Genomic DNA, 121,958 nt, shown 5'->3' with positions numbered 1-121,958 from the left:
CAAGAACAATTCGTTGACTTAGATTTCTTGGTTTTGAGCCATTTTTTCTCATTTGTGAAGCCAAATATTGAAACGACACATTATTGTAATACGCGTAAAGGTAGAATTTCTGAGATGTTTTAATCTATAGATCAACATTGAAATAAATTTATATATTGAATTGAACAGAACAATTAACACGAGATGGTTAAATGAAGCTGCTCGATAAACCCGACGATGATGCAGGAATCTTTGCTTACTTTGATCTAGAGGGCGTGTCTACATTAATTTTTGTTTAGGCTATTCAACAAGGGGTGCACCGGGGCGCACCATTTTCATAGAGCTGCTCAACACAAAAATGTGCTCAGCATGAAATGTTTGCCTTGATAAAAACAGGATTGCCAACTAATTTTCACGTGACTTTCAGCAGCTGAATCAGTAACCAGCAATATTCAACAAACGGAAACTTGGTTGGTAATCTTGTTTTTATTAATGAAGAAAAGTCATGCTGAGCAAGTTATTGTGCTTAGCACTTCTATGAAATTGGGCCCAGGTAACAAAATGTAAGTTCTGCTATAATGGGATAAAATAGCAGTATAGTGTTCCATCATACCATGTCACGCATATAGCATTGTTACGCAGAAGACCACACTAACAAGTACACGATTGAGTGAGATGAGTTAATTTAAAAGCCATTGGACCCTTTCGGTACAGACACAAAAAAGTTCACAGATTTACAAATAACTAACAGGGTTTACAGAAGGTAGTGGTGAAAGACTTCTCTTGAAATATTATTCCATGAAATGCTTTACTTTTTGAGAAAACAGTAAAACAATATCAATTCTCGTTGTCGAGAATTACGGATTTCTTGAAAACACATGTCATGACACGGCGAAACGCGCGGATACGAGGGTGTGTTTTCCCGTTATTTTCTCCCGACTCCGATGACCGATTGAGCCTAAATTTTCACAGGTTTGTTATTTGATATAAACTGCTCACAAAAAGTAAGGAAACTTTTTGTTAATCCAGTATACTTGTTATTATTTAATACTCTCTTTGTATATGGTATATATGTTGCTGGACTTGACCACGTTAATGAGAATGAGACAACGTCACAAATCAAATGTGCCAAAATTAGAAATTTGTGTTACTGTGTGAACAATCAACTTGACACTGTAATTCAAACAAGCAAGACAACTTCCTGATCATAATCCACTTTATTGAGACAAGACGTTTGGTATAGAGCAAGACAACTTACTGATCTTAATACACTTTATTGAATCAAAAAGTTCAGTAACAAGTGGATGATCCGAAGGCGTTGATGACAGCCTGGCACCTTCTCATGCTGCACACAAGTCTTGTGATGCGCTGATGATGAGGGATGGCATTCCATTCTTCATTAAGGAACCTGGTTAGGTCAGCCACAGTTGATGTGTTGGTGGTTTTGGCGTGGACAGCGATGCCAAGCTGGTCCAACAGATGTTCCATGGGATTCAGGTTTGGACTGTTAGCGGGCCAATCCATCCGGTGCACCCCAACATTTTTCGGGTAGTCAGTCAACGGTAGGGCTCGATGGGGGCGAGCGTTGTCATCTTGAAAGATGGCATTTGATCCAAGAGTCTGCAAATATGGGATTGCATTCGGCTGTAGAATATCGTCTTGCAAATACCCATCAAACAAGGTGTTTTTCATGAGATGAGGGTTTATGTCCGAGGAGCTCACTGGTTCAAACCATTTTGTAAGCCATTTATGGTTCTAAAAAGCTTGATCGGTTTGATTATTGAGCATTACCTATTGACCGTTCACAGACAACGGTAATTTTTGCACATTTGATTTGTGACTTTGCCTCATTGTTATTCGTGTAGCCAAGTTCAGCAACATGTATACATTGCAAATGTGATATCATTTTAAAGAGGAACAGTTCAGCTTTGCATTGATATAACCATATACAAAGAGAGTATTAAATAATAACATATATACTGGAATTTACAAAAATTGTAAGCAATATATTTGGCTTAAAGGAAGTGGACACTATTGGTAATTACTCAAAATAATTATTATCATAAAACCTTTATTGGTGACGAGTAATGGGGAGAGGTTGATAATATAAAACATTGTGAGAAACGGCTCCCTCTGAAGTGACGTAGTTTTCGAGAAAGAAGTAATTTTCCACGAATTTGATTTCGAGACCTCAGATTTAGAACTTGAGGTCTCGAAATCAACCATCTGAACGCACACATCTTCGTGTGACAAGGGTGCTTTTTTTTCTTTCATTATTATCTCGCAAGTTCGATGACCGATTGAGCTCAAATTTTCACAGGTTTGTTATTTTATGCATATGGTGAGATACACCAACTGTGAAGGCTAGTCTTTGACAATTACCAACAGTGTCCACTGCCTTTAAAAAGAGACCCGTCATTTGATGAGGTGGTTCAATGACACACTTTAAGCACGCCCCTCTGATAGAGCTGACTGCGACAGGGATGTGGTGACAAAATGGTGCCCGGTTCATAAATCAGTTTTGCAGTTGGAATAAAACAAAATAACATCCTTTGTAATTGTATTTTAGTTGACACAAGACGTTTTGATAATTTAAACTAATTCAAACAACCATTGTTCATCTTGTAAATACTGCGACTTCCTCAAAGACAACTGAACACACACTGATTGTCGAGATAAGCAGAAAGCTATCAATTCCTTTATCGTCTCTGTATATACAGACGCAAGTTCTCAACAGAGTTGAATATTGGACTCAATAAATTAGTAGTAAATTTTTTCGCTTTTGGATTCATCGTGGTATTTTGTGCTCAAAAAGTGGGGGCGATCTTTCTCTTAATAATGTAATTCACAGAAGGCCTATAATTTGAACATTGTCGGCTTGTTGTTGTTGTTGTTGGTTTATTTATTTATTTTTTTATTATTATTTTTTTTTTACGCCATAATAAATCATCAGAAAAAAAAAATTACAGAAAGAGACGCTTATAAATCTAACACACCCACCACGCAAATTTATAATGCTGAAATCGAACACGGTTTATTGTTAGCTGGTACAATGAACGTCCAAGAAGAAAAGCGGTAAATAAACGTTTAAAAATAAGGTCCAGTTCGGATCGAAAGCTAATGCCATCTACCCTATACAGTACACTTAAAGGAACGTTACAGAGTTGGTAAGAAACACAGTAAGCGTTTTATTAATTTTTGTTTTGGCCTCGATGCAATGCAAAATTTGTAATTGGTTTTTCATGTTTATCTCGTGACCCAGACGGCCGATCGATCTCGAACTTCTACAGGTTGGTCAAATTATGTATATGGTGGATTACATAAAGTGCTTACACTGCCAGCAACTGTTTTGTTAGCAAAAAGAAAACACAATTCTGTAATGTCCCTTTAATGCTCAAATTCAATTCTATGGTAAACAATTATAGTTGGTATTTAAATTTTGTTAAATTGCTCAAATAAAACCCTTGGCTAGTGCAACAATAAATGTACTCCCATTAAAGATTGTCCAATTGATTAACCCCTACCATTATGTTGTTGTGAGTAGGTGCGACACTAATACTGGGTTCCTGAATCCGTAATATCAGTTTAAAGACAGTGGACACTATTGGTAATTGTCAAGGACCTGTCTTCTCACTTGATGTATCTCAACATATGCATGTAATAACAAACCTGTGGAAATTTGAGCTCAATTGGTCGTCGAAGTTGCGAGATAATAATGAAAGAAAAAACATCCTTGTCACACGTAGTTGTGTGCGTTTAGATGGTTGATTTCGAGACCTCAAGTTCTCAACTTACTAAATTACTTCTTTCTCGAAAACTACGTCACTTCAGAGGGAGCCAATTCTCACAATGTTTTATACCATCAACCTCTCCCCATTACTCGTTACCAAGTGAGGTTTTATGCTGATTTTTATTTTAACTAATTACCAATATTGTCCACTGCCTTTAAATAGTTTGTGACTATTAAAACAGACTGTGACACTCTAACTGCCATTGTAGCTTTATATCAGCCTGTTAACAACTCTCTGAAATATGAACCAAACTTATTTTTTTTATAAACAATCCGATTCTTTATTCAGGCATAGCTTGTTATACACAACACATGTTCTTCTTCTACCCCAAATGTAAGCATACCTCACAATTCTTTACAAAAAACAGTTTTTCCATTTATAAGATGAAAGTGTTCGTTTTCATGTTTGCTTTAAAATACTGCACATTACTCTAACTACATCTGAGTAAAAGTTAAATGTAAAACACAAGGACTATTATATATCCTGAATAAATGTGTCTTGATACAGCCTTAAGACGCTGTATGTACAATCTATGTAAGTATATGGCTCACACCCGCTCAAACGAAGCTAACACAGCGTGTGTGCAAAACAGATAATGGACTGGATAATACAAAATTAATATTCACTTTAATCACCCCACCCCCTCCAAGAAGAAGAAAACAAAAAACACTCCAGAACAATAAACGAAGTATAGCTAAGAAAGAAACAATTTTAAGCCGAGTTATGATTTACATAATTATTATGGTTTATTCAATGCGTCTGCGTATTATGCATTCAAACATGTCTTAAAGCATATGAAATAAAGTTGTTTATGCAAGTATATCATATCCACTATTATCAATTTTAAATTCACTTCAAAAATAATTATGTTCATCTTCCCCTTTTGTTTTGCTAGATCCACACGTCCTTTTTGGCGTCACTGTACGAAAGTCCCCGTAAGCATACCGCCCTCAACTGTCTTGTTTGTGTTTAACACAATCACTCAACTCAACCTTTAAAGTTGTTTAGCTGTGATTGTGCACGGCATTGACATGCAATTGAACTCTTTAAAGTCACCTGGAAATATATATTTGTGTCTTTCAAACATAAAAGTATATGATTATAAATAATAAAACATATGTTTTAGTAATTGTTTGTCACGATTTATATGTTTAAAATATATATCGATTTTTTTATTTTTTTTTATTTTAAGTTTTTTGGGGGGCTGACTCCGCCTACCCCTTTTGTGACGGCAATCGAGGCAGACTTTGCCTGCAATGCGTAGCGTAAACACACGTGCAAAGTGCATGTACGGTCCAGGTCGTGAGTTTGTACGTTTCAATGAGTGTTTTTCTGCATTCAGCAGCAATACACCTGGTCGGCATTGCCGAAAATAATTATGTAAAGTCTGCCACGATTGACGTCACAAACAGCGCCCTCTCGGGTCGGGACCTACTCTTAAATGTGTAAATAACATAATAACTATTTTGTTAAAACCTTAGTTAACTGTTTATTCACATTCCACTCATCAAAATACATCTATTAGTGACAAAAGCTTTATTTTGAAAAATACCACTTCCAGGTGACTTTAATCTTATGTGTTCTTGATTAAGCGAGAGTACATATAAAATTCGATATTATGCCTAGGTAAAATGTCATCATCGTAGTCTAACCTAATGTGATTTTGCTCAAATCATTTTAATAATTTTGTTGTTTTACTATCACTATGAACCGCCAAGCAATAATCGTCTACGAATAAACAATCATTTCATTTTGATTTTGTTGGACTGTCACTTTAGATTGACTACAGATTCCTCCATTGGTTGTATACACACGCGGTTCTATTCCCCCTGGAAACGTGAATAATTACAGCGCTGTGACAACAATAGGTCTACGAGTATCAAAGTTGTGATCTCAGTTTTCAGTATTGAGACAAATTACTTTTCCATGAAAATTGTTCACACTGCTGATACTTGACACTTCAGCTTATCAATGCATATCAGAGACTAAGCATACACTGTTTTGCCTTGGCATAACCATTTCGGTTTTTCAGTAGGGGAAACGGACTGACTTCTCATGATTTAGAACAATTCCTTGGTAATCATTTGTGTAATGGTCAACATAAAAAAATGGTTATTATAGCAATTAAGCATATGACTTTAACTTATTGTAACTAACCAATCTTGTATATGCAAATGTATATACTTTTTAATCAATACACTTAATCTTAATTATATAAAAAAAAACTTGTTATATGCATAGACAATACTTGATAAGGATAATGATCAATTTACGCAGCCAAACCGATACTTTAATGCATGAAAAATATGTGATCCCGTTTAACGGTGTACGTTCTCATAGATAGTTGACGATGAAGCTTCATCCAGATACGACTTGACCACTTGATAGCACAGCTGGTACTGAGCCTAAAATAAAGAACCACAGATTGAAAAACAAAATAACTAACTTAACATAAAAATGCATTTCAACAACAAATTTTGACGGTTAGATTATTCTCACGCCTTCCAGTAATTTCAAGGCAAACATTACATTTTAGTATAAACAAAATATGGTGAACAATGTTTGTTGTTGGCAATCCGTCGGGCTCTTTAGCAAGTATCACTCTTGACCCAGTTTAATTAAGCAGGACAACTTAAACTATCAGTTTAATTTCATATTGGGGAAGCCCACACAAATCATGTTTTTGTGCAGTTATTTTACACATTTTACTTCTTTGCAACAGCAACATCTTTTTGTTTTCTCAAAAAAAATACAGTCGACCAAAATTTTAGACTTACTGATTTTCTTCAGCTAGGTCAAATGTTGTTGTTGTACTGTTTTATGCAGGACCGTAATATTTTGAATATTCTTACCAATGTCTTGACCATTCCAGCTCGAGTTGAGCGGAGTTTCTTAACTGCCTGGAAGACGTCAATGACCCCATCCTGCTCTAGGCGATCTAAGAGGGTGACCAGGGTGCAGAATGTCCCACTGCAACCCTCTCCGTCACTGATAAAGAGAATAATAGTAGTAGCAAATAATCGAACAACTCTAGAACAAGTGTTTGGTTACTCGGCAACTGACAATACCTTGTTAAAACATGATTTAAGATTGAACTAAGACAAATACGGAATTAGAACCAACGACCTCAGGTTTAAGTAACTGAGCTATCTAGCCATATGGATGGGGTTTTACCTGTTGTAAATTACTTTGTTCTGTGTGACATTCAGAAGCCCGAGACCCTTAGCTGCCGTAGCCAGGGGTCACACCCAAATTGACCATACAATTTATTAAGTACATTTTTATTTTTTGAACCTTAATTAAAAAAATAGGTACTTGTTAAAATTACCCATTCCGTTTCCCTTTGGGTTTTTACGCGATTTTTGTTGCTACCCAAAATGTATTTTGGTTTTATCGTTCACATTTGCCACCAGCCAAACACTTAGAACCAATCTGGTGTTAAAGACAATGGACACTATTGGTAACTGTCAAAGACCAGTCTTCTCACCTGCTGTATCTCAACATATGTATATAGTAACAACAACCTTGTGAAAATTGGAGCTAAATTGGTCGTGGAAGTTGCGAGACAACTATGACAGAAAAACACCCTTGTCACACGAAGTTGTGTGCTTTCAGATGCTTGATTTCGAGACCTCAAAATTTTATTCTGAGGTCTCGAAGTCTAATTCGTGGAAAACTACTTCTTTTTCGAAAACTATATGTCACTGCAGAGAGAGCCGTTTCTCACAAGGGGTTTATACTAGCAATCTCTCCCCATTACTCGTTACCAAGTAAGGTTTCATGCTAATAACTGTTTTGAGCAACTAGCTACCAATAGTGTCCACTGCCTTTAAAGGCAGTGGACACTATTGGTAATTACTCAAAATAATTATTAGCATAAAACCTTTCTTGGTGACGAGTAATGGGGAGAGGTTGATGGTATTAAACATTGGGAGAAACGGCTCCCTCTGAAGTGTCATAGTTTTTGAGAAAGAAGTAATTTTCCATGAATTTGATTTCGAGACCTCAAGTTTAGAATTTGAGGTCTCAAAATCAACCATCTAAACGCACACAACTTCGTGTGAGAAGGGTGTTTTTTTTTCTTTCATTATTATCTCGCAACTTCGATGACCGATTGAGCTCAAATTTTCACAGGTTTGTTATTTTATGCATATGTTGAGATACACCAACTGTGAAGGCTAGTCTTTGACAATTACCAATAGTGTCCCTTGCCTTTAAGCGATACTTACATGCAGTGGACTGTGAGTGGTCCATCAGGATGCTCCTCCGTCCACGTGTTGACAGCCTCAATCAATTTAAGGAGACTAGACGGCGAGCTGGGGATGTCCTTCTTTTTGGGCCACTGCAGGAACTGGATATGGCATACAGTCTGCACCTCTTTCTGCTAATTTATATTTTCAATTAGAATGAAACAAATTAATTACACGAGAAGTTTTGTGCAAGATTAGGTCAAAACAAATGTAGGCCTACTTAAAATTTAATTAAGAAACCAGATGGAAAGCCACAGTTTTATTTTATGTTTTTACACAAATAGGAGAAAGATTTTTTCCAACATAGTTTGAATAAGAGTGGCTTCTTATAACATAGCGTGCACATCTGTCACTGGGTTTACATTTTAAAGTCATACCGTATTTTCCTGCAATGATGGGACTGGATTGTGATACGTATTTCTCTCTCTCGAAACGTCGAGTTAAGCCAATGATTCTTTTCAGAACCACCCCAACTCATTTAGAGATAGTCATTACATGGTGTTACCACTAACTCTTCTACATGTACATGTTATTTCCACCATGCAAAGTTTCAAATCCTACGTATTCCTTTTACATAGCACAATGTAATGGTTAACAATGGCGCATTATGCTGCCAATCTTTTCGATAACCGTTTCTTTGTGTGTGGTAAAAATAAAATAAATGAATGAATGAATGAAAGTGTACTGGGTTCTTTTACGTGCGTTCACACAGCACACGGAAATAGTCTAAACAGAAGTTTACAAAAAAATAGACAAACAACATTAACATAGCTACAATTGTTTGTTGCAACAAATACTGACATTTCTAAGTGGGTACGTGATGCCGAATTGTCGCACGACCATGTCCTCGTCGCGTTGATCCTCACTCAGTAACTGTACAGTCAGTGGTCCAAAGCTCATGCTGCCCTCCTCCGGCCAGTACTGTGGGATGCTCTGCTGATGAGTGGGGCAAACAAAACCAATAGATGAGTCATTTCTGTTTACTTATTTCATAAGTAAAAAACGACTTATATAATACAATAATGACATTAACTTCAACCTGGTATTAAAGTCTAGCCCACGTTATCTTAAAGGAACATTACATAATTGGTTTTGCTAACAAAACAGTTGCTGGCAGTGAAAGCACTCTATGTAATCCACACTATACATAAACTGAAAAACCTGTAGAAGTTTAAGATCGATCGGCCATCTGGGTCACGAGAAAATAGTAAAAAAACGATTACAAATTTTGCATTGCATCGATGCCAAAATAAAAATGAATAAAACGCTCACTGGGTAATAAACTTCAAACACGAAGTTAGACTATTTATTTATCATCATATATTAATTTTCAGACAGAAATATTTCAAGGGATGTTTTCTACTATCATCATCATTAGACCGAAGTTTTGAGTAAATCTGTGATCTTCACGACTCTTTTTTTTTTACGGCAATGATTTTCGGAATAATAATGCAATAAAAAACTTTAGTTGAAAGTCAACTTAAATTATGCTTATTTAATAATGTCACGATTCAAATTTTTTCAAAAGTAACAAAAAATTGCATTATGTGGCAAAGCTATTCAAAGATAACATTTGTTCCAGTTTATTTCCAGAATGAAGTTATTGTATTGCAAAAAACAACAATTAATAGTAAGTTATGTGTCATCTTGTCAATGGAGTGAAATTAGTTTATGAAGTACTACTGTTCAAAATAAATTTAATTAAAATAATACATTTTTAAGAAAATTTTATGTTTGTTCACACACCGGGTCATTGTCCATGGAGTTGAGCATAATAATGCAGGATGATTTGTAGTCAAACACCAGCCGCCATATATCACCCATCGTGCTGGGTAGGGGAGCTTGTGTGGCCAGGTAGGAGTGCTTGCCTCTGGAACCCTGGATAGCCAAAGTAAATCAAACATTCGAATAATATTTAATAATAAATAATAATAATACATCTTATAAAGCGCTGGTATCTAGAAAAAAAATACTATTCATATGACCAATGGAAAAATTAATGGTAGTCTTGACTCAAGAAGTAAGTTTTGAGATTGGATTTGAATTAAGAAATTTCATGTAATGTGATCTAAGGGTGAGAGGCAAGCCGTTCCACAGGCCCGGGGGCTGCAACTGAGAAACTTCTATCCACATAAGTTTTCAACCTGGAAGGTGGAACGGCAAGCAAGTGGGCATCACTGGACCTTATTAAATTATCGTCTTAGCAAACCACAATCTGATCATAAGTGAAAATAATCGAACTGCTCCAGTCAGTTGGCTGTATACCATCAATGTCATTGGCATTTTATTAGTTTGTACCTCTAAGAACGAAGCAATGGTGTAAAATCCCACCTTTGGTTTACAGACACTGGACACTATTGGTAATTGTCAAAGACCAGTCTTATCACTTGGTGTATCTCAACATATGCATGAAATAACAAACCTGTGAAAATTTGAGCTCAATTGGTCGTCGGAGTTGCGAGATAATAATGAAAGAAAAAACACCCTTGTCACACGAAGTTGTGTGCTTTTAGATGGTTGATTTCGAGACCTCAAGTTCTAAACTTGAGGTCTCGAAATCAAATTCGTGGAAAATTACTTCTTTCTCGAAAACTACGTCACTTCAGAGAGAGCCGTTTCTAACAATGTTTTATACTATCAACCTTTCCCCATTACTCGTTACCGAAGTGAGGTTTTATGCTGATAATTATTTTGAGTAAGTACCAATAGTGTCCACTGCCTTTAAGACAATCAGCAAAATACAAACTGATCAATCGATGGAGTCATTGAGTTGCTCCAGCCAGTTTGCCAGACACCGTCGATGTCATGAACCTTTTGGTTTTAACTTACCTCTAAGAATGTAGCATTGATGTAGTTAGTGCTACCTTCGTCACCTGTTGTCATCAGGTATGGTCTGGTGCTGTCCCCTAGCAAGGTATCAGACTACATGTTAGCTTAAATTGCATCTTAATGATGGGTTGATTTGACCGACATTTGAAAAAGTTGTTGCGTATATGGGGAAACAAAAAGCAGGACAGGGTTCACAAAATGTAGCTTTTCCTTTGTAACTTTTTTAACACTTTCTATTACCCAGCTTTATAATTTTCAAAGTAAATGCGATACGGAAAGCAAAGTTCAGAAGTTGTTTGATTAACTACTTTTATGCTTACTTGTTGTTACTTTGCCAAGAAGTCAGGGCATATGGCGACTGGTCATGGATATGAATTCCAGTCTAATCACAAGTTTGTTTTGCTGCTCGATGATGTTTCTTAACAACTTGATTTACATAATGCGAGGTTGAAGTGTTTACCTCGACTGCCTCGGATACCAATGTTAAAGGCAGTGGACACTATTGGTAATTGTCAAAGACTAGCCTTCACAGTTGGTGTATCTCCACATATGCATAAAATAACTAACATGTGAAAATTTAAGCTCAATTGGCCATCAAAGTTGTCACACGAAGTTGTGTACATTTAGATGGTCGATATAGAGACCTCAAGTTCTAAATCTGAGGTTTCCATATCAAATTCGTGGAAAATTACTTCTTTCTCGAAAATTATGGCACTTCAGAGGGAGCCGTTTCTCACAATTTTGTATACCATCAACCTCTCCCCATTACTCGTCACCAAGAAAAGATTTATGCTAATAATTATTTTGAGTAATTACCAATAGTGTACACTGCCTTTAAAAATGAATTTGTCTTTTTTTAGACGGCTCGTGTTTCTTGGTTCACTATACTAACAGAAAAAAAAAATATTTATATTAAAAATATACTTGGAATGCAATCCTCAAATCTGTTCTTGTCTGCGTTGTCAGGCTGCCTCCCTCCGTAGCACTGGTCGTCACTCATTGATGCAGTGAAAGTATCCAACATCTGTTACGAAAACAAGAGTAGTTTGGTTGATCATTAAAGGCAGTGGACACTATTGGTAATTACTAAAAATAATTATTGTCATAAAACCTTACTTGGTGAGGAGTAATGGGGAGGGGTTGATGGTATAAAACATTGTAATAAACGGCTCCCTCTGAAAAGCCATAGTTTTTGAGAAAGAAGTAATTTTCCACGAATTTGATTTCGAGACCTCAGATTTAGAACTTGAGGTCTCGAAATCAACCATCTAAACGCACACAACTTCGTGTGACAAGAGTGTTTATTTCTTTCATTATTATCTCGCAAGTTCGATGACCGATTGAGCTCAAATTTTCACAGGTTTGTTATTTTATGCTTATGTTGAGATACACAAACTGTTAGGGCTAGTCTTTGACAATTACCAATAGTGTCCACTGGCTTTAAACATGTGAGTCATTACAACGACAAACAAGTGTAAATGGTAAAGAATAGGCATACAACTAGAAATTGTCTTTAATTATCGACCACGTTATGAAGACAGAAACAAAATATGACCACACAAAGCTCACATTAGGTGCATTGTAAAGACTATGTGGTGCTCTCCAAGTACAAATGATATTTAAAGGATATCAAACACAGGAAAACACAAAGAAAAACAACCGTTCTCCACATGGATGTGCAGAATATAGTTTGTTGTCCATGTCAATTGAACAACTTCATCCGTTGAAACTTATAGTATACCTGGAATTGGTCTTCCATGCCGTTTGTTCCAGTTTTCTTATCACGCTTTTTCAGTTTGATTAGATCTTGTGGGAATCGATCCACTGAGATGGCAGTGTTCTCGGACAGACTGGACTCCAACAAAGCCTCGTAGATGAACTTGAACTGACCCTGTACAAATGAAAATTTGAATAATTCAAATGATAACGTATTCTTTTAAGTCACTATCAAGGTTTAATAGAACTCTTTACTCTGACTCCTAAGGATCACAAAACCAGATCATGAAACACCCAAGACAATTATTCCACCCCCAAAAAAAAAAATTAAATAAAAACGAAACAAAAATTATCAACGTGAAGTGAGTGCAGTTCGATTTGTCTTTTCATTGCGGCAATTGGCGTGCTTTAAGTCGAAACAATGTATAATAAACTGCATAGGATTACGATAATTACATCTCAAGGGGAGTGTCAATAATTCTCCCAGCAGGACAGGGCTTGATCACTTATGGTGCTAATTAACATGAATAAAGAAAATAATCAACATATTAAATTTGTTTCCTCATCGGCAACTTTGGAAAAAAGTTCTGGTTAAACACGAAAGAGGCACTGACCGCGTGAAAGAGCAGTTCATTTTTAATATAACCTTTTTTGCATTTTTGCTATTCAGTAGTAAGTTCAATCAGTTTATGTTAACAGTTGCGTTTGGCAATAGCTAGTGCCGGTGTCGCATGCAATGATCTCCTCTATGCAATACTACCCGGAGGACATTATTGCATATGCAATAATGTCCGCCGGACGGTTTGGCATATGCAATCGTGTCCGCCCGGACGCTGCTGCATAATCGGTTGTGCTTGCTTACGCGCGCAGTGTCATGTACATTTCCACCGGACGGTTTTTGCATAGCCCCAGACACGATTGCATATGCAAAAGTGTCCGGAGCGGACAGTATTGCATGGCGGACACAATTGCATCTGACACCGGTAATACCCTCCCCGCTGCCGAACGGCATCTTGCTCAAGGACACAAGTGTCAAGAACGGGATTCTCGTTGGATGTTGAACACGTGATTAATCTAAACAAAGCAATTATGTCAACGCATTTAACTAAAGCACCCGAACTTCCATGGGGAGATGACTTATGAAAATTAATAAATTAATTGATTAATTACAATTATTAAAGTTTGTGCCCATACCACAGTTTGAACCATCAAGTAGCGCTTGTCCCTCATGTTACGCACAAAGCTGAGTACATCGACCTGTCCTTCTGCCTGAGCCTGTTCCATCATGGCGTCCAATGCTATGTAGGTTCCAGTTCGGCCAACCCCAGCACTAGTTAAAAGAAAAAAAAAAGAAAAAAAAAAAACAGTTTCCAATAGTTGCTATAATAGTAAGTAACAGTAAAAGGAAAGGCACATTGTTTTCACTTACTTTGTTGATACGATGGGACAAAGCAATATACCTTTATTTGGGAGGCCATCTTGATTTTCTCCTTTTCAACCAATGTAACCAAACCGAGGCCTGTAGGAAAATATAGTCTGGTCCTTGTTTGTACAATGAATATTGACACCCATCACTGTTATTGAATAGAGATAACATGACAAAGATGGTGGCATAATGCTAAAGGTCTTTAGATGTGAGTATACCTGCAGTGCACGATAGTAGGACCATGTTGGGTTGTTTCTGAGGCGTGTACTCGTCCAATAAACTGTAGAAGGGATGAAGACTCGGGTGGCTTCATATCGGGCCATGTGATGTAATGATACTGCAGAACCTCACGGTACTCGCCTTCGGGCTCGCTGCTCTGTAAACAGTGGAAATAAGGTACCATTTATTATAACGACTACATTAGCTTCAAACATCAAAGACACAGAAACACGATACAAGGAGCCTGTAGTTTTCGAAACAATATTGGAACGATGAAAATTATATAATGAGAACAATCAAACTCATTTAGTAAAGAAGTTCAAGTGCGAGACAATACAATTACACCGACTGTGAGTTTCGATAAGCAATCAATTGGTTCTCAACAAAATATTTGTAAGCATACAACTTTGAAACGATGGAAAACTGTTGATAGTATGAAACATTGTGAGAAACGGCTCGCTCTCAAGAAACGTAGTCCTCGAGAAAGAAGTAATACTCCACTAAAATGTTATTTGAATTTGATATCGGACCTCAGAATTATATTTTGTGGTCCCGTAATCAAGCATATGAAAAACACAACTTCGTGGTGACAAGGGTTTTTTCTTCCACTATTATCTCGCAACTTTGACAACCAATTGAGTTCAAATTTTCACAGGTTTTTTATTTTGTGCATATTTGATATACATCAAGTGAGAAGACTGGTCTTTGATAGTTACCAAAGGTGTTCAGTGTCTTTAGAAAACAATACTTTACCTTTGACAAGTGGAAAGTCCTCAAGATGAAGGTCGGACTTTTCTTTTCTTCAACATTTCTGACAAAAACTTCACCATAATCATTGAACAATTTTTCGTCTGGCCAGTATTTCTCACATTTATCCTGCATTATAGAAAAACGTTTTAACATTCACTTATTTAATTTATCGATCCCTTGTACTGACTCCAGACACTGCTGTTGTCTGTCTAAATGGCCTGACTTTAACCACCCCGCCTAAAAATACCCACTTCTCAGTAGAGCACATGCGCTTCTTATAACTCACAACAATTGGACATGTACACGCTCATCAACAAAAGTCCGTGAAATGATTTGACTATGGTTTTAAGTAACGTTGTTCTAAAAACATAACTGCGATACAGTTTGTATTTAAGGGACTTATTCATTTATTTTTTTCCAAATCGATGTCATGCAACATGTGTAATTGGTTTTCACTATTTTCTTGTGACCCAGATGGCCGATCGATCCCAAAACTTCTACAAGTTTGTCAGTTTATGTTTAATGGTGGATTGCATATTCAATTCAAACTAGTTATTAGGTTATGACGTATGACAAATGTTGTCACCTTTCCATTCTCCACGAGGTTTGTGAGCATGATGATCTTTCCGACACGTTCCTGCCATACCATACGCCACATGTCGATCACGGTCGTCTGATTGGGACCTGAATAAACAACATGTATTATTTTTTTCATGAACCTCATCAACATTAATTATGTGGGAAGTTGCTTCCAGGGTTTGGAAAAGTTGAATATCAAATTTGACCAGTGTATCACCGTAAATCATGTTTATTTTAACATTAAAACAACTCAGCTTTACTTCTTAAAATGGTCTTTGTACTTTTTGTAGGACAACAAACACAATGTCTTCAGATTTACACTAAACTTACACAATTTGAAGATAATGATAGTAGAAAGCTTCCCTGAAAATATTATATACTGATGTGCTGTGTTTTTTGAGAAATGAGTAAAACAATGTCATAAAAATAATTGTCGTCTCAGTTATCATTAGACGAAAATGATTTGAGCATGTAAAAGCGTATTCATGACATTGTTTTACTTATTTCTCACAAACTACAACACCTCAGCAACCAATAAGGTACGCCATCTACTTCCGCTATTATTCAAACGGTGTAAGTTCAATGTAAATCTGTGGACATTGTGTTTTGTGTAACAAAAAGTACCAACAAGTACCAAAATCTGTTAAAAGATATATAAGACGGTTTTAACTTACGACAAATGTAGAAGTTTCAGACCCAACCGTTTCAGTTCATTGCAATGCTACTTTAACGGACCTTGGCGATTCATGCTCTCACAAAATAAATCACTTAGGAGTCTTTTACCCCTAAACTGACAGTTCGTAGTTTGAAAATCTAAATTTGACTCACCTTGGCATGCAATATACTTGGCATCGTACTTGTATCCCTGTAAAGAATTCAAAGTAGACATCAATTAAGTTTTCAACAAGAAATTTACATAGTCATTATTTATTGCTAAAAGGTAAAATAATAACTTAACACATACGTCAATGTAACATGCATTGATGTAGTCCGAATGTGGATGTCCTTCAAGTGGCTCAAGCACAACACGTGAGTGGTCGTCTGAAGAAGAAAACAAAATATATATAAAAAACAGTGAAGGTTGCATGACTTGAGGAAAAGCCAAACAAAACAGTGGTCATTGTTGTTAATTTTGCTATACATGTCAATGAGACATTTTACAAAATTACCTACCGTTATTCATTATTGCACATAAGAAGTGAATAACTAATTAATTGTAAACTTTGACATCAAATGTTGCAATCTGTGCAGTAAGTTGAAGCAGAGTGTCACTGACACTGGTGTCACTGACACTGGCCTTCCAAAACTACCACAATATTAGTCAATATTTGTTTTGATTAGGTCACCAGCAAACTCAAATTTAACTGTAAAGAAAAGTATGATCAATGTGACGTGAATTTATTGTTTGTTTATTATTCAATACATGCTTTATATTTTATGTTTATTTGAATAAGGATCTATCAAACATACTTTTTAAGTATAGTAACTAATATGCCTCAGTGGAAAGTGATTGGGCTAGTTTTTAATAGGTTGGGTTGAACAAAGACCTGGAGCTTGTTTTTTAACCAAAGACCTCTGGATTAAAACTTTTACTTACATGCAGAGATATTTTTGTATCTGTTCTTCTTCTTGTTCGCATCATCCAATGCTTCCGTCTGGGGATGGTTGGGTACAGCTGGGAGCGTCTTATAAAAACGAATAGTTACAGAACAAATTGTAATATTTTGAGGGAATGTATACGTATTTTTGTTCAACCTCGTTCTTACATTCATTTGTTTGTAAGAGTCAAAGGTTTTAGTCACTTGTTGTATTGATCGAATGTTAATTTCAATGTTCCTAATCAACAAAGCAAATATATTTTCGAAGTTTGGCAGTCTTGGGCCACTAAATTAAATAAGATGGCTTTTAACATAAGGTTTATATGGAGACCTGCGTAATTTCCCCACCTTCTAAAGGAACCTATCTAGTGGAAAGTTTGTTCGTAAAAGAACTGAATTTTAACTTAGCGACCCCTTTTAAGAAGCAGAGAATGTTAGACACCGGTTAAATGTACCTCAAAATCTTGCTGAAATGCATTGATCTTTCCAGACTTTCTTGCTTTGATAAACCGTGCTAGATCAGTCATGGTCACGACTCCCGTTGTTGATGAGCCAGATGCACCCTTAACAGCACTCTTTGACTTGGGTCTGGACCTAATATTCGGCTTCTGTTTGATAGTCGGCTTGGTTGATGTTGACGGACCGGCACCAGACTGATCCTTAGTGGGTGATTTCGGTGCAGATGGGCCGGGGATACTGGCTGACTGTCCGGAGGAATGGTCGGTAGATGAACGGGAGACTTTGTCAGCGGATGCATCACAGCCACGGTTTGAAAGCTCAATGTCTGAAGAAGTAAAGTTCCTCTTGGAGTTAAATTGTTGTTGTTGTTGTTGGGTTTTTTGTTTTGTTTTTCACGTTAAGTAACAAATAACACAACAAAGATTTTCTTGTGTGTGACGACGTCGGTTAAAGTGGTTTGTAATACGTGTCTGAAAGTCAATAAAACAAGTTGCGAACAATATTTGTTCGATCATTCTCAAACTTTTCCAAGTTTTCTCTCTACACTCGTGATTAAAGCCTTTTAGTGGGAGTATTTATATTTAAAGGTAACTGTTGCAACATTGTCTAGGCCCATAGGCCACCTTAAATTTGCCTCGAAAAAAAAATGAACTATTAATTAGTAAATTGTTGGAAACGTCATACCTTCATAGTCTGGTGGGTTTTGAGAAGCTGCATTCACACCATTATGTCCATCCACTGCCTTTCCTTCTTTCCACTTGCGTCTTCAAATGAAAACAAGTATACAACGAGTTAATTGAGCACATAATTTAAATAATACATTTGGTGGGACATCTAGGAGCTTATGAAAAGGATTTAATGACCTACTTGAGACTCTCAAGAATGTTTATGCCAAACAAGTTGTTGTTTGATAACTTATATATTGTTTTGGAAATAAATTATTTGCTACTATTTTATTTTGTCTTCGAGAAAAGTCAGACCAATAATTTAACTAGTTATTTTGCATTCATGCCTTAGGTCCTTCTGGTTGGGTAAGCAGTTTACAAATGCTTATTCCATCTTCTCAAAGGAAATTTTAATTACACGGAGTCTGCGCAAACCTCACTTTATTATAAACATATTTATCGTAGGCTTAAACAACTGATGACCTCAGCATACAAAGTAGCGAAGCTCCTTTAACAACTGTCAAACTTATTCATCGGGATTTACATTAAGAGGCTGTTGCCTTTCCCCTTTGTGTAACTGTTATGGAATGTCACCTGTGAATAGTCACTTTGGACTATTACACGGAGATCCAAAGAACTTAATATAATGGAATTAAGCATTTAGTTAACTTCTTTTGTGCACACCCGGAATAGGCCTACACCATAATCATTTGTTGTACACTCAAACAGAGACACGTCTTAATCTGATGTTGTTACTATAGTTGTACTACTTAGGGTTAGCCTTTAGTAAAATGTCGTACAAAGGCTGGATGGGAACTGAATTGAAAGTTATACAACTCCTATAGACAACAACATTCTCGCTAGAGGACGTCACATTAATTTTTGTCGTGAAACTAATTAGCCTTCATTTTGGTTTTGCCCTCATTTATAGGCAGCATTACATGTTATCCGACTGGAGTAATACGGACCATCAACACAAAGGAGGCCAGTTTTCACCAACGACACAGTAGGTAAGAATAGTTATTCGTAACAATCTTTTTCTTACACACTTTGACTTTTGCCTAAAGACAACCAAAACAAAACTTACAAGAAAACAGCGGCGAGCAAAACAATGATGACTAACACCAGAAGAATGAGTATCACGGCAACAACCGATCCAGCAGCGTTAGGTTCCGAGTAATCTCCATCCACTACGAGAGATAATAATAAGAGCATGATATTTCATTACGAAGAACAGCAGATGACATGCTTATTGCACCTTCGTTCGGATTATACTGTATATTTGTTAAAGAGGACATCTTTGTTTTTACTTCATGTTGTGCTTGATATGGAGCAAGATGGAGTCTTCAGTGTGGCCTTTGAATGTCTTACACAAACTTTTAACGACTTTTAGGGGTTGGTCAAATAATGTAAAACAAAGAATGGAAACATTTGGGGTACCACTTGCCCCTATAATGGCATACCAACATGGTTTTCCCGGGTGCTAACAGTTTCCGATTACAATATATTTAAACTTTACGTGTTGAATCCACTTCAGGAATGAACGATATATTAAGAATTAACATGACGGAATGTGATTTATTTAGCCAGGTAGAGTCACCAGTAGTTACATAATCTTGTTTTCTTAAAACATGATGATTGTGCAACGCACGATCTTATTTAGGAAGGATGGTGCGTTATTTGCGAGAAGTTGGGGAAGTGTTTGCAGCAACTGTCTTGACCAGAGATCAATCTTACACTGTTTTAAACTAAATTAAAATCAAACTCACCTTCCACTGTCAATGGTTCGTCATTCCAAACCACGCTCGCTTTCTGTGGCAGAATAAATAAAAAAAATAAACAGTTAATTTATTAACAAAATAAACGGTTAACAGTATAAATAAAATATAAAAAAAAGGTCAGTACACATTGTCAATTGGTTTGGGTTGAAAACTAAGTATGCAAGTTAAAATACATGTAATAACAGTACTTAACAGGTATTATTATTTTTATTGTTATTATTTTATTTTTTTTAAAAGCTAGACACAATGCTATATCTTGTTTCTTCGATAGTATAGTAACTTGCTTTGGCATACCGTTTCATTTATTCTGCTGACAGCACCGACGTAGATCTCGTACACAGCGCCCTCTTGCAGCGGTGGGTTCCAGTACCCGCCGTAGGTTTTGTTGTCACCAACGACAAACTTTTCTGGGAGTCTTCCAGGTAATTCAGCAGCAACATAAGCAGAAGGATTGTTGTCGTGGTGCAGAAATTCAGGCGCAGATCGTTTGGATATTTTGCCAGTCAAGGTCGAATCATCAGCAATGCTCTTCACACCAATCTGGTAAGAACTTCAAATAAAAATAAAAAACATGAGCATGAAGAATAGTTTGAAACAATGATGACATACCCTGGGCCGGTTCGAGATCAGGCATATGGGTCCACGATTGTGCCTATCATGTTTAAGATGGTTCGTTTTGCCATTCTTAAACGATTTGTTTGTGCTGTTTACATCATCAGGTAATGCAACCTCGAATAATCTTGTTTCATCCACCATTGTCATTTTGACATACGAGTTTTGAAAACAAAGGATGTGTACACAGATTTGTTGTGCCCCCTCTTTACCAAATCACGGACGCGCACGTTGAGTGACACCCCTAAATGACGAATGCCGTGGTCCAGCTTAGGATATCGTAGCATATGAGCCAGCAACTGTGAATAAAACAACATTAATAAATACCCCAGACAGTTTCTCTACTCCTATTGGTGGAGAGCGCGTCACGTGGGGGTGTTTAAACGGTTGATAATGACCAGTGTTTATAACCGGCTGGCTTCCGCGTGTTCAATCCTCGAATTTTTAACTGTCAAAGTGTCCGTAATTTTGTTCAACGTTTTTTAACAAAAGGGCATTTATGAATGGGAATAAAAGAGTAGTGGCTCGTTCTTAAACGTCCGTTTAAACTCGTCCGTTTAAACACTTTATCACACGGCAACGACCCTGGCGGCTTTAAACGGCCGTTTAAGAACTCGTCGCTACACTTGTATTCCCTTATTTATAGTGGAATAATGTCAGTGTGTTCTGATCAATGGCCTTCTTTGAGTCACTGCATGGATAAGTACACATTCCTTGCAAAACATTTTAAAGCATCGGTAGAGTTCCCGGCATTTTTCGCAGATTTCAATGATGATGATACCTTTAAACTTACCCCTCTCATGACATAACCATTTATAAGCAATTTACCTGGTATATTTAGAGGTGTTGGTACTGGCTAGTCGGAGGGTCAGATGTGTGACACTTGACTCCGCCCCGATGAGAGCCGGCTTATCAGGTGGAGTAAGATCTAGGATCGAGAAATAGGCAGAAATACAAAACAATCGTGTTCAGCTCGAAAACCTTTGTATGGCCCCTCACAACCCAACCACCCCCCCCTTAAAAAACCCGAAAACAACAACAACAACAAACAAACAAACCAACAATAACCAAAAACAACAACAGCAACAGAAACAACAACAGCAACAGCAACAACAACATCATGTAACAGCAACAGCAACAGCAACAGCAGCAGCATGCAACAGCAGCAGCAGCAGCAGCAGCAACAACAGCAGCAGCAGCAGCAGCAGCAGCAACAGCAGCAGCAACAGACACACAACAACAACAACAACAGCAACAACAGCAACAACAGCAACAACAACAAAAACAACAACAACAACAACAACAACAACAACAACAACACACAGACAAAACACTAAACAAACAGTGTAAAAATGTTATGCTCAAAATATTCTAACGTGAAAACATTACATAACAATATCTACAATATTATTTACCTGTTGGTAATTCAGTGAAGACTTCCAGTTGTGTAATATTTCCAGTTATATTGGCATTGTTTACTGCCTGAACCCGAACCTCATACTGCGTGGAAGGCTCTAAATCGCCGATAACTGTAATTAAAGGCGCAGCCAATACTTTTGAACTCCAAAATTCTGCGTGACTGTAGAAGTTGAAGCTACGGTCGTATGGGCGGGCATACACACGGTGCTCAACCTGTGGTTTAATGAGTAGACTGTGTGAGTACAAACGAACGAAAGTGACGATCGGGTCCTTTTTTATCATAAATAGATTTTAGGTTTTCAAAATGATTATTTGAAATAAAATAATAATTATCCACAAAATCTAATTGACATTCCATAATAAGTGTAAAACAGGGTGTTGAGTTAGAAATCTGATTTCCATCAAACGTATGCAAAGGTAAGCAGCAAAGATGTTAAATTAGGTACAAACCAGACTTGACTCAAGTCCCAATCCCGTGCCAATCTCATAAAACTAATATTTTGTGATGTTCTGCATTCCCCAACCTCTTCTCGGGACGACAGGAGCTACATGACGGCGGCAGGTATGCTCTGAGGGGCCTCCCGAACGAGAATGGGAATTGAAACAAGTCTAGTACAAACCAGGCTCCAAAGCAGCAATATGAGGGGGTTACTCATAATGTCTTCTTACGCGTGCATTTATAGAACTTAATTTCGAGATGAAGCACTGCCTTGAGAATAAATATTGCGTTTAAACTTTATACTTCGGTCGCCAACCTCCACTGCTGCTGTAAGAATGTGTATTATTTCGACAGGTCTGAGGGTTCTAAAACCAGTAAAATACCGTATACATACAATATAATGTACGATCCTCCCATTTGGATATTGTGGTTTTTCCCAACTGAGTGTGATGCTCGTCTGGGTTATCGCTGTAGCGATCAGAGATCGCGGTTGACTTGGCTCTGTGTGGAAAGAAACGTATGTCAAGATGATAATATTGTAACTTTGTTCCTCATTTCCAAATGTTTGTACACGTCAGCATTGTGTCATGATTGGATATAGCGGTATAAACAAGGAAGTTAACTGCACCAAACCGGTTGTGGATACGTTAATAAAGTTTGTGTTCCATACAATGTAGATGTTCCAAACCGTTTCTGTTCTTAAAGGATTTGGGTACTTTTTGTTACACAAAACACAATGTCCACAGATTTACATTATTAAACTTACACCGTTTGAAGATAATGATAGTAGAAAGCGTACGTTAAAATGTTAGTTGCTGAGGTGAGTAAAACAATGTTATGGAAATACGTTTTTTTGTCCTACAAAAAGTACATAGACCCTTTAACACTGGGTGGTGAACACACTGTGCGATACGTTCGTTGTTGGTGAACATAACCTGGATGATAGGGACCACATGATCCAATGAAACACCACCGAGCCCGTAATTTCATACATTTCCATTTAAACAATATGCATGATACGTTTTCGTCAGAAGACCCACTTTGTTTAAGCCCCACTAACGGTATTATGCTGGGTTGTTTTGTTTTCACTTTTTTTATCGATAGTGTCATATTTAGTAGGGCTTTCTGATGCTGTGTGGCCATGTTGGTTCGGTAAACTTGTGTATTTATGGAACATGATAGAGCGATGAAATTGTTTTCAAAGACATAATTACTTAGCACGATTTCATTTCGTATGGTTTAAAGAAAGCAATTATTCGAAAACAAAATTAATAGTAGTGGTATTACCTCCGGCATCAGTAGTAACGGTTGAGATGTCACTCCATGGACCATGTCCAACACTTGTCTCAGCTCGAACCTGGAAGATAATTATCAAAACGTGAAATTTAAATAAAATACAAGATGAGATTTCTTGAATCTTGGACATGGCAGTATTCATTTGGTGATAAAGGCATGTTTTGATTGTGTCTATTCTACTGGTCTATGGGCTTAAATTTCGTAATACATATTGAAGATAGGTCTTGCAGGACCATGTCTTGCTGTGGTTGTTAAATTGTTGACGGTTGTTTTGTAGAGGAATAATTTTTGTTTTCTTCTTCTTCTTTTGTCTTCTATGTATTTTCGGTTTTTTTTTTTCTTCAGTTTGAATGCAGTTGATATTAAACTTGGATAAGTTATAATTTAACAGGTGTCTTTGCAGAAGAGTAATATTAAGAGATTATTTAAATCTGCAAATTGACTTACATGAATACTATGATGTCGACTTGGGTTGATAATTTAACTCTCAAAGTCAACTTACTGACACTAAGATGTCAACTTGTCCTGACAATTTATATCTCAAAGACGGTTTTTCATGAAAATGTTGCTTCTCAAAGTCGACTTATCGCCACGACAAACACCACAAGTTGATTGCTGAGGTTAATGTTCACTTGTGAAAATGCTACGAAACTTCTGGCACTCCGCAGAGTTAACCCTTGCACTTGCATTTACAAACAAAAACTATATTCAACAGGAGCCAAAAATAATATCGTGTTTTATTATCAAGCGGAACTGGTTTTGTGTTTTTAATAATAATAATAATAATCATAATAATAATAACAGGTATTTAGAGACGCTCCCCATAGAAAACTATATCACAGCGTTTACAAAAACTGAAATGCACAATAAACAACAAAATCTTATCGGAAAAGCTACATACACAATGTTTGAAAAGAATGAGAAAAGGAGAAAAGATTGAACAGGAAAGAGATGTGTTTTCAGAAGTTGTTTAAATTGGTCAGTGGATTTAGCGGCTTTAATGAAAGAAGGGATGTTGTTCCATGCTGTGGATGCATAATAATTTTACAATGTATTACCTGGACTGAGTAGCTTATACTTCCTTCCAAATTCGAGATCTTCCTCCTCTGGTACTGATTAGAAAGCTGCTTAGTGATTCTCACTGTATCTCCCAATGTCTGGTTCCCTGACCCTGTCTTCCAATATCGAAGGTCGTAGCTGATGATGATGCCATGAGGAGGACTAGGAGCGTTCCACGCTACGGTGATCATGTCGCTCCTCGTAACTGGAAAAGTGACTTTGCTTGGGGGAGGAGGAACTGAAATAATGTGTTAACAATACTTCCAGTACTTCTATACTAATATGCAACACACACTAAAATAACATGTGAGAGAAATATTCAAGCAAACATGAAGTACACCAGAATGGTTCAACTATTAAGACAAAGCCACCATCGTTGTGTAATTAACTTGTGTTTGTGTGTTTTGGGGGGTCAGGTATGTTGGGAGAAATCATTTTTTCCCGTTCTGAGAACAAACTGAACGTTTGGGAAGGGGCAGTCGGAAGAGATGTTATTTATTGTTACATCTAGACTTATAAGAGAAAAATATAGTAACCCACGTACACAAGTTGTATATTACATGTTGGTGACTGAAAATAGTAAAAACAATCATCGTCTTTGTGTAGTGTTATTATAGGCTTGTAGAAATTAAACGACATTGTTTTGCTTACTTCCTTCTTGTGTTGGAGTCGTAATTGAAGCAACTGGCCCTGAAGCAAACTGATTCTCTGCAGATACAGACAGTTTGTATGACATAAAAGGAACGAGGCCAGTGAATTCTGTCCCAGTACTAGAGGTTGTATCTTCCTCGAACACTCCTTCTTCACTGTCAATGAGACTGTAATGATACTGGGTTATGATTCCGTTACGCTGACCACACACTGGTCGTTTCCATGAGAACGATATGGTTTGGTTGGTAACATCAAAAAACTTCAAATCACTTGGAGGACCGGAAGGTGCTAAAATGAAAAAAAACAAAACATTAATACAAACATGAATACTTACCGTCAATACATTCGAAATTACGGACAATACATTAAAGTCACGTTTATAAAACGTTCAATTCATTTGTTATCCCGTGAAACATGCTTTCATAACCGTGTTTATTAAATTGTTTACACACTATACCGTGAACAATTTCTTCCCTTGATCAATGAAGATAATAATATGAACAAAGATTTATAATGCGCCAATTTCAGACAGAGCTGCAAGCTCAGGTGCCCTATACATTTTTTTAAGCTTAACTCTTCACTTGCCCCTTTGCATCCCTTTTGCCACAATTTTTACCTTGGCGTTTTTTCAAAGAAAGAAAGAGAGTTATTTTCATGATTGAAGCTTCATTAACCCAATTCTTTACTATAATAAAAGCATACAAACATGTTGTATATACCTACCAGTACTGTTGGTAGTGACCAGCACTGATGCCTCTTCCCCTGCTCCTGCACTGTTAGAAGGCGTGACGTAAACATGATACGTAGAGTGTGGGTATAATCCAGTTATGGTTGTTGGTGACTGTGAGCCATCAAGCCACTGCTCACGATTCTGTGGTACGTCTCTGACACACTGGTCCCTTTTACAGAAAATCGTTCAGTTTAAAGGATTTATTACTTTCACAGTAAAACGAGGTAGCTTTTTGGTAAGTGTAATATATTTTAAAGTAATCGACCGATATAAAATGATGACGAGTTGGAGCTGTCAATCATACCTTGTACTAAACATCACATGTTTAAAGGCAGTGGACACTATTGGTAATAACTCAAAATAATTATAAGCACAATACATTATCTAATAACGAGTAATGAGAAGCTTTTTATAGTATAAAGCATTGTGACAAACGGCTCCCTTTGAAGTGACGTAGTTTTCAAGAAAGAAGTAATTTTCATCGAATTTGATTTCGATATCTCAGATTTAAATTTTGAAGTCTCGAAATCAATCATATAAAAGCACACAATTTCGTGTGACAATGTTTTTTTCTTTCATTATTATCTCCCAACTTTTATGACCGATTGAGCTCAAATTTTCACAGGTTTTGTTATTTTATGCATATTTTGAGATACAGCAGTAAGTGGGGAGATGGTCTTTGTCAATTACCAATAGTGTCCAGAAATTTGAATGAAACCTTGCAAAACAGTATCACAATATGTACCCCATTTAAGGAAGTTAATTTGTATTAACTTGAAAATACTTTTTGACTAAATCATGAAAAACTTCAAAATCTTCCAAACGCATAATTTTATATAGTTAAAAATAGATTCCAACTAATTTCAGTACACAAGAAAGTAAAAAAGTAAGAAAATAAGAACATAAGAAAAAAAAAATGCATAATTATAATATTATTAACTCATGATACGACCTATAATTCAGCGTCGGTGTTTGTTTGCTTTCTCAGATAATTCAATTCCTACCTGTGCAGGAGTTGGTATTCTACTTTGTACTTAGAGACTGGACAGTCGTTGGCGTTGGGGTTCAGCCAAGTAACATGGATCTGGGTTGCGTCTGAGGTTGGGTTTGCCCGTAGCACGGTCACTCGTCCTGGAGCTAGTAAGAAAGATGTGACGTCGTTATACGTTTCAATATACATGTATAATATTGCATCCCTTGGAGAAAAACGAAGCAGCGAACATTGCCCTGTTCCAGTGTTAGTGACATAATCAAGAAGCTCTGCCTGTCGCTCCTCTTCGGGGTCTCTAATACGAACCATAATATGCATTTTATTTTTTTGTAAAGTGATGACATGTTTTGGGGATCGGACTCAACATGCAACCGGTAGTAATTATATCTTCAATAGTTAAGTACGTGTCTCAGCCATTTTCCCCAAGTGCCATGCAGTGAAGCTTTGTTTGTAATGCGTTTCTTGTTTTAATACTTTTTTACATGGTCCTATACTCCCTTTTGTTTGAGACTCATTTTGGTAAACAGTTCTATATTTATATGTACATACCGACAGTATATGTGGTCTCTTCCCGCTCAAATGATGTGCCTATGCTTGTTCCGTCTGTAGTTACAGCGATGGTGTAGTTTGTACATGGAGCCAACTCGTCAAACTGTACAGACGTACTCTCACCAATCACGTCATCTTGAATTTGGATATTTCCTTTTAAAAACAACTTTGAGATGTAGCCTGTGATACTGCCTCCTCTGCTGCCACATGGGATGGGGTTCCAAGTGATGCTGATGCTACTGGCAGTCACTTCACTTCTATTAAATGTAGGCGCAGCTTGAGGGCCTAATGTAAATCACCAAACGCAGTCGTTTATGCTTCATATCATCCCTTTCTTTGTTAATGTTGTTGTACAGAAACTCACACCGATGATCTTAAAGAACGAGCTAGCTCAAATTTAATTGTTCAAATAAAAATTAATATTGATAATAAGACTTGTAATGCGCACATATCCACCCTGCTGGGTGTTCAAATGGCCTTTGTGATGTAAATGCCGCGTTGCTGTTATCAAGTCACAAGGGTCGGATGAGGTTCAACCAACTCACACGAACTGTATTGTAATCAAACGCCCGTGTTGGAATCAAACATGACGATGACACTATAATCTGCATGGTCTAGATGGTGTGGCTGGAATCACCAACATTTAATGTACATTGCAATGCTCTAAAATAATTAATACTGTAGTGAATTTATTTCACTTTCTGTAAAAGATAAATGTGCGTTTATGTTGTATGTAAAGTAAACAATTATAACACATGCATTACAATTATGCATCCACTCTGACACACTTACTTTTTTCGCCGGTAATCTTTGAACTAGTTGTCGCTGTTCCGTTCCCAGCTTCATTTCTCGGTGTAACATAGACCCTATATGTAGAGTGTGCTTTTAATCCTTCTATAATGACTGAAGTATCGGGAGTGTTCAGTGATGAAACACCGGCATCATCAACCTTCTGACATTGCTCCAGATTGGTGAGTTCATAGGTCACCAGGTAGTCAGCGGCGAGGCATGGATTGTCAGTGTTGGTACCAGGGGCTGTCCAAGATACTTCCAGTTGATCATGGCGTATGCGACTGATAGTCAAGCCAGTAACAGCTTCTGGAACTTTGGAATGATCATGCACAAAAGCGTGGAACATGGTTATTGAACATAAGAAATATTAACAGCCAATGCACGCGAGAGACTAATATCAATACATCAAAATAAACTCCATATGACTGGTTGGATCGAGTACAAAAATGAAAACAACCAAAAAACAAACAAAAATATATATATGATTGAATAATTAAGTTATTCATTATTAATACATTCATAAGTCGCTTGCGCAGATTTCATTTTGTGTGTGTATGAATCATCAGTTTCGATGAACTGTCCGTTTCATACGTACCGGTTGTGTCTGTTTCTATTTCACGGCTAAACGATGTTCCTTCACCCCTAAGTTGTATAGTAGTTACGGTGATAATGTATGTTGTACAAGGGAATAACTGGTCAAACTGTGCAGATACAGAAGTGTTTGGCACTTGCTTTAGGTTGTCTCGCTTGCTCTGCCCGTCTTGTCGAGACAAACTCACGACGTAACTAGTGATACGAACTCCTCTACTACCACATGGGATGGGGTTCCAGGTGATGCTGATGGTATTAGATGTCACTCTACTGCTATTGAATGTAGGCGCAATCCCGAAACCTGGTTGGAAGAGACCATTAACACATTTATAATAAGGAGGAGTCGGAAAATGTGCAGATGTTTCAACAACAAAGGTGTCATTCCGTCTCTCTTACGACGAGCTGACGGAATAGATACACTAAACATGGCCAACAACAAGCAGGTAGTTTACTTACTTCTTTCTGTTGTAATCGCTGATTTGGATTTTGTGGGTCCATCACCTGCTTCATTTCTCGATGTTACATTGATTCTATAGGTAGAGTATGGATGAAGACCCTCGACAGTGGTTGTTGTATCTTTAGTGTTCTTTGAGGCACCGGATCGATCACCCTCCCCACATTGATCCAGATTGATGAGTTCATAGGTCACATGGTAGTTAGAAGCGAGGCACGGATTTTTTGTATGGCCAACTCCCTTGTCTTCCCAAGACGCAACCAGTATACCTTGGCTGCCTGGTTTAACGCTTAAATTCTTGACACCCAAAGGTTCTGTATAAAATGCAATGCAACACACAATTAATCACCAAAAGTACCAAAGATCCAGAAAGACTTTTAACAATCTATTAACAAGATTTATATTGGTTAACACCTGTATACCTGTTTTACTAATTAAGCAACAAACGTTAATTTTCAACGACTTTAATTCCACCAAATAATTATTCAAACAATTTTGTTGGTGGCATTGTGTGAATGAGGGACAAAAAAAGGTATCACTTTTAAAAATGCTAGCATCCCCTTGCGGTAATGATGACATCACTTTTTTGAACAGCTACTCAATCTTTGAATGTAAAGAGCTCGCGCAATAAACACGGTTGTTTATAATAACGTCATTATTGGTAATAAATAAATAGTTTTGCATTGCAATAATGATTCATTAATTATTGTTATGCTGTTATGACGTTGGATATACCATAAATTACCCTTTTGTGTTGTATTTTGCCTAGCCTCATTGGACCACGGTCCTCTTCCGATGTTGTTCAAAGCTCTCACTTGAAATACATATGAAGTGCATGGCGTCAAGAAAGTTATCCTTATACGTGTATCCGTTGTTGTGATAGGCTGGATGAACTCATTGTCTGTTGCTTTTTTATACTTGTATGGGTACTCTGTTATGTTGCCACCCGTTCTTCCACATGGAAGCTCCCATGCGAACTCGATGTAATCTGTCGATGTCGAGTCGACAATTACAGTTGGTGCTCCTGGTACTGTTATGAAACCACGTAAATTTACAATTAGTTATATAAGAAGAAAAACAAACGTAAGAGCGGAGTTTTAAGGAAAAATGGTACAGTCCATGATTAACTAAACTCTGCACAATGGAAGGAAATGAAAACACAACTTTCCATGGTAACATCAACTCTTACTTACTTGATTGTGTCGTTTTCACAGTTCTGTACACGGGGGTACTACTTCCAGCTTGGTTTCTCGATGTAACGGTCACCCGGTATGTTGAGAACGCATCAAGTCTGTTAATTGTGATTGTAGTGTAGGTTGTGGTCAATATTTCAACATCTCTACTAACCTCCTGACACTGCTCAAGGTTTATAAGGTCATAGGTCACCAGGTAGTCAGTGGCAGGACAAGGACTCTGATTGTCGGTGAGAGGAGCATCCCATGATACTGTCAGTTGATTATGACCGATGGGAGATACTGCTACATTTGCTACCTGATTGGGAACTACAGAAGAAACGGTTAAAATTACAAAAAGAAAGAATTACTGCGTGATACCAAGGTATATTTATTTTCATGTCACATCTTAGTTCCCGTTCTTTGGAGAATCATGCTAATAATGCATCATGATCATATATAGAAAACAAAAAGCTACAGTAACTATGATACCCGTTATTTGTGTCCCATGTTTTGTCGGGCACTGTGTTCTGAACTTGCAGAACACAAGGTGGCCTAGTTATACTTGTTCATTACTATTCTTTCTGACTTTCAGTTCCAAAGCATTGGATAAGAGCAGAGTGCGCAAGCCGCTATACCATCGACGATCAATCTGGAAATTTATGGTTAATTGTAAACTTGAACTAAAGAAACAACACTTTATGTGAAAGTTATCTTTTTGTACCTTTTGATTTAGTTGTGTAAGATGCTGTGCCGAAATTTCCGATGCCTTTACTCGTTCGTGCAGCAACTTCGAGTTGATATCTTGTGCAATGTGTCAAGTGAAGACTGACCGATGTACTCTCCACTGCAACTAGTTCAACTTCACTCCCACGTCCATCAAGCACCTTATATACGTAGTTCACAATACTGAAGCCTTTTGATGGGCACATTACTGGTTCCCATGATAATGTGTGAGTGAATGAATCATCAGCAGAATAAGAAGACACATTGAGACGTTGGGGTATGATGTTGGGATCTGAAATCAATTGGAACATTCCGAGTGTATAAAAGATCGTGAAGAGCGTATACAACTCACTTCACAAAGTCACTGCTCAATGGGTGAAAATGAACCAGTATATGAACTAATCCCTTAAATGTCATGATTACATTGACCTTGGAGACCACGCCTCACTTTAATAATACATCCATGCAGAGAGACACGACTGAGCTACAATAAGAATAATGCAAAAGGCAATGCAGGATATAAACAGGATATAAACAGTAAGTCATAATATTTTGCTCTAACAAACAAAAAACATCAGCAATTATGTGACCCCAAAAAAGTTTAAAATAGGGAAGACACATTGGGAAGAAAATTTATCAGACCATTTTTTGATTTAAAGATTAACAACGAGTATCTAAATTTCATCATAAAAGAATCACAGATAGGGAAGATCGAGTTGGGAACAAGCCTACATATCTGGGTTCAGCAGATGAATGCAACCTACCTAATATTGTACAAGTCGTACTGCACGATAGCTTATATTCGTAGGGAAGACATTGCTCTGTTGAATCAAAAACACCATTATAACAACTTATAAAGGGAATGCGTACGTTTGGTAATCACTCTGGCAACATACAGCTTTCGGTAAGCTTCATACATCAACTTATCAACTTTGGATAACATAAACCATTTTGAGAACGTTTCACATCAAAGTAATGTATGTTATGTAAAAAGATCAGTTGCTATTCCCTTCAATTCGAGTCTGAGAAGCGTTTATGTCAGTAGCACTTCTGTGATTGTGTTTTCTTATTACACTTGCTACATAATTTCGTCAATATCTAAAAAATGCCATCGTCTTTTCAATTAAAATTTCCATTATGTTGGTGTATAGTTGCACACAACACATGTTTATGTACATGTATAACATAATTGACCGTTTAAGAAAACCTTAGCATTTAACATAAAATGGAAAAACACCGTCACAATCCTTTAGTTGACACCTATAATTATTTGGTCCAGTAAACCACTTGAGTTACTCCAAGTTCCTTTTAAAAACAAAAAAACTATGAAGGCAATGTCCAACTCAACATTAATAGTTAGTAGAAGCCAAGTTTGTGCTTACTTAGTATTGTATTCAATACCTTGACAAATGTTCCCAGTGTATCCTGCGGCACAGCTTCCACTACATTGACCTGTTGTTTCATCACATGACACACTGTCGGCACAGTGGCAAGTCTGGGCACAGTCAGCACCGAATTTGCCATCGATACAATCTGAAGAGTAGGAAAGAGAACATTACAGCATATTTTGAAATCCCGAACATTTCAAATGTTAACTGAAGGCATGTCCTCTTCCCTTACCTTGACAGTTATCTCCTGTGTATCCTGCTGCACAATTTCCTTCGCATTCACCTGTTGTTCCATCACATGACGCGTCCGCACAGTGACAGTTCTGGTTACAGTTCAAACCGAATTGGCCAGATGCACATTGTACTGAAAAATAAGTAGAGAGACATGACGACTATTAATGTAGAAATTACATCTCAAATTGGTTGTTCTTAAATTACCAATTTCCAGCTATAATCCGTACCTTGACAGCTATCTCCTTTGTATCCCACTGCACAGTCTCCATCACATTCACCCGTTGTACCGTCGCATGACGCACCGTCGGCACAGTGACAGTTCTGGGCACAGTTGACGCCGAATTTGCCATCGATACACACTGAGAAGCAGAAAAGTAAACATTGTAAAATTGAACTTCCTAACATTTCAAGATTCAGTTGAAGGCATTTTTCCGTATGTCGGACTCTGTTATAAATTGCATATTATAACATATTTGTATTAGTCCGACGAAGAAATCTTTCTTTAGTTAATAGTCCGACGAAGATTATTTTATTTAGTTTAAGTTGTCCAACGAGGATTCTTAAGTTTATTATAGAGTCATTGCTTCAACGTTCACCTCCTGTTTGGGTGTTAGTTTTTCTTAGTTTTATAATTCTGAGAAACATTTGTTTATAGTACCACATCCTTGAGAAATTCCTTGACCATAAGACATAGCAGTTGGTTGCCCCCAGGGACATGACGTGAGGCTATGTTGCAATAACTGTTGTAAGGTCAGTAGTTTCCTTGAATTGTGCCCGGATTTGATTTTCTTTGGCTGCCCACACGTTTTCTTAGGAACTTAGGCCACTAATACTTTTCTCATTGGTCAAGCCCAACCAGGATATTATTGTTTTAATATTTCTGGCCAATCATAGTTTAACTTTCCTGTCCGAGTGCGTGACCAGCTTGGTATATCCTGGCTCGTTTTCCTCTGGATCCTCGGGGCGAAAATCGGCCTAGTGCAAGGAAGACTTCTTGAAAGTGTTTAGATAATTACACTTTGCGTAGATTTTGTTTGGAACATGTGTTACTTCCCTAAGTACGTTCCTAAATCCCCTTCTTGCACGTGCTCTGTTGATACAGGTAAGCTTTGATTATTTCTTTCTATTGTATAAGATTGATCACTTGTGCATTTGACTTTGAAAGATTTGTTCGACAAGGTAGTTGGAGTAAGACTCAAGATGGATGGTACAGTTCAATATGAGTTTTAGACAATTATGTTGATTATTCGAACAATGCTGCTAAGATGTATAGATTCCTTGAGTATTTTATTGTGTAATATTTTTGTTGTTTATCATGTGCACGGAAAAGCTTTAGGAGTTCCGTCTATTTAATCGTATATTCCTCTTACTTTCTATTGCCGATATGATTTAGTTGTATAGTGCATTTATTGCTAGTTAGCAGTTAGATTTTTACACTCAGTGCTATTCTTTTACCGTTCGATACGTTTTTTTCTGTTTGATAGAACCTATTTGGTTTATCGAAACACCTGTTACTTTATATACCGTGATTTCACTCATAGCGCCTTCCACATTTGATTATTATGTGATTGAACTATTTCTGATTAGTATTTATGATATACTTTGTTATTGGTATATTCCTACATTTTTGCTAAGCAATACCATGGCAATACGTAACTTTAGTTGTGCTGGACAAGCATTGTCCTTAGATAACCCCTTGTCACACTTGAAGATGTCCGAGCACATTCCTTTCCATTTAAGTATAGACTAGACGACTGTTTGCTGTTACGCACGTAAACAGTTGTGACCTTTGATCTGGATTGACCACTATCGTGTTATACACATGTACGCATATAGACGATTTCTTATCGTTCCCTTATGTTTAAGTTTCATGAAGGTTATCAGTATGCACTGGAAGAGTGTTACTGTGTTTTATATTTTATTGTATGTTCTTTATATTTGTGTAAGTCATAGTTGAATTTGTTTATGATGAGTTAAGACTTTTAACAGAGCGAAAATCGGCCTAGTGCAAGGAAGACTTCTTGAAAGTGTTTAGATAATTACACTTTGCGTAGATTTTGTTTGGAACATTTGTTACTTCCCTAAGTACGTTCCTAAGTCCCCTTCTTGCATCTTTACCACGTGCTCTGTTGATACAGACTAGCCCACAGGCCTCGCTTGGGAAGTTGACACGGTTCAACTTTTCGCCAGTCCCGCTCTCAAACCCCCTTCGTCGTCTTCCTGGAATTCGTCAGAGTCACTTCTTGGACTTCGGAGCCAATCTGATGTCGACCTTCCAATGAGAGTCTCTACCAAGTCCACTTGAAGCGCGAAACCAGCTAAGACCTATTATATATCATTGTGTATTGTTGCCATTAACTGCTTCAGTATTTCTTATTGTTGTTTCCTTTTACAAACCTGCGATTTGTTAATATTTCCTCAGACTCATATGTTGTTGAGTATTTTTACTTGTTGTTTCACCTTGGTGAATTGCCACTCAAATATAATTTCGCACAGTTGTGAACCGTTGATAATACTGAAGGAGTTAATATGATTTTGAACCATTGCCTTATTGATTGTTTTTATAACTGAATGTATTGTATTGTATTTGTTGAATCTTTAATATTGAGATATTGAGATAATTTTCATAATAATAATAACTATAATTGAGAGAGAAGAGAATCTAACTAAATTGCTGTCTGTTGTGTTTTCTTTCTTAGCAAACATTCCGATATTCTTAATCGAACCACGTCGTAGGCTCTTGATTATTTAAAAGAGGTAAAAACCAGTGACACGTACCTTGGCAGTTGTCTCCTGTGTATCCCGATGCACAGTCTCCGTCACACCGACCCGTTGTGCCATCACATGACGCGTCCGCACAGTGACAAGTCTGGGCACAGTTCAAACCGAATTCACCAGAGGTACATTGTACTGGGAAATAGGAATAGATACATGATGATTATTAATGTAGAAATTGAAATCAAATTCGGTGTTTCTTAAATTTCCAATATCCAGCTATAATCCGTACATTGACAGCTATCTCCTGTGTATCCCGCTGCACAGTTTCCATCACATTCACCCGTTGTTCCATCACATGACGCACTGTCGGCACAGTGACAGTTCTGGGCACAGTTTGCACCAAATTTGCCATCGATACAATCTAAAGAGATCATTACATCATAGTTTGAATTCCTCAACATTTTCAAATGTTAACTGAAGGCATGTCCTCTTACTTTGACAGTTATCTCCTTTGTATCCCGCTGCGCAGTCTCCATCACATTCACCCGTTGTTCCATTACATGACACCCCTTCGGCACAGTGACATATCTGGGCACAGTTGGCACCGTATGTTCCATTAGTACAACCTGAACCAGTTAAGAAAGAACCAGAGATAAAGCTCTAAACAAATGAGCGCAAGTTTGTCTGTGTCTTTTATAACCGCTTTGTAACGCTCATATCGCACGTATCGAATCTATTACCGCTGAAATTATTGTTTTACAAATTACAAACATTTGTCTTGAGCGGTTCTCAATACAAGGTATGAAGTCCGTGTTGTTGTATCTGAAGATAACTTTGGCGAATTGTTAACGTTCCCCTACAGTTCCACCCAATTATAGAGACGTCATCCATGTACTGCTTCAATGGGCCTGGACGCACAACCACCTTGATACGAACAAAGTTAAAGCACACAGCGGGGAGGGGAGATATGTTGTAGTGTGCATTTTTTTTTTCTTCACCGAAATGACGTTTTGTTTTTAGTACTTTAAAACACTGTTGTGTGTTTAACTGATGAATTTAAAATAATAGTAATACAGAATAATAATATACAGCACTTACATGTATAGAGCGCACAGTATCTGACAAAGAAAATGCCATTCAAGGGCGCCGGTTCCCAAAGTCAACAGTCCAGTATTTAAGATATTTGTTTGAAGGGGTGTAATTTGAGCTGCCGTTTGAAGATTGAGGGATTATTTTGTGTTCTGAGGTCATATTATAAGTTTGCCCACGGCAACAACCTTGAATATGGTTACTGAATGTGGGAGTTAAAGGTGTACCTGTCTTGCACTCAAGTCCCTGGTACCCAGCGGCACAGCTGCATCCGTATGGATCCGGTAAACAGAACAGCATTCCTTTGCAGGTAGAACCATCGTGTGGCAACCCAACAGCGTCACAGCGGAGGCCCCCTCGACGCCCAAAGCTGTTCGGTCCTTTAACTAATTACAATTCACAAGATATCAACAAAGATTGAATATCTGGTGGTATTACGTATAATGCATAAAAAGCAATATGGTAACACTGTTTTCCGTACTTCGAATCAATTACACTCAATAAATATTGGGTCCTCGCACTGCTGATATGTCCAATATCCAATATCGTAAAAACAACATTGATATTCGCTGTGCAAACCGATACAGTTGAATGTCCAATGTCCAATATTAAGTTAAATTCATTTAAAAAGTTAGACCTCCACTGACTCAAGAGTTACATGCGGCTATAGTTTTTTTTTGTTACGGTTTTGTAAAGATCTTTGGTTTATGATATGCTTCTGCAATTACACTCAGTTGATGATTTATGTTGTGTTGTGCTTAGGGATTTTTTTCATATCAACCGCTGTTCAATATCGTCTCTTTTATAAAAAAAAATCGTACTTCTTCCACAGAGTCTACCACCAAACCCTGGTGGACAAATGCAGCCACCCCCAACGTCATCACAAATGCCACCATTGAGACATCTCGGGCACTCGTCGCGACAGTCAGGAGGGCCATGTTTATTTTTGGGACAACCTGTAAACAAAGAAAAGAAGGAAACAAACCTCGTATGATCAGCATACGTCATGCTAAACGTTGTTACAAGAAAATGTGTGCTTCCCTTTGTAAATATTGTAGGTTTACCGAGATTTGTATCGAACTATGATGATATTCAGGTCACAGTCAATGGATGGAGTTGTATGGAGGACGTTATTTTCCTTTTTTGCGTTCATTGATAGGGGAAAAGTTGTCAACACCCCTTGATATGAATGTGCAGCAATGTTATACCGAGATGGTTTGTTTTGTGAAGTGACGGTAACGGTAATCGTGAGATCTTAGACAAAAGATTGCTTTATGATTCTTGCAGTGAGTAACGTATTCTTTGTTGTAAGTTAACTCCCCCACAAAAAGTCTTTCACAATGTATGAAGGGTTTTTTTTGTCAAGCATTATGCCCCCCCCCCCCCCTTCCCACAAACAAGACATTAAAGAGACTGACCCTGGTAAAACAAAGTCTCATCCATATACATGTAGCCTCAAACCAGGATAGTATTTTGTCGAAGTGCTCTTGCATGCTGAGACTGGAATTTGAGCGAAAGCATAGACAGTGAAAAACTAAACAGTGATCCCAACCTTTGAATTTATTTTGCAATGTTCAAAGTTACTTGACAAGGCCAGCAGTATATCAGCTTCTGTATTGTGTTGCTTGAATGTATGGTAGTGGATGAACATCGGGTGAGTAATTAAACAAAAACGTTGTAGCAAAAACTCACGAAGAACCTTCATAAGATATAATCGTCACTAAATAAAAACATAAAATTATTCGGTTTACCTCTGACGATTAATCTCAGTAGCGCTTGATTTCCTTCACCACGTTTATGCTGATAGTGACACTCATAAATACCGCTGTCGTCGGTATTGGCATTGTTTATATCGAAGTTAAAGGTATTTTGTTTTACCACATCGCCGCCATCCTTTCTCCATCTGCTCTGTTGATTCTGTTCATCTGGTATCTTTTGTTTAACTGTCAGACTTACGTTGTCGTTGAGGTTCACCGTGCGGGTGACAAAAATGGGTAGAAGGGTTGCTGGGGAGTTCAAAATTACAACGGCATGACACAACAAAACAAGAATAAAAGAATTCACGTTTAAAGGCTTAGGACACCTTGGTTATTGTCAAAGATCAGTCTTTTCACTTGGTGTGTCTCAACATATGGACGAAATAACAAATCTGTGAAAATTTGAATTGAATTGGTCGTTGAAGTTGCGAAATAATAATGGAAGAAAAACACACCCTTGTCACCTTGAAGTTTTGTGCTTTCAGATGCTTGATTTCGGGACCTTGAAAACTAATTATGAGGTATCGTAATCAAATTCGTGGAAAATTACTTCTTTCTCGAAAACTACGTTACTTCAGAGGGAGCCGTTTACACTATCATTATCTCTCCATTGCTGTTTACCATTTATATAATATCGGATGGCTTTAAGGGGGATACTATACACATATTGACTGGCAATGAGGTAACTAGTGTTCGTCTATTCCCCGAGGGACTTTGAGTGACCAGACTGAGGGACCTATTTCTCGAGGCCGAAGGACACAGTAATTTTAGCACTAAACAAAACTCGGGATTAATTTCGTGCACTTAGACTCAATTCGTTTGTCCCAAAACACAAAATAATTGTATCGAAGAAAATGATTTAAAGGACACACAAAATAAATGTTCAAGAGCAAGATATTATGTAGAGCTGAGATTTGGTGCGCTCAACATTATTTGTACCCGAACAAGCACACTCAGTTGTGTTCCGTGTTAATCTATAGTCCTTACTGTGAGGTAAACTTAGTCATATCGAGGACTAGATGAATGTTGATTACCTTTGATGCTTGTTTCATGACAATGCCGTTTTGATTTGTATGGCGCTCTGTTTTTTTTTTTTTCACCTGAAGCTCGGTCTTTTGCAAAGCGTCACAGTGATCAAAGGTTTACTTGATGGAAATAATTTAAGTTTTACTTAAAGCAAATTAAATTGTTACACACCCGTTTACATTTCTTTTAGAAAACCACAAATAAAGCCAAAAACTAAAGCTGAAAATTGAAATTTTGATTTTAATATGAAGGTGTTCAAGTCCCTTGAGTTGGTGCAGTTGATAATGACACATACATTTGTATTAAAGCGTATATATTATGATTGACGACATTCACTCCGATGCTCTCGAAAACATTTGGATCCAACATAAACAAGTCTCGAGAATATGTACAGAGCCTGCAATACCGTAATTAGGATTGTTGAAGCGAACAAAATGATAAAGGTTGCTTGTTTTAGTATTGAACAAGACAACAAAGGTACACGTTAAAAGCGTTTAAACAAGGTTCGTTCTGATTCTGACCGGTGACCAAACGGAAAATTATTAAAATTGATCCTTGCGACATCCGGGCCACCCACACTACCCGTCTCCACCAATCAGAATACAGGAATTACATGTACAATCATGGCGGCCTTTTTCGTTACGATGTGTTTAAATGGCGTCAGCATATTTTGGACTATGACTGGACTACACAAAATTAGGCACAAAACAACTATACTATTTTAGAGTAGGACATTGTCGATTCATTCATGTAAGTATTTGCGTGTGGGAGAATGTTTAAGAGAGAAATATTGTAAAGTAATTGTGTTCGGGTTTTTCTGTTATGAAACCAATGTTGACGATCAAAATACACCACTTGAATGTCAATAAAGTCATTTTTTCCGAGGCAAAATGGAAGATATACCCTTAATTTTAGCAATTGTGGGACATTTTAATGAACCAACGTCTACAAACCGAGAAACTACCCAAATTTCACGAACGGTTCCGGCTCATTAAATATTCATAAAGATGTCACCGCGCGTTCGAGCCATGAGACGGTGCAAAGAAAAGGAACGGATTTTGTGTGTGGTGCGGATAGCAAGACTGGTGAATCTTTGTGCACACGAAATAATTACTTCGAATTCAAACAGTTAGTTCGAGTGCAAGAAATTTGTTATTGCTAGAGCAGAAAAAAAGAATCCAGCACACAACATGACTTAAAGGCACAGGACACTATTGGTAACTACTCAATATAATTGCTGCCATAATAACTTACTTGGTAACGAGCAATGGAGAGCTGCTGTTAGTTTAAAACGTTGACAAGGTTATTTTTTCTTCCACTATTATCTCGCAACTTCGACGACCAATTTAGCTCAAATTGACTGGTCTTTGACAATATTACCAAATATGTCCTGTGGCTTTTAGCGAAATATTATTAGCGGTTGAAATAAAGTCTTCGTTTGAAATCGCAAATTTTTCACACTCGGTGCTACCGCTAATAAACAAAACATGCATGATACAATCATGACCCATACAATGCCAAACATAAAACGTTAAAACTGGGTATGTAATTTATACGAGGGAGGGCACCGGAATAACTTCCTAAATTCTCGATCGACAATTACAAAAAATACAAGTGTTTGCCTATAATCAATATAAATATCACATTTAAATGGTAAACAAACACGCCATAAATAAGTTTAAATAGCATTCTCGTTAAAAAGTACCTGTTCAAGTCTCGGAATTGAGATTTATAGTTGAAGTATCGTAACTATTGAGCACTTAGTTAGTCACACCGAACACGCAGAAACTTGGTTATTGTTGAAAATCGTTTACGTAAAATATAATTATGCCAACATTTGCACTTAGAACATTGCCCTTCACAATGCTTACTTCGCAACGTTCTTAAACAATTATTATGACAATGTCCAGAATGTCTGTTTTGTCACATTAGAATCGTGTTTAGGATGATCACTTAAAACTGTGGTTTTTTTATAATAATTTTGATTTTATGTTCCTGCCCTGCAAATTTGGGGTGTTCAAATTGACGTCATGTGTTAAAACAACACTAATTTACGACAAAGCAATGCCATCCGGTATTTAAGACAATATTGATTGTAATGTTGATTCCCTTTTTCATTTAAACATATGACAACCCAGTTTGTGCAGGTTGATTTCATATGAATTGTGCTATTAACAATTAATAACCTTAATTATCGATGTAAATCGTATGCCTTATTTTGAAGGCAAAGTTTTGCTGGCCAGGACACAACTTTTATTATAAATCATTATATGTTTTCTTTATTTGAATCACTCACCTGTGGATCTCATCCGTATCGTTTTCACTGTGTTGGAGCCATACGTCCAGTTGAACACACCGACGCTTCCTGTAGTGGCATTGAGAACTTTATACATATTCCTCTTCACATTGTCTGGCAATGTCGATGGTAAAGAATCAGAAGAATCCGTCCACTCAGTGATACCGGTACCTGTACCCGTCTTTATGAATCGTGTTAAACCAAGCTCTTCTTTTTTGGTTGCTGTGGGCTCATCACCTGCTCCAGTCACCAAATAACTTGCGATGAATACGTATGTGTCGTTCTGCAAAGGGCCAGAAGCTGTCACGCTAGTAAAGTCTGCAACTGCTGACACGCCTGAAAACAAGTTAAACAAGGATTTTGTAAACTGCTTGTATTGCGAGGTTTTCGAAATAAATAAAAACATGACACTACAAACTGTATGTTTTTGTACTTATGCAGAAAAGGGTAAAACCGTGACCAAAAAGCAACAATAGTTTTCAAAATGTGTACTATTATTTGAATGCAATATTGTTCTTGGTATTTTGAAAAATTTGTTGTTTAGTGACATAGATCAAACAATTAATAGTTAAAGCCACTGAACACGTGTGGTAATTGTCAAAGACCAGTCTTCTCACTTGATGTATCTCAACTTAAACATAAAATAACAAACCTGTTAAAATTTGAGCTCAATCGGTCGTCTAAGTTGCAAGATAATACTGAAAGAAAAAACACCCTTGTTGCACCATGGTCACACAAAGTTGTGTGCTTTCAGATGCTTGATTTCGAGACCTCAAATTCTAAATCTGAGGTCTCGAAATCAAATTCGTGGAAAATGACTTCTTTCTTGAAAACTACGTCACTTCAGAGGGAGCTGTTTCTCACAAAGTTTTATTTCATCAACCTATCCCCATCACTCGTAATCAAGAAAGGTTTTATGATGATATTTTTTTTAGTAATTACCAATAGTGTCCACTGCCTTTGAATAAATAAACTACATAGAAAGCAAAGGGTTATATCAGGTGATGAACAAAATGTACATTTTTGGTATCGATTCTTAAGAGCGAAAGTAGTGTGATTTTGATTATTTAATTTTAGAACACAAGTAAAAAGCCTCCAAAGAGTGGACAACAGAAGGAGAACGTCCTGAACAAGTCTTTCTAATTAAAAACCGTGTTATTGAAAACGTGTTATTGTATACAATATTGAAGATGTATTCGTGTTCCCCCGGTTAGAGAAGACAGTCTGGAAAGGAATCCGACGGGCAGAAAAATGAGCCTTATGTATAGTGCCCTGGCTTGTAAATAGCTCATACAATAACTTTTTGTATGTAACTATTCTAGAAGCTAGAAATGCAAAATGTTTAGCAATATACGATATTCAAATTTCGATATCAACTTGGACGGTCTCGAACATTTATGTTCTTCTGTTACAGTGCGTACTTAACAACAAATAAATATGTCGATTTCAACACTTTTGCATTCCTCATGTCAACAATGAACATTTTCAAGCAGTGTAAATATGGACAAAAATGCTAAGTTACAAAAAAAAGCTCATAACCGTCCAAGAATCAAACGTTTCGTTTTGTTCGGAAGAAAATAAAGACCCATTCACGAGGGCAAGGTTAACCGAAAATCCCGCGTATGAAACACACAGTTGCAGTAATAATGTTTTTTTTTTTTTCTTTTTTTTTTTTTTTTTTATAAATTCGATTTATATTAAGCTTTAAATTGTTTGACATGCAATATTTTATGCAATTGCGATAATTTTGTGTGCTCGAAAACAATGTGCACACAACAACGTTTGTTTGGGGCAGGCAGGGTAACTTGAACTTTGTTTTGGTTTTATCCCCATTTCGGCTAGTTTTAAGGAACAAAAAAGTTTCCATAACGAATGCTTAGCGTGTTGCCGCCTTGAAATATTCCTGACTGAAATGTCATAATTTTATGAGAAATAAATTTAGCTATGCGTTTGGAGGTTATCGCTCAGTGAGCGTGTTATTAGTATTTTTTTTTTGCATCATTGCCATGCAAATTAACGTGTAATCGTCTGTCACTATTTTCTGGTGACCCAGATGGCCGATCGATCTCAAACTTCTTCAGGTTTGTCAGTTTATGTATGGTGTATTACATAAAGTGCTTACACTGCCAGAACTGTTTTTTGTTTGTAGCAAAACCGATTCTGTAATGTTCCTTTAAACTAAGGTGTGCAACCAATGTGCCTACTTTGGACAAGAGTATAAATAAATCAAGACGCACACACAGAGCCACTAACACCAAAGAACACAAACAACGGTTTATCAAGCGCGCAGATGGAGAGTCATCCCTGGTCATACAATGTCAAAATCCAAACGCTTCCGAGAATAGAACCAAATCCAAGATCTTTTAACATATTATGTAAGTAAATATTTATTTGAATGTAGAGCTTGTCAACGAGCCACTCAGGACATGCTTAAACCAAAAACTTTCTTGTGAGTCTTACCCCCCCCCTCAATCTCCACCAAGGGTTTCGCACAAAGATACAATCAGGGCCCTCGTGCGTGCTCATGTACCACACGTTGTAAATGCTAACACTAAACGCATTATGTTAAATGTTGCTTACAGTTAAACATGCAAGCAACATTTTTAAAAGTGCACCAAAAGTGCACTGTTTTCCTCTTGCAATATTTTATGTAAAAATAAAAATTAAAACATTTGGAAAACAACTTAAATATTTTTTTATATATATATATAAAACAGTAAGTAGTGACTATTAAAACTTGCAGCTAAGATTTAACCCTTTTATTTAAGTTTACGATTGTTTCCTTTTTAATATCATGGCGACGTCATGGCATTCAAGAAAGCGTAAACAAAAAACTATAAAGAAAGGACTATACCTTCAAACACTCCTAACAATATGAAAAGCAGCTTGAGTTTCACATGAAGTTGTCCCGCCATGACTGTCTGTAAGACGACACTGACTGCTCCCTCTTGCCTATTGTAATCCACTCTGAGAAGGAACATCATTGATATTACTCATACAATTGAATAAGGAACTTATGCAATTTATTGTTGACCAATGGAGGATAATTATTGTTTTTTAAGATGAAGATTGTTGAAGTTGACCGTCTGCCAAATTTGCTTAATCGTTGTTAAACAACTTGGATAGTTCCTCCTTGGAGAAAAGGGCAGGAAATCCTGGTGTCTGTTGCTCTTTTTAAAAGATGTTATCAAAACATTAATTCCGGAAATGTTTCTTTTGAATTAAACATCATTACAATATCATGTTTCCTTAATTAGTCTAGCTAAGATATTGAGCCAGATTTGTACTTGGATACGCATGCAAACGTTTATTTAGCACAAACGGAATACACTTTTGTTACAAATTGTTGCCTCCAATCCAGAATAAAAATCGGCTTTATTATTTACAGTAAAGCGAGCGGGGAATACGGGAAGACATTTTACAAGAGAAATGAAAAACTAATTTGTCTTTTGACAAGGAGTAAGACTTGACATGGTTTCTATTGATTGCCGTTAATAAAGTTTAATACAACTTGCACTTGGAAATGCATGTATGTCTCTATTAAACTCTCAAATCTCGACCGATCATGTATTATTATTATGAAATATTATGAAATCTCAATATTGTTTTTAAATCAAACGTTGTGTGACATACCTGACATCATATTCCTTGTCAAAAAGGGAGGTCGACCCAAGCCCATCTGAGAATGTAAAGATCGCAAGGCCGAATTGAAAAAAAATCATGCAAATCGTAGTGGACACCGCGCAGTTATAGGGTAGCGAACAAAACAAAACATAACCATGTCTTCATAAAGCCTACAAGATATGCTATTACTTTAAATATTAATAATATGGTGGTGATTAAATAAATCATAAAATCTTACGAATCCAAAGGGAAAGAAGAGGAACAAATTAGTGACATTTCAACTCGTTGTGTATTTACGCGTTAACACTGTTTCAACATTGCTGACGTTTTAACTTTAGAATTGAAGCTCATGTTTAGTTTGATCAAATTTATACTTCAAGAAGGAAACAGTAAAACTGTGTATTGCATCCATTGTATGGGCCAGGAGGCATACAACAAAAAATGAAGATATAACAAGAATATGCAAAGGTTTCAGTTTTCCCATTGTCTTCGTGGATGGTTAGGCAATATGTAGAGCTGTCAGTTCATATTAACCATGTGTTATCCTTATCAATAACGATGTTTGGTGTTTGTCGTTTTTTACTATACTGTTTTTTTTTTTATATTTAGCTTTTTACTTTAAAAAAAATCAAATCATTATTGGTTTAAAGGATTACGTGATGTAATTTATAAATTATTTATTTTATAATGAATCCAACCCGATTATGGTTGCAGATAAATGATCCTTACTTTAAAAACCCTTACCAATACTGTACAAGGAAACGTAAGAACACAACACACAAAATGATTGCATACAATAATAACTTTTGAGAACCGTTGTAAAACAGTTTTTCCCCCAAATCAGTTTGCGATAAACATCTGTATTTCCTGTTTAGCTAATAAGAGGAACTATCAAGTTTAATTCTTGCCAAATTTTCATCCAGACCACTCAAAAATCACAACGAACAACCAAAAGGTTGAATATTCAAAGTAAACATAAAGTTCTCAAGCTAATTGTTGTCCGATCAAGACAATATTTCATATCAAATGATACCCATATGACTTTATAATTTATTGGCGCTACGAACACATTCAAAGTACACACGGACAATATTTAGAATGCATAACCATTTTGTCAACATTTGTCTTGAAACAAAAACGAGTTGAAGAGACCCTGCATCTTCACGCACAACGATAGGAACTACGGTCATGGAAACTCAAGGGAAAGTTACCAGTCACTTAAAGCCATTATACACTTTCGGTAAACAGTATTGTCCAAGTCCCACACTTCGTGTATCACAACTTATATATAAAACATTAAGTTAATTTAACATAATTTAACATAAAATTGCATTAAGTTAATTATCCTGAATGCAATAGTTTAAAGGCAGTGAAAAATTTTGGTAATTACTCAAAATAATTATAATCATAAAATCTTTCGTGGTGACGAGTAATAGGGAGAGGTTGATAGTATAAAACATTGTGAGAAACTCTCCGTTGGATACAAACTCCATAGCTACGTACAATATACCTTAAACAAACATTGAGATTACAAATTCAAATTTCAAGCAATTCTACAGGTTGTATTTGGTCAAACGCTTATTGCAATGCAATTTCTGAAGTGTTTTTGTTATTAACGTGAAGAACGTTCCTTGTTTTTTTTGTTTGTTTTTTTATCTTGACTGACTTGGTCACGAGTAATGGAGAGCTGTTGATAGTATGAAACATTGTGAGAAACAGCTCCCTCTGAAGTGACGTAGTTTTCGAGAAAGAAGTAATTTTCCACGAACTTGATTTCGAGATCTCAGATTTAGACCGTGGTGCGACAAAGGTGTGTTTAGCTTTTACTATTATCTCGCTAGTTCGACGACCGATCGAGCTCAAATTTTGTACAGGTTTAACTTTTCTGCATAATGTTGAGATACACCAACTGTGGAGACTAGTCTTAAAAAATTATCAATAGTGTCCAGTGTATTTAATCACTAGTGAAGAAACCCATCATAGGGTCACCCGATTGGGTTTGACCACAAACGGCAGTCAAATTTAGTCAAAGACTAAACGCAGTGAAAAACACATACACGCACACACGATTGGTTGATCATTCGGGTAATTTCTGAATGGAGTGATTTGTTGTTGAGTATAATTTGCTCGATGTAACAGAGTTGTTGGTGTTCACTGAAAAATTGTGTTTTGAAAGGTCTTTAATTGAACAGTGGATTTAGTATAGTCAGGCATAATGTAAAGTTGGCACGTCAAAAGAGATAATACCCAATCGCTTGGGAATCTTGGCTTTGCAAAAAAACACACACAAATGCCCACTGAATGTTTATGGCGGTACTTGGCAAAAAAAAAGCCTTCGAAACCTTGGCTTTGCATAAAAACACACACAAATGCCCACTAGTTTTTATGGCGATACTTGGCAAAAAAAAAGAAGTGACATCGAAATTGGGCGTTTCAGTATAAACGGTTATCATATACTTTGGATTTTGTGTGATCTTGAATATTAACACAGTTTTTTCGCTCTTCATTTAAAGCGAAAAGGGCATGCAATTATGTCCTATTATATGCAATACTATACGGATGCATTATTGCATATGCAATAATGTCCACCGGACGGTTTTGCATATGCAATCGTGTCCGTCCGGACGCTGCTGCATAATGCAATTGTGTCTGCCCGGACACATTTGCATATGCAGTTGTGTCCGCCCCGTGCAAAGTTGTCCTTGTAAGAAATTAAACGAAGACCAGACAACTCGTCCGTCGGACAACTCGTCCGTCGGACAACTCGTCCGTCAGACAACTCGTCCGTCGGACAACTCGTCCGTCGGACAACTCGTCCGTCGGACCATTCGTCCGTCGGACAACTCGTCCGTCGGACAACTCGTCCGTTTGGACAACTCATCCGTGGACAACTCGACGGTGTTGTCTGACATTCAATTAAACGCCCTTGGTCGACGGAACCGTGTTCGTCATTTTTTGTTTACATGCTAAGTGCATGTAATGAATGACATGGGAAATGTTCGGCCATTGCATGGGTATTCGCTGCAATCATAAAATAAGTGCATATTCATGCTGCATTACGTAGGTCCAGTGCATGCACACTCGCTTACGCGAGCGCACTTTGGTGCTTTTGGAGTCTTGCTGTGAAACACAATGTGTTTTTGGAACACTGTTGGTGTTTGGTATGCTTTTTTGTGTTTAGTGGTATTTCGGGGACGGAGACCTCGTGGTTGTTAGCGCGCACGGTTTTTGCATAGCCCGGACACGATTGCATTTGCAAAAGTGTCTGGATCGGACAGTATTGCGTGGCGGACACAATTGCATCTCACACCGGTGTACTAGAGAAGTATTTCCCTCTATCGTTGTCCCCTATATAAACTTATTTAGCATTGATTTAATATGGTTCAACAGAGGGCGCTATCGGAAGAAGTTTATGCGCAGTTTTCGGAGACAGAATTCCTGGGATTACAGATTTTCCTGTCAAACCAGTTTCAAAGGTTTTCTGGCCACCCCTTTGGGACTCTGTGTCCCAAGTGAGAACTCAGGTCAACAGTTTCAATATCAAAGTCTTCATAGGGGACCTAATCTGCTCCCCCAAAATAAACATAGCTGAAATTACCAAGCATGTTATGTTTCTTAATTGCCTGAATAATATTCACAGTCATCCCAATCGGAACCTCGAATTAATACATGTACTCTGTTTTTTTTCTTTCTAATTTGTATTTAATGTAATGTGTATCCATAAATAACCAGAAGCATACTGCAAGATTTCTTGTCATGGGATCGCTAGAATTATTCTTGGACCAATAACGGACACGGACATTTTCTGCATACGAGGTATACCCATTTGCCAAGGCCTTCATGGCTTGGACAGCTACCTTGCGACTGGGGGGGGGGGGAAACTAAAATTATAAACATATCATTGACCGGAAACAAAAATTTAAATACCCAAAGTTGTTTTCTTTTTATAACTGTCAGCTGTTTATTTTGCTTCAAACAGTTTAACCAGGCCTAGAGCAGATATTACGTTGGGCAATAATGATGTAGTTCCTCAAAAGTGCACTTGTTTTGAATTGATGATGTTAAACTTTAACAATGCCAATGAATTGTCTACACTGATTCATGCTTTGGTCTTAAATATTGTACTGTTCTTGTCGTAACAAGGCACTAGGTACGTATCCCCCAAGGGGACAGGTAACCAGATAAATTTGAAATGGTAAACAAACGTGTAAACATTATTCCCTTGCATATTGTTACCTCGAAATGTTAAAGCGTTCTCTCGAAATACTGTTCCGTATTTATGAAATCGTAATACATTGATTGTAATTTCGTTTTCTCATTATTTTGTTTCAGTATTTGTTGCCAATGTTTGTGCTACATGTCCCTTTTTGGGTTCCGTAGCAAGGGAATCTGACTTGTTAAATACCATGCTGGACCTCTACTTTGGAATAATCTGCCTCTTAATATCCGTAACATGTATTTTATTCATAAGTTCAAAGAGGCCCTCAAAACCCAATTTCTCACAGCTGCTTTTCATTAATTTTGTGTTTCTTCCTTGCACCATGAGCATCACCTGTGGTGGATACCGGCGCACTATAAGTGTTATTATTGTTAACGAACTTTCGAATGCAACAATATTGACAAGGACATAGTTTGAACTTCATCGTAATCACCAACCCGACTCTTTTAAGTGTATGTATTGATAAAAGCCATGAGTTAAATATATGAAACCAACCAATAGTATCAGCAATGGTTTTTCTTATGTCTATGTATACAGTCACTATGACAAAAATAGCAGTACTTGAATGTGGAATTATTTAAACAATATTTCAATCCTAGTTCAGTATATTATATAAGAGAATACTCTGAGCGATGCAAAAAAGAAGAAAAAAAGAAAAACCACTAGTTAAATACCTGTCCATGTAGAATAATAACACGAGGAACATACCAAACATACCAGGGAAAGGATTGACCGTCAACAAGAAGGATGACAAACTACATAATGTTAAGAAAATGAACGACATGGAACCATTATATAGCTCAGTAATATAAATTTACCCACATTAAGTTTCTCCCTATAGGATATTCCTTGATCCAGAACTTCAACATAAACATACAGGATTAGATGTAATCCTGATTGCGTACATGACAACAAAAATTGTTTACCATAACTTTAATGTTAGGTTTCTTGGTGATAAAATGATTGAAACATACCGATGTTCAAGTTAAAGTTATAGTACTTGTTGATGTGTGGGCCTCTAACGATCTGGTGGGGTTTCCCAATTAAAAGTAGATTTAGTACGACAAACAATGGATCTAGTAAGTACTTTCGAGTTTAGATGTTTAAACTTCCAATCGTATTATTAAAAGAATGTGTTTTTGTAATAAACCGTGCGTCACATTAAATTCAAAAAGACCCAGCAGAACAGTTCAACCATTTTGATTGGTAAAGAGGAGTTCATGAGGCCATGACTAAAAGTACGATATGGACATGTTGAGATGCTGAGATAAAGTATATTAAAATACGGGTGGCACAATTATTACCCTTGGCACTTGTTTAGACGCAACGCAATGTAAACACATCAATACGCATACGTCTGCAAAATCCATTCGCGAACCGGACTTGACACGAATTGGAAATCATGACAAAGGTTATGCATTTTTCGCTAGAATTATAACGCTCATTATTACGAGGTGGCACTCATTAATGGAAATAAACAGTAGTAACTTGGTCTTTTTCCGCCCGACCACGACCACGTGTTTTTAAATCGAGCGTTCATGTCCACGTCTCACTCGATTGTGTCCTTAACAACATTTTATAATTCGATGAGCAACGAAGACCCACAAACCAAGTTAAAACAGTATAGCGAAAGCACGCACTGACAATCAAACTACCGAGATAAACTACCACCTGAAAAACGATCAAGACACTACCAGCTATAACATACATACATAAAGCCTTACATGTGTCCATTTAAAATCACTTTTAAGTTCACAGTTTATATTTTTGTTGATTTATAACCAGCTAAATTTTTCGTATAAAAAGCTTCTAGTGGATTCAGGCGGATAACCATGAAACGGTCACATTTCTATACATATGATACAACAAAAAGGATTATCCATGTGCTTTTGCCTAAATTACATTATCTGATCCTTTTCCTTTTACCTATACAGCTATGTATTTGTTTAAGTACACGAGGTTAACAAGTTACATTGAATAGTATGAGCAAAACTATGTTACGACACATCAGTACCTCCACAAATGCGAGTGTTATACGCCAGCGTTAAAACAAAAATATCGGTTCGACTTGTACCAAGATGGGTTCACATACGATTTGAAAACACCAAGTTAGTTGTCGTCAAACTCCGGGTGTATGTTCTCATACAAATAATTTTTCGAACTCGGTAACAGACGCATGTAGATCTGTTAAGAAATAAACAAAACTTCAATACTCTTTAAGAATGAGTAAGGATATACGAAACTAAGCCGTCGCCATCGCGTGTCTGGGGACAAGCTTGGACGCAGCATGGAAAATATTTTCGAATTTCTTAGACCTTATCATCAGGCACGTCGTCCGTCTATTTGTTAAATTAGCTGCTCTAACTTGGGGTCGTTGTGTCAAACCACCACTAAGTATTAATTTTTGTTTATTCTGCATATTAATAATGGTGGCAAGAGTTTGTTTTCAAACATTATAAGTGTTTTGTTAAAAAAAGTGCTTATTCGGAATGTCTATAAAGAAACAAGACCTGTTTTTCGATCAAAAAATGACACAGGAATAACACAAATCTTGAGCAGCTTAAATGTCTAATCGGGTTGATACTAGTTGAAACTTGTTCAGTTTACTTGTCGAAACAGATTACAAAACAATTAGGCCTACTATACATCTATAGTTAATATGTCAATATTTGTGATGAGGGCTTATGTTTTTTTTATGTAATTTTCATTTTCTACATTCATTAAGTTAATCATAAAACGGCAAGCTTTTTTCAGAGACGTGTTTTAAGTCTTAGCATCAATAATTTGAATTTCACAACACAATAAGTTCTACATCTATATATCCTTACCTGATCCTCCTTGCTGTCGGCCATTGTTTCCAGGATAGAGACAAGTTTCTTGAAGGATGGTCGATCATCCGGATCTTCCTGCCAGCACTGGAGCATCACATCGTAACTGTTTTAACAAGCAGATCAACCGACAATCATAATTAAAATCCCTGGCCACCATTTGAATGCTTATTTATGTTAAACACAAGCTCAACCACTCCTGTAAGACCGATGGTATCAAGTTATTGTCTTACAAGAACATCTCTGTCCGATCATTGTAAGGATGACTTTCTTTGGGCCGTTTCGGGAGTAATGTGACAGACTAGAGCAATGATATTTCAACAAAAATAATTATGACAAAATTCAGTGCGCATTGTATTGCTACACGTTCTTGCTCTAAACATTAAGATTTTCCATAATGGTAAGCATGGCATGATTTTGTATCCATGCCATAGAACAAGCTTTCATGGTGCATATCAAATGCGCTTGTTGTTGATACAATTGGTCTCATCTTATGATTTGCATAAATTTTGTATAAATATGATTTAACTCTGCCCTCTGTCATATATATTTTTTAACAACATTATCTTACATTTTGGCATCCGAGTTGTCTGGTTTGGGCATACGGTATCCATTCTCCAGCCTTGATGTCAGGACCTGAGTCTTAATACCAGGGTACGGTGTACCACCTGTATACAAACATCAATCACAATGATAATATGTTAAATTTGCATCGAGGATAAAGAATATTAATTTTTTGTTTTTTACCCATACACCGCTACCCAATCATAATGACGTAAAAGTGCATTCAGTTATTTAGACATTCAGTTGGACAATACTAAAACTGTTTTGGAACAATTATCTTACCGAGGGTTGCAATTTCCCATAGCAGGATTCCGAAGGACCACCTAGTGTGTGAAACAAACGTTAAATCAAATTAGTCACTTTCAGTAAAAAAAATAATTATTAAAACATTCCATTGATATTTTATTGCAATCGATAATTTTGCATGAAAACACTTTTATGTGCAAATACTGTTGTTTCCACAAATTTTGCTTACACATCACTCTTCGAAGTATACGTCTGGCGAGTCAGCGATTCCAGAGAGAGCCAGCGAGTAGGGACACGAGTCTACAAAGACAGTAAAGTTTACACCGGGATGAGAAAAACCTCTCACAAAAATGCCAATCGTTTCCGTTGTGAAATGACTTGTTGAAACATTTATCTAATTGAACATGATAAGATTCATTTACAGCCAGTGTGATAAGACATGGCCGAACAGTTTTCAAGTGCACGTCTGAATGGAAATTTGTTTTGAAAAGACAATGGTAACACTTGATATTGATCGTACGCTACATCCGTTGTATGCGTCCCTATGTGTAGCTTTTAAAGCATACGATACCTTTGATGTCTGTACGTAGACGTCTTCTCCACGTGACAAACCGAAGTCAGAAACTTTGGCATTCAGATTATCATCAAGGAGAATGTTCCTTGCGGCCAAATCACGATGTATCACCTGTAAAACAAAAAGTATGAAATTTTAAATTAGTTCCAAGATGAGAACATCAACTCGCTAGTCTTACTACCGACCGTTATGAGTAAACCAATCACACAAACATTTACAAAGTGCATACTTTAAGAGCCTTCCGCAACACCAACTATTATTGAAATAAAACGAGCAATAAAACAAAATCTAGACTCATACAGGTGATAAATGTGTCCTTATAGTCCATCTAAGAGAGTAATGATCTTAGCGAGTATAAGGTTTATCAAAGTTCAAATAGTTCTGTATTTTAAAACCGGAATACAAGTGTTATTACTGTTGAAAGCTTTTGTAAAGGGGTAGTCTATAAGTTGTTGGGTTGTGTACTGGGAAGCTAAAGAACATGTGCCATACAACATTATGGTCACCATTTAACCAAATGATCCAGTAAGATTATTGCAGCAGTATAATTCGTGTTAAGAAATGATGACTTTAATACAATTATTGTGGAGAGTAATGTCAAAACTTGTGTCGCCTTACAGTCTTTATTAATGTGCTAAGGTTTTGCTGTGATGACATTAGATTGCCCGTTTGTTAACCATAGTTATCTGAATACTCTTTTTAAGAAGCTAGAAAAATAATGGTATACTTGCCCCTGATGCAGCAAGGTGTTGCATTCCTTTAGCCACATCCAGAGCAAACTGGAGCAGCTTCTGAGGAGACAGCGATGCTTCACAATCATCCTCCATGGATCGAGCCTTCCTCAGGTAGCAACGGAGGTCACCGTTGGATAAGTACTCCATAGCTACGTACAATATACCTTAAACAAATATTGAGATTACAAATTCAAATTCCAAGCAATTCTACAGGTTGTATTTGGTCAAACGCTGCAGTGCAATTTCTGAAGTCTTTTTGTTATTAACGTGAAGAACGTTGTTTTTTTATCTTGACTGACTTGGTCACGAGTAATGTAGAGCTGTTGATAGTATGAAACATTGTGAGAAACGTCTCCTTCTGAAGTGACGTAGTTTTCGAGAAAAAAGTAATTTTCCACGTATTGATTTCGATACCTCAGATTTAGAATTTGAGGTCTCGAAATCAAGCATCTAACAGCTAACAACTTCGTGTTACAAGGGTGTTTTTTCGTTCACTATTATCTCGTAACTTCGATGACCAATTGAGCTCAAATTTTCACAGATTTGTTATTTCAAGCATATGTTGAGAAACACCTAGTGAGAAGGCTGGTCTTTGACAATACCAATAGTGTCCAGTAATTTCAACAAAAAATGAAGATGAATTTACTTACCTTCATGTTGACAAGCGCCTAGAATCTTGACAAGGTTGGGATGACTGCCGTGAATTGTCATAGTTTTGAGTTCTTCTAAAAAATGTTCTCTGTCAGCTGAAGGTGCATTTTCTGATTTTTTTTCAATTCCATGTCAAAGAAAGAAGTATTAGTGGTGATATCTCGCGAATAAATCTGTTTTGGCAAAACTATAGATGCGTATTGTTACTTCAAACACTCACCGGCTTGAAAACCATTGTGTACGCAAGCCCAAACAGATAATAGGAGGAAAAAGACACATAATTCCTACAGAGATTTATACGTGTAGTTGCTATAAACATTGCCACGAAGGGAGTACTTGCAGATTCATACTTTGTTTGTCATTCATGTTAAACTGGCTTTATTTTAAAGTACATGTAAAACCTGCGTATTTTTGTTAAAAATTGTCACCATGGAAACTGAACTAAGACATACCTTTGAGCTTTTTGATCGCAGCCTTGCACAGATCTCCTTTAACCGTTACGACACCATAACGCACTTCACCAAAGTGTCCCTTCCCAAGTATTTTATTTCCCACGAAAAAATCATCCCACAAGACACTCCATTGAGTAGCCCATGTTGGCAAACCAACATCTTCGTATGTAGGTTGTGATTCTGGTGCTGGTGCTGGTGCTGGTGATGGTGATGGTGATGGTGATGGTGGTGGTGATGGTGGTGGTGCTGGGAGTGCACCTCCATGTGCAGATGAACCGGGGCCCACTGGTTCATAAACTGACTCTTGTACCAGTGAATTTTCTTTTGGAATTGGTCCACTGGTTGGTTTCTCCTCTCGTGGTTCGGCATTCTCATAAGAAACCTGTTGTGAAGTAGTATAGCAAATTAAAAAAATATATATAGAAACTGGTCACTGTATATTATTTAATGCATTTAATGTATTTAAATTATATTTGGAGCCAGAAAACAAAATGTCTGGTGATTATGTGTTGGAAGGAGTTGGTTTGGGAAACGTTTCGGCAAGCGTGTAGTAGCCTAGAATGATGTCTTCTCTATTTAGTACTGTCTTTTGAATCATACCTGCAAATGCAACTTTTTACTCACCAGTTCCTGGTCAGCATTTAACCCCTGAAGCTGCAATGGATTTAGTCTTCTTCGTTTACTGCGTCTTCGGGTGTAACCGATTACACCAGCTACAATCACAACAGCAGCAGCAATGACCACACAGATAACGATAATCAGAAAACTGCTCAGTCTAGTGATAGGCGTCTGAGTTAATGCGTTCCCTACAGAAGAGAAAGAAGATGCATTTTTAAACTTAAAAGTTATTTAATGGTCATTTGCAAGTGTTCTTGTGCGATGACATGAGTACATGCATCTTGATGACCCAAACGTATACCCTGATAACGGGATCAAATAATGACCCTGTTGCCTTGATGTAGATCTTACATATTAAGTACCCACGGGTAAAGTGTATAAACTTACTGTGTGGCAGTGTTAAAGATAATGAGACGTTGCTCCATCCTCCAAGTCCAAAATGTGTTTCAGCACGTATCTAAAAAGGACCAAACCATTAAAAGTTCAGGAAACACCAACATTTCAAAAGTATTGTACAACAATGCCTTTGGTTAACTTGGCACTATACCTGGAATGAATAGGTTAAACCAGGTTGGTGATCTCTCTTGTTTGAAGGTCAGTCTGCTGATGACATTGACTGTTTGTTAACCACAGTAGTTTGAATACCCTTTTGGGGAGCAAGAAATTTGGATTCTTTCCCTGATGCAGCAATGCATGTAGTTTACTTGGCACCATACCTGGAATGAATAACTGACATTTTCTTCCAGGTTTGTGATCTCTCTTGTTTGAAGGTCAGTCTGTTGATCATCTTTGACTCTAACTATCTCAGCCGATGATGAGTTTCCAGACTCTGTTCTCCAGTAGCGGATCTCGTAATTGATGCTATCGCCTTGAGATGGACGAAGCCACGACACGGTGATGCGGTCGCTTCTGATTACTGGGAAAGTCACGTTGCTTGGAGGGGTAGGAACTTTGTAGCGGGGAAATGGGATAAATAATTGCTTAAAAAAATAATTAAAAAAATACAATGATTAAAAAATATACATGCATGCTTCGTACGCCAGCCTACTAGTGTCAGGTATGAATTAGTGTTGGGCATATTATACGAAAATATACAGCGAGGAAAGTTTCCGCTAGCATTTTTATTTTAATTGGTGAACGTTTTTTCAAATTTATTGTTGTTATTGTTTATCAATAACGCCTTGTATATACACCATAATGAATTGATTAGGTCTTGAAGAGTTTTCATAGATCTTTATTCAAAACAAACGGCATTAGCGTGTAACCTTTGGGCACAGTAGTGACTGTTGAGATGTCACTCCATGGACCGTGTCCAACACTTGTCTCAGCTCGGACCTGAAAGAGAATTACAATGTATTTTTAAAATGTCAATGAAGGATAATACTACTTGTATTTTGTGGATTAAAATATCGATTTCTTTGTTTCTTCCTTTTCTCCCCGCTATCGTTACAAACCTTCCAGGCCTAGCCTAATTGTGGTCATTAAATGACTGTTGTTGTGTAGAGTCAACACATTCTTTTTTACGTTTGGTAATTGTATCCTCACTTGGTGTATCTCAATAGATGCATAACATAACAAAATTGCCAACATTTAGACCAATTGGTCGTCGAAGTTGCGAGAGAATAATTCCAGGAAAAAAAAAAAAACCTAAAGTCGCTCAATAATTTTGCTACTATCAACAGCTCTCCATTGCTCGTTACCAAGTACGTTGCTATGCTAACGATTATTTTGAGTAATTACCAATATTGTCCGGTGCCTTTAATTGTTTCACGTTTATTTATATTCCTTTTTTTGGATATGCATTTAATTGTGGACTAAATTGCGCTGATTATCTGTTCCTCCTGATAATAACCACCCAGGGCTCATCAAGAAGATGTAGGCCTACTGGCATCGGGCGGTACGTCAACAATTTTTGGGTTAAAATGTCATATTTTGAGGTAAATTATTCACTACCCTGGTTCAATATGTCATGGCGAGATACTTTATCGGGACAACTGAAATCATGCCAATCGCGGGAGCCCATCTCAATAAATGGTTTGAAGTTATTACTCAAGTCTTGAAGAACCGACCTTTTCATTCTGAAAACGGGGATGGAAAAGGAAGAAAGAAAACAATACTTGCAACTTAAAGGCAGTGGACACTATTGGAAATACTCAAAATAATTATTAGCATAAAACCTTACTTGGTAACGAGTAATAGGGGGCTGTTGGTAGTATAAAACATTGTGTGAAACGGCTCCCTCTAAAGCAACGTAGTTTTCGAGAAAGAAGTAATTTTCCACGAATTTGATTTCGATACCTCAGAATTAGAATTGAGGTCTCGAAATCAAGCATCTGAAAGCACACAACTTCGTGTGCCAAGGGTGTTTTTCCCCATTATTATCTCGCAACTTCGACGATCAAATGAGCTCATTTTTTCACAGGTTTGTTTTATTTCATGCATATGTTGAGATACACCAAGTGAGAAGACTGGTCTTTGACAATTACCATGAGTGTCCAGTGTATTTAGAATAATCACAGGAAAGCTCCGGTAATGAATACGATGACATCACTGATGCAATGTAGTAATACATACCTGTACTGAGTAACTAATACTCTTTTCCAGAGCCATAATCGTTTTCGTCTGGTACTGACTAGCAAGCTGCTTAGTGATTCGTATTGTATCTCCCAATGTTTGGTTCCCTGACCCTGTCTTCCAGTAGCGGAGCTCGTAGCTGATGATGATGCCATGAGGAGGACTAGGAGCGTTCCACGCTACGGTGATCATGTCGCTCCTCGTAACTGGAAAAGTGACTTTGCTTGGGGGCGGAGGAACTGAAATAATGTGTTAACAATACTACCAGTACTTCTGTACTAATATAAAACACACACTATAATAATATGTGAGAGAAATATTCAAGCAAACATGAAGTACACCAGAATGGTTCAACTATTAAGACAAAGCCATCATCGTTGTGTAATTAATTTGTGTTTGTGTGTTTCTTGGGGTCAGGTATGTTGGGGGAAATCATGTCTTCCCATTCTGAGAATAAACTGAATGTTTAGGAAGGGGCAGACGGAGGAGATGTTATTTATTGTTACATCTAGACTTATAAGAGAAAAAAATAGTAAGCTATGTACACAAGTTGTATATTACATGTTGGTGACTTAAAATAGTAAAAACAATCATCGTCTTTGTGTAGTGTTATTATAGGCTTGTAGAAATTCAACGACATTGTTTTGCTTACTTCCTTCGTGTGTTCGAGTCGTAATTGAAGCAACTGGCCCTGAAGCAAACTGATTCTCTGCAGATAATGACAGTTTGTATGACATAAAAGGAACGAGGCCAGTGAATTCTGTCCCAGTACGAGAGGTTGTATCTTCCTCAAATACTCCTTCTTCACTGTCAATGAGACTGTAATGATACTGGGTTATGATTCCGTTACGCTGACCACACACTGGTCGTTTCCATGAGAATGATATGGTTTGGTTGGTAACATCAAAAAACTTCAAATCTCTTGGAGGACCGGAAGGTGCTAAAATGAAAAAAAAAACCATTAATACAAACATGAATAATTACGGATAATACATTCAAGTAACGTTTTTTAAAACGTTCAATTTATTTGTTATCCCGTGTAACATGCTTTCATAACCGTGTTTATTAAATTATTTACACACTATACCGTGAACAATTTCCTCCCTTAATCAATGAAGATAATAATATGAACAAAGATTTATAATGTGCCAATTTCAGACAGAGCTGCAAGCTCAGGTGCCCTACACATTTTTTGATAAAGCTTACCCCTTCACTTGCCCCTCTGCATCCCTTTTACTAACCTTGGCGTTTTTTTCAAAGAAAGAAAGAGAGTTATTTTCATGATTGAAGCTTCATTAACCCAAATCTTAACTATAACAAAAGCATACAAACCCGTTTTAAAAACCTACCAGTATTGTTGGTATTGACTGTCACTGATACTTCTTCCCCTGCCCCTGCACTGTTAGAAGGCGTGACGTATACACGATACGTGGAGTGAGGGTCTAATCCAGTTATGGTTGTTGGTGACTGGGAGCCATCAAGCCACTGCTCACGATTCTGGGTTACGTCTCTGTCACACTGGTCCCTTTACAGAAAATCAATCAATTTAGAGAAATTATTACTGTCACAGTAAAACGAGGTGGCCTTTTGGTAAGTGTTACATATTTTGAAGTAATGAAGTAATGAAGTTTTTCTTTTGTATTGTTGTTTTTCTTGTATTAAAAGCGCTTCGAGGTCGTTTGTGTGAAGCGCTATATAAAAGCTGTACAATATTATTATTATTATTATAAATGGCGTCCCATCGACCGAGACAAAATTATGCCGAGTTGAAGCTGTCAAACTATGCATATACTAATACAACTCACTATTGCTATTCATCGGTATATTTGATTGCAACTGGTAAAACAGTTCACTAAGAAACAACATGCACTTTCATTCAAGGAAGTTAATTTGTATTAACTTGAAAGTACTTTTGACTAAATCAGTAAAAAATCCACATCTGAGAAAAAAAGCACATCAGAAAAACAAACGCATATTTATATAGTTAAAAATAGACACGAACTAATTTCAGTAAAGCAAGCAAATAAAGAAGTAAGAAAATAAGAACATGGGAAAACCCATGCATATATAAAATTTATTTAAACATGATACGACCTATAATACAGCGTTGGTGTTTGTTTGTTTACTTAGATCATACAATTCCTACCTGTTCGTAAGTTGATATTCTACTTTGTACTTAGAAACTGGGCAGTTGTTGGCGTTGGGGTTCAGCCAAGTAACATGGATCTGGGTTGCGTCTGAGGTTGGGTTTGCCCGTAGCACGGTCACTCTTCCTGGAGCTAGTAAGAAAGATGTGACGTCGTTATACGTTTCAATATACATGTATAATATTGCATCCCTTGGAGAAAAACGAAGCAGCGAACATTGCCCTGTTCCAGTGTTATTGACATAATCAAGAAGCTCTACCTGTGGCTCCTCTTCGGGGTGCCTTAATACGAACAATAATATGCATTTTATTTTTTGTAAAGTGATGACATGTTTTGGGGATCGGACTCAACATGCAACCGGTAGTAATTATATCTTCAATAGTTAAGTACGTGTCTCAGCCATTTTCCCCAAGTGCCATGCAGTGAAGCTTTGTTTGTAATGCGTTTTTTGTTTTAATACTTTTTTACATGGTCCTATACTCCCTTTTGTTTGAGACTCATTTTGGTAAACAGTTCTATATTTATATGTACATACCGACAGTATATGTGGTCTCTTCCCGCTCAAATGATGTGCCTATGCTTGCTCCGTCTGTAGTTACAGCGATGGTGTAGTTTGTACATGGAGCCAACTCGTCAAACTGTACAGACGTACTCTCACCAATCACGTCATCTTGAATTTGGATATTTCCTTTTAAAAACAACTTTGAGATGTAGCCTGTGATACTGCCTCCTCTGCTGCCACATGGGATGGGGTTCCAAGTGATGCTGATGCTACTGGCAGTCACTTCACTTCTGTTAAATGTAGGCGCTGCTTGAGGGCCTAATGTAAATCACCAAACGCAGTCGTTTATGCTTCATATCATCCCTTTCTTTGTGAATGTTGTTGTACAGAAACTCATACCGATGATCTTAAAGAACGAGCTAGCTCAAATTTAATTGTTCAAATATTAATTAATATTGATAATAAGACTTGTAATGCGCACATATCCACCCTGCTGGGTGTTCAAATGGCCTTTGTGATGTAAATGCCGCGTTGCTGTTATCAAGTCACAAGGGTCGGATGAGGTTCAACCAACTCACACGAACTGTATTGTAATCAAACGCCCGTGTTGGAATCAAACATGACGATGACACTATAATCTGCATGGTCTAGATGGTGTGGCTGGAATCACCAACATTTAATGTACATTGCAATGCTCTAAAATAATTAATACTGTAGTGAATTTATTTCACTTTCTGTAAAAGATAAATGTGCGTTTATGTTGTATGTAAAGTAAACAATTATAACACATGCATTACAATTATGCATCCACTCTGACACACTTACTTTTTTCGCCGGTAATCTTTGATCTGGTTGTCGCTGTTCCGTTCCCAGCTTCATTTCTCGATGTAACAATGACCCTATATGTAGAGTATGCTTCCAATCCTTCTATAATGACTGAAGTATCGGTAGTGTTCAGTGATGAAACACCGGCATCATTAACCTCCTGACATTGCTCCAGATTGATGAGTTCATAGGTCACCAGGTAGTCGGTGGCGAGGCATGGAGTGTCTGGGTTGGTACCATGTGGGGCTGTCCAAGATACTCTCAGTCTGTCATGTTGTATGCGACTGATGGTCAAGCCAGTAACAACACCTGGAACTTTGGAATGATCATGCACAAAAGCGTGGAACATGGTTATTGAACATAAGAAATATTAACAGTCAATGCACGCGAGAGACTAATATCAATTCATCAAAATAAACTCCATATGACTGGTTGGATCGAGCACAAAAATGAAAACAACCAAAAAACAAACAAAAATATATATATGATCGAATAATTAAGTTATTCATTATTAATACATTCATAAGTCGCTTGCGCAGATTTCATTTTGTGTGTGTATGAATCATCAGTTTCGATGAACTGTCCGTTTCATACGTACCGATTGAGTCAGTTTCTATTTCACGGCTAAACGATGTCCCTTCACCCCTAAGTTGTGCAGTAGTTACGGTGATAATGTATGTTGTACAGGGGGATAACTGGTCAAACTGTGCAGATACAGAAGTGTTTGGCACTTGCTTTAGGTTGTCTCGCTTGCTCTGCCCGTCTTGTCGAGACAAACTCACGCCGTAACCAGTGACACGAACTCCTCTACTACCACATGGGATGGGGTTCCAGGTGATGCTGATGGTATTAGATGTCACTCTACTGCTATTGAATGTAGGCGCAATCCCGAAACCTGGTCGGAAGAGACCATTAACACATTTATAATAAGGAGGAGTCGGAAAATGTGCAGATCTTTCAACAACAAAGGTGTCATTGCGTCTCTCTTACGACGAGCTGACGGAATAGATGCACTAAACATGGCCAACAACAAGCAGGTATTTTACTTACTTCTTTCTGTTGTAATCGCTGATTTATTTTTCTACGACTTGAATTCTCCTAAATAATTATTCGAACAGTTTTGTTGGTGGCATTGTGTGAATGAGGGAAATGAGAAGGTAGAACTTTTAAAAATGCTAGCATCCCTTTGCGGTAATGATGACATCACTTTTTTGAACAAACAGCTACTCAATCTTTGAATGTAAAGAGCTCGCACAATAAACACGTTTTTTTTATAATAACGTCATTATTGGTAATACAAAAAATAGTTTTGCATTGCAATAATGCTTTATTAATTATTGTTATGCTGTTATGACGTTGGATATACCATAAATTACCCTTTTGTGTTGTATTTTGCCTAGTCTCATTGGACCACGTTCCCTTTACAATGCTGTTCAAAGCTGTCACTTGAAATACATATGAAGTGCATGGCGTTAAGGAAGTTATCCTTATACGTGTATCCGTTGTTGTGGTAGTCTGCATGAACTTATTGTCTGTTGCTTTTTTATACTTGTATCGGTACTCTGTTATGTTGCCACCCGTTCTTCCACATGGAAGCTCCCATGCGAACTCGATGTAATCTGTCGATGTCGAGTCGACAATTACAGTTGGTGCTTCTGGTTCTGTTATGAAACCACAGTAAACGATTTAATTTAAAATATCATAAGACAAAAAAAAACTCTACAAGCGGAGTTCTATAGAATAATGGTACAGTCCTTACAGATCAACTAAACTCTGCACAATAGAAGCAAAGTAAAACACAACTTTCCATAGTAACATCGACCCTTCTCTAACCCCCCCCCCCCCCCCGTCTCTCTCTCTCTCTCACTCTGTCTCTAGTCGACCGAGGTCGGAATCATGTTGAGGCTCGCCCATCCCTCTCTAGGTCTCATTAGGTTGGGAAGATCAGCTGGAAGCACCCCGATGTCCCTAGCAACTACATCTGTATAGCTGAGCCATTTGTCTTCCCCTGTTTCTCCTTCCATGTTTCGGTGACCAGGTCATAGGCTGAGAGACAGGTTCTCTGGTGCTTCTGTATGAATGCCCTGCTAGTCTCAGACGATGCTGTTGTATTTTGGTGGATAGTTTTGGCTCCTTACCGTACAGTTCTGTATCTGTCATGTGTTGACTCCAGTGAACGTTGAAGCGTTTCCGCATGAGTTTTGTATAGCACCCATCCAGTTTCTCTTCAAGTTCCCGGGTGACTGTCCATGTATCCGAGCCATACAATATAATTGATTATACGGTTGATTTGAAGATGGTTAGTTTGCTCTTGTTGTTGAGCAGTTAAGCGCAAAAAGTGACTCTTACTTACTTGATTGTGTCGTTGTCATAGTTCTGGAGACGGGGGTACTACTCCCAGCTTGGTTTCTCGATGTAACAGTCACCCTGTATGTTGAGAAGGCTTCAAGTCTGTCGATGGTGATTGTAGTAGCCGTCGTGTTCAATGTGTCAAAACCTCTACTAACCTCCTCACACTGCTCAATGTTTAGAAGGTCATAGGTCACCAGGTAGTCAGTGGCAGGACAAGGACTCTGATTGTCGGTGAGAGGAGTATCCCATGATACTGTCAGTTGATTATGGCTTGTTGGAGACACGGTTACGCTTGCTACAGGATTGGGAACTTCAAGAACAAACAAGTACAAGAAAAGAAGGCTATAATAACACCCACGACAATATGTGCTACGACGTTAATCTTCCTTGTTTTGAAACATTATTACTGACCTGAGTAGAAGATGTATGAAACTATAGCCACATTTTGCGCTTAGTTGCAAGTTGCAAATTGTAGTAATATTAAGTTTAATGCTGCTCACTTATATTTCACTTAGTATTTTTTTGAAAATTGTGCCGGAACTTACACAAACAATAATTATTTGCACATCAAGCGTCTTGTGTCGTGTTTGCCGTGTACCGTATCATAATCAGGCTTGTAGATCACAAGGTAGCTCAGTAGGCCTACTGCTACTTGTCCATAAACAACTGCCAGCGCCCCGAGGGCTAAATGCACGCCATTGTGTCAGCAAATATTAATATGAAACTATGGTTAAATGCAAACTTAAACTCACAACTAAACGCACAATAATTATAACATATACCGAACTGACTTATTTAAGAGATATTTACCCGTTGATTTAGTCGTGTAGGTTTCTTCACTGTAAATCTCGATGCCTTTACTCGTTCGTGCAGCAACTTCGAGTTGATATCTTGTGCAATGTGTCAAGTGAAGGTTTACAGAAGTACCCTCGATTTCAACAGGTTCAACTTCACTCCCACGTCCATCAAGGACCTTATATACGTAGTTCACAATACTGAAGCCTTTTGCTGGGCAGATTACCGGTTCCCATGATAATGTGTGAGTGAATGAATCGTCAGCAGAATAAGAAGACACACTGAGACGTCGGGGTATCATGTTGGGATCTGAAATTAATTGGAACATTCCGAGTGTATTACATCGTGAAGAGCGTATACAATTCACTTCACACAGTCACTGCTCATAAGTGAAAATGAGCCAGTGTATGAACTAATCCCTTAAATGCCATGATTACATTGACCTTGGAGACCACGCCTCACTTTAATACATCCATGCAGAGAGACAGGACTGAGCTACAATAAGAATAATGCAAAATGCAATGCAGGATAAAAACAGGATATAAACAGTAAGTCATAATACTTTGCTCTAACAAACAAAAAACATCAGCAAATATGGGACCCCAAAAAAGTTTAAAATAGGGAAGACACATTGGGAAGAAAATTTATCAGACCATTTAAAGATTTGAAGATTAACAATGCCTATCTAAATTTAATCATAAAATAATCACAGATAGGGAAAATCGAGTTGGGAACAAGCCTACATATCTGGGTTCAGCAGATGAGTGCAACCTACCTAATACTGTACAAGTCGTACTGCACGATAGCATAATATCTCCATGGGGAAGACATTGCTCTGTTGAATAAAAAACACCATTATAACAACTTATAAATGGTAATCACTCTGGCAATATACAGCTTTCGGTAAGCTTCATGCATCAACTTATCAACTTTGGATAACATAAAAAATTTTGGGAACGTTTCACATCAAAGTAATGTATGTTCTCTAAAAAGATCAGTTGCTATTCCCTGCAATTGGAATCTGAGAAGCGTTTATGTCAGTAGCACTTCTGTGATTGTGTTTTCTTATTACACTTGCTACATAATTTCGTCAATATCTAAAAAATGCCATCGTCTTTTCAATTAAAATGTCCATTATGTTGGTGTATAGTTGCACACAACACATGTTTATGTACATGTATAACATAATTTACCGTTTAAGAAAACCTTAGCATTTAACCTAAAATGGAAAAACACCGTCACAATCCTTTAGTTGACACCCATAATTATTTGGTCCAGTAAACCACTTGAGTTACTCCAAGTTCCTTTTAAAAACAAAAAACTATGAAGGCAATGTTCAACTCAACATTAATGGTTAGTAGAAGCCAAGTTTGTGCTTACTTAGTATTGTATTCAATACCTTGACAAATGTTCCCAGTGTATCCTGCGGCACAGCTTCCACTACATTGACCTGTTGTTCCATCACATGACACACTGTCGGCACAGTGGCAAGTCTGGGCACACTCAGCACCGAATTTGCCATCGATACAATCTGAAGAGTAGGAAAGAGAACATTACAGCATATTTTGAAATCCCGAACATTTCAAATGTTAACTGAAGGCATGTCCTCTTCCCTTACCTTGACAGTTATCTCCTGTGTATCCTGCTGCACAGTCTCCATCACATTCACCCGTTGTACCGTCGCATGACGCGCCGTCGGCACAGTGACAGTTCTGGGCACAGTTGACGCCGAATTTGCCATCGATACACACTGAAAAGCAGAAAAGTAAACATTGTAAAATTGAACTTCCTAACATTTCAAGATTCAGTTGAAGGCATTTTTCCGTATGTCGGACTCTGTTATAAATTGCATATTATAACATATTCGTATTAGTCCGACAAAGAAATCTTTCTTTAGTTAATAGTCGGACGAAGATTATTTTATTTAGTTTAAGTTGTCCAACGAGGATTCTTAAGTTTATTATAGAGTCATTGCTTCAACGTTCACCTCCTGTTTGGGTGTTAGTTTTTCTTAGTTTTATAATTCTGAGTAACATTTGTTTATAGTACCACATCCTTGAGAAATTCCTTGACCATAAGACATAGCAGTTGGTTGCCCCCAGGGACATGACGTGAGGCTATGTTGCAATAACTGTTGCAAGGTCAGTAGTTTCCTTGAATCGTGCCCGGATTTGATTGTCTTTAGCTGCCCACACGTTTTCTTAGGAACTTAGGCCACTAATACTTTTCTCATTGGTCAAGCCCAACCAGGATATTAGTGTTTTAATATTTCTGGCCAATCATAGTTTAACTTTCCTGTCCGAGTGCGTGACCAGCTTGGTATATCCTGGCTCGTTTTCCACTGGATCCTCAGAGCGAAAATCGGCCTAGTGCAAGGAAGACTTCTTGAAAGTGTTTAGATAATTACACTTTGCGTAGATTTTGTTTGGAACATTATTTTATTACTTCACTAAGTACGTTCCTAAATCCCCTTCTTGCACGTGCTCTGTTGATACAGGTAAGCTTTGATTATTTCTTTCTATTGTATAAGATTTATCACTTGTGCATTTGACTTTGAAAGATTTGTTCGACAAGGTAGTTGGAGTAAGACTCAAGATGGATGGTACAGTTCAATATGAGTTTTAGACAATTATGTTGATTATTCGAACAATGCTGCTAAGATGTATAGATTCCTTGAGTATTTTATTGTGTAATCTTTTTGTTGTTTAGCATGTGCACGGAAAAGCTTTAGGAGTTCCGTCTATTTAATCGTATATTATTCCTCTTACTTTCTATTGCCGATATGATTTAGTTGTATATTGCATTTATTGCTAGTTAGCAGTTAGATTTTTACACTCAGTGCTATTCTTTTACCGTTCGATACGTTTTTATGTTTGATAGAACCTATTTGGTTTATCGAAACACCTGTTACTTTACCGTGATTTCACTCATAGCGCCTTCCACATTTGATCATTATGTGATTGAACAATTTCTGATTAGTATATGATATACTTTGTTATTGGTATGTTCCTACATTTTTGCTAAGCAATACCATGGCAATACGTAACTTTAGTTGTGCTGGACAAGCATTGTCCTTAGATAACCCCTTTTCACACTTGAAGATGTCCGAGCACATTCCTTTCCATTTAAGTAGACTAGACGACTGTTTGCTGTTACGCACGTAAACAGTTGTGACCTTTGATCTGGATTAACCACTATCGTGTTATCCACATGTACGCATAGGCGATTTCTTATCGTTCCCTTATGTTTAAGTTTCATGAAGGTTATCAGTATGCACTGGAAGAGTGTTACTGTGATTTGTATTTTATTGTATGTTCTTTATGTTTGTGTAAGTCATAGTTGAATTTGTTTATGATGAGTTTAGACTTTTAACAGAGCGAAAATCGGCCTAGTGCAAGGAAGACTTCTTGGAAGTGTTTAGATAATTACACTTTGCGTAGATTTTGTTTGGAACGTTTGTTACTTCCTTAAGTACGTTCCTAAGTCCCCTTCTTGCATCTTTACCACGTGCTGTTGATACAGACCAGCCCACAGGCCTCGCTTGGGAAGTTGACCCGGTTCAACTTTTCGCCAGTCCCGCTCTCAACCCCCCTTCGTCATCTTCCTGGAATTCGTCAGAGTCACTTCTTGGACTTCGGAGCCAATCTGATGTCGACCTCCCAAGACAGAGTCTCTGCCAAGTCCAGTTGAAGCGCGGAACCAGCTAAGACCTATTATATATCATTGTGTATTTTCGTTGCCATTAACTGCTTCAGTATTTCTTATTGTTGTTTCCTTTTACAAACCTCATATGTTGTTGAGTATTTTTACGTGTTGTTTCACCTTGGTGAATTGCCACTCAAATATCATTTCGGACAGTTGTGAACCGTTGATAATACTGAAGGAGTTAATATGATTTTGAACCACTGCCTTATTGATTGTTTTTATAACTGAATGTATTGTATTGTATTTGTTGAATCTTTGATATTGAGATATTGAGATAATTTTCATAATAATAATAACTATTTGAGAGAGAAGAGAATCTAACTAAATTGCTGTCTGTTGTGTTTTCTTTCTTAGCAAACATTCCGATATTCTTAATGGAACCACGTCGTAGGCTCTTGATTATTTAAAAGAGGTAAAAACCTGTGACACGTACCTTGGCAGTTGTCTCCTGTGTATCCCGATGCACAGTCTCCGTCACACCGACCCGTTGTGCCATCACATGACGCGTCCGCACAGTGACAAGTCTGGGCACAGTTCAAACCGAATTCACCAGAGGTACATTGTACTGGGAAATAGGAATAGATACATGATGATTATTAATGTAGACGTTGAATATCAAATTCGGTGTTTCTTAAATTTCCAATTTCCAGCTATAATCCGTACCTTGACAGTTATCTCCTTTGTATCCTGCTGCACAGTCTCCATCACATTCACCCGTTGTACCGTCGCATGACGCACCGTCGGCACAGTGACAGTTCTGGGCACAGTTGGCACCGTATGTTCCATTCTCACAATCTGAACCAGTTAAGAAAGAACCAAAGAAAAGTGCTAAAAACAAACCGAATGCTGGCTGTCTGTTTATCGACGCCTGGTACATTGAAGCTTTTTGCCCAGAAAATGTACACCGAATGAACCCAAACAATTCTAGAGGGATTCTAAATCCATGGTAATAAAGTCCGCGTGGTTGGATCTAGCGATTGTGTACTCGATGTTTTTATTCAGTGCCACCTCAGTATAGTGATATCCTCCTAAAGCCGACTTAAAAGTTCTAGACACGCAACTATCTTGATCTGAACATAGTCGTTCAGGACAGTGGGGGAAGGGATAGGTGATTTCTGTTTTCTTGGGAAGCTGTATTTTGTTCTTAGCAGATTCAAATATTGTTTGCGTTTAGCTTATGAATATGTTATTCTATCAACGGCACACTTTTGATTTTTTTTCGTCCGATTGTTTGAGTTATAAATGTACCTTCCTTGCACTCAAGTCCCTGGTACCCAGCGGCACAGCTGCATCCGTATGGATCCGGTAAACAGAACAGCATTCCTTTGCAGGTAGAACCATCGGTAGGCAACCCAACAGCGTCGCAGCGAAGGCTCCCTTTTTGGCCAAAGCGGTTCGGTCCTTTTACTAGTACAATTACAAGTTCAATTCACATAATATGAACAACCATTTAAAATTACTAGTGGTATATTGATATGGATGAAACTTCTTTAGAGCAGACTGGGTAAACAGAATGAGTTTTTGTCGTGTTAAAAACCCAGCTTGTGGCACTAATAACTCTTCCAAAAACACTACCTGCGGGCAGTTTTCCATACCCCATAATAGGACTACATTGGTCTATCAAAGAGACGGTAAAATATCAATTTGGCTACCCGACTGCTAGTAGAAGAGACTATAATATGGATTGTGCTGACAACACAGGAATGATTCAACTTTTATGTTGCAAGTTTAGATTGATATCGATACGCTGTTCCAATTGACAGTGTTTCTGTTTTCTGTAAAGTCAACTTCAATAAAATGTTCGTCTTTGTGTACTCACTTGTTTCACAGAGCTCACCACTAAACCCAGGTGGACAAATGCAGTCACCACCAACGTCATCACAAACGCCACCATTAAGACATCTCGGACACTCGCTGCTACAGTCCGATGGGCCATAGTTATTTTGTGGGCATCCTGTTTTATCAAAGAAAAAACAGTGTCAAACGTTTACTATAACTCCACGTTAGCGTAAAACCAGCACACAAATAGTTGCCCCCCCCCCTCCCCAACTAGAATGCTCAGCAGGTGGATTGACCATTGCCTTAGTTTCCTGATTGAACCCGACAGTTCCGTAAGCTTGGTCTGTTAATTTTTGTCTCTGCATTTCTTTCAAAAAAATAGCTATCAACATCTTTGCATGGAAGTGAAGCAATGTTATCGGGACGTAGTAGTAAGTTTAAAGGGACTGGACACTTTTGGTAATTGTCAAAGACCAGTATCCTCACTTGGTGTATCTCAACATATGCATAAAATAACAAACCTGTGCAAATTTGAGCTCAACCGGTCATCGAAGTTGCGAGATTATAATGAAAGAAAAAACACCCTTGTCACTCGGAGTTGTGTGCTTTCAGCCTTGATTTCGAGACCTCAAATTCTAAATCTGAGGTCTCGAAATCAAATTCGTGGAAAATTACTTCTTTCTCGAAACCTACTCCACTCCACTACCGGCCTCTCCCCATTACTCGTTACCAAGAAAGGTTTTATGCTAATAATTATTTTGAGTAATTACCAATATTGTCCACTGCCTTTAAATGTAAGTGATAGCAGCCCAGTATATCTAGACAACATACAACATACATACAACTAAATATTTATAAAGCGCCTTTACATCAAGATCAAAGCGCTGGAAAGAGAAAGACCAATGTAACTACAAAAACAACAAATTACACCCGATACAAGTGAGTTTTGAGAGGTTTTTTTTGAATAAAGGCAAAGAGTTACAATTTCTGATGAGTACTGAGAGGTTGTTCCATATTCAACAATAGTAACCTCACAGATTGATATCTTAAAAAATTGACAAAAGTTTCATTCTGCTTACCCCTCACAATTAACCTCAGTAGCGCCTGATTTCCTTTGTCGCGTTCATGTTGATAATGACACTCGTAAATACCACTGTCGGTGGTACTGGCGCTTCTTATGTAAAATTTCAGTTTGTTTTGTTTAATAAGGACCACGCCATTTTTCCTCCATTTGCTCCTCAGGTTGTTGTTGTCAAACGTTGGGTTTTTGGTAACGACGAGACTAACGGGATCCACACGGTTCACAGTACGGCTAACGAAGTTTGGTAGCAGGGATGCTGTGGATGTCAAAATGACAAAACAGATTGCACCATGGTTAGCATTAATGTCAACTTTATTTGTTAATGGCATAATAAGCATAAACATAATGCGTACTCATAATAAAAAAATTTTTTTTGTAAACATTTACCAAAAGACACTCCGGCACCGGCCCGGAAAGCTTCTCCGTGCAAAAACGGTACACATTTAATTATTGCTTGGGATAATTTGTACCGGTGGTTGCGTTCTGTGTGATGTGCTTTTGGGTTGTGAGTCACAGTGACTACTACTAGTAATATCGAAGTCTTATATAGCGCACGTACCCACAAAACAAGGTTCCCAAGGCACTGAGTAATACACATTTTCAGACAATTAGGTTATTGCAGAGATTAATTCTGATACCAAAATATTTAGCACCTTGTAAGGATTTACAAGGTGCTACGGCGCGCATACAGCAGCTAGAGCCAGGAACGCCGGGGCGAATCCCTTCTCTTTTCGATAAGTGCATGGGGTTCTTTTACATGCGTTTAAAATTATACATAACATGTCCTGCTTGAGGACACAAGTGTCACGGCTGGGGAGACGAAGCCACACTCTCCTGATCAGAAACACCCGAGTTTGAATTCGGTGCTCTTAACCGCTCGGCCACGACACTCCCACCTCGTGATTAATAGTATTAATAATGAATTGTTATACAGCGCACGTATCTTGTGCAAATTAAACAAGCTGAATCGCGAAGTCATCTCCAATTAGTCTTTGAAATAATATTCAACAGAACGCTTTCCGGCAGTCGCAAACAAATCTGCTAAATAAAAAATGAGTAAAGGAGGCACATAATATATTCTGGCAACTGCATACAAAAAATATGATAGTGGCACTCAATCCATGAAGTCAGTTACAACAAAAACTATAAAAAGAAAGCATAATATAAGATTGCATGTTTCTTGACGAATTTATAGTAACCACTTCCATTCCTTAATTATCGTTAACTGTTGTTCATAGGACATTGGACAGAAACCCACTTTTAGTTTTTCATTATGTGCGCTCAAAAACATTTCGTGCTGACAAAATCATGTTAGCACTAAAAAGTCAAATGTTTCAGACGCTTAGTGATTTTTTTTATTGAACTCAGAATTCATTTTGTGCACCTAAACTCAATTCGTCTGCTCGAAACACAAATAAATTTTATCGAAGGAAATGATTTAAAGGACACAACAGAATTTAAAGAGCGAGACATTATGTGGAGCTCAAATTTCGTGCGCTCAAATTTAGTTGTACCCGAACAAGCACACTCAGTTGTGTTCCGTGTTAATCTATAGTCCTTACTGTGACGTATAGTAACATCGTGGACCATTGATGATTATTACCTTTGACGCTTTTTTTTTTTACGACAATGCCGTTTTGATTCGTATGGCGCTTTGGATTTTTCACCTAAAACTCGTCCTTTTGCAAAGCGTGACAGTGTTCAAAGGTTTACTTTATGTAAGTTTTACTTAAGACAAATTCAATTGTTACACACCGGTTCACCTTTCTACTAGAAAACCACAAAAAGCTAATAGAAAAAAATAGCTTAAGTTGATCTTTAACCGGTATCAGTGATTCTCAAATTGAACAAAGTATATTCACATGCAATGCTCTTCTGATAAATGCAAAACTTAGTCACATGCTCGATTCACATTTGAATCACTCACCTGTGGATCTCATCCGTATCGTTTTCACTGTGTTGGAGCCATACGTCCATTCGAACACACCGACGCTTCCTGTTGCGTTACTGATAACTTTATACATATTCCTCTTTACATTGTCTGGCAATGTCGATGGGAAAGAACCAGAAGAATCCGTCCACCCAGTCATGTCGGTATCTTTACCCGTCCGTATGAATCGTGTTAAACCAAGTTCTTCATTGTTGTCTGCTGTGGTCTCATCACCAGTCACCAAATAACTTGCAATGAATACGTATTGAGTTCTCTTCAGCGAGCCAGTAGCTGTCACGCTGGTAGCTGTCACGCTGGTAAAGTCTACCACTGCTGATGACACGCCTGGAGAATTGTTAAAAATGAGCGACATGTTCCGTTAGAAGAAAACAAAATCTCAAAACAAACACAAATTACAAACAGTTAGAAGTAAATGTCGGCTAAATGTCGGCTAAATGTCGGCTAAATGCACTGGATGGCATGTTTGGTAATAATGTCATAGACTGAAGTGCTCTCACTTGGTGTATCCCAACATATGCATACAATATTTATTAAACAGAAAAAAAAAAAAAATTGGGCTCGATATTAGTCATTGAAGTTGCAAGAGAAAAACAAACGTTCTTATTGCACAACTTTGTATTCTTTCTGCAGATGTATAACTAAGAGTCAGTTCAGGTAAATAATTGACATAGTTGCTCACGGTCAAAAAATGATTTGTTTTGTATACTTTGTGGGTTGAAGGGCCTTGGGGTGCAAGTAAAAAAAAATGCATTTTCAATTCTATATATAGCCCGTTGCCATGGATACGGCTCATTTTGTGTTTTGGCCATTTTAGGCCGATTTTGGGGTTTGAAAACTGTTTTTTAGCTCATGTTTACAACTCCACCCCACCAAAATGCAAAATTATTTCAAAAAACCTTTTGTATCACTACAAAGTATCATCATTGGCCTTCCTTGAGAAAAAAAATGATTGCTTTAAACATCACCCTTGTGCTATTTTTGCATCATGCATTACAGTATGTTTTAAGAACTTGCAAAATCGACATTTTTACCCTATTTTTGGACCCCAAAATATCAATTTGCCAGGAGTCTCAGAAAATTTTCCTTTCGGTCGGGATAAGGCCAAAATTGGTCTTTTCATATCTGGTGAGAAAAACTTGGGCAATTGTATCCTGTTGTGACAGTACTGCCTCAAAACTAGATTTTTTTCCCCAAAACGTGAATGTCTTTTCACATAATATTGAAATAATGTGTCCACGGTAAAAAAAAAGGGAATATTTGTCTAATAATTTGTGGATGGTAGGGACTTGGGGTCAAAATAAGCAAAACTTACATTTCAAATTATAATATAACACGTTACCATGGTAACAGCTCATTTGTTATAAGGCCACTTTAGGCCGGTTTTGGGGTCTGAAAAACTGTTTTTTTGTTAATATTTACAACTCCACCCCACCAAAAAACAAAAATATTTCATTAAACCTTTCCCATCACTACAAATTATCATCCTTGGTTTTACTTGAGACAACAAATTATTGCTATAAATTTCACACTTGTGCTATTTTTAGAACGTGCAATAGAGCATGTTTTTAGAACTTGCAAAATCAACATTTTTTCCACATTTTTGCCATCATTTTTTTTTTAGGGGTCTCAGAATATTTTCCTTTCGGTTTAGATTAGGACCAAAATTTGTCTTTTTTTTCTGGTTAGAAAAACTTGGGCATTTGTATCCTGATGTATCAGTACTGTCTCAAAAATAGACCCTTTTCCCCCAAAACAGAGAGAAATGCATTTGGAAATATTTGCTTCATTTTGAATTTATAATATCAATCTGGCAGCTTTTCATAAGCACTCTGTAGGCTTATTAGTGCATTCTACCCAACATTGATCAGAACTTGTTGATGACCTAAATCTTAGAAGTTGACAGACAACTGGCGCCCACAACAAGGGACGTTGGTCTTCGGCTCTCGTGTGAAAAGGGCTTAAATGTCCATTCACCTGCTTTGGCCTTCTGTAAGCAGTTCCCACATCCATGGTGGGGTTCCTTTTAATAGTACTGTTGCAAACAATACAAGAGTTGGTTTATTTAACGTGATAAACAATTCAGCAGGTAATGTTTGACAATGTTTTTTGTTGATCGTTCTCAGAGACATATATAACAATATGAATTAGTAAGATAGTGACTGGAAAAAATAACCAAACTTGGATGAATAAACTGTTGTCACTGCAATTGCATCTTACTTATTTATGTTGAGCAGGAGCAAGTATTTACAACTTCTTTCATGTTGTTTCATTAAAGGAACACGTTGCCTTCGATCGGTCGAGTTGGTCTTTGAAAAGCGTTTGAACCGTTTTTTACAAAATGCATATGATTAGAAAGATATTTTAAAAGTAAAATATAATTAGATCCACACAAGTAACACTCAAAAACATCTTTTTAACCATATACATTTTATAAGAAACGGTTACAAACACATTTCAAAGACCAACTTGACCGATCCCAAGCAAAGTGTTTCTTTTAAATGATCTCTTACGCTCATCTTGCAAATCGTTAGTATCATTGTAATAAGATCTTGGCAAACTTTTTCCAACACTTATAAGCGGAGGCTTTCAATTTCCCACATTTGTGTTGGACAGGATTGGATGCTCCAAACCATCTGCCTCAAGCACATACACTATAGATGTTGTTTATGATCTCCATCTCTATGAAAAGTTTTACATTTGGTAGCAGGCAGGGAGAGTAGGCCCTGTATTAAAGATAACTTGTAAAGAAGGCTCACCACACCCTACTTGCAATGGGAATCAAACCTGTACAGTAGGTAAAGTAGTCAAAACAAGAACTCTCAGTGGCAAAGCATTGGTTATGGCTTGGTTGGATACCATTATGTTTAAATAAAAACTTTGTGTTCATTACTCAAAGGTCATGGCAACAGTGCCAGACTTTTAACAAGCATGCATTGTTTTTGGAAAAATTACTATATTTGAGGCAGGTAGTGTCACAACAGGATCCAATAAACCCAAGTGTTTCTCTCCAGAAGACATGAAAACACCAATAATCGTCCCAATCACAACCGAAAGGGAACACTTTCAAAAAAGAGGCACTATTCACAAAACATTGTTTTATGCAATGTCAAGAAATATGATTGGGGCTGGGCCGGGAAAATTCTTAAATTAGGTCATCAACAGTTCCTGATCAATGTTCGGTAATTCACCAAGCCTACAGAGTGCTTAGGAAAAGCTACAGGATTGATAGCATTATTACTTTTTAATGTTATAAATTCAATATGAAGAGAAAAAAAACAACAATTCAAAATGCAGTTTTCTGTTTTGGAAAAAACACCTAATTTTAAAACAGTACTGTTACATCAAGATACAATTGCCAAAGTTTTTCTTACCAGAAATAAAAAGATCAATTTTGGCCCTAATCAAAACCGACATGAGACCCCTGAAAAAAATGAAATTTTGAGGGCAAAAAAGATTGTAAAAATGTTGATTTTGCAAGTTCTAAAACATACTCTAATGTTCTAAAGAAATAGCACAAGGGTGAAATTTATAGCAATAATTTCTCAAATAAAGTCAAGGATGATACTTTGTAGTGATGTAAAAGGTTTTATGAAATATTTTTGCGTTTTGGTGGGGTGGAGTTGTAAATATTAACTTAAAAAAAAAAAAAAACAACAGTTTTTCAGTTTATTTGGACCCCAAGTCCCTACCATCCACAAAGTATTAGAAAAATATTCCTTTTTGTTTTTACCGTGGACACGTATGTCAATATGTGAAAAGACCCTTAAAAAGCATTTTTTACTTTTTGGGGAAACAAGTCTAGTTTTGAGGCAGTACTGTCACCACAGGATACAATTGCCCAAATTGTTCTCACCAGATATGAAAAGACCAATGTTGCCCCTCATCACAACCGAAAGGAAAATTTTCTGGGACCCCTGGCAAATTGACATTTTGGGGTCCAAAAATAGGGTAAAAATGCCGATTTTGCAAGTTCTAAAAACACACTGTAATGCATGGTGCAAAAATAGCACAAGAATGATATTTAAGGCAATAATTATTTTTTTCAAGAAAGGCCAAGGATGATGCTTTGTATTTATATAATAATAATTTAATGTGAAATAATTTTGCATTTTGGTGGGGTGGAGTTGTAAATATGAGCTAAAAACCAGTTTTTCAGACCCCAAAATCGGCCTAAAATGGCCAAAACACAAAATGAGCCGTAACCATGGCAACGGGCCATATATATAATTGAAAATACAATTTTGTTTACTTGCACCCCAAGGCCCTTCAACCCACAAAGTATAAAAAAAAAAATCATTTTTGACCGTGAACAACTATGTCAATTATTTACCTGAACTGACTTATAAAGGCTTTAGCTGAAACATTTTGATGATTGGGTGAGAATTTACCTCTTTCTTAAACTTGCATTACTTCAGGGTGAGTCTTTTTTCTATCAACTGCTCTCCTTTGATCGTTACCAAGAACGTTTTAAGCTAACAATTTATTTACCTATCGTGTCCGAAACATTTAATGCTAAGATAAGTCACTGTAAACTTAATAATACCACTACTGCTTGAAAATGTTAAGCTTCGCTGTTTCTTAAAGTTTAAACAAACAACTAAATGATCAAATCAAAGAGTTATACTTTGTTTTGAGTTCTGTTTTCTTTTTTTAAGTCCACTGCCTGTAAGCGGCGCTCCGCAGCCGGCCGCATTCTTTAGAAACGATGACTCGGTCCAAACCCATGCACAGCATTGGGCCGAGGTTTTGTGATGTTGGTTTTGTTTTCAAAACTATAACTACACCTTTGTAAATACAACTTTAGGAGAATGTCAATACAAAAGGCGTTTATAATTGTTGTAGTAGGCGTATACTCGTTACACGAATTTCTAAACTCTAATCGAGTCGTGCCGCACTGATTACCCTTTGAAGTAAAAGTGAAAGTGGTGTCAAACAGTCTTGGCCTTATTGTAATACCCCGTTCGGTACAGTTTTGGCCTAATTGTAATACCCCGTTCGGTACATTTTTGGCCTTCAGAAACTTCATAAATAAAAGTTTCTATTAAAAAAACTTCAATTAAATTGAACCCGTTTATTTGAGTTTACGATTGTTTATTTGTTTACTTTTACGGCGACGTCATGGCATCGTAATAAACAGAAGTTAACTTGTCAAGAAAGAAAAACAAAAACCTCAAGGGTACATACCTTCAAAAATTCCCAACAATATGAAAATCAGCTTGAGTTTCACATGAAGTTGTCCTGCCATGGCTGTCTGTAAGGCGACACTGACTGCTCTCTCTTGCTTAATATAATCCACTCTGAGAAGGAAAATCATTTATATTACTCATACAATTGAATAAGGAACTTATGCAATTTATTGTTAACCAATGGAGGATAATTATTGTTTTTTAGATGAAGATTGTTGAAGTTGACCGTCTGCCAAATTTGCTTAATCGTTGTTAAACAACTTGTTATGGATAGTTCCTCCTCGGAGAACAGGGCAGGAAATCCTGGTGTCTGTTGCTCTTTTTAAAAGATGTTATCAAAACATTAATTCCGGAAATGTTTCGTTTGAATTGCACATCATTACAATATCATGTTTCCTTAATTAGTCTAGCTAAGATACTGAACCTGATTTGTACTTGTATACGCGTGCTAACGTTTATTTAGCACAAACGGAATACACTTTTGTTACAAATTGTTGCCTCCAATCCAGAATAAAAATCGGCTTTATTATTTACAGTAAAGCGAGCGGGGAATACGGGAAGACATTTTACAAGAGAAATGAAAAATTAATTTGTCTTTTGACAAGGAGTAAGACTTGACATGGTTTCTATTGATTGCCGTTAATAAAGTTTAATACAACTTGCACTTGGTAAATGCATGTATGTCTCTATTAAATTCTCAAATCTCGACCGATCATGTATTATTATGAAATATTATGAAATCTCAATATTGTTTTTAAATCAAACGTTGTGTGACATACCTGACATCATCTTCCTTGTCAAAAGGGAGGTCGACCCAAGCCCATCTGAGAATGTAAAGATCGCAAGGCCGAGTTGACAAAAAAAAAATCATGCAAATCGTAGTGGACACCGCGCAGTTATAGGGCAGCGAACAAAACAAAACATAACCATGTCTTCATAAAGCCTACAGGAAATGCTATTACTTTAAATATTAATAATATGGTGGTGATTAAATAAATCATAAAATATTACGAATCCAAAGGGAAAGAAGAGGAACAAATTAGTGACATTTCAACTCGTTGTGTATTTACGCGTTAACACTGTTTCAACATTGCTGACGTTTTAACTTTAGAATTGAAGCTCATGTTTAGTTTGATCAAATCTATACTTCAAGAAGGAAACAGTAAAACTATGTATTGAATCCATTGTGTGGGCCAGGAGGCATACAACAAAAAATGAAGATATAACAGGAATATGCAAAGGTTTCAGTTTTCCCATTGTCTTCGTGGATGGTTAGGCAATATGTAGCGCTGTCAGTTCATATTAACCATGTGTTATCCTTATCAATAACGATGTTTAGTGTTTGTCGTTTTTTACTATACTGGTTCTTTTTTATATTTAGCTTTTTACTTTAAAAAAAATCAAATCATTATTGGTTTAAAGGATTACGTGATGTAATTTATAAATGATTTATTTTATAACGAATCCAACCCGATTATGGTTGCAGATAAATGATCCTTACTTTAAAAACCCTTACCAATACTGTACAAGGAAACGTAAGAACACAACACACAAAATGATTGCATACAATAATAACTTTTGAGAACCGTTGTAAAACAGTTTTTCCCCCAAATCAGTTTGCGATAAACATCTGTATTTCCTGTTTAGCTAATAAGAGGAACTATCAAGTTTAATTCTTGCCAAATTTTCATCCAGACCACTCAAAAATCACAACGAACAACCAAAAGGTTGAAGATTCAAAGTAAACACAAAGTTCTCAAGCTAATTGTTGTCCGATCAAGACAATATTTCATATCAAATGATACCCATATGACTTTATAATTTATTGGCGCTGCGAACACATTCAAAGTACACACGGACAATATTTAGAATGCATAACCATTTTTGTCAACATTTGTCTTGAAACAAAAACAAGTTGAAGAGACCCTGCATCTTCACGCACAACGATAGGAACTACGGTCATGGGAACAAAGGGAAAGTTACCAGTCACTTAAAGCCATTATACACTTTCGGTAAACAGTATTGTCCAAGTCCCACACTTCGTGTATCACAACTTATATATAAAACAACAAACCTGTGAAAACTTAGGCTCAATCGGTCATCGGAGTCGGAAGAAAAAAACGGGAAAACCCACCCTTGTTTGCGCACGTTTCGCCGTGTCATGACATGTGTTTAAAATAAATCCGTAATTCTCGCTAACGAGAATTTATATTAATTTACCGTTTTCTCAAAAAGTAAAGCATTTCATGGACTAATAGTTTAAGAGAAGTCTTTCACCATTACCTTCTGTAATTTTTTTTTTTTTTCTGTACCGAAAGTGTCCAATGGCTTTAATATAGTGATATATTTTGATGTAAGAACTTAACGGCTGCTATCCGGGGGGGGGGGGGGGGGGGGTTACATTAAGTTAATTATCCTGAATGCAATAGTTTAAAGGCAGTGAAATTTTTTGGTAATTACTCAAAATAATTATAATCATAAAATCTTTCTTGGTGACGAGTAATAGGGAGAGGTTGATAGTATAAAACATTGTGAGAAACAGCTCCCTCTGAAGTGACGTAGGTTTCGAGAAAGAAGTAATTTTCCACGAACTTGATTTCGAGATCTCAGATTTAGACCGTGGTGCGACAAAGGTGTGTTTAGCTTTTACTATTATCTCGCAAGTTCGACGACCGATCGAGCTCAAATTTTGTACAGGTTTAACTGTTCTGCATAATGTTGAGATACACCAACTGTGGAGACTAATCTTAAAAAAATTATCAATAGTGTCCAGTGTATTTAATCACTAGTGAAGAAACCCATCATAGGGTCACCCGATTGGGTTTGACCACAAACGGCAGTCAAATTTAGTCAAAGACTAAACGCAGTGAAAAACACATACACGCACACACGATTGGTTGATCATTCGGGTAATTTCTGAATGGAGTGATTTGTTGTTGAGTATAATTTGCTCGATGTAACAGAGTTGGGGTCCGCCCGATAGTCCGAAGGTCCGTTAGTCCGAAGGTGCAATAGTCCGAAGGTTCGATAGTCCGAACGCGCAAATTTTCCATAAGAGGGGGTTCATTAGTCCGAAAATGTAATAGGGTTCGTTAATCCGAACATATGATGCGATAGTCCGAAGGTTCATTAGTCCGAAGGTTCATCGATCCGAAGGTTTACTGGTCCGAAGGTTCGGTAGTCCGAATTTTAAAAAGGTTAGTTGGTCCGAAGGTTCGATAGTTCGAAACAAAAACGAGGTTCAACAGTCCGAAGGTTCATTATTCCGAATCAACAATAAGGTTCGGTAGTCCGAATCGACGATAAGGTTCGATAGTCCGAATTGACAATAAGGTTCGATAGTCCGAATTGACAATAAGGTTCGATAGTCCGAACTGACAATAAGGTTCGATAGTCCGAATCGATAATAAGTTTGGATAATAAGGATCGAAAGACGCACACCGTAGGGCAATTTAAATAAGAAGTTCGTTTTGTTCATAGATATAAAATTAAAATAACTGAAATAACTAGATCGGCCGCGCGTACATACACGGGTTCTGGCATGGGTCCGCCATTGGCCTATCTCCCCTGTTCACTTTCTGTGCGTTGCCGTGGTCACGTGACTTGTTGCCGTCGGCACGTGACATTTAGCGCGTCCAAAGCCTATCTCCCGTGTGCATTTTCTGCGCGTCGGCTTTCGAACGTGAAATCGTTACCGCGTCCATGGCGAACCAAAAAAAATTATACACAGGCAATGGGTAATGGCGCGTGTGTATTATCGATTCGGACTATCGAACTTATTGTCGATTCGGAATAATGAACCTTATTGTCGATTCGTACTATCGAACCTTATTGTCAATTCGGACTGTCGAACCTTATTGTCAATTCGGACTGTCGAACCTTATTGTCGATTCGGACTATCGAATCTTATTGTCAATTCGGACTATCGAACCTTATTGTCAATTCGGACTACCGAACCTTCGGAATATTTAACCTTATCCTATTTTCGGACTAACAGGCCATTCGGACTATCGAACCTTCGGACTGTCGGACCTTCGAACTATTGAACCTTCGGACTATCGAACCTTCGGACTAACGGACCTTCGAACTATTGAACCTTCGGACCATCGAACCTTCGGACTATCGAGCGGTAACCACAGAGTTGTTGGTGTTCACTAAAAAATTGTGTTTTGAAAGGTCTTTAATTGGACCGTGGATTTAGTATAGTCAGGCATAATGTAAAGTTGGCAGTCAAAAGAGATAATACCCAATCGCTTGGGAATCTTGGCTTTGCAAAAAAACACACACAAATGCCCACTGAATGTTTATGGCGGTACTTGGCAAAAAAAAAGCCTTCGAAACCTTGGCTTTGCAAAAAACACACACAAATGCCCACTAGTTTTTATGGCGATACTTGGCAAAAAAAAAGTGACATCGAAATTGGGCGTTTCAGTATAAACGGTTATCATATACTTTGGATTTTGTGTGATCGTCAATACTAACACAGTTCGCTCTTCATTAAAAGCGAAACGGGCATGCAATTATGTCCTATTATATGCAATACTATCCGGATGCATTATTACATATGCAATAATGTCCACAAGACGGTTTTTCATATGCAATCGTGTCCGTCCGGACGCTGCTGCATAATGCAATTGTGTCTGCCCGGACACATTTGCATATGCAGATGTGTCCACTTCATGCAAAAGTGTCCTTGTAAGAAATTAAACGGAGACCAGACAACTCGTCCGTCGGACAACTCGTCCGTCGGACAACTCGTACGTTCGGACAACTCTTCCGTGGACAACTTGACGGTGTTGTCTGACATTCAATTAAACGCCCTTGGTCGACGGAACCGTGTTCGTCATTTTTTGTTTACATGCTAAGTGCATGTAATGAATGACATGGGAAATGTTCGGCTGTTGGGTATTCGCTGCAATCATAAAATACGTGAATAATCATGCTCCATATACGTAAGTTCAGTGCATGCACGCTCGCTTACGCGCACACATACATGTACAGTCATGTAAATGTCCACCGGACGGTTTTTGCATAGCCCGGACACGATTGCATATGCAAAAGTGTCTGGATCGGACAGTATTGCGTGGCGGACACAATTGCATCTCACACCGGTGTACTAGAGAAGTATTTCCCTGTGTTGTTGTCCCCTATATATAAACTTATTTAGCATTGATTTAATATGGTTCAACAGAGGGCGCAGTTTTCGGAGACAGAATTCCTGGGATTAAAGATTTTCCTGTCACACCAGTTTCAAAGGTTTTCTGGCCACCCCTTTGGGACTCTGTGTCCCAAGTGAGAACTCAGGTCAACAGTTTCAATATCAAAGTCTTCATAGGGGACCTAATCTGCTCCCCAAAAATAAACATAGCTGAAATTATCAAGCATGTTATGTTTCTTAATTGCCTGAATAATATTCACAGTCATCCCAATCGGAACCTCGAATTAATACATGTACTCTATTTTTTTGCTAATATGTATTTAATGTAATGTGTATCCATAAATAACCAGAAGCATACTGCAAGATTTCTTGTCATGGGATCGCTAGAATTATTCTTGGACCAATAACGGACACGGACATTTTCTGCATACGAGGTATACCCATTTGCCAAGGCCTTCATGGCTTGGACAGCTAACTTTCGACTGGGGGGGGGGGGGGGGACTAAAATTATAAATATAACATTGACCAGGAAACAAAAATGAAAATACCCAAAGTTGTTTTCTTGTTATAACTGTCAGCTGTTTATTTTGCTTCAAACAGTTTAACCAGGCCTAGAGCAGATATTACGTTGGGCAATAATGATGTAGTTCCTCAAAAGTACACTTGTTTTGAATTAATGATGTTAAACTTTAACAATGCCAATGATTTGTCTACACTGATTTATGCTTTGGTCTTAAATATTTTATTTTCTTGTCGTAACAAGCCACTAGGTACGTATCCCCCAAGGGGACAGGTAACCAGATAAATTTGAAATGGTAAACAAACGCGTAAACATTATTCCCTTGCATATTGTTACCTCGAAATGTTAAATCGTTCTCTCGAAATACTGTTTCGTATTTATGAAATCGCAATACATTGATTGTAATTTCGTTTTCTCATTATTTGATTTCAGTATTTGTTGCCAATGTTTGTGCTATATGTCCCTTTAGGGGTTCCGTAGCAAGGGAAGCTGACTTGTTAAATACCATGCTGGTCCTCTACTTTGGAATAATCTGCCTCTTAATATCCGTAACATGTCTTTTATTCATAAGTTCAAAGAGGCCCTCAAAACCCACTTTTTCACAGCTGCTTTTCATTAATTTTGTGTTTCTTCCTTGCATCATGAGCATCACCTGTGTTGGATACCGGCGCACTATAAGTGTTATTATTGTTAACGAACTTTCGAATGCAACAATATTGACAAGGACATAGTTTGAACTTCATCGTATTCACCAACCCGACTCTTTTAAGTGTGCGTATTGATAAAAGCCATGAATTAAATATATGAAACCAACCAATAGTATCAGCAATGGTTTTTCTCATGTCTATGTATACAGTCACTGTGACAAAAAAGAGCAGTACTTGAATGTAGTTTTATTTAAACAATATTTCAATCCTAGTTCAGTATATTATATAAGAGAATACTCCGAGCGATGCACAACAAAAAACTTGTTAAATACCTGTCCATGTCGAATAATAACACGAGGAACATACCAAACATACCAGGGAAAGGATTGACCGTCAACAAGAAGGATGACAAACTACATAATGTTAAGAAAATGAACGACATGGAACCATTATATAGCTCAGTAATATAAATTTACCCACATTAAGTTTCTCCCTATAGGATATTCCTTGATCCAGAACTTCAACATAAACATACAGGATTCGATGTAATCTTGATTGAATACATGACAAAACAAATTGTTTACCATAACTTTAATGTTAGGTTTCTTGGTGATAAAATGATTGAAACATACCGATGTTCAAGTTAAAGTTATAGTACTTGTTGATGTGTGGGCCTCTAACGATCTGGTGGGGTTTCCCAATTAAAAGTAGATTTAGTACGACAAACAATGGATCTAGTAAGTACTTTCGAGTTTAGATGTTTAAACTTCCAATCGTATTATTAAAATAGTGTTTTTTGTTTTTGTTTTATTAACCGTGCGTCACCTTACATTTAGAAAGACCTAGCAGGACAATTTAACCATTTTGATTGGTAAAGAGGAGTTCACGAGGCCAGAATAACGAAAGCACGCACTCACAATCAAACTACCGAGATAAACTACCACCTGAAAAACGATCAAGACACTAGCAGCTATAGCATACATACATAAAGCCTTACATGTGTCCATTTAAAATCACTTTTAAGTTCACAGTTTATATTTTTGTTTATTTATAACCAGCTAAATTTTTTCGTATAAAAAGCTTCTAGTGGATTTAAGCGGATAACCATGAAACGGTCACATTTCTATACCAATGATACAATAAAAAGGATTATCCATGTGCTTTTGCCTAAATTACATTGGCGTTTGGATAACATGGCCAAAACATTATCTGATCCACTCTTTCCTTTTACCTATACAACTACGTATTTGTTTAAGTACACAAGGTTAACAAGTTACATTGAATAGTATGAGCAAAACTATGTTACGACACATCAGTACCTCCAAATGCGAGTGTTATACGCCAGCGTTAAAACAATCATATCGGTTCGACTTGTACCAAGATGGGTTCACATACGATTTGAAAACACCAAGTTAGTTATCGTCAAACTCCGGGTGTATGTTCTCGTACAAATAATGTTTCGAACTCGGTAACAGACGCATGTAGATCTGTTAAGAAATAAACAAAACTTCAATACTCTTTAAGAATGAGTAAGGATATACGAAACTAAGCCGTCGCCATCGCGTGTCTGGGGACAAGCTTGGACGCAGCATGGAAAATATTTTCGAATTTCTTAGACCTTATCATCAGGCACGTCGTCCGTCTATTTGTTAAATTAGCTGCTCTAACTTGGGGTCGTTGTGTCAAACCACCACTGAGTATTAATTTTTGTTTATTCTGCATATTAATAATGGTGGCAAGAGTTTGTTTTCAAACATTATAAGTGTTTTGTTAAAAAAAAGTGCTTATTCGGAATGTCTATAAAGAAACAAGACATGTTTTTCGATCAAAAAATGACACAGGAATAACACAAATCTTGAGCAGCTTAAATGTCTAATCGGGTTGATACTAGTTGAAACTTGTTCAGTTTACTTGTCGAAACAGCTTACAAAACAATTAGGCCTACTATACATCTATAGTTAATATGTCAATATTTGTGATGAGGGCTTATGTTTTTTTTATGTAATTTCTATTTTCTACATTCATTAAGTTAATCATAAAACGGCAAGCTTTCTTCAGAGACGTGTTTTAAGTCTTAGCATCAATAATTTGAATTTCACAACACAATAAGTTCTACATCTATATATCCTTACCTGATCCTCCTTGCTGTCGGCCATTGTTTCCAGGATAGAGACAAGTTTCTTGAAGGATGGTCGATCATCCGGATCTTCCTGCCAGCACTGGAGCATCACATCGTAACTGTTTTAATAAGCAGATCAACCGACAATCATAATTTAAAATCCCTGGCCACCATTTGAATGCTTATTTATATTAAACACAAGCTCAACCACTCCTGTAAGACCGATGGTATCAAATTATTGTCTTACAAGAACATCTCTTTCCGATCATTGTAAGGATGACTTTCTTTGGGCCGTTTCGGGAGTAATGTGACAGACTAGAGCAATGAAATGTCAACAAAAATATGACAAAATTCAGTGCGCATTGTATTGCTACACGTTCTTGCTCTAAACATTAAGATTTTCCATAATGGTAAGCATGGCATGATTTTGTATCCATGTCATACAACAAGCTTTCATGGTGCATATCAAATGCACTTCTTGTTGTTACAATTGGTCTCATCTTATGATTTGCATAAATTTTGTATAAATATGATTTAACTCTGCCCTCTGTCATATATATTTTTTAACAACATTATCTTACATTTTGGCATCCGAGTTGTCCGGTTTGGGCATACGGTATCCATTCTCCAGCCTTGATGTCAGGAATGGAGTCTTGATACCAGGGTACGGTGTACCACCTGTATCCAAACATCAATCACAATGATAATATATGTTAATTTGCATCGGGGATAAAGAATATTAATTTTTGTTTTTTACCCATACACTGATTACCCAATCATAATGACGTAAAAGTGCATTCAGTTATTTAGACATTCAGTTGGACAATACTAAAGCTGTTTTGGAACAATTATCTTACCGAGGGTTGCAATTTCCCATAGCAGGATTCCGAAGGACCACCTAGTGTGTGAAACAAACGTTAAATCAAATTAGTAACTTGGTTCAGGAAAAATGTTCAGTAAAAAAACTAATTACTAAAACATTCCATTGATATTTTACTGCAATCGATAGTTTTATGTTCAAATACTGGGCTCAATTTCGTAGAGCTGCTTAAGCACAAAATTTTGCTTAAGCAAAAAGATCCTTGCTTAGTAAAATCAGATTAACGGCCAAGACTCCACTCAATTGTATAGCTCAGTAAACAATAGCTAAATACCAGTCACAAGCAATGTATAATGGCATGAAATTTTGGCCAGTAACATGTGTAAAATAAGCGAGCTATTTTCGTGCTTAAGCAGTTTTTTTGCTTAAGCAGCTCTATGAAATTGGCCCCTGTTGTTTTCACAAAATTTGCTTACACATCACTCTTCGAGGTGTACGTCTGGCGAGTCAGTGATTCCAGAGAGAGCCAGCGAGTAGGGACACGAGTCTACAAAGACAGTAAGGTTTACACCGGGATGAGAAGAACCTCTCACAAAAATGCAAATCGTTTCCGTTGTGAAATGACTTGTTGAAACATTTATCTAATTGAACATGATAAGATTCATTTACAGCCAGTGTGATAAGACATGGCCAAACAGTTTTCAAGGGCACGTCTGAATGAAAATTGTTGTGAAAAGACAATGGTAACACTTGAGATTGATCGTACGCTACATCCGTTGTATGCGTCCCTATGTGTAGCTTGTAAAGCATACGATACCTTTGATGTCTGTACGTAGACATCTTCTCCACGTGACAAACCGAAGTCAGAAACCTTGGCAACCAGATTATCATCAAGGAGAATGTTCCTTGAGGCCAAATCACGATGTATCACCTGTAAAACAACAAGTATGAAATTTAAAATTAGTTCCAAGATGAGAACATCAACTCGCTAGTCTTACTCCCGACCGTTATGAGTAAACCAATCACACAAACATTTACAAAGTGCATACTATAAGAGCCTTCCGCAACACCAACTATTATTGAAATAAAACGAGCAATAAAACAAAATCTAGACTCATACAGGTGATAAATGTGTCCTTATAGTCCATCTAAGAGAGTAATGATCTTATAGCGAGTATAAGGTTTATCAAAGTTCAAATAGTTCTCTATTTTAAAACCGAAATACAAGTGTTATTACTGTTGAAAGCTTTTGTAAAGGAGTAGTCTATAAGTTGTTGGGTTGCGTACTGGGCAGCTAAAGAATATGTGCCATACAACATTATGGTCACCATTTAACCAAATGCTACAGTAAGATTATTGCAGCAGTATAATTCGTCTCAAGAAATGATGACTTTAATATAATTATTGTGGAGAGTAATGTCAAAACTTGTTTTGTGAGGCATTACAGTCTTTATTAATGTGCTTAGGTTTTGCTGTGATGACATTAGATTGCCCGTTTGTTAACCATAGTTATCTGAATACTCTTTTTAAGAAGATTAGAAAAATAATGGTATACTTGCCCCTGATGCAGCCAGGTGTTGCATTCCTTTAGCCACATCCAGAGCAAACTGGAGCAGCTTCTGAGGAGACAGCGATGCTTGACCATCATCCTCCATGGATCGAGCCTTCCTCAGGTAGCAACGGAGGTCACCGTTGGATAAGTACTCCATAGCTACGTACAATACACCTTAAACAAATATTGAGATTACAAATTCAAATTACACAGGTTGTATTTGGCCAAACGCTTATTGCAATGTAGTTTTTGAAGCATTCTTGTTATTAATGTGAAGAACGTTCCTCGTTTTTGTGTGTGTTTTGTATCTCAAAGGCAGTGGACACTATTGGTAATATTACTCAAAATAATTATTAGCATAAAACCTGACTTGGTAACGAGTAAGTGAGAGCTGTTGATAGTATAAAACATTGTGAGAAACATCTCCCTCTGAAGTGACGTAGTTTTCGAGAAAGAAGTAATTTTTCTCGTATTGATTTCGAGACCTCAGATTTAGAATTTGAGGTCTCGAACTCAAGCATCTGAAAGCACACAACTTTGTGTAACAAGTGTGTTTTTTCTTTCATTATTATTTTGCAACTTCAATGACCAATTGAGCTCAAACTTTCACAGGTTTGTTAATTTATGCATTTGTTGAGATACACCAAGTGAGAAAACTGTGCTTTGACAATTATCAATAGTGTCCAGTGTCTTTCAACAAAAAATGAAGATGAATTTACTTACCTTCATGTTGACAAGCGCCTAGAATCTTGACAAGGTTGGGATGACTGCCGTGAATAGTCATAGTTTTGAGTTCGTCTAAGAACTTTTCTCTGTCAGCTGAAAGTGCATTTTCTGAAACAAGTTCAATTCCATGTCAAAGAAAGAAGCATTAGTGATGAAATCTCGCGAACGAAAATGTTTAAGCAAAACTATAAATGTGTATTGTTACTTCAAACAGTCACCGGCTTGAAAACCATTGCGTACGCAAAGACACCTATTCACTGAAGAGATTGATAAGTGTATAGCTGCTATAAACATTGTCAGTAGAATTAAAAGGAATACTTGCAGATATACAATTTGTTTATCATCATCATTTTAGCTGGCTTTATTTTGAATCTGCTCATCTCTGTTATAGAGTGTTACCATGGAAATTAAACTAAGACATACCTTTGAGCTTTTTAATCGCAGCCTTGCACAAAACCCCTTTAAACATTACGCTGCCGTAGTGCACTTCACCAAACTGCCCGTTCCCAAGTACTTTGATTCCTACTATCAAATCATCCCACATGACAGTCCATGGATTAGCCCACGTTGGCAAACCAACATCTTCGTATGTAGGTTGTGATTCTGGTGCTGGTGCTGGTGCTGGTGCTGGTGCTGGTGCTGGTGATGGTGGTGGTGGTGGTGGTGGTGGTGGTGGTGGTGCTGGGAGTGCACCTCCATGTGCAGATGAACCGGGGCCCACTGGTTCATAAACTGACTCTTGTACCAAAGAGACACCACTTTGGGTTGGTGCGCTGGTGGGTTTCTCCTCTGTTGGTTCGGCATTCTCGTAAGAAACCTATTTTGTTTTACAAAATATACAGTAGTAACTTGTTATAGATAATTTAATTTGTTGGTTATCAAAGGTCATTGTGTCGAGCTAGAGATCGTGTGAACAAAAGTACCTAGCTGTTTGTTGAGTTGAGAAGTCGGACTAATGGTGAACTTGAGTTTGTTTGGGGAAAAATCAGTAAATGTGAGCTCTAATGTCAGCAAACCATTAAGTGGTCGTCACCGACACATGGTTTTGATAAAATGTTCTGGCGAGTTTGCACAAGACATACCTTCGAATACGTTTTTTTCTTTAGAACACCGTCTTTGGGGTGATTAGTTTCCGCAAAATGGAAAGATACATACAAATATTGACGATGTATGTAATTGCAAATAAAAATGATAACTCACAAGCTCCTGGCCAGCATTAACCACTGCATGCTGCAGAGGATTTCGTCCTCTTCGTTTACGACGTCTTCGGGTGTAAAATATTACACCAACTACAATCACAACAGCAGCAGCAATGGCCACACAGACAACGATAATCAGAAGACTGCTCACTCTAGTGATAGGCGTCTGAGTTAATGCGTTCACTACAGAAGAGAGAGAAGATGCATTTATAAACTTAAAATTTATTTAATAAGGGAATTTAAGGGTAGCGACGAGTTCTTACACGGCCGTTTAAAGCCGGCAGGGTCGAATTGCCGTGTGATAAAGGCCCGAGCCGAAGGCGAGGGCCTTTATCACACCCCAACTACCCTGCAAGGTTTTTAACGGGACGTTTAAGAACGAGTCACATTCATAAATGCCCTTTTGTTAAAAAACGTTAACAAATACAAATACAGATACTTTGAAGAGGGGCCTAAATGTGTCGCTCTTCTGATCACTCAAAGTCCCTCGGGGGAATAGACGTACACTAGTTACCTCATTGCCAGTCAATATGTGTATAATAATACGAGTGTTCAATGATACTTCATAATTACAAAGAATAGGCCTAGCAGAGGACATGCTTAATGCACTTTTGATTGGATTATACTACATCTTTGTTGTTGAGGACCCTTTTTTGTTTACTCCTTGTTGTGCATGATGGTGCCCACCCCTCTGTTGTGTTTTAATTGTGGCCTTGAAATATCATACGAAAACATTGAATGAATTTTAGGGGTGGGCCTATTAACGTGTAATAAAGTATGGAAACAGTTTTGGTCGGGTCTACCTCTTGCCCCCATAATGGTTTTTCCTGCGTGCTAACAGTTTCCGATTACCATACGTTTTTTAAGATTTACATTTTACTTGTTGATTCCACTTTCGGAGTGAACACTATCTTATGAACCCTCACGATATTTGATCATTTAACCCAGGTACAGTCACCAGTCATTTCATAATCTTGTATTAAAACGTAAAGATGATTGTGTAACGCCCGATCTTATTTTAGGAAGGATGGTGCGTTATTGGCGAGAAGAAAGGGGAAATGTTTGCAGCAACCGTCTTGACCATAGATCAATCGTTTACTGTTTTAAATTAAAACAAAAGTAAAACTTACCTTCCACTGTCAATGGTTCGTTATTCCAAACCACGCTCGCTTTCTGTGGCAGAATAAATAAAATAAATAAACAGTTAATTTAACAGAATAAACAGTTAACATTATAAATATAAAAACAAACTCTGAACACGATTTGTCAATAATTGGTTTGGTTGAAAACAAAGTATACAAGTTAACATACATGTAATAGCGTCACTTAAACGGTCTTATTTTTTTTTATATTTTTTTTTGTTTTTTAAGCTACACTCATTGCGCTATCTTGTGTTTTCGATAGTATAATAACTTGCTTCGGCGTACCGTTTCATTTATTCTGCTGACAGCACCGACGTAGATCTCGTACACAGCGCCCTCTTGCAGCGGTGGGTTCCAGTACCCGCCGTAGGTTTTGTTGTCACCAACGACAAACTTTTCTGGGAGTCTTCCAGGTAATTCAGCAGCAACATAAGCAGATGGATTGTTGTCGTGGTGCAGAAATTCAGGCGCAGATCGTTTGGATATTTTGCCAGTCAAGGTCGAATCACCAGCAATGCTCTTCACACCAATCTGGTAAGAACTTCAAATAACAATAAAAAACATGAGCATGAAGAATAGTTTGAAACAATGATGACATACCCTGGGCCGGTTCGAGATCAGGCATATGGGTCCACGATTGTGCCTATCATGTTTAAGATGGTTCGTTTTGCCATTTTTAAACGATTTGTTTGTGCTGTTTACATCTTCAGGTAATTCAATCTCTTTATTTTTAACGAATATCATTTAAAGGAGTGGACACTATTGGTAATTACTCAAAACAATTATCAGCATAAAACCTCACTTGGTCACGAGTAATGTAGAGAGGTTGGTAGTATAATTCATTGTGAGATACGGCTCCCTCTGAAGTGACGTAGTTTTCGAGAAAGAAGTTAATTTTCCACTAATTATTTTGATTTCAAGACCTCGTGTTTAGAATTCGAGGTCTCGAAAAAAAGCAATTGAAAGCACACAACTCTGTGTGACAAGGGTGTTTTTTCTCTCATTATTATCTCACAACTTCGACGACCGATTGAGCTCCAACTTTTTCAGGTTTGTTATTTTGTGCTGTTGAGATACACCAAGTGAGAAGACTGGTCTTAGACAAATACCAATAGTGTCCAGTGTCTTTTTAAAAACATCAAGTGTAATCCACCGTTGCCAATATTGGCATACGAGTTTTGAACGAAAATGACGCGGCCAAGATTGAGTGACAGCCACTAAATTACGTGTGTTGTGGTCCAGATTAGGTTATCATAGCATATGAGCCGGCTACTGTGTACGAAACAACATCAACAAAATTACATAACAGTGAGTCACTGCATGGATAAGTACACATTCCCTGCCAAACATTTGAAAGCAATGTGTAGAGTTCCCAGCAATACGCGGCACTCAATGATGGGGATACCTTTAAACTAACCCATCTCACGACATAACCATTTATAAGCAATTTACCTGGTATATTTAGAGGCATTGGTACTGGCTAGTCGGATGGTCAGATGTGTGACACTCGACTCCGCCCCGATGAGAGCCGGCTTATCAGGTGGAGTAAGATCTAGGATCGAGAAAGTGGCAGAAATACAAAACAATCGTGTTCAGCTCGAAGACCTTTGTATGGCCCCTCACAACCCAACCACCCCCCCTTAAAGAAACCGAAAAAAACAACAACAGCAGCAGCAGCAGCAGCAGCAGCAGCAGCAGCAGCAGTAGCAGCACACACAACAACAAAACAATAACAACACACAGATAAAACACTGAACAAACAGTGTAAAAATGTTAAGCTCATAATATTCTAACGTACAAACATTACATAACAATATCTACCATATTATTTACCTGTTGGTAATTCAGTGAAGACTTTCAGTTGTGTAATATTTCCAGTTATATTGGCATTGTTAACTGCCTGAACCCGAACCTCATACTGCGTGGAAGGCTCTAAATCGCCGATAACTGTAATTAAAGGCGCAGCCAATACTTTTGAACTCCAAAATTCTGAGTGACTGTAGAAGTTGAAGCTACGGTCGTATGGGCGGGCATATACACGGTGCTCAACCTGTGGTTTAATGAGTAGACTGTGTGAGTACAAACGAACGAAAGTGAAGATCGGGTCCTTTTTTATCATAAATAGATTTTAGGTTTTCAAAATGATTATTTCAAATAAAATAATAACTATCCACAAAATCTAATTGACATTCCATAATAAGTGTAAAACAGGGTGTTGACATTGAAATCTGATTTCCATCAAACGTATGCAAAGGTATCAGCAACGATGTTAAATTAGGTACAAACCAGACTTGACTCAAGTCCCAATCCCGTGCCAATCTCATAAAACTAATATTTTGTGATGTTGTGCATTCCCCAACCTTTTCTCGGGACGACAGGAGCTACATGACGGCGGCAGGTATGCTCTTAGGGGCCTCCCGAACGAGAATGGGACTTGAATCAAGTCTAGTACAAACCAGGCTCTAAAGCAGCAATATGAGGGAGTTACTCATAATGTCTTTTTATGCGTGCATTTATAGAACTTAATTTCGAGATGAAGCACTGCCTTGAGAATAAATATTGCGTTTAAACTATATACTTTGGTCGCCAACCTCCACTGCTGCTGTAAGAATGTGTATTATTTCGACAGGTCTGAGGGTTCTAAAACCAGTAAAACACCGTATACATACAATGTAATGTACGATCTTCCCATTCGGATATTGTGGCTTTTCCCAGCTGAGTGTGATGCTCGTCTGGGTTATCGCTGTAGCGATCAGAGATCGCGGTTGACTTGGCTCTGTGTGGAAAGAAACGTATGTCAAGATGATAATATTGTTTTACTTTGATCCTCATTTCCAAATGTATGTACACGTCAGCATTGTGTCATGATTGGATATAGCCGTATAAACAAGGAAGTTAACCGCACCAAACCGGTTGTGGATACGTCAATAAAGTATGTGTTCCAAACAATGTAGATGTTCCAAATGATTTGGGTACTTTTTGTTACACAAAACACACCGCCACAGATTTACATTATTAAACTTACTCCGCTTGAAGATAATGATAGTAGAAAGCGTACCTTTAAATGTTAGTTGCTAAGGTGAGTAAAACAATGTTATGGAAATACGTTTTTTTTGTCCTACAAAAAGTACATAGACCCTTTAACACTGGGTGGTGAACGCACTGTGCGATACGTTCGTTGTTGGTGAATATAACCCGGATGATGGGACCACGTGACCCAATGAAACACCACCGAGCGCGTAATTTCACACATTTCCATTTAAACAATATGCATGATACGTTTACGTCAGAAGACCCACTTTGTTTAAGCCCCACTAACGGTATTATGCTGGGTTGTTTTGTTTTCACTTTTTTTATCGACAGTCTCATATTTATTAGGGCTTTCTGATGCTGTGTCGCCATGTTGGTTCGGTAAACTTGTGTATTTAAGGAACATGATTGAGCGATGAAATTGTTTTCAAAGATCTAATTACTTAGTGTTTTTAGTCACAAGGGTCGGATGAGGTTCAACCAACTCACACAAATTGTATTGAAATCAAGCGCCTGACAAATTATGAGGATGACACTAATATCTGCATGGTCTAGATGGTGTGGCTGGAATCACAAATATTTAAATGTATAGATTTGTGCGTATGATCGCTTTGTGAAATGAATGTAGGTCAAAGGTGAACATACACGCCAGTAACATTCACCCTGTATGTTGAGTAAGCTTCAAGTCCGTCAATGGTAATTGTAGTAGCCGTTGTATTCAATGTGTCACTACGTCTATTGACCATTTGACACTGCTCAAGGTTTATAAGAGCATATGTCACCAGGTAGTCTATGGCAGGACAAGGACCTTGGGCGTCGGTAACAGGGACAGCCCATGATATCGTGAGTTGAGTATCACTGATAGATGAGACCGTTACGTTGGTGACAGGATTTGGAACTTCAAGAAGAAACGGATAAAAGAGTGTGGAGTTATTTTTTCTCGAAGCAAACACAAAATTACTGAAAAACATGACCAATGAAACTGATTTCCCACTTAAACTCCAGGTCTTTGTTCCTTTTAAAAAACAATTTTATTGTATTGTAAAAGAAATTAAATTTATTATTTTAAGCTGAGTGCATGCTACGTCGGTTGTGTAAATAAGCCTTGGTTGGTTGTGGGCTTGAGTGACTGAAATATGACGGAAATATGACACCATGGCAAAGTCGTTCCCTGCAAAGTTGCTCCTCCTCCCAGCAAGCTCGCCCGACTGTGCCGGTGCGAGATGATTGGAACTACGTATGACAATCAGTGTACACATCATCGCAAGTTGGCATAAGTTGTACTGCTGAACACTTTCAATATACTTTTTTGATGGAACTTCAGTTTTGAATAATAACCGCCATGACCACTTCTGCCAACGAACAAAAGACTCCCTATATACTATAACTTTTTCATGAATTTTGTTTCTTGCTTTCAGCATGAAAGAGAAGTGAAACACTATTTGAGTCATGGTATCAACGAAAACACTTTAAACTACAATCTAATGTATATTTAAATTCTTAAAAAAACTGTTTACCCTTTGATATAGTTGTGTAAGATACAAAACTGTAATTTCCGACGCCTTTACTCGTTTGTGCAGCAACTTTGAATTGATAACTTGTGCAAACAGACAAGTTAAGGTTGACAGAAGTACCCTCGATTTCAACAGGTTCAACTTCACTCCCGTGTCCATCAAGCACCTTATATACGTAGTTCACTATACTGAAGCCTTCTGCTGGGCAAATTACCGGTTCCCATGATAATGTGTGAGTGAATGAATCGTCAGCAGAATAAGAAGACACACTGAGACGTTGGGGTATGATGTTGGGATCTGAAATCAATTGGAACATTCCGAGTGTATAACATCGTGAAGAGCGTAAACAATTCACTTCACATGGTCACTGCTCAATAAGTGAAAATGAACCAGTATAGACCGTATTGAATATGACGTCACCGGGAATGCTGTGTGCTGCGTGCTTTTGGTGTACGCTTTTGGACGCGCATACGGTTTGCCCTACAAGATGGCGACTTTCATACCTAAAAGGGGTTATACAATACGTTCTATATGAACTAATCCATTTAATGTCATGATTACATTGGCCTGGAAGACCACGCCTCACTGAATATTAATACATCCATGCAGAGAGACACGACTGAGCTACATTAAGAAGAATGCAAAAGGCAATGCAGAATATAAGAAAGTAAGTAAAGGGTCATGATTTTCGGTCTAACAAAAAAAGCATAAGCAAAAATGTGAACAAAAAAAATGATTAAAATTAGGAAGACACATTGGGAAGAAAAATCAATATCAGACCATTTTTCGATTTAAAGGTTAAAACTGAATACCTAAATTTCTGAGATAATTTCGAGCAAAAGGCGATTGTCATAAAAGGATCACAGATAGGATATAGCGAGTTGGGAAGAAGTCTACATATCTGGGTTCAGCCGATGAATGCAACCTACCTAATATTGTACAAGTCGTGTTGCACGATAGCATAATATCTCCATGGGGAAGACATTGCTCTGTTGAATAAAAACACCACGTATAACAACTTATAAAATAATGCATATTAATTGGTAATCACTCTGGCAACACACAACTTTCGGTGAGCTTAACATCAGCTTTGAAAAGCATAAATCATTTTGAGAAACATTTTACATCCAGTTGTTATGATAAAAGACATCGGTTGCTATTCCATACAGTTCGAATCCGAGAAGCATTTATGTCAGTGTAATATTTCTGTCATTGTTTTTTTATATTACACTTGCTCCATAATTTCGGCATTATCTAATGAATGACACCACATTTTCATACGAAATTTTCATATGTAAGTGTCATTGTACACATAACATATATCTGTACATGGTTAAAATAATTGATTGTTTAAACACAATCTTAGCGTTCAACGTCAAAATGAAATATGTAGGCCCTACTGAAAAGAAGAAAGAGAGACCCGATGGACGTAAATATGAAATTTCAAATTGGTTGTTTCTCAAATTACAAGTTTCGAGCTGTACTCCGTACCTACCTTGACAGTTATCTCCTTTGTATCCCGATGCACAGTCTCCAACACATTCACCCGTTGTTCCATTACATGACGCCTCTTCGGCACAGTGACATATCTGGGCACAGTTGGCACCGTATGTTCCATCATCACAATCTGAACCAGTTAAGAAAGAACCAAAGAAAAGTGCTAAAAACAAACCGAATGCTGTCTGTCTGTTTATCGACGCCTGGTACATTGAAGCTTTTTGCCCAGAAAATGTACACCGAATGAAAAAAAGAAAATTCTGGAGGGATTCTCAACCCATGGTAACTAAGTCCGCGTGGTTTGATCTAGCGATTATGTAGTCGATGTTTTTATTCAGCGCTACCTCAGTATAGTGATATCCTCCCTAAAGCCGCCTTAAAAGTTATATACACGCAACTATCTTGATCTGAACATAGTCGTACTAGACAGTGGGGGAAGGGATAGGTGCATTTCTGTTTTCTTGGGAAGCTATATTTTGTTCTTAGCAGTTTCAAATATTGTTTGCGTTTAGCTTATGAATATGTTATTCTATCAACGGCAAACTTTTGATGATGTTTTCCGATTGTTTGAGTTAAAAATGTACCTGTCTTGCACTCAAGTCCCTGGTACCCAGCGGCACAGCTGCATCCGTATGGATCCGGTAAACAGAACAGCATTCCTTTGCATGTAGAACCATCGTGAGGCAACCCAACAGCGTCACAGCGGAGGCTCCCTTTTTGGCCAAAGCGGTTCGGTCCTTTTACTAATGCATCATGATACCAACAACAACTAGACATAGAGTTTTTGTTTATTACAAAAACACGGTGATCGGTTGAACGCAATGTGATGAACACCTAATTAATTACTGCGGTATATTGATATGGATGATACTTCTTAAGAACAGTGTAATCACGCGGTCTTTTTTTTTTTTTTTTTTTTTTTTTTTTTTTTTTTTGGGGGGGGGGGGTGGTAATAAACAACCAGATTGGTGGCACGTTGCTCCAACAACTCTAAAAAATCACAACTTTAGCAGGCAGTTTGGTGTCCAACCAGGTTGATTAGCATAATACCATAATATGACTTCTTTGGTCTGAAACATATGAACGGTATATTTACCAAGGTTAATATATAGGTACCTAGACTCACCTTCTCCACAAAGTCTACCACCAAACCCAGGTGGACAAATGCAGTCACCATCAACGTCATCACAAACACCACCATTCAGACATCTCGGACACTCGCTGCTACAAGCCGTTAGGCCATATTTATGTTGTGGGCATCCTTTTTTCAAAAAGCAAAAAAACAACAAAAAAACAAAAAAACATTGCATACGTTAGCATACAAACCAGCATACAAAAATACTTGTTCTTTATTTTGTTATTAATATTTATCCCTCCATTCTGCATATTTAAGCCGCAAGCTGGTCGATCAACTTTACGATGACATAGGAATAGTCAGCAATCGATGATTGGCCTGAGCTTCTTAGACCGCCGGGAACATTCTGCTACAGTTTGTCGCCGGCCTCAAGTTATAACTTATAACTACAGTGAAGTTAAGACGATTGGCATTAGTTGCCATTCTAAACGAAAACAGAGGGGGACAACAACTATTCTTACGCCAACGTGTTTCCACTATATGCGGACATTTATTCGCAGTCGACCTGTGTGGATTTGCAATGTCGTGCACCCATATAATTGTCTGTAAACCAATCAGTGAGTGCGAACAAAAGTAAGCAGCAACTAAATATAGGCTTACTAGCAAAAAAACACATAGTTTGGCTTGAACCTTTTGGTAGAATTGTACGACATGTCTTTAAAAATCAGGTGTGTCGTCCCTGATCGTCCTTTGGTGTTTTGAGCTTGGGTTTGTTTGGGTGACGGCTGACTAAACGTTCACTCGAATTACCAGTTATATAAACATTCGCATTTACTTTGTGAAATATTTCGTCCGTCGCAGTTCAAGCTAAAGGTATGTTGACCAAGGCCTGGTGATCGCATGGGGCTTCGGTTGCAGTTAGATAGAGCAAAGGCCTGTTTATTTGTGTCTCTGATGTTAGGCCTATTTATTTGTGTATCTGATGTTTTAGAGATAAGTAGTTGCTTACATATTTCCATTGAAGTCTGGTTCTAGTTTAACCATGGTTTCCATGGCACAATTAACAGTTTTTGTTAATTACTCTTCTTATGAATAAAGTAGAAAGCTTTTCTTGATTTCCTCCATTATACGATTGATAAACATAATGGAGAGTTTGAGTAACCTAGCTTATCTGGTTTACCCTGGCACTGGTCCAAGGTATGATGGAGATTTCCCCCACTGACTTGCGTTGACTAATGCCTTTAGTGTGGGGACTATGCCTTATTTAGAATACATGATGGATACTCTGCAGGCAAGCGTGGTATGAGGGAATTGTTTTAGTATCTCTAGACTATCTCAAGGGTGTTGGGGATGCCCAGAGTCCATTTTATGCAGCATTAGTGTGTGTTAATTGGCCATTATTTTCATAGACTGCCTAATGCACAGTGTTTTGGTCTGCTGTATTGTATTGCAGAGTTAAGTGAAAGTATTCGTATCTAGACAGTTAAAATAATATGATAATAAAACATAATTTGTAAAGCGCACTTTATCTGTATGACATTCAACGGCGCTGGTCAAGAACAAGAATACAATTTCACTCATGTTTATAGGCTAATCTGAAGACATTGGTCTTAAGAGATTGTTGGAATCGTGAGATGTCATGTGTATCCTACAGATACTGAGGCAGAAAGTTCCAGAGATGTGTTGAAATGTTACTAAAGGCCATACATAGCTTGTTAAACAGGTCAGAGGAACATAAAGAATGCTGCCAGATGACCTCAGACCCGGCCTGACACTACGGGGCTGAATCATGCTCTGTATGTAGGTAGGGGCTAGTCCATGGAGAGCCTTGAATGTCTGAAGAATGATCTCATATTGTATTATGAAATAAACGGGTCTCCAGTTGGGATTATGTAGAATGGGAGAGATGTTAAGCAACATATTCTTTTTCATTACAAATAAATAAATAAATAAATAAATGAATCATTTTGCTTACCTCTAACAATCAATCTCAGTAGCGCCTGGTTCCCTTTGGCACGTTCATGTTTATAATGGCACTCATAAATACCACTGTCGCTGGTACTGGCGCTGCTTATGCTGAAGTTCAGGATGTTCGTGTTAAAAGCTTCACCGTTGTCTTTCCTCCATTTGCTGTTTGAAATCTCGTCATCCGCTGTGTTTCTGGTAACGGTCAGAGCAACATCATCGCCGATGTTGACAGTACGGCTTACGAAGGCTGGTACAAGGGATGCTGTGGATGTCAAATTTATCAAAAAAAAAAAAAAAAAAAAAAAAGACGGAATGATTCAGCTCACATTGTCATTAACGGCACATTGTTAATGGCACAATAATAAACATTACATTTTTAGGAAAACTATATACCCAGTTACCAAAATGGAAACAAACTTCGTGTCTATAATTGAATGGACTCATATACTGGTTTGGTGGCTTATACTAATTTAAACCTAGTGTATAATGATCATTTAGTGCTTTAGTGAACCATTTTGTTTTAGACGAAAAATTGCATATTTTATTTTGTTTTATTTAGGTCGATGGTTTAGTTTGCGTACTTGGGGGCTACATGTTTTACTTTACTTGAGGGTTACTTAAAGGTTTACTTTACTTGAGGGCTACATATTATACAGATGCCAGGGTGCCGCCGAGACATCTTTTGCAAAGAATAAAAAAGGATGGCATCAAAAACACAACTGGAGTTGAATTTGGAGCTAAACAAAAAAAAATTATTTTGTTTATAACAACACAATCTTAGAAATTTAGCACAAACTTTTTGAGCAAAAGCCAAAATTAATATTCTTTATCCCCGATGCAAATTTAACATCTATTATATCGTTGCGGTACCCGCTGCCAAAACATAGGATTCGAACTGCCTCTAGCTGCCGGGCAACCTCGGTAGTCTAGTTGGTAAGACACTGCTCTAGAATTGCAAGGGTCGTGGGTTCGAATCCCACCCGAGTAGCATGCCTGTGATATTTTTTCACAGGACTCGGGAAAGTACTGAGTATACAGTGCTAACACACATCGGTGTATGGGTAAAAACCAAAATTAATATTCTTTATCCCGGATGCAAATTTAACATCTATTACAAACTTTTAAGTTTAAAGACGTGTTCGCGAAAAGTACAAATCAGTTTCAAACATTTATTTTGTACTTTTTTGTGTGTGGAAAGTTCACACTTCATGTTGACTAAAAAAAATTGAACTAAAGCTGAAAATGGAAATTTGGATTTAAACATGAAGGTGTTCTACCCAGTAGTGACAAGTCCCTTTAATTGGTGCAGCTGATAATGACACATACAATTGTATTAAAGCGTATGATTGACGACATTCACTCCAATTCTCTGGACAACTTTTGGATCCAACATCATCAAGTTTTGAGAATATGTACAAAGCCTGCAATATGGATATGAGGATTGTTCGATTCAGAAGCGAACGAAATTATAAAGGTTGTTTGTTTAAGTGTTCAAAACAAAATATGGTTAATGGTGTCATTTACGTCATTAAAAGCCATTGGACACTATTGGTAACTACTCAAACTAATTATTGGCATAAAACCTTTCTTGGTGACGAGTAATGGGGAGAGGTTGATGGTATAAAACACTGTGAGAAACGGCTCCCTCTGAAAAGCCATAGTTTTCGAGAAAAAAAGTAATTTTCCACGAATTTGATTTCGAGACCTCAGATTTAGAACTGAGGTCTCGAAATCAACCATCTAAACGCACACAACTTCGTGTGACAAGGGTTATTTTTCTTTCGTTATTATCTCGCAACTTCGATGACCGATTGAGCTCAAATTTTCACAGGTTTGTTATTTTATGCATATGTTGAGTTACACCAACTGTGAAGGCTAGTCTTTGACAATTACCAATAGTGTCCACTGCCTTTAAGTCATTTACTTTATTCCATAACTATTTTATGTTGGCACGACTTGCGCAATGGGGACAGTTTCACCCGTTTGCAGAATGGGTGAATAGTTCTCTCTGGTTGTACCCATCGCGCCATTCGTGCAAAATAATGGAGCGATTTAACAATAGCATGCACAGGTGTGGGTTAAAGCGCACGTATCTTGTGCAAATTAAAGGGATGCTGCAGTGAATTAAAATAAAACAGTTAATTTTGCTGTCATTTATTTCTGATATATGTATTGAACATCAATAAAATGTTTTTTTTTTACCCCCGACATATCTCACTTGCGTAAATAGCGAATAAGTCATGCCCCCCCCCGTTTGTGGATTGTTACCGCCCCCTACCATCGACGTCAAGTCGGGAATTTAAACAAATTCGGCAAAAAGAGTCTGGTCCCTAACTAAACGCGCCTAGGTACCAGGCCACACAGTGCACAGGTCTCTATATGCACACAGCCAGGGGGCCCGACGGCTCGGGTTCCCGACATGACGTCACATGAAGGCTCCCTTTTAGGGGCGGGGTGGGTTCCCCTAATCTCTTGAAAACCACTTTTGAAATACTTGCACATCAAAAAAAATAAAAAAAATTACCGTCTAAACTTACATAAAAAAAACACTGCAGCCACCGTATGTCGCTCTGAGTTTTTTTTTCCTTCATATAAACCTCGGCCTTTTGCCAAGCGTGACAGTGATCAAAGGTTTACTTGATGGAAATAACTTTCAATGAGTTTTACTTAAAGCAAATTAAACTGTTACACACCCGTTCACAGAAAACCACAAATAAAGCCAAAATCGATATCATTGATTTTCAAATCGATTAAAATATATTCACATGCAATGTTCTTCCTTCTGGTAAATGCAAAACTTAGTCACATGCTCGATTCACATTTGAATCACTCACCTGTGGGTCTCATCCGTATCGTTTTCACTGTGTTAGAGCCATACCTCCATTCGAACACACCGACGCTTCCTGTAGTGGCATTGAGAACTTTATATATCTTACTCTTTACATTGTCTGGCAATGTCGATGGTAAAGAACCAGAAGAATCCGTCCACTCAGTCATGTCGGTAGCTCTACCAGTCGGTATGAATCGTGTAAAACCAAGCTCTTCGTTGTTGGTTGCTGTGGTCTCATCATCAGTCACCAAATAACTTGCGATGAAAATGTAGTAATTTGCTTGCAGGGAGCCAGAAGCTGTCACGCTGGTAAAGTCTACCACTGATAACACGACTGAGGAACATAATTCAATACGCGATTTGTTTGATTAGAAGAAGAAGAAAAAAAAAACAGACTCAACTACCAAACAAAAGTATGAGCAAGCGAAAGGAAACATTCAAACAAGTTAATGATTTAAATTATTTTGTTCCCATTGTTAAAAACAATACTTATGTGAAAAAAGGAATGGTGAGGTGCTCACTCGCTCACACCTTAACTGACACATTCTTAATGGACCTTTATGGTTATATTTTCCAGTGACCTCCCATTTTGAACAGTTTGCACTATTCTAAATTTATTTCATTAGATTTTTACGAATGTGGTGTTCTTCTGAACATTTTAAAATACGATAAAATATTCTGATATTTAGTACAAAATAATAACAACATGTTAACTCTGTCAATTCACTTTTAACTAAGGTTTACAGTTCAGCTTCTTCTAAGGCGAACTTAGCATATTTTTGTTTTTGATACTCGAGGAGGCTGAATGAGGTTTTTGATGCATAATAAAAAAAATAAAAAAAAGTATTTGTGGAAGCCAGCCTTTATTAAAGCAATCGCACAACATCGGTAAACAGTATTTTCGAAGGCCAACACTTCGTGTATCACAGCTATACAAACAAAAAAAACTGAAAAATTAGGCTCAATCGGTCATCGGAGTCGGGAGAAAATAACGGGAAAAACCCACCCTCGTTTCCAAACGTTTCGCCGTGTCATGACGATTGTGTTTAAAATAAATCCGTTATTCTCGATATCGAGAATTATTTTTTAAAGTATCAAACCGGTTAAACCAGTGCGGTTTAGTGGTGCAGAACAAAAACGTGAATCGTGCATTTGCAAAACGCTCGTTCGCATATATATACATAAGCAAAGTCTATGCATTTGGGCTAGGCCTGCAGAACAAGAAATTCCAAAAAATACAAATTCCTCTTTTTGGCTGAGTTTGAGGAACAAGGCACATATAAATCCATCCCTTTACTTAAATTTACAAAGTACTTGTCTTTGTTCCCCAGAAAAATCATAGACAGTCCTCCCTTACTTACAATTGACTATTTGCCGAAATCCAAATGCTTTCGGGAACAAAACAAATTCCAAGATTTTTACCAAGTTTAATTGATGCAAATAGTTCTAGATAGTTGAATTTTCCTTCAATATTCAAGACTTGCCCAAACTAAACACGTTCTGGGGATATACCCCCAAAACAACCGCCGAGGGCTTCGCCCATAATATACCCTATACCAGGATCCTAAAGCGGGCTCGTTTCATCGCATCATAATTATTAGGACTTGTCAAGTACATACCTCCAAAAACTCCAAACAGTATGAAAAGCTCCTTGAAGCTCACATGAAGCTGTCCCGCCATGGCTGCCTGTGTGTCGACTTCAGCTGCTCCCCCTTGCTTAATAATGACCCATTCTATGAATAAAAACCATATATAACTTTACAAAACAAAAGGAGGAACTTACGAAATTCATTAAAGAACCAAAGGCGAATACTATAATTTGTTCAAATTAAGATTGACTAGAAGTTGACTGGCTGCCAAATTTACTTTTTCTTCGTTAAACAACTTGAATAGTTCCTTCTAGAAAAGGAAATCCTGGTGTATTTTAGGCCTTTTTCAAGAGATATTGTTTAAACAATATTATTGTATATTCGTTCATTTTGCATGTTTCCTTCAATGGTCTTGCTCAGATTTAAAACAGATTGATGTTTAACCTTGATTCGGAGACGCAAACTTTAAATTGACAAACTACGAAAATGGGGCATTTTGCACCAATCACTTAATCAAGTATAATAATCACAACTTGAAATATACTATATTTTCTGTACGGGAAAGTTATGAAACTTAAACGGAATTCGTTTCACTTGAATGTCATATGACATTGAGTTGTCTATGAATTAACTAATTTCTGTATCGTTAATAAAACTCCAGATATACAAGGATTTCCATGTCAGGCTTCCATTGCACAGTATTGCACATTACTCCTTTATTAAAAGAAAACCTAAAAGCTCAGAGCAGCGACCTAAAATCTCAATTATTATTGAAAAAGAACCATACCTTCCATACACTTTCCTGACAAACAAGTGGAAGTCTCTAAGCTCATGTGAGAAATGGATTGTGTAAGCCAATGAGTAGTTCCCAACACTGTAGGCATGTATAACAAAAGTACCGGAAAGCAAGGGCAATGTAAAAAAAAAAAAAACACCACCACAACAACAACAACAAAAACGACAGCGACAGCGACAGCGACAACGACAACGGTCGTTTCATAGACAGCTACAAGGAGCAGTCAATGTTCATTTTCATTAACGTACAGGTGAAGATCCAATTTTTCAAATTCACGCGAATTTTTGTCAAACTAACAAGAAAAAAACTGTTGTGTTAACATTGGTGATTCGTGCTTTAATTTCCCTTTATTTGCTAATAGATATTACATTGTATTTTTTGTTATGCTTTGGAAGCACGTACACCCACTGCCCTTGATTCGGTTGTTACACCACAAAACATTATTGTGTGCCCCCTCCCCAGGTTTTAATTTCAGAGGGAAATAGTTCACATGAAAAAATGGTTAGTTTAGAAACTTCAAAATCCCTACCAGTCCAATAAAATGGAAAACAAATAAGAAAAGAGAGAAACAAATTGAGGAACTGTTCTAAACAAAATATTTTTTGTTGATCGTCTTTATGTGATAGACATCTGGATTTCCTGTTTAGCTTATGAGGAGAAACAGTCCAGTATTATTCGTTTCAAATCGTCCTCCAGACTTATCAAAAATAAAGACTGAAAATGTCAAGCTGTATCAATAGTTTACAGTCACACGGTGTACAGGAGTGTAGAAATAATTCCCATGAAAGTTCTAGATCCAAATGCTGGTTTCTGATTTCAGCACATAATTGCCGTCTAACCCAGTCACAATACACAGTGACATTATTGCATTCGGATTGAAAACTTTTGTTGCCAATTGTTGCCAACATTTCTTTTGAATGAGACAACAATATTCTGAATAGAAACGAGCGCACCACCACTATTAGTTTGCGTAGTCATAAAGGCCGCCTCTGTGAGTACCCGATGGTGATTGGGCAACACAGAAGCTGGACAAAAGGAAGAAAACAAATACCCACACGCCCGTTGCAATTTGATGTCGAGAACAATAGTTGGTGTCCTCGGAAAAACTGTTCATTGAGCGATATCGTTTAGCTTGTTACGAGTGTAGGCCTATTGCACAGTTCGTGTGTCAATCATTTCTTGAAGTCTGAGAAAACACAAACCTCATTATCAATGAAGTTCCTAGTGCCAAGTATCTATAATGTGATGATGGCAAGTTACCCGGCTAATAACTAAGGATAATGCTAATTCTTTATAGAATTCAAGCCGAGCATTGTTGATTTGATTGTGCTCAATGTGTTTTGTTGCAACATTTCCTCTTACAGCCTCTTTCAAGAAAGCTGTGATATTTGTGTTGTTACCATCTATAACTATGAACAACAGGAAACAATAGTTTATTCAAACTAATGTTTAGATGGGTTTTCCCACATGTATAGGAACAACTTCGTACTCATTTTCTTGAAGGTAGATGACCCAAGTAGCTAATGTAAACAAAATAAATGATTTTGTTTACCTCTGACGAACAAACACCGCTGCTGTTGGTGCTGGCATTGTTAATGTCGAAGTGCATAGTCTCTGTTTGAACCACCTCACCCACCATTTTTGTCTCCATTTGCCGTTAAAAATTCTGACACTCAGACTTACATTGCCGTTGATACTCGCGATACGAGTTGTTGTCTGCTGCGGTCTGACCATCGAACACCAAATAACTTGAATAACTATGGAGTACCTATGGAGTGTATGATGAAGAGGTTGGAGCTGCCACAATGGTGAAGTACGCAACTGCTGATACGCTTGAATGAATATCACACAGAAATGTGTTGTCGGATAATGCTGGTATTTAAGTATTCACACCAACAACATAAGTTGGACACTATTGGTAATTAATCAAAATAATTGTGAGCATAACAACTTATTTGGTTCTATTTAAACCAGAATTGTTCCTAGTTTTGAAATTTAACAATTGATTCAATTTCATGGGGCTCGTCACTGAAAAGGGTTGAACGAGCATAAAATGAGAATGATAACAGAATTAACTGTCTTTATTTCTGAAAGAGGAAAGTTTTTGGATGTACCGGTCGGGACAAATAGTACTGATATGCGTTGTGACGAAGCATGCAGATACTTAGATGCTTAAACAGCTACCTGAGCGGAATGCTTTCAACCGAAATGGTATTTTAACTTGTTTATAATGCACTTTTGAAACCATTCCCATTGATAATGCTTAAGTAGTTCGTGGTGTAGGATAAAGGTTGAAATTGGCCTGCGATCATCTCAAGCTATGGTTATTGCTAATTCAAAGTCGATATGGTTGGCTCTGTCATGCGATTTAACGAAGTTAAATAATAGATTTGGAAGTTTTTCGTCTCGACGTAAAGTTTTGGACCTACATACATAATTATTGTTTCAACGGAAATATTTCAACCCTAGTGCAAACAAAAATATTTTCTAACCACCGGGCGCAGAGAGACTTCGTGCAACATTTTCAGTAAAAAGATAAAAATAAACATCGTATAGAATTGGAAATGCAGTCGATATTAATATTTCTTTTTTTTAACCAATAACGGATAATTAGGTTGTTTCTGCAAATAACGATTGTGCAAGTTGACCGGCTGCCAAACTTGCCTATTGTTTACTTTTATTAACAATTAGTTCTTTAATCGTCGTTATAACTTTGGTATTTTCTCCATGGAAAAGGGAGGTAATCCTGATGCATGTTACCCTTTTTTAAGATGCTATCATAACAAGAATCTCGGCTATGGTTTTTTTAAATTGCAATACATTACATTATCATGTATCTTTAATTAGTCTGGCTAGGTTTTAAACAGATTTACACTTGAATACGCGTGTAAATTTCAGATTAGAAAACACGAAATGAAAACACTTTTAAACAACACTTTTCCACAAACTTATATCCAAAATCGACAGTTTTTTGTCTGTAAAGAACACGAAACAAAAAACAATCATTGCTCACAATGATAGTAATGGAGAACCAAAGAAAAAAAAAAACATTTTTGCCAAATCAAGTAAATTATGCGATAGACATCTGGAACTTCCTGATAAGCCACGAGGAGGAACATTTGTCTTGAAACAAAAATCTGTATATAAAGACCCTGCACTCTCACGCACAAGTCCCCATTGACATGTACACACACCAACCCCAACAAACAAGTGATGGATGTCTACCTTTTATTTACAAATGCCATATTAACATAATTAGCCCATAGTGCTGGTGTGTAAGACACCACTCTCATTTGAGATAGTGATGAAGTCATGAATTGATTTGAGTAGGCCACCATGACGATTTGAAGTTTGCCGTTGGCAGTAACCATTGACGCATGTACACACACCAACAACAAAACGTTTGTGTGGACTTACACGCCCATTGAAACAGGATTTCTGCATAAGAACGTATTCACGGACGTGTAGCTTTATTCATAAGGACTGCGTACAAAGACTTTCTCAGGAATTACCTTGAAATCACCCAAATACAGACATAAACTCATTCGTCAGTGATTTTGTCGGGACCCCCGGGCAGAGACAGCTCATTTTTGGTCCAACGAGAATCATACAGCTGTGATAACACAGCGCCCTCTAGACATTTATTTTAACAACCACACAATAAAATGCCCCTCATCAACATTATTTTGGAGATTATGTCCCCATGGGAAATTAGCATGCACTGGAGGAAATTTAATCAAAAGAGGGCGCTTTCAAAAGAACTTTGTACACAGTTCGCCGTAAGGTGGGGGGTTGGCTTGAAAGAAATCACATGCCCATCCGCTAAACATGTCATGTGAATAAACTCAAAACCATACGCAGTCGCTCATTTAATTATCTTCAGGTCCTTTACTAGTTCGCTTTGTTTAAAACTAACAACAGCATTTTGTGTGTATGCATAGGTAAACGACTTGATAAAGTCGTTTCCTACGTGTGAGGCGGAGTTTCCTATATCCAATCTCAAGAATAGTGGGGCAGAATCTCCTCCAAACAGCGGCAAGTTTCGTGTTTGGCACAAGTTTGATAACTTTGTATTATTATTATTACGAACCAACTAACACGCTCAGATTCAATCTGGATCAAAGCAGGCAGCAGGTTAGTATTACCCCAATTATCAACACCAAACTTGTAATCATACAATTATGAAATAAGCCGCAGTTTGAAAATACATTGACATTTCTAGAGAAAACAGTGACCTTAAATCAAGTCTAAAAATATAAACGAATACGATGTTGTAACAATAAGGAAATTGACGCCATTTTCATGGGAAACTTGTTGTTTTGGGGGGCTTCGAGTGGTAAATTTGTTCTGCGCAGCAAAGTGGTTTCATGACTATTTGCAAGGAATTATTGATAAAATTCGCGCAAATTGTACGCGGCATTTCTGCATAATGTAAAGTTGTGCCGAAAGTTTTATTAGTAATAAATACATAAAGGGTCAGGGTGTAAGTCAAGTAGGAACTGCCCGTTATTATTACCGTTTTAAATTAACCCAAATTGCGAGAACTGAAAATAGCCAAAGTTGTTCCTTCATTTAATTATTAGCTGTTTATTTTGCTGCTGTTTTTATTTTATTTAAGTAGTAACTACATTTCTACATTTGGCTAATTGTCGAAACGTTTCCAATAAGTACACTAATTTTAATTCAATGTTATTAAACTATAACAATGCACTGAGTTATTCACTAGCGAAACTTCATGTTTAATCATACAGCTATTTACCCTTTGGCCATTGGTCCTTTATGTTCTCATCAGATGCTAGTTTATTTTCCTCCTGTTTGATTGTACATCTGTTCCCTACGTTCGTTGGTTTACTTAGTATATAACTTCTAGGTCAAGGAACATTACAAAATTGGTTTGCTAGCAAAAAGGTTGCTGGCAGTGTAAGCACTTTATGTAATCCACCATATACATAAACTGACAAAGTTTGAGATCGATCGGCCATCTGGGTCACGAGAAAATAGTGAAAAACTGATTACAAATTTTACATTGCATCGATCCCAAAACAAAAATGAATAAAACGCTCACTGAGCGATAAACTCCAAACGCGAAATTAAATTATTTGTTTCTCATCAAATTTGACATTTCAGACAGAAATATTTCAAGGGATTTGTTTCCACTATCATCAATAGACCGTGTAAGTTTTATGTAAATCTGTGATCTTCACTATTTTTGTTACTACCAATTATGTAACGTTCCTTTAATTATATTTAATTATGTTATTGTCAGTGATACGAACAAGCTATTATTTCACGAGTAAAAAAAAAACAAGTAGGTAATGCCAATCAACATAAGGAAGATAACTAAATTCATTTAGGGTATAGTTTCATTTGTTGGATATTACTTGATCCAAGATTGAACATAAACACACACTAGTTGATGTAGTCTTCATTAAGTGTATATCAAAAACACAATTGTTTTTTTATCAGCACTTATAAATGTACATAGTTAATTTCTTATTAATTTATTGATTCAAGCAGACCACTGTTGAAATTCATTTGAACTACATCCCATTCACGTTATTGGTGCATCTTTTTACGAAGATAAATGGATCTATATGATGACTTTCTTGTTTTGACGTACATACTTCAGACCGAGTTTTTGTGGTAGTTTTGTTAAAACAAACGCTAGTGTTTTAATAAACATTGCAATATATAAGATTCATAAAGACATATAACAGTTTATCTACTATAATTGGTTGGAGAGGAAATGACATTGCTATGTGCGAAAATGCGACATCAACATGATGAGAAGTGTTTAAACAAACGCGTGGCGCACGAGCTGACGGTTGGCGTTAATTTATGAGAAACGCATGCAATAATTACATGCCGGTGTCAGATGCAATTGTGTTCGCCATGCAATACTGTCCGCTCCGGACACTTTTGCAAAATTATGCAATCGTGTCCGGGGCTATGCAAAAACCGTCCGGTGGACATGTACGTGACTGTACATGTATGTGCGCGCGTAAGCGAGCGTGCATGCACTGAACCTACGTATAATAATAATAATGAAAATTTATAAGGCGCCGGTATCCGTCATGCAGCATACTTATTCACGTATTTTTATGTTGGGTATTCAGCGAATACCCAACGGCCGAACATTTCCCATGTCATTCATTATATGCACTTAATTCGCTGTAACAAAAATGGCGAACATGTTCCGTCGACCAAGGGCGTTTAATTTACTGCAAGGACGGTTTTGCACGAGGGCGGACACAAATGCATATAATGCAAATGTGTCCGGGCGGACACAATTGCATATTATGCAAATGTTTCCGGGCGGACACAATTGCATATTATGCAGCAGCGTCCGGGCGGACACGATTGCATGTGCAAAACCGTCCGGCGGACATGATTGCATATTCAATCATGGCTATTTGATTAAAACTACATACGTCCGCATAACCATGTATGAGCGTCGCGTGCATTTTGAACCTCGGCGAAACAGAGTCTGGAGACGTGATATAATTTGAAAATCCTGAGGCTTTACAAATTGCCAGTATACACATATTGACTGCTTCGAATGCCATGGTTAAAACTACGACTCCCGAGGTGATCCCCGGAGCGTTTTTTTTTTTCCCCGAGGCGCAGCCGATGGAAAATGGAACGGTCCGGGGATCACATATTTGTAAGGGTGTTATAATAATAATTGTAACACTCATTATTACGAAGAGGGACATTAAAGAATGGAAATTAAAGAGTGGTTACCTTTGGACTTTCGCTTAAAACCTAGCAGTGTCGTGTCCGTGCGATTTAAAAGACCACGTCTTCGGCTAAGTTCATTATCGCACGACCACAACCCTGACGATTTCACATCGTTCCACCCATTTCATTGTCTTAATAACATTATAATTTGCCAAAGTAACGAACTCCCGCAAACAAGTCAAAAACTAGCGCGTACTGAAAAACAAACGGGACGACAAACCAAAATCTGAAAACAACGATCAAAAACTTCAATACAAATAATCCCAAGCATACATTTTACAGGTGTCGTATACAATAATCGAGTATTACAAGATATGTTGTTTTAAAAAGCATTGTTCGCATTCTGTGTATATTTCACAGCGGACCGGTGTTAAATTTTTCTCTATAGTATTACTGTTACAGTGTTTGAACTCCAAATAATTGTCCAATAAAGTTTGTTATTAAATAGTTACTTTTTTCCCATTTGGTAATTAAAAAATGTGGTTTGACATGGTTCAATAAACTAAGCACTTGAAGTTGATACCAATAAGCCAACTCAATATGTACTGTTGTGATTTTTTGTGTCCTCAGAGAATAAACTTCCTTTTTTCAAATAAAAACAGATCAAGTAAAAAGATCGAATGTAACACTCAACTGTGTATGGCTAACATCAATGAAACGGTACTATTTCTAGAAAAAATAAAATAAATTAAAACATTTTATAAATTATTTGTCATTAATTATCTAAGTAAACTTACAATGGCGTTTTGGAAAGTAAAACAATACATGTGCTACCAAATAGCATTTTGATTCAGCCTTTCAGCCAACTATACGCGTTTTAACAGCGAGTTTGAAGCGTTACAACGATAAGCAGAAGCAAAATTAATGTTACGGTGTCCATTCCTTCAAAAAGTCGATTGTTTTTGGAGGTTTAGGAAAAAAAAACATTATCGGTTCGAGGTGTCAAACGGTGCCCATGCGACTTTGAAAAATCAAGTTAGTTGTCGTCGAACTCCGGGTGTATATTCTCGTACAAATACTTGTTCGAACTCGGTAATAGACGGATGTAGATCTGTAAATAAATAAACAGAGCTTTACAGTTCATCTCTATGAATAAGCTATACGAAATGAAGCATTTGCAATCAATTGTCTAAAGACAGCCTTGACGCAGTATTGAAGTATTTTCGAATTGTTAAGACCTCGTTAACGGGCGCGTCCGTTTCTGTGTTATATCCGCTAGATAATACGCAGGGTCGTTGTTTTAAATCCAAAATATACGCATATTATATATATCTTTCAGAGATTTGTTTTATTTTAAATTGTTTGTAATGCAAGTCGTCTGACACACAAGGCCCGGAGGCCGCTTCAAGAATTGGGCTACAATCAACTATTTTCCAGGCCTGGCGCTGTCGCCACCTACTCCTGTTGCTGAATCAGGGTCACCCCCTGTACAGTCTATCGGGTGTTTGCTTGAAGCCTGGCCGGTAGAGCAGAAAGCACTACCTCCCCAACTTATCAATGAATCTTAATTTTTGGGGATTATGCTTGTGTTACATACAATCTCCTTTTGAAGATTTTTTTTTTTTTTGCGGGGGGATTTGTTTTTCCATTTGTTATATTATTATGTTATCCGTTGCTGCTCAATTAAATATATTTATTTTTTTTTGTATTTTTTATACACTATGAGTAGAGCAACTAATTCAACTTAATTAAACAACATTCAGTTCTACAACTTTAGTCTTACCTGATCCGCGTTGCTGTCTGCCATTTTTTTAAGGACAGAAACAAGTTTCTTGAAGGATGGTCGATCATTTGGATTATCCTGCCAGCACTTCAACATCAAATTGTAACTGTTCAATTAATCAAGTCAACCGACAAGCATAATTTAAAACCCTTGGCCATAATGTGATTCTTGTTCAAATCAAAATACCAAAATTGTTCGACATACAACTGTTTGGAAAATAATTATATATTTCGTGGTAGCGAGATGAAATTGACATTTTGTTTTAACATTTAATTGATGTTCCTTTAGGGTCTTCATACTACAATGTGTCTAAGTCCTAACAACAAACTTTCAAGATTGATATCGACTTCCATCACACTTGGTATCATCCGATGATTTCCTACGCATGGTTACATGTATGATTTCACTCATCCCTCTTTCGGGTCTTCTTTTTATAAAACAAAACCATGAAATTCTCTTACATTTTGGCATCAGAGTTGCCCGGTTTAGGCATACGGTATCCATTTTGCAATCTATATGTCAGGAACTGAGTCTTGATACCAGGGTACGGTGTCCCACCTTGGTATGCAAACAATAATGACAACGTGGTTAAACTATATGTGGAATATTTAGTTCAATATTACAGGCTATTACTAAAAGTGGTATGAATCTTACCGAGTGTGGCTATCTCCCACAGCAGGATTCCAAAGGACCACCTAATGTGTAAACATATTGCATCAATATTAATAATATAATAAGTCACTTGGTTCAGTAAAAAATGTCCACTTAAAAAAATCAACCACACGTACAAGCAACATTGATAGATAACGTTAATCGATCGGTTCACACTACTGTGCGGTTGTACTTTACAAAGGTTGTTACTTTTACAACGTTTGTTTACACATCACTCTTCAAGTCTGTGAAGAGAGTGAACAAATACTAGAAAGGGAGATGAGAAAGACCTCATATGAGTCTACATTATCGAACACAATGAAACAAGCACATTAACATAATTCGAATGGTTTCCATAAAAACATTAATGCAGTGTTTATGATTTGGTCAAGAAAAAGTTTCTTACACATCGCTCATCGAGGTGTACGTCTGGTGGGTCAGTGATTCCAGGGACAACCAGCGAGTAGGGACACGAGTCTACAAAAAAAAGTACAATTTACCAAGAGCTAATAAAAACCTCATACGGAGATAAATCATTTATAAAAATACTTGATGAATAATTTTTTAACTGAAACAATAAATCCCTTCACAGCCAGTTTGTTTGGAAGTTTTTCAGAGCAAGTCTGATGAGTTGATAGTGTTTTGCATTTGAAAGGAGGTAGTAAATGTTGGTTGGTTCGACTGCTACATGTGTGTAGGTACTTAGTGCAGTCTTTGTATGTGAATGTAAAGTTGAGTACCTTGGAAGTCTGTACGTAAACGTCTTCTCCACGTGACAAACCGAAGTCAGAAACCTTGGCAACCAGATTATCATCGAGGAGAATGTTCCTTGCAGCCAAATCACGATGTATCACCTGTAAAATGGAATATAATGATCAATATTATTCTAAAGGTCTAAACATGACCGTTTATCGTAGTTTGCATTTTCAAGGAAGGGACAACAAAATAAAACAATTTGTTATACATTTATATAGCGCATTATAAACCAGCCTTGCAACACCACACATAACAATAATGAGATTACATATGAGGCCGTGTTGAAACAACATTATATTCAAACAAGTGAGTCCCTAAAATGCCATGTAAAAAAAAAAAAAAAAAAATAGAGAGACTGAGCTTGGCGGCGGGTGTGAGGTTTATTTATTACGTATTTAAACAAATTTGTAAAAGAGGTATTCCATAAGAAATCCTGATTGAAAATACTTGAGCCTAATGCTCCAAACTGAGATTATTACAGTCGTAGTTTGTTTCTCAACGACGAATTAGTTTGATTTGTGTGCAAGACAATGAAAACTGTATACTTGCCCCATGTGCAGCCAAGTGTTGCATTCCTTTAGCCACATCCAGAGCAAACTGGAGCAGCTTCTGAGGAGAGAGCGATGCTTGACCATCATCCTCCATGGATCGAGCCTTCCTCAGGTAGCAACGGAGGTCACCGTTGGATAAGTACTCCATAGCTACGTATAATATACCTTGAACAAATATTGAGAACAACAACAAATGAATACAATAAGTTTATTTTGTCAAACGCTTACATACAATTCCATTGCTGAAGTATTCTTGTTCATAAGAACGCACCTTTTTATCAAATTGTAATTTCAAAATGAAAATACATTGAATCATTTATTCATAACACAAATGACAAGGATAATGTACTTTGTCCTATCACTGAAGACAAATACTGGCCGTGGTTGTAGAGTCAACCAGAGCGAATTTTTTTTGTTCAAGACAGGGAACATAATATAATATTAGAATTAGTTGATATAGGTTTTCTCGGTCAAATTCGGCAAATAAGCAGCCATTTTAACCACCAAGCTATTCGATTTCGCTCGGAATCGAATGCTACTGAAAAGGGCATTCGATTTTATTTCGAACGCATGGTCGAGTTCTGAATTTGAAACACAGTAACAACCGGAACATCAAAACAGCTTTAATTCGAACGCATGGATGGAAATGAAATTGACTGTTCATTTGCCGAATTTGACCGAGAAAACCTATATTATGAAAGACCGGTTCCTCAAGATGGATTGAGTGTGTATTTACCTTCATGTTGACAAGCGCCTAGAATCTTGAAGAGATTAGGATGACTTCCGTGAAGAGTCATAGTTTTCAGTTCTTCTAAGAAATGTTGTCTGTCAGCTGAAGTTGCATTTTCTGAAATAAATTTACCGTTTCTCAAGTCAAAACATCGGAGATACTGAAGGAGCATAGAGATGACATCTCTCGGTTTACACCGTAAAATTACTTTCAAAAAAGTCCCTGGTTTGATTGGCATTGTCTATGCAAACCCAAGCAAAATTTAAACCGTACGACAACAAACAAGAAGGGGATATTCCCAAAAGATATAAAAAGGGAAGTAGCTCATACACAAACTGCCACAGTAAAGGAAAACATTGCAGACACAGAGATAGATTGTTTGTCATCATCAAGGTTAAATTGTTTTTTTTATGTTGTGTATGTAAAAACTACTTCTCTTTGATAGTAATTGTCACTATGAAAAGTGAACTAAGACATACCTTTGAGCTTTTTGATCGCAGCCCTGCATAGATCTCCTTTTACTCTTACAACACCATCACCTACTTCACCAAAGTGACCTTTCCCAAGTACTTTATTTCCTACCATCAAATCATCCCACAAGACGCTCCATGGATTAGCCCATATGGGCAAACCAACATCTTCGTATGTGGGTTGTGGTTCTGGTGGTGGTGCTGGTCGTGTATCTCTACGTACAGATGAACCGGGGCCCACGGGTTCATAAACTGACTCCTGCACAAGAGAGACATGCCTTTGGGATAATGCACTGGGTTTCTCCTCGCGTGGTAAGGTATTCTCATAAAGAACCTATTGTGAAATATTACAAGAAATCATAAGCAGCTTGTTACGGTGGTATTGTTGGTTATCAATGGACATTTTGCAAGCTATAGAGACTGTGTAAACAAGGTACTACACATACTACCTTGTAATTGTGTAGTAAAATAAGTTGGACTATTGAGGAATACTGTCAGCTCTAATGTCAGCTAAACAGTAAGTGGTTGTAAATGGAAACCTTACATACGTGAAAGTAAAAAACAATATTTCAAATCGTTCGTTTACCCGAAAAGAACAACTTAATGCGTTGCTCATTTGAGGGAACGAAATAATATTTTGAAGGAACAAAATGTAACGAACTGAAACTGTACGCCCCGCCGGTGCGTTGGAGTGGCCCTGCCGGATCTTGGAGGACAACGCTCCCGATGCAGCTGGCTTGAACTCTTGGTGAACTGTTAAGTGATTGGACGAACTATCGATAATGTATAACATTGTATAACATAATTATTAGAGATGATCCAGGTGCGCTGACCGGATGCGTTGTTTTGGCGCCCTTTCTAGCAATGTATTGTTTGTGATTAAGTTGTGTAGACAGACCAAACGTTGAGTTCAGTGAGTGAGCATTGAATAAGTTGTCCTTCTCGAAGTATTAAATAAATCAGTGTGTTTCATATTGAACGGAATTTGAGATCGTTTGTTTTTCTGTCTGCGTAGAAGGACCCTGGCAGTACGTTACAATAATTATATTTCGAGAAGACTTTCTTCAAGCTCGCAAAAGACATCCGAAGAAAGATGTTTTATCAACTCCGATCTGTCTTTTGAAGAGTGGAGAGGGACATTTAAAACATTGGAAACATTGAAAGGTTTTTACTCACGAGTTCCTGGCCAGCATTAACTACTGGATGCTGCAGAGTATTCCGTCTTCTTCGTTTACGACGTCTTCGGGTGTAACATATTACACCAACTACGACCACAGCAGCAGCAATGACCACACAGATAACGATAATCAGAAGACTGCTCTGTCTGGTGATGGGCGGTATCTGAGTTACTGCGTCCACTACAGAAGAGAGAGAAGATGCATAAAAACTAATTTTAGTAAACCGATTGCCTGTGTCCTTGTGTGTTTGCAATAGCGCCTTTTTACGGCGGTATACGTTTGGATTTTATGTTTTTAAAAGCAGTGGACACTATTGGTAATTTCTCAAAATAATTATTAGCATGAAAACTTACTTGGTTACAAGCATCTGAAAGCGCACAACTTCATGTGACAATGGTGTTTTTCCTGTCATTATTATCTCGCAACTTCAACGAAAAATTGAGAAGACTGGTCTTTGACAATTACCAATAGTGTACAGTGTCTTTAAAGAACACCCTGTTGCCTTGATGTGGACAAAGTGTAACGTAAAGTGTTCACGTATAGGGAAACTTACTGTGTTGCAAGATAAATAATAATGAGACCTTATTTAATTATTTTAATAACAAAATATTATTACCTCCGGGGTCGGTTGTAACTGTTGCAATGTCACTCCATGGACCATGTCCAACACTTGTCTCAGCTCGGACCTAAAAGAGAATTGTCAAAATGTATGTTTTAACAAAATATCATGGAGGGGTTACTACCACTATCGTTATAAATACTACAGGCCCGATTTTGGTTGTGATTATTAATTTGCTGAATGTTGTTTTAAAGACAAACTTTTCCGTCAACTTTTATTTGTCTAACCATTTTATTCAAAGATTCGATAATTCTGACTGTTAAGGATCTCTATGAAATCATCGATATATTCGCTGTTGGCTGTACGCTTAATATACACAATAATCATGCACAGTCGAGCTGAAACAAATAAAAACTTGATTTATCTCGCAAAGTCGTTTCGTTCTGAAAGTATTAAAACCCAAGGTTTACTTGGTTGTCACGATGTCCTCTCTAGACGACTTCATGGATGAGGCTCGGTAAGGCGACCTTTTTAGGCTCAGTACGTCATGATGTCAATGTGTTGTATATCACTAAAAATAAGTCATATTCGCAAGTAATTACTGAAGCTCCGAAAAACTTCGCCTTACAATCGGAAAAATGGAAAGAAAAAGATGAAACAAAAAAATGCAACTATTAAAATGTATTCAACTGAATCATCCAGGAAAGATCGTGTACAGGGGTGACACCGCTGATGTAAACGTAACTACCTGTACTGAGTATTTATGACTCCCTTCCAAATTCGAGATCTTCTTCGTCTGGCCTTGACTACCAAGCTGCTTAGTGATTTTCACTGTCGATGTTTGGTTCCCTGACCATGTCTTCCAATAGCGGATCTCGTAGCTGATGATAATGCCATGAGGAGGACTAGGAGCGTTCCACACTACGTTGATCCAGTCGCTTCTCGTAACTGGAAAAGCGACTTGGCTTGGGGGCAGAGG

General features: G+C 37.5%; 6 protein-coding genes and 2 long non-coding RNA genes across 8 annotated transcripts in view; all 8 read right to left on the bottom strand.

Annotated features, from left to right (window-relative positions):
• Positions 1–5,267: 5,267 nt before the first annotated feature.
• LOC117297820 (receptor-type tyrosine-protein phosphatase F-like) lies at positions 5,268–42,242 on the bottom strand. The gene is made up of 45 exons (XM_033780969.1): positions 42,032–42,242; positions 38,704–38,958; positions 37,774–37,908; positions 37,180–37,338; positions 36,358–36,489; positions 35,924–36,055; positions 33,373–33,504; positions 33,144–33,275; positions 32,925–33,056; positions 32,288–32,344; positions 31,522–31,815; positions 30,819–31,127; positions 30,371–30,655; positions 29,628–29,939; positions 29,176–29,472; positions 28,581–28,892; positions 27,789–28,073; positions 27,253–27,385; positions 26,242–26,417; positions 25,519–25,806; positions 24,867–25,105; positions 23,800–23,869; positions 22,907–23,013; positions 22,070–22,286; positions 21,483–21,582; positions 20,337–20,592; positions 20,031–20,073; positions 19,349–19,451; positions 18,281–18,360; positions 17,593–17,921; positions 17,137–17,224; positions 16,504–16,580; positions 16,368–16,404; positions 15,547–15,644; positions 14,964–15,086; positions 14,210–14,367; positions 13,760–13,895; positions 12,591–12,740; positions 11,774–11,873; positions 10,850–10,926; positions 9,767–9,898; positions 8,822–8,956; positions 8,000–8,154; positions 6,623–6,758; positions 5,268–6,175 (listed from the first exon to the last, which is right to left on the bottom strand). The coding sequence occupies exons 1-45, from the start codon at positions 42,126–42,128 to the stop codon at positions 6,089–6,091; spliced, it is 7,287 nt and encodes a 2,428-aa protein (XP_033636860.1). The 5' UTR covers positions 42,129–42,242; the 3' UTR covers positions 5,268–6,088.
• Positions 42,243–49,782: 7,540 nt separating this feature from the next.
• LOC117297768 (tyrosine-protein kinase receptor Tie-1-like) lies at positions 49,783–60,304 on the bottom strand. Its single transcript, XM_033780917.1, has 16 exons — positions 60,301–60,304; positions 59,768–60,055; positions 59,116–59,354; positions 57,807–57,876; positions 57,258–57,490; positions 56,929–56,998; positions 56,548–56,729; positions 55,924–56,305; positions 55,471–55,581; positions 54,818–54,984; positions 54,084–54,197; positions 53,742–53,812; positions 53,549–53,589; positions 53,274–53,370; positions 52,703–52,808; positions 49,783–52,058 (listed from the first exon to the last, which is right to left on the bottom strand). The coding sequence occupies exons 1-16, from the start codon at positions 60,302–60,304 to the stop codon at positions 51,984–51,986; spliced, it is 2,250 nt and encodes a 749-aa protein (XP_033636808.1). The 3' UTR covers positions 49,783–51,983.
• Positions 56,664–57,338, bottom strand: LOC117297959. Its single transcript, XR_004519929.1, has 3 exons — positions 57,258–57,338; positions 56,929–56,998; positions 56,664–56,729 (listed from the first exon to the last, which is right to left on the bottom strand). It is a non-coding gene; the product is annotated as an uncharacterized LOC117297959 (long non-coding RNA).
• Positions 60,305–60,488: 184 nt separating the features above from the next.
• Positions 60,489–62,034, bottom strand: LOC117297960. Its single transcript, XR_004519930.1, has 3 exons — positions 61,798–62,034; positions 61,262–61,394; positions 60,489–60,640 (listed from the first exon to the last, which is right to left on the bottom strand). It is a non-coding gene; the product is annotated as an uncharacterized LOC117297960 (long non-coding RNA).
• A 529-nt stretch (positions 62,035–62,563) lies between these two features.
• On the bottom strand, positions 62,564–64,785 carry LOC117297766 (neogenin-like). The gene is made up of 4 exons (XM_033780914.1): positions 64,728–64,785; positions 63,966–64,250; positions 63,188–63,484; positions 62,564–62,904 (listed from the first exon to the last, which is right to left on the bottom strand). The coding sequence occupies exons 1-4, from the start codon at positions 64,783–64,785 to the stop codon at positions 62,564–62,566; spliced, it is 981 nt and encodes a 326-aa protein (XP_033636805.1).
• Positions 64,786–64,934: 149 nt separating this feature from the next.
• Positions 64,935–74,604, bottom strand: LOC117297764 (usherin-like). The gene is made up of 10 exons (XM_033780912.1): positions 74,229–74,604; positions 72,300–72,557; positions 71,261–71,395; positions 70,105–70,236; positions 69,875–70,006; positions 67,355–67,486; positions 67,136–67,267; positions 66,512–66,571; positions 65,752–66,045; positions 64,935–65,251 (listed from the first exon to the last, which is right to left on the bottom strand). Exons 1-10 carry the CDS (start codon positions 74,602–74,604, stop codon positions 64,935–64,937), a joined length of 1,968 nt encoding a protein of 655 aa, XP_033636803.1.
• A 10,555-nt stretch (positions 74,605–85,159) lies between these two features.
• Positions 85,160–106,932, bottom strand: LOC117297762 (angiopoietin-1 receptor-like). Its single transcript, XM_033780911.1, has 23 exons — positions 106,855–106,932; positions 105,240–105,569; positions 102,413–102,682; positions 100,489–100,623; positions 99,947–100,105; positions 99,361–99,492; positions 98,795–98,854; positions 97,869–98,162; positions 95,991–96,097; positions 95,155–95,371; positions 94,774–94,873; positions 93,607–93,862; positions 93,310–93,352; positions 92,181–92,362; positions 91,404–91,797; positions 90,978–91,088; positions 90,262–90,428; positions 89,520–89,633; positions 89,179–89,249; positions 88,740–88,780; positions 88,464–88,560; positions 87,896–88,001; positions 85,160–87,250 (listed from the first exon to the last, which is right to left on the bottom strand). Exons 1-23 carry the CDS (start codon positions 106,913–106,915, stop codon positions 87,176–87,178), a joined length of 3,522 nt encoding a protein of 1,173 aa, XP_033636802.1. The 5' UTR covers positions 106,916–106,932; the 3' UTR covers positions 85,160–87,175.
• A 7,305-nt stretch (positions 106,933–114,237) lies between these two features.
• Positions 114,238–121,958, bottom strand: part of LOC117297761 (tyrosine-protein kinase receptor Tie-1-like) — a gene marked incomplete at its 5' end in the record, with an annotated part of 8,345 nt that continues 624 nt past the window's right edge. The window contains 12 exons of the mRNA XM_033780910.1: positions 114,238–115,412; positions 116,085–116,190; positions 116,546–116,642; positions 116,739–116,779; positions 117,142–117,212; positions 117,476–117,589; positions 118,041–118,207; positions 118,779–118,889; positions 119,252–119,576; positions 120,419–120,600; positions 121,037–121,106; positions 121,728–121,958. The exon at positions 121,728–121,958 is cut by the window's right edge and continues 2 nt beyond it. Coding sequence (XP_033636801.1) covers positions 115,338–115,412; positions 116,085–116,190; positions 116,546–116,642; positions 116,739–116,779; positions 117,142–117,212; positions 117,476–117,589; positions 118,041–118,207; positions 118,779–118,889; positions 119,252–119,576; positions 120,419–120,600; positions 121,037–121,106; positions 121,728–121,958 — 1,590 coding nt within the window. The remainder of the gene's footprint in view (positions 115,413–116,084; positions 116,191–116,545; positions 116,643–116,738; positions 116,780–117,141; positions 117,213–117,475; positions 117,590–118,040; positions 118,208–118,778; positions 118,890–119,251; positions 119,577–120,418; positions 120,601–121,036; positions 121,107–121,727) is intronic.

This window comes from Asterias rubens, chromosome 12 (genome assembly GCF_902459465.1).
Source record: "Asterias rubens chromosome 12, eAstRub1.3, whole genome shotgun sequence".
Classification (NCBI taxonomy): Eukaryota; Metazoa; Echinodermata; class Asteroidea; order Forcipulatida; family Asteriidae; genus Asterias; species Asterias rubens.
Note: the sequence above shows the minus strand (reverse complement) of the source record. Positions and strands in the feature narration are given on the sequence as shown.

Excerpts from the sequence above, each read along its gene's own strand:
- LOC117297820 (XM_033780969.1), bottom strand. The coding sequence starts at position 42,128 with ATGTATAAAGTTCTCAATGCCACTACAGGAAGCGTCGGTGTGTTCAAC. Across the intron at positions 29,940-30,370 it reads GCAAAATACAACACAAAAGG|AACCTTTGGGTGTCAAGAAT; the intron begins GTAATTTATGGT and ends CATTTTATACAG. Across the intron at positions 18,361-19,348 it reads TTGCTCGCCGCTGTTTTCTT|ACGCAAGTGGAAAGAAGGAA; the intron begins GTAAGTTTTGTT and ends TTTCATTTGAAG.
- LOC117297768 (XM_033780917.1), bottom strand. Across the intron at positions 57,491-57,806 it reads AGTCACTACTGTGCCCAAAG|TTCCTACCCCTCCAAGCAAC; the intron begins GTTACACGCTAA and ends CCCGCTACAAAG. Across the intron at positions 52,809-53,273 it reads GACAACTCGGATGCCAAAAT|TTACGATGTGATGCTCCAGT; the intron begins GTAAGATAATGT and ends TTGTTAAAACAG.
- LOC117297766 (XM_033780914.1), bottom strand. The coding sequence starts at position 64,785 with ATGCGGAAACGCTTCAACGTTCACTGGAGTCAACACATGACAGATACA. Across the intron at positions 63,485-63,965 it reads GCAAAATACAACACAAAAGG|GTTTCGGGATTGCGCCTACA; the intron begins GTAATTTATGGT and ends TCTTCCGACCAG. Across the intron at positions 62,905-63,187 it reads AATAGAAACTGACTCAATCG|TTCCAGGTGTTGTTACTGGC; the intron begins GTACGTATGAAA and ends ATCATTCCAAAG.
- LOC117297764 (XM_033780912.1), bottom strand. The coding sequence starts at position 74,604 with ATGTCGCTCATTTTTAACAATTCTCCAGGCGTGTCATCAGCAGTGGTA. Across the intron at positions 71,396-72,299 it reads ACTGAGGTTAATTGTGAGGG|GATGCCCACAAAATAACTAT; the intron begins GTAAGCAGAATG and ends TTGATAAAACAG. Across the intron at positions 67,268-67,354 it reads CACAGGAGATAACTGTCAAG|ATTGTATCGATGGCAAATTC; the intron begins GTAAGGGAAGAG and ends CCTACTCTTCAG.
- LOC117297762 (XM_033780911.1), bottom strand. The coding sequence starts at position 106,915 with ATGGCGGGACAGCTTCATGTGAGCTTCAAGGAGCTTTTCATACTGTTT. Across the intron at positions 100,106-100,488 it reads TGGTAGACTTTGTGGAGAAG|TAAAAGGACCGAACCGCTTT; the intron begins GTGAGTCTAGGT and ends ATGATGCATTAG. Across the intron at positions 89,634-90,261 it reads AACACCTGGCTGCATCAGGG|GTGATACATCGTGATTTGGC; the intron begins GCAAGTATACCA and ends GTTGTTTTACAG.